Below are 121,896 nucleotides of genomic sequence, written 5' to 3' on the forward strand. Positions count from 1 at the left end.
TTGTTCCAACACATTAAATATTTATTGTAGTCAAGGGGATATTAAATTCATAACATTTACTTAGTCTGAAATACTATTTTTTTCAAATCTCTCATTTTATGGAGCAGTGTAATAATATTGTACTCTGAGTGGGAAACGGTGTATTTAAATGTGATTATTTTAAAAAGAGCAGACTGATCATGCCTCAGTTACATGACATTTTAATGATTCATTTTTCTCCTAGATAGCTACGAGAGACACCCCCCATTTCCATCTATGTATTCACAGGAAATAAAACTTTATTAGTTGCTAAAAGAAATAGTAACAATTTTGTTGCATTCTTTCTCACAAGAACTACAAGAATGCTTGGGGTAATCACTGAAGAGCATAATATAGTTCTGGCCTTCAGGAACAAGCCTAGAAAGTGAGACTATGAGATATAGCTAATACATGAACAGCTCCCCTCCCCCCACCTTCCACAAAAAAAAAAAAAAAAAAAAAAAAAAAAAAAAAAAAAGCTGCTTTTATTATTACTAGTCTGATAGTTCCATATTCATTCACTAGATGAAACAAAGAGTTTTATGGAATACTGGCATGATGGACAAACTCTTGATAAACTGATACTGACTCTGTTTCCCTAACATTCGTTCATTCCGGAGTATACAAAACACTCATTAAGAACCAATACATTCAATTTTGAGTCATATTCCACCACATGTAAATTCACATATATCTATACCAAACATGGATGAGTATATTTTTAAAATGCATTTACAGAACACAAGACTTCACTTAGCTACTGATATGACAGAATAGTAATGAGTTCAGTTGATTCCAGGGAATACCCTAATTCTGCAGTCTGTTAGGTCCTCCAGGCTAGGAAGATGAAGTGGAACAGAGGGCAGAAGTACATACATACAACAAATAATAATACAGAGTCTTAGTAGTACAGATCATCATCAGAATAGTCATGATAGACATACAGACTGCATAACTTCTAAGAAAGCATGAAACAACTTGTCAAGAACTATCATTTGGATATCTATAAAATAATCAGGCATCCTCAGTCCACATTAACAACCTCAACTTACATCAGTAGTATTCCATATCTGTGAGTTATGTTTACTATTAGGGAGGGAAGGCCCCGCTCCATTTTACTTTAACAAAAGATTTAAGCTTTTAATGATTAAAAAAAGCTATGACAGCACTAAGTAATCATTATAATCACATTACAGGAGAGAAGGCATTAAAAATAGCTGAGCCACAATTCAGCATGAAGATGATTTGACAGTTGCTGGAGAATGATAAAAAGGATGGTTGGAAATCTGGAGGAAATTGAAAGAAAAAGGGGCTTAAAATTAACAATATTTTTTAAAAAAAATCAACTAAAAGTTAAAAGAGGGTAAACGTAGATTAACTATAAAGAAGAAATCTGAGTTGTGATGGTGGTGAGCTACTGAAATAAGTGGCCTAGAGAAGTTTTGTCTTATCCTTGGAAATGTTCAAGGACAGGCTGGTTAGAGTTTTCAGGAAACCTGATCTTGTAGAAGGTGTTCCCAACTATGGCAGAGGGGTTGGAATTAGATAATTTTTAAGGTCCCCTCTAATGCAAGCCATTCTGTGATTCTATGATAATAAACAATCAAGAAAGTTGTGATTATCCAGCATATGACCATATCACTCAATTAAGATTTCTAGGAGGATTAATGGTTACTACAGTTAATAACATGGCAAAAAAAAACAAGGTCAGTAAGAATGATGATACTTGTCCTTAAATACGATTTGCAGCACTAAACTGTGCTCAGTGCTAGAACTTACATGCAGTGTTACAGGATCATTAAAAGGTGTGATATTTCATAGAAACATGCTTTTCAAATATCCATTACAAAAAAAAAAAAAAAAAAAAAAAAACCCTCTAAAAAAGTACCGAGATGAATTTTGAAGCTATTAAGAAGTGTAAGAGAAGAGGAACAGTATGAGACCTACTTCTGCAAATGGAACATAATCCTAGCATCTACAATGTGTGCTACATACTTACTAACCGTGTAGTTGGAATAATTCAAGTGTATAGAGGTAATTACAGAGCAAATAGCCACAAGTAGCCAGAGGGTAGCTAACAAAAGACTCACCAGTGCTCAGGCTTTCAGTTGAGATGGATACTTGCCAACACTGAGGTTCACCACAAAAACTCCACAAAGGAGCAGTCTCCAGAAAGAGATGCTACCTTAATGGTGGTCAGCCCTTAAATGGGATCTAGGAGAGGTGGAATCAAGCTCCACCCCTTCCGGAAGCACAGCTGAAATACCCTCACCTGTGCTCCCACAGCTAACTCATCACTTGTCTCAGATGGTTAGTCAGAGGTTCAGGCTTTGATCAACAGTTTCCCTTACAGTAATGCCTGTAAATTACTTCTCACACTGTACAGGTCTGTGGCTAATTGAGAGCAAAAATTAACACTAAAAAATATCTAGAACATTTGAATGTGTATTGTAGGCAAATGATTCTTCAGCAGAATGGGAGGAGAAAGGGAGAAATGTTATGAGGGTACCCTGGGATTTCTGAGACTACAGTTAGTGAATGAAGGAGGAAAGTGTTTAATATTCAACATAAAGAACTACAGGTCATTATTTGTACAACATTTTATGACTTCAAGATGCTAGATACTCCATGTTAATTACAAAGTAAGAACAACCAACTCTGGTAGAATGTTAGGTGTTCTAACAGGCCTTCTTTACCTATCATTATCTCTAGAAGTGGTACTGTTTTCTGTAATATGTACAGCACTGCAGTGACCTGGGTTGGCAGGGGAAGTAAACTATAACAAACCTTCTTTTCCCTTGCCTGAATTTTTTCTATTTGTATTGATATGCATTGGGTGCTTATCAGAAAGTTTTCTACTAACTGCTTCTTGCAGATGATGCTGCAGAAGTGGTTAGCACAACATGATTTCTGGCCTTGCAAGTATACCGCAGAAAATTTTGGCTTTCATTCACATTAAAAACTGCTTATAAGCTGTTTCCAATACATGGAGTCCCCAAATGTCAAAGATCAAAGACTCATTAAAATATATTAAATTACAGCCACAGAATGAGCTATTAGAATGCTATTTGTGCATGCACAGCACCGGAAAATGAAGAACACTTCCTTAATGTATCATCACTGATTCTCATTTAGCAAACTCAGCATTTATAAAGCAAAAGAACTCCACATTACCAAATATCATTATAGTCATAGCAGGTCTGCCTAAAGGGTAAAAACACACTCAGGGTCACTTACTATGACTTTCATTTCTTTTCATGTAATGAACTTTTACTTAACTTCACTATCATGAAATACAAAGCAGTGAAAATATAGGAACTGATTCCCAGTTCTTTTCTCACAGAAAGGGTTCTTTCAAACGAGACATTTGCAGCCAAGAGCCTCATTAGATTACCTGTCATTTTCGTAATTAGAATAAACCATTCATTTCTTACTTATGAGAAGTTATTTTTGCATAATGAAAGTCCTGCTGACCAACATTTCCAGCAGATGAAATGTCAAATTAATGTAAGGGATGTAACATTATATACAATGTCCATTTTAAATTAAAATGCTATTTTTTTCACTCTACAAAAAAGGAACAACTGTACAGATTCTGAAGTGCACATTTAGGAGGATATACGTCTGCCACTCTCTTCATTTCCATTGACTCTCAAGATGAACATATGTTCTGAATACTGAAAGCCATTACAAATTTTTTTATAAAACTAAAAATTCAACAAAAAAAAAGTTGAAGTTAACTTCAGCAGTTTTACCAAGTTTTGTTTGAGATGGCTTGATAAAAATGGAATAGTTAGAACCCAAGCTTTGACTGCTGTTGAATGTTCATATCAAAAGTACTTTGTTCATTCTGGGCTCTATAAGTTTTACACATCACCATTACACATCATCAAGGCAAATTAGGCTTTTAGTTAAGCTTGAAATTTTGCAATAACCTTTGCTAAGTTATTTAGACTTTAAAATAAATGGGCAACCTTGAGTAGCAGGTGAAGCAAAAGATAGGAAAATTGTTATGATATACCTGAATAAACTCACCTCATGTGATATCATTAGATGGGTTTGCTCATTTGCCATACAAAGTCAGCAAATTAAAAGCAGCCACCTTCAGGCCAAGACCTTAGAGGAAAAGCATCTTCGTTTCCCTCCTGTTTCCCTTTCTAGGAGAAGCCTGCTGTTTGCCCAGTCCTCTGACATTCAGCCACCAGTGCCTCCTGGTTTCTGCCTTCCCACCTAGGTATTAGCCTTCCATCCTATCTTCTTGCTAGACCTGTTCTTATAGTATCTCTGAATGTTGTCTTACCCAATAAATTCTTATGGACATGTTTCTATTTACTTTCAGTGACTTCATCTTATAAATACTGATTTCTTATTTTGGTGAAAGATCACAGTATAAGTTCCTTTCTTCACAAACACTTGAAAGCTCATTTTGGAATGTGTTCACATTCCAAATGCAAGGACAAGTACTGAAAATAGTGGATGATAGGAAGAACATCAAACACCATCCATTAAAAATAAAGGCCCCTAAAGGAATGATGTAGAGATGAACAGCATCTCTGCCTCTTTCTATTTGTTCATCTCACTCCCCAAAAAGCATTTAAAGAAATTAGCATCTATTAAAATATAAAGCTGTGCAACATTAGTCTACTCACTGGCTAATTAAGGTATTCTGATGATAAGACATACATTGTAATTGTTAACTATTCAGTATGATATAAAATTCTTTATCTTCCTGAAAAACTACATCAGCAAAGCAGCGGTTTTAAAACCAGAAATGTTTACAGATTATAAACAAAAATGATCTGCAGAAAATGAGTCAGTTCATCAGAGTTCAGCCACTTTAGTATAAGAGATGCAACACCAGTTCATGAATCAATCCTCTCAAAATTTGTAGTCTGTGATATTTAATTCTGTACAGGATCTTAAAGGTAGTCAATAAGAATAGAGTGGAAATTATTCATAGTTTACTTTTAAACCTTTTAATGTTCTTAAGAGCTCCTTACTGTTATATAAAATCTGAAAGCCTGCAGATAGGGTTTTGTTCCATTTAAATGGGACAAATCCATGGATTTATTTAAATCCATTTAAATAAATTTCCAGATGGAATGTGAAATACAGAAAATTCAAGACTGGATATGAATCCAACTGAGAATAATCCATCAGAATAATCTTTTTTTAAAAATATATATTTTTTTAATGCTAACCATGATAGAAAAGCCAAGAGCATCTCTGTGGTTTTCACTTTAAAAAATATCAAAAATTAAAAATTAAAGCTAACAACAGGGATATTGAGGTTAGACCCTTGCAAATATAAAAAAAATATGTAGGAAACATTTCTCAAAGGCCTACAGAATGTCTGCTTCACAGATTCCAAAGAGCTCACACAGGCCTTGGCCATATGGATGGGAAAGAGAAGCATAAGGAATACACAGAGCGCAATGGAAACTGATGCACAGAAGTGTATGAATGTACCTGAGAAGGCAAGGAAAGCAGTACTTATATATGCAAGGAAACCTGATGGAATAAATCACTTTCTTCTACCTATTTGGAAAATCCTCTAACCTGATCTTAGGACTTTGGTGGCCTTCAGTGCTAAGGGTTTGCAGTCATGGAAGAGCTCTTCCTCACCCCATCTTCTGTGTAAAGCAGGCTCAGGTGTAGATTGTCTGGCAGGTGAGATGCCTTGATTGCTGGAACACTTCTGCTGTGTTTTGTAACTTGGAATTTGTTCTATCAGTGTTGCGCTTTTTGTATCTGTTGTAGTTTCTGTGGAAATAAATAGCAGTTATTACTTTCTGAGTGACCAGTACATAGGCAGTCCAAGACAATTGTTCCTTCAGTGCAACCCAAGCAAGCTAAGAAGTTGGATGCTCATACCCTGTGAAGATTACTGGACTCAGCTGTTGAAGAAACCTGACAGTAAAGCAAGGTTGTAGGCAAAGACTGGATGGAGTAAAACAAGATTAGGTGTGCACAGAATTTTTAACAGCTGGCAGGTGAAGGGATGAATTTGAAGATGTGCTAGTGGCAGGATTAGATTTAAAACTGCTAAACAATCTTGTACTCAGCAAGCCTGGAGCATGAAAACGATCGGATTCAGCCTGAAAGAGAATTACTAATTAATTTTGCCCCTCAATGAAAACATGTACTCATTCTATTTCCAGGCTTAGAACAAAAAGGGCTAAGTACCTGAACTTCAGTATTCCCCAATAAACACAGTACATTCCTCATTAAGCCACTGCTCAGACTTTTAGTGCAGGACAACGTAGTTCTGAGGACCTATCTTGATTAGCTAGTGGTTCCATAGAAGTTCAGTATTTAGTGGGTTATACAGCATCAAGATACCGAATGAACAGTGCTGCAAAAATTGTAGTATGCTACATAAATATTCTCTTCCTTCCTTCCTATGTTCATGGACCAGCCAATAGGCATCACAGTTCATCACTTTTGCAATTGCCTCTCATCCCTTTTCAGTGACCATGTGAGCAAAACATCAGCTAATTTCTAAATAGATGGATTTATTGCTGATTTACAGATTGGAGATGGGCTAGAAGAGTCAAAAACATCCACTCATTTTGTGTTTTTTAACTCACTCTTTGCACAGGATTATAGTGCATATCCACCCCTCTTTAGGTGGAAAAACAACACTATTTCATTTTAGTTCTAAGTGGACTCCAGAGAAAACTCAGTAGAATGCATTTTTAAGCATAACAGAACAAAGTTTTCCAGCTCCTCTGTCTTCATGTTACATTGAAGTGATAGAGCATGAAGATTATGTCACAGAGGCAGCAACAGAAGATATGGCTGGGCGCAAGGTGCCACATTTGGTATATCAAGATAGACTCAGAAAGCAGGATATGATTGCTTTATGGCACAGGATAAGGTACAAAGGAAAGGCATAGGCGGTAATTCTGCTTCAGCAGATTTTAACCTTGTCAACAGCAAATATGTTCCTGGCTGAGATTTGTAGCAGACTGAATAATACTCCATTAATTCTCCCTCTCTCTTTCTCCTTCAGGTAGGATTTTGAACAGAACAAGAATCCAACAAATCACCCCAGCTTTAAGGGAACTGAGGATATACCATAAAAATTGTGCTTCCAGTAAAAATCAAAACAGTAGGAACCAATAATCCTACAGAATTTTCAATCTGAGTAAACCTAAAAACACATAAGAAGATTACAGCAGACTTTCATTGATTTCAACAAACATTGGATTTAGAACTTTAAAAAACAAATAATCCAAACTGAAAAAAATAAATAAAAATTGAGCAATTAGATTCTTCATTTAGAAAGCAAACCTGTCATAATTTTCAGTTTGAGGTTATACTAAATTGTTTTTCATCATGCCTATTATCTCATTTTTTCTTGTCACTGTCTCGATCAATTGTAGAAATATTTATTACCTTGACAGAAAAGCCACATTCATGAAAATTTAAATTCTCATATACTAGACATGTCGAAATTAACTATACCCAAAATAAGCCAGACCATCAACATTATAGTCTGCACTTTCTTTGGAAGTGTCATAAAACATACATTTGTATTTTATGCTTGCTATGCTCATTTTGAGGTGGAAGTCAAAGACTAAAAGACAACAGATATATCCTCTTGAATTCAAGTTAGGAAAAAAATCTTAAAAAGTGATGCTGCATCCTTTGAGGCAGAAGGGTTATTAAATAGAGAGCATGGCTCCTTTTGTAGCTAGGATTAAATAAGTGTTTTCTGCCGGAGTTTGAAATAAAGTATTGTATTATTATTTCTTTGGAAGATTTCTCTTTGATAATCACCTCATTACACAAAATAACTATTTAAAAATAAAAACAAAACTATATTGGGCTGCAGAGACACTCATAAAAAATACAGCGTTGTTTTCCTTCCCTCTGCAAGTATCACTGAATCAAGCAGCAGGACAGTTGTTAAACAGAAATATAGACCAAGATGTTTAATTCAAAAAAGAACACTCTCACTCTGGTTTTTTTTTCTCCTGCAAACGGAGCACCTCCTGGTTCAGGTACCAGATGACATTCAACCAAAGATTCTCTGCTTGCATTATCAGTATTGCACAGGAACCATACCTACACTATTTATAATTTTGCTTATTAACATGATATTCCCGCTCCGTAAATCTGGGTCACATTTATGCCTCACTGATTTAATTTTAGCTAGGATGCTATCAACATGTGCATAAGCATGGAGATTTTTATCTGCAGTGTCTGTTGTCTACATGTGAGTTTAATTATACCTATAATTAATAAATAGAAACTGATAAATGGTTACCCATTAGGTTAACTAGTTGTAGTGGAAGACAAAGTAAGTGTAAAAGTTTATCCACATAGTTTCTGTACTGTAGACACTTCATGTTCAAATATATGTAAGTAGTGTTAGATATGAACACTAATAGGATGGATATGAGTAACAAAATTATCAATATAGCTCTGTGGAAGTCAAGAGCAAATATGTCACCAGGTCAGAAGGTTTTGTTCCTCTTATGAATCATAGCATATTCAGCTGTTAAAAATTCACTTCTGAGCAACTGTACACTAAAATAACAGCTGTAGAATAAAGCAAGACAAAATAAGTCTGGAAATCAGTATTCCACCAGTGATACAAAAACACAAGCAATTTCTCGTCTCCTTATCATTACCCTTCCCATATTCTTGAGCTCGTTTTTCATGAAAGCATGCATACATTCTGAAAAAAGCAACAATATCAAGTATCTTTTGGTAATGCCTGCATAGTGTCCATGAAAATATCTACTTTGCATATGTGGAGGGTCACACATGCTCACTAATCAAGTTGTCTTCTGTAGTCCTATGAGAGGTTTCCATCTCACTGCTACCAATCAATTGCCCTGAGCAATGGAATGAAAGGCTTCCAATTTAAATGTAAGCAGCAGACTAAGGTTCTTCCCACATTACGAGTAAATTGATCCATTAAAAAGTTGAAGGCTTTTCCTGAGTTTTATAATTAGGCTATCAGAAAATAAGTGCAATGCAAGCCTCAAAGGAAGAGTTTTCTTTTTCTTTATATATACACTAAATAAATACATTCTATATACTACCTTTTTATGTGGGCTTTTTATTTTAAGTCAACACATTGTCACAGATGTTATTTTATTTGACTGCTAAAGGGATGGCCTACTTTTAAGTTCAGCCTTCCTTAACACCAGAAGACTCCCTATGGGACTGCCACTGCCCAAGCACTTACACTTCAAAAGCTATCCAGTAGAATTCCTGAGCACCCATTAAGGCAACAACTGAGTATCCTGCCTGGCAGCTCCTTATTTTCATAATGCTAGAACCATTATCTACTGTATCACTGGAACAAAAAAGAATGAAATGTGGCTTTGCTTTAACTCTCAGAAACAGTTCTAAAAAAAATAGTTAAATTGTCTAAGCGATGTTACCCTTTCTGCAGAGCCTTGTATTCCTATAGCAGAGCTCACGAATCTTCATTACTGATAGCTCTCTCCAGAAGCCTGCCACCGTCAAGAAGCTTACACGCAACAATATGTCAGCCATGAGGTAAAGAAATAAAGACTTATGGCTGTAGAGTAAGTCGAAGCACATATAACTATACCTTTACAGCACAATGTAGCACAGTAGACAAAGTGGTAAACTCCAGTTTCCAAAGGGTTATTCAGAAACTGGAAAATGATGGGAAATGTGGCTAGAACTAGAGTCCTTTGAAACGTCTGTTAAAATAAATTTCAGTAATCACCTCAGTGTTTGCATTTTTAAGATTCAACACAGAGTGAGAAAAATAGGAAGTATTAGTATTAAAAATCTGGTATTGAAATTGAAATATTAGTATTATATGAAGTATTATTTAAGCTTGGCTATACATTCTGTATCTTTATTTTAAATGTAACCAGACAGGTACAAAATAAGAAAAGTGATTCAGTGGTTCAAACACCTTTAAATCCAGACTTCTGAATACTGGAGAACTCTAAAGGAATGGATACATGATATATTTCCTTGAAATCACAATAATTTGTCAAACTTAAGCTGGGAAGGAAAAAGTTTAGGTTGAACATGGCAAGCAGTCAACAGCATTATTATATCTGGAAACAAATACTATTGGAACTTCAGTGAGAAGAAGAATGCAAGACCTCAATTAAATACACCCCATCTGAGCTACACAGAATGCCTGCATCAGCACATTGCCTTTGTACACAATATTTTACTACTAAGCATTGTCACGTGCCCCATGTCATTCACCCAGTTCAAGCACAATGCAAACATACAGCAAGACTGATTCAATGCTGATCCAAATGTTAAGATTCCTATAGGCCAGATCACTAAACATGCATTTACTTGGGAAAGACTGATTACTGATAGAAAAAGTAGCTGGTACGAAGAGAAAACATGAGCAGTTAATGCAGTCAGTCATTCCTCAGAAACTATGAAAGGGAAAATAACTTTTTTTAAATAATTAGGAAAGGAAAGGAAAGGAAAGGAAAGGAAAGGAAAGGAAAGGAAAGGAAAGGAAAGGAAAGGAAAGGAAAGGAAAGGAAAGGAAAGGAAAGGAAAGGAAAGGAAAGGAAAGGAAAGGAAAGGAAAGGAAAGGAAAGGAAAGGAAAGGAAAGGAAAGGAAAGGAAAGGAAAGGAAAATGAACTGAAATATATGTGCCAAATTATAATTTCTTTTGATTGAAACTGGGGAGGAAAAAAAAACAACAATATTTTTCTTCTGACAAAATCAGTCTTACAATCACATCTATTTCAGATGCCATTGCCACTAGGTTTGTATTTCTGCACATTATTTTAAAAAATGGAGGACTTTGATATATAAGTAGTTAAATTCTACGGTCACACAGCTTGTAAAGCCAAGAATTAGTTTATAACTCCCAAAGCACCCTTATGGCGCCATGGAGCCATTAAAGTTCTGTGTTGGGAGAGTTTTTATTCATACTCCTACTCAAATAATTTAGTTGCTACATTATATCTAATGGCACTGCTGTTTTTCAATGGACAGGACCTCTCATAGGAAGCCAGTTCCATTAATTCCTATGTCAGGAACAGTTCATGCTCGTTTTTACCATAACTTTTCAAGCTGATAATAGTACTGTTCTCTTTACATGTATCTTCCTGTTTCTCTTCTTAAAGAGTAGCTTACCTGACAATCTGGAAAAAAAAAAAAAAAAAAAAAGAATAAGCATTTTTTTTTCTTTTACAGGCTACTTGGCTCTCTCCTCGCTTTCATTTTATGTGATCACCTCTAGTAAATTTCCCTAGACCAAGCAAGAGCTCAGCTGTTTTGTAAAGTATTCTATTCCTATATTTCCAGTAAACTCATATCTGTTCATCTGTGCTCCGAAGTTCACTTCTTATGATTATCCACTGCCAGACCCTCTTTTCAACTTAAAGATGCTGTAACTTCCTTCACAGTTCCTTCCTGCCACTGGCTGTGGTTTCTGGTGTGATCAAACTCTTTCTGTTCCTTTTTATGATTTCCTTACTTAAAATAATAATAATAATAAATCATTTAAACAATGGCAAAAGTCATACAGACATCAAAAGATGACAAAGAAGTATGCAATAGCTGAAATCAGGGCCAGGCACAAATTGTTTCTCTAATGCTTTAATTGGGTCCTCCTCTAGCAGCCAGAAGACCTCAGGCTTTTTCAATACAGAAAACAACAGAACTCTATGAGAAGGCTTTATTGTGTTTATCTGGAAATGATTTTAGCTTTACGAATTACATTTCCAGATCCTCAGTCTATACCCTATGTCCCTTATGGCAAAACACAGCGTTCATTGAAACTGCTGGCACTAGATTTAGCTGTCAAGTCCATTTTTTTTTAATCAAGTCAGTTTTCTCCACTGTTCTTTAGTTATAATTGCATCCTATGTAGTGTTTTCAAAAACTATTTTGAGACATAGCACAGATGAACAAATATTGGAATAAGTTTTTAAACAAGTAAAGATTGCTGCAGTTTCTTGTAAAGTTAAAATCTATCTGACCTAATGCAGATGCCCTTTCTCTATCTTGTGTGAGATCTGAATGCTATCCTCTACTGATACGCATTTCATGTCACTTCTGTTATGTACATGAATGTCCATGGGTTATTTTATATTCACAACAATAAGTCTGAATTTCTAGCTTTGTTTGAGCTTAAAAATGACTCGTGCCATTTGTATAAATGCATAATTCTATAGAACAGCCTGGTTGGAAATTAGCCCATGTGTCTTTCAAATAAAGGAAATATTGGTTCTTCTCATTTTATATTTCAGACAACGGAGAATGTAAAATCCATTGGTATTATTTGATTTGCAATGTATTTTCTTTAGTCTGATATATTAAGCTACCACCATATAATGGATAAACAAAAATAAAGGCAGTTAATCAAATATAATAACAGTCCAAAAAGTAGATTTGCTTTCTCCACTTACAGCATAGAAGTCATACAAAGTACACAAGGATGCAGGAACTGAAGAGCTACAGAAAGAAAGCTCCTAAATAATTTTCTCATAACTTTTGCCTGATTTTTGCCTAGGGCATGTGTAGTTTTCCATACAATAAGAAATCCGTTTATTAAATCATTGTCTAGTACAATACTGATAACTTGACTTCTGTGAAGGGGTTGGGTCAGTTGTATTTTCTCTGGAAGTACTTGCACTCAGCAGGCAGGGCGGAAGATTTTGATTCTGTTTGCCTTTTGCAGTTTTGAAAACAGATGCTGCCTGTGGAAGAAAAAAAAGCAGTGGGGCCCTGAATTATACTGCTGCTGTCTATAGAGAATGACCAACTTGAAAGAGACACTACAAGGCTCTATCTATCTGTTCTTAAGGCTCTGTTGTTACACTTGATGAATTCTTCTGCCCAGATTGAATTGTTACGAGTTTAATATTAATGTACTTTTTAAAATTCATTTCTTAAATGAAGATTATTTTTATAGAACTTCACTGATGCTTTGTATCCCTTTCTTATCTACACAGAATGTTCTGAAATCTTCCTTGGCATCCTTGGTAACTCTCACTTTAGCCTTTCATATTCCAAGAAGAGATTTCCCCAACAGCTATTCAACTATTTTAATTCCAGTTGACATGCAACACTACCAATGGTAACATTTTGACCTCAAATGAAACTGCAATGAGTATCACCTATTGCAGATGGATGCTCCCAAAGTGACAATTGCATATGACACTTAGGTGCACTACCAGCTTCTCCTGGCATGCTTCTGTCAAGACTCCAGTTCAGTGCCTTGTATAAAGGAGAATGTGTGTTTAGGAGTCTAGCAGGTTTTTTATAATTTGTTTTTACATCACCTCTGGTCCTTTCAACCTCAGATATAGCCTCTGTGACTGTGTGCAGACAGGTCAGTGGCCGTTACAAAGAGGTATTGCTCTTACTTTGTTGTTTCTCTGACAGTGCTATGGCCATAATACACACCACTAACTTTCCTGATCACGTCCTGCCACCAGAAGAACTACTATTCCATTTGCTTGTACCTGAGAAATAACTGTATATTATTTCTATTCTCCTTATGCTCTACTTTATTTGCTTGGTAGTTGAGGAAAATGAAAGACTCTCACCCTAAACTATCATCATTTCCCTTTCACAGGTGTGATAATCATCTCCACTGCTGGAGTTCTCTTACCTTCTATGCTCACTCTCTCCTCTTGTAATCAACTTTTCTCCCTACAAACACACATAACTCTCAGCTATCTCCCAAAACTAATCAGAAACAATACTATGTGCTTTGGAAAGGCTTCTCACTTCCCATAACACAGAACTCACATAAGATCTCGCTTGCAATATAGCATAAGCCAGCAAATAGTCTTCATTACCTAGATGGTTACACTGTTTGAAGCAAAAAAAGAAAGAATTATTTATCCAAAAGTAAAGAATCTGCCCAAGTTCTTTTTTACGATTTCAGATCTTTATATCATGAAAACCTTTAATCAAGGCTAAATTCTGGTATCTTTCTAAAGATTCACCAGTATCACACTAATTTTCAGTGGGCTTTCATAGAGGATATTATTTGTCAAACTGATTAAGCAAGTCAACTCCACAAAAATATTACTTTGCCTGCAGACTATTTTGAACAGCTCAAGTGATGGGAAAAGATTCAGCTAAAAATGAAAAGCTGTGGGAGAAATAAATGTTATGGTAGATGTTACCGAACTCTTCACTATGTCAGCTCCCAAAAAATGAAAGACTCTGAAACAAATCTATTGGTTTAGTCTTTAAGCTTTTTGACACTTCTGTTCAAGGACTATGCTTTTTGTGCAACAGCTAATTACACACAGAGGAGAACAAGAACTATACACTCTGCACGGATCAACAGAAATCAATCTTCCTCTTGCACACACTGAATTGTTGAGCTCAAAGCATTAGTGATCTCACCACTACTTTAAATGGAGATTTCAGATACAGAACTACAGACTTCAGCATTTCATATGGACTAAAATCACTGCAAACTGCTTTAGGAGAAATGAAACCTGCTCAGACAGAGCAAGGATTCCCCCTACTGGAGAAACTGCTAACTTTCCCCAGATTCGTGTTCTGCCTTTAAATTCAAGTAAACACGACGACCGGGAATCTTGGTGTTCTTTTTAATTCACAGTATATAGTTGTAGTCTAACTAATTCATTTAAGGGTTTCTGGAAATACGAATTACTAAATTCAAAGGGAAACGACTACAGAATAAATAAAAGGTGGGGGGGAGACAGCGTCTAAAAAAGAACTGACCATTATAAAGTATTAGGCTTGCCCTCCTGGCTCATAGTAGTATTATTAAAATAGAGAACTTAATAGAAAACTTTGAAGGTTTCTCTTGAAATTGCTCATAATTTTATGCCCAGTAAGGTGAGGACTAGGTCATACTTGCAGCAGGTTCAGCTCTGCAGATTTTTCAGATTGCTTCTCTGCTGATCCCAAAAATCAATCTATCTAGAAAACTAGAATCCAGATAAGATGTCCTTTAGTTTTTGTGAAAGTGGCTTTTGTTAACTATAGATACATTTTTCTCTATCATTTGTGTCTGTATATAAAAACATTAAAAACAGTGATTTGAAGGGATTGTTTTTCTTCCCAGCCTGATTCCTTAGAATAGGAGAAGAACAATGAGAAGACAGAGGATATAAAGATCATGAGTCCCTGTCCAACATACACATTGTTCAAGAACACACAGAAGCGATAAAAAAGCTAAGATTTACTGACCTAAACTGAAAATCTATAGTTTTTATATCCACTTATACTGCAAATAACATGCTATCTTCTTACAATTTAGTGACTTTACTAATGGATGTGATGTTTTCTCCTTAGTCTTACTTTTGCTTTTTACTTGGGAGAAGTGGACTACTCAGGGCATGTCCTTGTTGAAATGTGTTTAGGTGGCCAGGCAAGTGATGCTTGCTTCTGTAGTAGTTGATGATTGAACTTGGAGGTACTCAGTGTTTGCTCCTTTCTGATAGTCTCATGTCTTGGTCTTAGCCTTTTTTTTTTTTTTTTTTTTTTTTTTTTCCTTTTTTTTTTTTCTTTTTTTTTTTTTTTCTTTTAAATCACCGCAACCTTTGGCCTTTTGTACTCTCTCATTCTGTCCAGGCTCACTGCTCAGTTTTCATGGTGAGTCAGTCCCAAACCTGACCCAGAGATAGCTGCTCATTTTGACCTTGCTCTGCAGCTCTCTGAACTGCAATGTTACATTTTTACCCCATGGCCTGCTAAATGCTAAATCAGCACTTCACTAAATATGCTTATGCTAAATCCATAAAACCATAAGGCAGTAACCAAACTGCTGATTTAGCAGTTCAGCTAGTCTCTGTCTAAGAAATGCTAAGTATATCTCTGCTAAGTTGGCAATTCAGTTATTGGCCCACTTCATCTCTAGAGCACCCTTTTTCCTAGCACCAAGCAACAACCTCCTCCAGCCTTCAGATTTTTCCTTACAAATGCACAACTTTGCAGACAGACACTGAGAACATGAACAGAATGCTATCTAAGAATATCCTCAGCTGGTAGTGTCCTCTTATTTCCTGTTACTTCTAAACTGTTCTTCACAGAAACACAAACGTGGAAGCCAACACCTGGTTGGACTTGATGATTATCCACCAGCATGGATGAGCAGGGAACTCCAGGAAGAAAAGAAATTCTATCTCTTGTGGAAGAAGGGACAGACAATTTGGAGAAAGTACAAAGAAGTTGTTAGTATGTGCAGGGAGAAAGTTAGAAAAGCGAAAGCCCATCTTGAACTCCACTTAGTCACCGTGGTAAATGAGAATAAAAAAATTTTTGGCAAATACATTAACAGTAAGAGGAAGGCTAAGGAGAATCTCCATCCTTTTCTGGATGCAGCAGGGAACATGAGCTCTGAGGATAAGGAAAAGGCTGAAGTTCTCAATGCCTTCTTTACGTCCATTTTGAAAAGTCAGACCAGTTATCCTCAGACTACTCTACTTCATGACCTGAACATCTGCACTGGTGATCAGAATAAACCCCCCCATGATTCAGGTGGAAACAGGTTGAGACCATTTATGTACTAGAGCACATGCCACACGCATATGCAGTCATTTTAATTCTTCTGAATATGAACATTAATAAAATGTGCAGGTGGGAAGAAAAAAAGAAAAAAAAGCATAAAGAGAGGCAGAAATATCTGCAAGAGGACCCACAACAATAAAAGGACCAGAGCAGAAGAAGCAGAAGGGATGAGAAGAGACAGAGTTCTGGGATAAGAGAGGAGAGAGTATGCACGGATAAGTTTCCAAAAAGGCCACCTGGGAGTTGATGTGGCAAATACTGAGCATAACATAACAATTCAAGGTTTTTCCTGTAAGCAACCAGCAGACTATTCTCTACGGTGCGTTCAGCAGAAAAAAAGAAAGGATTCCAAATAGTACAGAATCTTTTCATAGATTCTTTAAAGCAGTGGAAGAGGATGAAAGAAAATGAGTAAGGAAGCAAGAAAAGTTTTAGATTATGTTAACTATCACCATGTTTTGCAATTTTTTTTCCATAAGTTGAACTATTTTATGCTGTATCCAGAATCACATTAGAATCTCAGCTTTCCAGTAAGTCTGCATTTCTTTAGCTTGCAGGAAATGGACTCAAAGGCACAAATGATGAATGCTCAAAATAGCCAAAACTTGCTTGATTACTATAATTATTAATAGTAGTTACACAGCTACACTAGGCAGTGTATAAAAGTTTACATTAAAATTTTACATTAATTAATTAACAATAATTTAATTAAGTGAAATTTCTTGAGACAAGACTCCTGTTCCTGCAACGAGGAGTCAAGTATTTTTTTGTGGGAACACTTATTTGTTCAGGAGAGGAAAAATGTCAGAAATACTGACAAATTCTGATTGCTTAACTGGCTCCGTTTTTTATAAAGTAGACCTTTCTGCCAGACTAGCTGTATCAGCTGATTTTCTTGAACTATTCCATCTGTGTTTTTCCATCTGCACAAACCTGCTGCATGTTTCCCCTCCTGCTGATTTTGGCATTCAGTTCCACTGTGGCACTTGAACCTAATGAACAGCTTTGGAAGGTTTAAATTGCCAGTATTATCAGTTGCTTAAAGTTTCACCATTGCCTTTACTTATACTCCGGAGTTCATTATTAGCATATGGAGTATCAGCAGCAATCTGACCACTAAGTTATACTTAGCCAATGAACAACCATTTAATATTTCTTGTCTCTACTCTCCATCTTCATAAAAATTACCTCAAATTTTGTATGCATTCCAAATACTGTTTTTTGCAGATCTAAAAATGCAAAAATACTGAAGCAGCAAAAATATTAAAGCCAAACATACATTTTAATATTCATCTTGGTACAAAGGCAGAATTTATTTGCCATGCTTGTTATTCCACAAACAAGCTTACAATTTAAATTGCAACAATGATATATCCACCAACTAAAGTAATACTATGAAAATAATCATCTCTATCTACTGAATTCATTTTCTGAGTATATCTGTCATACTTTCCAATGCAGTAAAAATACTTAAGCCAAGGAAATGACAGAATTTAAATGTAAAGCCAGTGAGGGACGCTTGGGTGTCTCACTCCAGGGAGAGATTTAAAGTTGCTTTCTGGAACTCAAACCTTTCCACACTTTTTTGCAGCAGACTATTTTCTGGTTGTACTTCCTAAGCTTTTATTCTCTAATGAGATGACTTTTAATGCTTCTTTGTCTTCAGAGAAAAATATTTCTTTTACTATGAAACTGATGTCTGTTCCTTGCTGAGTGCATACAAAATAAACTCAAATGGAGCTAAGCATCAGCCAGTCTAGAACTCTTGAACATTAAAATGGGTGTGTTTACTGAGTCTTGTTTCTAAACACTTGATAAGAAATATCATTACTTAACTTGTCAACACTTCTTCCTTTAATGTCTGCATTGCTCACGTTTCAAACATAATAAGGAAAAAAATAAAATAAAATACGACTTTAAAGATTATAGATTGCAGGTTATAGATTATAGCCTATAAAATTACAGGGTGAGGTTGGAAAAGACCTTAAAGCCTGTGGGCAGAAGTACCACCCACCAGATCAGGTTGCCTTCATAGTATCATAGTATCATAGTATCGTGCAAGTTGGAAGGGACCTTAGAGATCATCGAGTCCAACTCCTGGGTTTCGAGCCCTCTGTGTAGCAAAGCGGCACTTCTACCCCCTGCGCCACAGGGGGATTCGAACCTGGGCCCAATGTTGTTCAACCTGGCCTTCAATGTTGTTACGGATGGGACATCCATAGCTTTTGTGGGCAGCCTATGCCACTGTCTCAACACCCTCTGAGTAAAGAATTACTGCCTAACATCTTAATCTCCCCTCTTTTAGCTAAAGCCATTCCCCCTCGTTCTACCACTGTCTGCCCACTTAAAAAGGCAGTCTCCTTCCTGCTTATATGCTCTCCTCAAGCACTGACAGGCCACAATGAGATCTCCCTAAAGCCTTCTCCAAGCTCAGCAGGCCCAGCTCACATCCTCTGGACCCACTCCAACAACTCCACATCTTGCTTGTTAGAAAATCTGACCAAACTGACAAAGCAGGGACACTCGCTTATGTTTTATACCCACCCTGAAAACAAAAGCATTGTTTCATCTGACTATCTGTATTTTGGGCAGTAGAGGGAGTCTTTTATTCAGTGCAGCCCCATTCAGTTTCATTCATTTAATTCCTAACCCAGTATCTGGGGGATTATTGATTCAAAGGTGACTAAACAAACCAAAGAAAAGGGATCAAGGAGAACATTTTCTCTTTCTCTTTATTTAGGGAGGATGGAGGACTAAGATCTTCGGCCATCTAATTGTCAGTAATGTTTTCTTCCCCAAAGAAATATTTTAATCCACTCTTATCTTCCCTCATCTCTGAATTGGTTTGCAAAGGCCCTGAATGTTTTCAACAAGAGGTAGTAAAGATTTGGCTGCAGAAAACAGGATTTTTTTTTTTCTTTTTCGGACATCAAACAGCAAGGCTTGCAAATAATGGCTATTCCTCCCAGCTCCTTGCACTTCTGCTTCTATCTATGAACTGTTGCCATTAGTATTGAGAGAGCCATTGTTCATTGTAAGAAAGCATAAAAGAACAGCATTATAAGTTCAGATTTCTACAGAGGCTTTCTGGAGGGGTTTTGATCGATGCAGAAGGACTGCCTGAAAAGAGAGACATTTTCCAAGAGAGTGTGTTACACAGAAAGAGAATGCTCTGACACTGAAAGAAACAAAACAAAACAGAGGGAAAAAAAAAAAAAAAACACAGCAAAAATAACAAAAAAAACCCACAACCTACCATCCTACCTAGCAGTAGGCTAGACAAAGGGCACAGGTCGAGGCCTTTTCTTTGAAAGCACTGATTAATGTGAGGTCTTGTTACCTGCTATAATGATTGTTTTGTTCAAAGTGAAAGGTTTCCTACATTCCTAATTTGTTTTAGGGATAGGAAAGGAGAGAGAGGAAAAAAAAAAAAAAAAAAAAAAAAAAAAAAAAAAAAAAAGTTTTATTTTGCATTCCATTCAGTGTGCTGGATACAAAGGATACAGGTTGTTGTACAAATGCTGATTGAGTGATTCCCTGGAAAATAGTCCATGCAGCTCACATCATCCACTTATCTTGATGAGAAGGGACATTTAGACTGTTCCTTAAATAAGATGTCACTGTAGTAAAGTTAGCAAAATGCTCTTGAATCCTAACAGAAAAATGTGCATTTGTAAACTGTCATATTAAAAACATAGTAGATGTTTGCATAAATTATGTCTCTGTACTTGATTTCTTACTGTGAAATGTAAAACATGCTGGTTTTTTAGGAGAGGTAACCTGTGTATACAAGGGTCTTGATGCTGCTCTCACTGAATCCCAGAAGTCCATTTGATTAAAATGAGTCTTATGCAGAAATTTCAGGGGAAGGCAAGGCAGTTCAGTAAAATGGAAACAGGATAGCCAGGCTTGTAAGGCTTAGTTAAGTGCTGAAACTGATGTAGAATCAGGTCAAGAGCAACGGGATATAGAAAGTAAATTATAGCAAAAGGTTTCAGTAGCTACAGTTGTACACAGAGTAAAATAAACACTAAGGTTTTGCACATTCCAACAGCGAAGAAGAGTTTAACTGCTTCTAAAACAAGGAGTCACTGACACTACAGACAAGTCCTTTCTAGAGCAAGAAAGTTTGGAGCCAGCAATGTTACCAGCACAATGACTTTCCCCATTATTAACAAAATTCTGTTCCAAACTTTAATGTAGTTCAATGTAGTGTGATGTTCCATGCCATACGACTTCCTTGTTTCTGAGGACTCTGTCCAAAAATGAGAGCTCTGCTTTTCCTATTGTCAGAATATTCTGTCAAATAACTAATTGCTGGAACTCAAAGACAGCATACAGTAATTGATTTTTTTTGCTATAATGAGGCATGGAAATGATACTATTCCCAAAACATGTACAACAACTAGCAACTGATCCTGTCATCTCTAGACTTTGAAATAAATGCTACAAATTTGGTATGGGAAACCTAGTATGTCACACAGATATCTCTCATAACCTTAGTGGACATACACTAAACTCTGAAAAATTAGAAGACAAGGGAAATCATTTTAGTAATCTACAATATACAGTTGTTTAGCCACTACAAAGAGTACCATGAAGTTATGCAAGAGAGCTAAGCCAGTCAGTTTACATACAAGAAAGTACCACCAGTTGATCAAGTAAGTTATTTTCTCATAAGAGCTGGATGCTAATTTTAGGAAAATGAATTTATTTTCTTGATTTATATTAATATGCAGTGTAACACAGAATAGGGAAACAGACACAGGCTCCATTATTTTCTAGGTTTGCTGTATCCTTTGCTAGTCCTAATGCAAGACATTTCCTCAAAATGCATAGACAGCTCCTGACTTCTCAGGGGAAGATACCATTCAACAAAGCAGGATCAAGTCACAAGAATGTGACTACAGCTATCTACAAACCTAAATACCAATTTCTATCCTTTCATTTTCACTGAAGCTTTGAAGTAAATACGAAAGGAGCCAGAACTGAGAAAATTACCTGAGAACTGAAACATTTTTGACATAAGTCTCAAATGCAGTTCAAGTCTTTTATATTTTTTTCTTCATGGATCTAGTTCTGTTTCATCTCAGAATGTGAATGACGGTAGTGATGATGGAAAGATTGGACAGCTGGCCTCAGTTCACCATGTTGGATACAGATAGAAGTACTGTGAGATGCTCTCTTTCAGAAGCCTCAGAGCCTATGCAGCAGAAACTTTTAACTATTTCTTGCTGAAGAAATTGTGCAACAGAAATATTTCATTTCCACTACTTCAGCAAAGCCTGAGTGCTAAAAGATTTCCTCTCTAAGTGGAAAGGCTGTAATTTCAAACCCATGTTCATCAAGTGTGCTGAATTTGCTGGGCCAGCATGAAATTCTCAAACCTCCTTACTTCCTTAAGGCCCAGGAAGAAGTTGCTGAGCAATCCCTACTTTGATCCACTCACTAAACATAGAAGAAAACACATGATTTCTTCAAGTATTTTTAAAGATAGCCAATGGTTTAGAAAATCGTAGAAGGAAGTCGGACTTTGATGCCAAACCAATCACTTAATTCAAGTATCATCCCCTTGAAGACAGCTTTTAACTACTTCTGCCCCTCATCACCCACGTGATAGTTTCCCCTATTAAACTACTTTCAATTACAACGCAGTTAGGGACAAGAGATTGTACTAAGTCTGGCTCTCACATTTTCTGCCTCAGAATCTTTATCGTACTGAGGTATAAGATGTAAATGAAGTCAATTTACATTTTCCACTACCAAAAGTATAGGCAGGTAAGTATAGGCACATTTTTGTTTTCTCTGTTCCATTTGAATAATAATGATAATAATATAATAATAAAACAAAACCATTAACAGTGACTTATTATGATTCAGATTGAAATGTTAGTAAGTCACTGTGACATCTTTCTCATCTGCCTACTTTTTATAATGTTACTTCTGAAACTGAATGGGCAGGTGCATGGTATTCAGCCTCGTAGTATGATATCAAACAAGGTCCAGAGTATGTGAACAGATTCTGTAAGACAACGCTGACAGACAGAAACTTAAAAGGAAATGGGATTTATAAAAACAAAAACCTTTACCTGCTCTCAGCAGCCTCTTGCAGTCAGTATCTAAGAGCCAGATACATACACTTTGATGGACTGAAGAATGCAACATGTATTCTTTCATTTCTTCATGATGCCAACACCTGACATGGCAGGCATTCTGAGACTGTGATAGAGCCTTTTCTCAAGCAGCTTATTAATCATACTCCAAAAGAGGTGTGACCACTTTTTTTTTTTCAAACGTGCACAATTAAACATATACTTGCTTGCCACCAATACTTTGTCCATGCAGTGTTTGTGCACTGTGCTCTTCATTTGAATTACCATCAAATCTGTGATCTCCTAGAGACTTTTATCCAGCAACAATACAAACCCAGAAGATGGGGCTTCAAGGAAAGTACAGTAGAACTATAGAAGAACAGGGAGAATGGCTGACAGTAAATGGGTGAATACTGGAGACGCATACTGGAGAACTTCATTGTCCCAGGAAGGAAGAGGTCCTTATCACTTGAAGAATTAGACTAATAAGATAGCAAGAAGAAAGTCACATGAAAAACAGAAGCCAGGCCCAAAGACAAAAGGAAGTAAAATATTGTATCTGTGCAATATGGCATCTTAAGGCATACACTTCATAAGATGCCTAAAAACTAAAGCTAAATATCATAGAAGTTGATTTTTTCATCAAGTCTACAAAACAAAGCTGTTTATCTATTCTATAAATGCTAGATGAGTTTTGTCTTATTGAATTGGCAGCACAGCAGGTTCACTGATGCTTGCCAAGACACTTATCATTAAATCTACTTAGAGAGTGGGATACATAAAAATATAAACTTATACAGCTATATAGCAGCTTGTGTAAAAACAGAGCAATACCAACTCCAAAACATTCCTCCATAGTAACTGATCTTAACTTTTTCTATTTAAAAATAATAAGTTTTAAGTTCAAGTGTATCTCTAAAGGGAACAGATATCAAATACAAAACAACAAATGAAGGTCTTTCCCTGTAATTTCTGTCTTAAGATAACACAATTACACTAGATCTGATCCACTGTGGATCTGTTCCAGAAAGCTGTAAATGCTCTAAATCCACAGAAGTTTTCTGTGGAAAAAAGAAATTAAGATGATCTATTCTTGAATATAAGCCAGGCTAATATTAAAAACCAGACATTTTAATATGAATTGATATAAATATTCAATCCATCTCATAAAGCCATATACACATTGAAAATAGCTTGAGCAGATTTGCATTTCCCCAATTTTTGCATTCAGGTTTTTTTGCAACATACATTTTGGTATAGATTAAATCTCTAGGAGTCCTTTTCTTTCACTTCAGTTCAAACTTATCTGGCAATGAATTTGACCTCTTCATTTCTTTGTCTTTTCTTCTTTACGATGTACAGGGGTTAGAGATTCATGATCCTTGAGGTCCCTTCCAACCCAAGCCTTTCTGCAATTCTGTGATTAAGTCATCTTAACCTGCTTTTGTGGATGCAGTTTCACTTTATAACTTTGTTTTCTGCCATATCACATTATTCTTTCATTAATATTCCATATTATGTCATTCAGTGTTGTCTACTGCAATATAATGTATAGTAACAAAAAAATTCACTAAAATAACCTGAGGAATACATAATTTCAGATCTTTCATTACTCTCATGCCCTTGAAAATAAAACTGCATCAAAGTCCAGAGCTCTAAATGTGAATTTAAACATTCATTGACTGCTCAATTAGTAGCTGACTTAAAAATATTAACACGTGGCCTCCAAGCTTTTGCTTGACCTGGGTGTGCTCCAGCTTAGGAGTTATTCTTCAGCTGACTCTAATTATCTAGGAATCAAAGTTTCTTTATTAGAAAGGATATCCCTCACTAGAAACCTGAAGTTCACATAATAATAATTTTCTTTAAATAGATTTGTGGATTTATCAAGCAAAGTCATTTGAATATTTTTAATATTTAAATATATTCCCTTTCTGTTCAGTTTTTCTGAGTCTTCTTGGCAACTGCCCTCTGCAGTGCCTATGGATATAGATTCCTGCTGTTGTCCTTGTGACTGTACATTGCAATCAGGCAATACATCATGTCGTCTCACTGATTCATCTGAAAATTAACCTTGCAACAATGGTAACTAAAAAATAGGCTTCAAAAACACTCTAGATTCACATGAGAGGTGAGAGGAATGTATACCTTACAGTAAGATTGACAGTAGAACTATTTATTTCAATTGCAGCCTGAGATCTGCCAGCTGAAGCTGTTTCTTGAGGTGCAGCTGGAGGTTTACAGTTTTACACCAAAATTAAGTTAAATATGAGTACTGGTCTCTAAAATTAAGGTATGTCCTATCTTCTTATATTCATTCTTGAAACATGTTTGTTAACCTCAAATAAAATCTTATATAGATTGTAGCAATCAAAAATTAGGATTATCAAAAGAAGAACTTCTATTAAAGTATCATCTGAATTATCTATTATTAAAATAGTTTCAAAAATGCTATGCTCAAATTTGAACTAAAAGTAAATCAAGAAAGCAATCAAGCATGTAAAGAATCCTGAACAAAAATTCCAGTTGACTTCGTTAACATGCATCATCCCAGTTTTGTCTGGATGTCAGCTTTATGATCAGATATATCAATTACATTTTTTCTTCAAGCACTATTATTTCATGACAGCTGATCTCATTCTCCTACTCTCAACGTGTAATGTCAGTGCTGTTGACTTTCATGTATGTGGAACAGACAGCTCACCTACTAAATTGTCCCCTTGGCCTCCATACTTAATAGGAACTTGAAGTACTGGCTTTTGTTGTCCATGTGATACCTCGACTCAACAGAGAATTGCAGAATCACAGAGGTTGGAAGTGATCTCCAGAGATCTTCTATCCCAACCCCACTGCTAAAGCAGGTTCCCTAAAGCAGGATGCACAGAAAGGCATCCAAGTATGTTTTGACTATCTCTGGAGAAGGAAACTCCACAGCCTCTCCTGGGCAGCTTGTTCCAGTGCTCTGTCATCCTCAAAGTATAGAAGTTTTTCCTTGATTTCTCAATAAACTATTTACACTACTGAACTCCTGGATTTTCCTCTAAGGTAGATGAATTAATGAATATTATATACAAGATACAACTTTACCTGGATAGCAGCTGCTGTATGTGCAACGAGAACTACACTCTCTCCAAAACTCATGATCACCTGAGTCAAACCACTTTCTCTGATGTCACATTCTCCAAAGCTTTTGTAAATTTTGTTAAATATGTATTAAGGTGTAAAGTATATTTATTACAAATTAGGAGACTGATAGCACTCCATGAAGTGAAGGAAGAGTGCCACTACACATTTCACTGCACTATTCTTGAGACATTGTGGCTCAGTTGAGGAATTATGTAAATCCACTCACTGACTGAATAAATATTCCCATCTCCAAAGAATTCCAAATGTAATCTAGGTCTATTTTAAAAATTATACTGGCATTTCTCAAGAAAAAATAATAATCTAAAGCTTTGGAAATGCACTAAAAGGCTAATTCCTACTAGTAAGAGCACTATATAATATTATGGAGTGAGTGTTATACTGACTTCTAAATTCTCTCTCTAAAGAGAAATGAATTTAACACTAGCTTCAAATCTGCAAAATGAGCCTCATACATCTTAGAGTTGAAGGATAAGCACTGAGGAACAGAATTCCTTTCATTGACTTGTATTGCCATACCAACATAAAATTCCATTTAAGAGTTGTCAACAGAAAAATATTCTCTCTTTCTCCCACCGGTGTTTTATAGCAGTTCTTAAAAATGGAATCATATCTGCCTGTAACCCATATACTAATTCCCGTGTTGCGATGAGGAAGCATGAAAATGCATGATTATACATCAGACTGAAGTTTTCTACCTCCTGCATGTGAGTAATAACAACTTTTGGACCTGACTGTTACCCCAAGGAATCCCTGTAAATGAAAGGAAGGCTTTTTTAAAAGACATTTACTGTACAACCTGCTTATTTTACTGGTTTGTAATTTTCTTGCATTCTTATGCTAACATGCATAGAAAAGTATCTGATATGGGAAAAACTATGGCTTTTAAATATTGTATATGCTAAGCTAAATACTGAATAACTTCTGTAAGAGCATTTCCTGTTCTTGTACAATTCTTATTATCAGACCTGAGACTTTCTGTGAACTTTAAATGTGTGCAGAGGGAAATCAAATCCACTGGACAGAGAATATATTCAGTTCTGACCACTTCCAAAAAGATATTGTATTTTAAGTACTCAGAATACGCTGAAGAAATATGACTGCAAGCAGATAAATGCCTTTCTAAAATAATACAGTATTTGGCACAAATGCACCAAAATAATTTTAAGAATAGAAATATCACTTCATAAGAACTCAATCTGGAAACAAACTGGTAAAATACATTTGAAAACACTGGTCTTGCATCATAAAATTGGTCAAATTAGAATACCCATTAAACAAACATTTATAATTCCACAACTACAAAACCTGCCCTGATTAGGAGTAAACTGAATAAACACAACAATGGGTAAGACATGCACATTCACATTCATCTAATATGATAACACAGAAACCCATCAGTTATAACCTAAAGCTACCATTTTAAAACTAATACCTCATAAAACTGAGTATCATTAGAAAACTCTTCTTGCAGAAGAAAATGCAGCTAGAAGAGAAGAGAAGAGAAGAGAAGAGAAGAGAAGAGAAGAGAAGAGAAGAGAAGAGAAGAGAAGAGAAGAGAAGAGAAGAGAAGAGAAGAGAAGAGAAGAGAAGAGAAGAGAAGAGAAGAGAAGAGAAGAGAAGAGAAAAGAAAAGAAAAGAAAAGAAAAGAAAAGAAAAGAAAAGAAAAGAAAAGAAAAGAAAAGAAAAGAAAAGAAAAGAAAAGAAAAGAAAAAGGGGAGAGGAGAGGAGAGGAGAGGAGAGGAGAGGAGAGGAGAGGAGAGGAGAGGAGAGGAGAGGAGAGGAGAGGAGAGGAGAGGAGAGGAGAGGAGAGGAGAGGAGAGGAGAGGAGAGGAGAGGAGAGGAGAGGAGAGGAGAGGAGAGGAGAGGAGAGGAGAGGATTTTTGACAGAGTATTATTTTAACAGAATTCAAGGTTTGATTAATTCATTTAAATATCCTAAATGATAGACAGAAATCACACATTTTTTTCCAAGCTTTCAAAGCCTTGTAATTATCTCATCTAAATACTTGTCAAATAAAATTATTTGAATACTTGACAATTTACAGAGCATGAGGTCAAAACAAAAGAAAGAAAACTGAACAGAGTGAAGGTGATGCCAAAGATGCAAAACATTCAGCGTTGTTGTAGTGCTGTTAAATCCACTGGCTTAAGCATGAAACTAAATCAGATCACAAAGGATATGTATGCCTTTTCTTACCATTCACCAGTGTTAACACTGGAACATTAATATGGATGTTTTTTTCCATTCTTTGCCCTTCAAGACATGAGTCTTAAAATAATGCTGTATAAATAAGAACAAGAGTAATAACACTGTTGGGCTTCATAACCAGTGAATATTCTTACAACTGTAATAAATGTGGGCCTTCTTTTAAGATCTGTCTTTGAACCTTGGAGAGAATTGTTTTGTTTTCAAGGAGGTTGCAACAAATTGGTATTTTGTTCATTTTAGAACCGTAAATTTAACACTGCAGGGAATTATTAACAGCTAAAAAATGATTGAGCATATCTAATAGATTCATTAAACCTGAAGTGTTGAAGCTTGTTATTGCAAAGAATCAACAAAAGCAAGGTTCTGAGAAGGACACTTTGGTAGTAATTGGCCAAACAATATTATATGAAATGACAGGAAGCCAGCAACTGGCAACAAGCCAGCTTCTAAAGCTTTCATCAGCTGTTTTAATCACCAAAGATTATTATTCCAGTTTTAAGAAGCTTATGTGATTTATCTCCATGAGTATGACAAAAGAAAGTCAGCAGTCATTTTGAGAGAGGCACTGCTATTTTGCTCTCTGATATTTTAGACTGTCAGGAAGTAGTACAGTTTATGAGATATACTCTGTGTAATTCTTACATTCCTGATTGTATAAGCTGCAACAGTAAAGCTCTATGTGATGATACCCACATAAATTAAGTGTGAAATGAGACATAATGCAGGACCAATGTTCCTCATTCTTTTCTCCATTATGTAGTTACATGTTACGGAAATGTACAAGAATCTAAGAGTGAAAAAGAGCCTCAATCTTCATCTGAGAGAGGTTAAAAGAAACAAACACTCTCTTAATAGACCATTCATTCCTCTTTTGAATGGTCTCATGCAAAGAGGTAGTTTTAAAATTGCTTGTACCATAGAAGTAATAGATGAATTTGTGCAATACAGTACATTAGATTGTGTGAAATGCATTCATCATGACAGACATCAAGTTAGTCACAGAACAGATACTACGTAGGTCTAAAAATGCAGGATGATCACACTTGGCTTTAACCCTGCCCTGATAGACCCTTCTGATTTCATCCCTCAGGGTTTCTAGGAGGATGAGACAGCCTCCTCCTGAGACACCAATGCTCCTCCTTGTCCCAGTTAAGTGATACTAATGGTGATAACAATGCCTCTGATGCAAATAAAGCCTTCAAATGCCTTCACATCTATTCCCAAGGCAAACATCAGTCTCTACAGCATACTGATTAATAAATTCCCTGGGACAGTAGATTTTCCATAATATGTGTAGTACATTTTACATTGACAAAGATAAATAAAAACAGGAGTAGGGGAAATGTTGCACTTAAGGCTTAGTCTTATCAGATTTAGAGTCCTAAAATATTATGTTTTGATAGCAATAAGCTGCATGGAAAAATCACTGCATTGACATTTGGAGTCATAAGTTCTCCCCAGGTAATCTCTTTGGTACTCAATTTTTAGCCCAGAAATTTAGAGGATGAATTTGTCCAAATTTATATGCAAACAGCCTTAATGACTTAAGAGTATAGTTTGAAGGATGAAGGTTTCAGAGTAAAGGTCTCATACTGCATAGGAGAATTTCAAGGTTTCCATGTTAGCAAGACTATAGGGATGAAGGCACATGGCAGACAGGAAGGTGATGTGGGAGAACCAGCTTTACCAAGAGCAAATCCGGCTTGAACAACCTGGTAGTGTTCTATGATGGTGTCACTGAGTCAGTGGACAAGGGAAGAGTTACTGATGTCATCTATCTGGACTTCAAGAAACCTTTGAGACCAGCTGTTTGGCTGGTGAACCAGAGGTAGGGCTTATGACCAGGTGTGGGACCTCTGACCATCTGAGACCTTTGTCTCAGTACCCCGCAACATCCTTCTCTCCAAATTGGAAAGATATGGATTTGATGGGTGAACTGTTCAACTGTTCTCTGATTTACGTACAAAACTGATCCACATTCTTAAAGGAAATGGAGAATAAAGATCTAGAAGACAGATAGGTTGGCCTTCCATATTAACCATCTTTCTGACAAAAGCTGATTACTATACTAAATGTAGAGACCAAGAACTATCTTTGATTTTCTTCATAAAAAGTTCATGATCTACTGTTTACGAAGTAGACAGTGGTGAAGAAGATTCCTTCTTATGTTATTCACTGCTAACAGGAGGTGTAGTGGCAGAAAATTTCTAAGCCTTTTGACACTCTTCTGAAAGATTAGTTTATATTGCTAAATAGTAACAAATCACTTATGTTTTTTCTGTTCCTGCACTTGAAATGTTATCCATAAGCAGTGATGCAAGGTTTAGAGCTGTATTAATAAATAACAAAATTAGAGAGTTACTGATACTAGTTAAAATGGTCTTGTTGTTGTTTTGCACCTTCTTACTTCCACCAAGTATTAAGGTTTCCTTGTAGGCATTTAACTTTTCCTAAATAATAACTGGTTTCACACATACAAGAAAGTGCTACCAGTTACAGACCTGTTCCATAAAACATGAGTTTTTATAGAAGTGTATTTTTCTCTCTTTTACTAGACCAAAACTGTATTTCTTACACCTGTCCCCAAACAGAAGGCTGTGATAATCTTGTACTGAGCATCAAATTAACTGGTTTTGATAAGACAGTTTATAAACTAACAAAGAAAGTCTGAAGTCTGAAGAACCACTGCAACGCAAAGAAAACTTGCTATGGAAAAAAAAATCCAGAAGAATGAAGTGTTTGGTCTTTCTGTTAGATTTTACTCCCACCTCCATTCTTATAGCACGTATTTTGATAAATGCATAGAACAAAAACTATAGACACAAATTGCAGGTACTTTATAAATGTATTGGCCAAATGACCATGAAAAGTCATGTGGCCATTATGCTACTCTTCCTACAGATCTACTAGTTAAAGACTTCAGTAGCAAACTCCTTTAAGTCCAGTCTATCAGCTGTGGGAACAACTCAACCTCTCTGAAAACCTAGAAGACATATATCATGCCATGCCAGATCAAACAGGCAGCTGAATGCCAGAGCAAACAACCACACACAAAGAGCAGCCTGTCAAAGTCCCATCTCTTTTAAGCTGAAGCATCTGAAGGTAAAAATCCCCTGTAACTCATAACTGAGGAAATAACACAGTAATAGATATAGATATAGAATCACATCACACCATGTGGTCTTAACCTATTTAAAATATTCTACAAGAATAGAGATGGGGTTGCACAGCTAAGAAAATGCTATGAAGTTTGGACTGGACTTTTACTCCCTTCATTGACTATTTGATGTCTCCAAGTCTCTTCAGCTTCACTTTACATTTTATCATCATCTCTTGATTTATTGTGACTATTTCCTTCCAGTCCATATTCATTTTTTCCATTTAGTTTACTTTGTTAACTCTACTTCCCCCTCAACAAAAATTCCTGTGACTCCAAGCTGCTGTTTCCTACCACAATCCTGCTCCTTCTGTCTATCCATTGTAACTTTTTACCTCAGTCTCAAACTGCATACATCTTAATTGAAAATGTGATTTGCTTGAAACTGAGGTTGCCATTACTCCTTTACACTTCACAGATGTCTGCCAGAATATGTATGAATACTGCCCTAGAAGCGTCATAAGTAAGAATAGGGCAGTATAGACTTACGTTATGTCTGCAGCCAGCCCCTTTCTATGCCACAATACGCTCATGCCTTAGTGACAGCAGATTTGGAGCTAACGGTGATATTAAGTTGACAAACAGCCAAAATTACTCAAAAATGTATGGAGAGCCTTCCATAGAAAAGTTGAAAAAGAGATGGGCATCACAGACCATTCTCTCAAAAGCTGGTTGAAAAACATCAGATAGAAGACCTCAGCAAATAGATTTCTGACCTACAAACATGATGGTCGCTATTCCACTGTCTTGTAGTAAGGAAAATTCCATTACTTACTAGTCTAATCATATTTGCTCTTCAGTCTGACTCCCCATTTCTCTGGTTTACAACTGCTTTCAGAAAAGCTGAAAAATTCTAAAGGATGACCTTTAAGGTGTTTTCCAACCTGATCAATGTTATGATTCTATGATTATAGACCCACTGGTCACACATGAGCACTGTCTTCATTGTTATTGACTCCCTGCCATTATTGCTGTGAACCTTTTGACCATTTCTGGGTGATAATGTTTGGATTTCTGAAAGAAGTATATACCAGAATGATGTTGATATATATATTGTTAAACAAGGATATCTCCTGCAGGCAGAAAAGAGGATTTGTAGGAAAAGTAAAATCATGAAATGTAAATATTCAGGATTACTGTGGGTTACTGTTTGTTAAAATCATCATCACACAGAAATATTAATTATTCAATAAAATTCATACTTAGGCTCCTTTGCAGATCATGCATCAGAACATTTTATGAGCATTACAGTCATTTTATGCACTCAAATATGCACTACATCTCTCACCAGATAAAGAATTAATGACAGTCTCTACTCTGAGGAAAGAAAACTATAGTAAATTTGAATAAATTATGCTGCATAAAAGACTGCTAATGTAAACTGTAAGAGAACCACATCATTTTGCAATAAATATCATCATCACAGCTCCTCTGGATTTCATAGCACAATGAGACTAAATGAGATTAACATGGATTTAAATCTTTGAACTTGAACATAGATGCAAAAAAATATTAATTATAGCAATAATAAATTAAACAAATATTTAAGCATTTACAGAAACTATGTCATAATCAATTCTGTTGTGACACTGAAAATGCTTTTATGAAAACCTCACACTACTTTTAAATTTCAGCTTCAATTACGGGTGAAAACATGGAAAACAAAAACCAAGTAACTGCGTAGGAATACTCTTCAACTTTTTTAGCACACGCATTACAAGCATTACATTTTGGCTGATTTGTAGACCTAGGGAGAAAAATACAATAGCATACTTGCCTAGATCTGTGGTGAAAGATAGATGTAAAAATCAGGTGCCCTCCCTTGAATGCCCTTACTACTGAAATTCATTGTTTTTACTGTTATGTAGTGCACATTGATCACTCACAATCACTTTGCATCACCTTCTGCTACAATTTTTGGAAAGTCCACAATATTTTTATGGCCTAATAATATATTTCTGTCCCCCAAAACACTGGGCTTCAGCTTATCAAGAGAGCTTCAATGTCAATTTAATTCAATTTATCTTTTCTTTTTAATTTTATTGCGTCTGAAATGAAGTAATTTAAACATATCAACATTCTATTAGTAGCTACTATTTCACTGAAACTAATTTGCTTGAAATAGTTTGAGATGAAATAGTTCAAATTCGTGTTAGAAGGGCATAATTTATATTTTTAAAACTGTAAATTTTTTCTAATATACCTCAATGTACTACAATTTGTTTTCATTACTTTCACATCTGATCTCTCGCAACCATAATCATCTAGAATTACTATTAAACATGCACATGTTTTTAAATGAGGGTAATCTTACTTCATTTTGAAGTAGATAGAGCTAGACATTAAAGTCTGCATGAATAGCCAGTTTCCTATTAGGACTCAAGCAAGCTACCTGTCCTCTGAGGTTCTGATTTTCCAGCTGTCATCTTTCCCAGCATGTGTGCAATGAAGGAATCTTTTGTTCTACTGAAAAGTGGCACATTGTTCCCTGCTCAGGTGCCCAGAACAAAAAGTATAAGGCAATACAAGGAGCTTCTCTCCAAACTGGATAAATGTTTTTTTTTTTCTTTGTGTAACATTTTTCACTGAGTGAAACTTTACTTGTTAAGATGAAGTATAGTTGCAACTTCTGTTGTATTTAAGATCTTGTGATAGATCATAAAGACTTTGAAATATTAGTCTTTAAGCCCAAAATGATCTCTTAACAAGTGTAGTTAAAACAGTAAACTGAGTGGCTTTATTTTGCTCTAGCTACCTTCACCCTTTGTTTATTTCAACAGTAACGTATCAGGTTATTTTCAGACATTTCCAAAACACTGTGTATCTACTTCTACTTATTCTACTTGCTAAACTGAAATCCTAAGCCTGCGAGTTCTTCTTGGTTTGTTTCCTCTGAAGTTCTTCAGAATTGTTTTATAAACTTTTAATATACTTTTAAAATCTGTCCGCTTACAGGAAGATGGTTTTCTCACCACCTCCAAAGTCAGTATGATGATCATGAAACGAAAAGAACTATAAAAGCCAGTTGATAGGCTGTGGAAGAAAACCCTTTGAAACACTCTGTCTTGCTTTTTTTCCATTCGTTGGTACATGTTCAGCTTCCTTCAAGATTTTGTGAGGCAGAACACTCTGAAGGTAAATTTTTTCCTCAGGAGCAACTTTCTTCATTCTTGAGGGAAAGAACATTTCAAAGCAGAGGTTTAGTAGACAAATTAAGGAGCATCATATCAAGAGGGTGAGAACATGTAACTCACACAAAAACTGACAGCAATTCTGCATTAGCATTTTTGCTTTGGTCAGGAACACACTTTCAGTGCAAATCTCCTTAAATTTCTCAATTATTATGTTCTGGTTTGCACTCAGGGTTGTTTCAGTCCACACAAAATGGATTCCTTCAGATTAAATTAACAAGATGCATATGCATATGCATCTTGTTAATTTTAACAAATATCTAAGGTCAGTGTGCTCCAAACACTAATAGGCATGTAGAAGAGGAGACTAGACTAGAGCTAGACTGAATCTCTAAAGGCTGTCAAACTGAAGCTAATCCTGGAAGCAAACACCTGAATTTGTTAAAGATACATTTGGTAGAGGGAGAGTTAAGGATAAGCCACCTTTATTTCTTTTCTATCTGGCTGTTACTTTCTGCTGAAAGAATGAGCTACTCTCTACCTGGGGTCTGATCTCACAAGGATTACAATGGGGCTGCTGCACTAACCTGAAACACAGCTCTCACAAGCTGAGGGATAGACTTCATGCTGCCATAAGGAAGGCTGAAGGAACACAGTAAGCAAATGAGTGCTACACCTATGAAGCCTAGGATATTCTGGAAGTGCTCAGTCTGTCGTGTCTATATTCTATCAGAAGGCACAGAAGCCAGGAACAGCTTGTGGACCAAAGTTGCTTAAAGCTCTTTATCTCGTTTTCATCCTACTGAACTCCACATGTACAGGTACATATGGTTTGAATTAAAATAGACTTTATACAAAAGCACTTGCAGTTTAAGTTCTGGTTAAACATAAGCTACCAGGGCAGATCGCAAATAAAAGTAGGATTTAATAAATCATGTTTAGTAATTACATGCTGCATAAAATATTAAAAATAACAACTGTAACTATCAGGAGGCTATGGTAAGTTGTTCTAAATTGTTAATACATGAATTTCCTAGCTGCAGACTGATCATGTGGTCCTCAGCATCACTGCTTGGCCCATTTTGTCCTAGAAAATAGCACAGAGTATGGTGTATGTAAGGCTACCAGTTCAGAGTAGCAGTGCACTCATCCTGCTTTCAGTCATGTGAAAACAAAAATTATCTCCATGTCATTTTATCAGACTTCCCCCTCTGCTGCTATCTGTTGCACAGCAACAAAATGGAACAGAATACTGACAGAAGGATCAAACCTCTGCTGCCATACCACCAACAACCCCCTCTGACACTGTGGGCCAAAGTAATAGAACAAGAAGGATTACTTTTGAAGAAGCGCTTGTGCTTCAGCTCTCTTAAAAAAAAATATTTCACTTGTACTGGTTTTATCCCATATTGTATATTTGACCTGGTTTTGTTTTTACCAGAGATTTAATATTTTCCTCATGGGTCCCTTTTGTTTTGGATATCATATATGTAAATAAGAAACAATCCCAAGTAATAAAATGTACTTGCGTGGCTGCAGTTAATATGTTTTTACTAAGAAATATATTAATCAATATCTCAACAGAGAGCTCAGTTTTTACTAAGATGACATCAGTTTAACAAAAGCTCCGGAAGCTTCTTAGAGATTTTTCAAAAGCTGTCAATTACCTGCTTTGTTTGTTTGTCTGCTTCAAAAACGTGCTGCAGTTCTCTGCATATTCTCAAGGTGTAGCATTTTCACAGTTCATGGACCAGCTGTCAGGTATCTGACTGTCACCACTGAATCACTGTATACAGCACTACAGATTGCTCGGTGATAACTCATGTCTGAGCAGTCCCAGCAACTTCAGATGATGCATCGAGGCTGTCTATCAACATGGAATCTGGCCCCATGCCTGTAATAACCTACTAATTTCAGGGCAATTATACAATAAATGAATTTAACCAAAGCCCATTTGTTTTATATATATATTATATATATATATATATACACACACATATATATACATATATAAAATGAAGTTATATTGAGATTATATATATATACATATATATATATTTAACTTCAGAAGAATTACCTATAAAAGCAACCCCCATCAAAGAGTATACACATAATTTATAATACTCTTCTGAATATATTGCTGGTCCAAATTTTGTGGAGTAATTCTGTAGTGGCTCTCCTAACAATTTGCTTAATACTAGTTTGCAAATATATGGCATATGCTATCTGAGAAACTAAAAAAAACCATCATAGAACTATGGTTCTATTATTTGTTTTTACTTAAATCAGCTGAGATGCATGTTTTTCACAGTGAGGAAAGTTAGATCAGGTTCCAAGGATGTAATTAGCACTGAAGTAAGCTACCTTCAGAGTAAACATACAAAGCCAGGTACTTCACCCAGGCTATATCCTCAATTACAAACTGAAGTATGTTGCCATTCATCCTGGAGCTACAATTCCCAAGATATCCAGTTTGGGCACAATTTAAGACTACACTGTATCTCCTGTCTAGAAGCATACTTCTGTTTTCTTCATAAAATTCAGATAGCAGGTTGAATATCCCATCTGAAAATAAGCATAACCATTTGTTCATATTATTTAAGTTCTGCGTTTTTTGTGACATCAAGTAGAAGAGAATTCACAGGTTTTGTACTTACATAAAACAGATAATAGTATTGCCAGTTGTTTGAAAACAAATATTCCCCAGTATTCATCTCATTTTCAATTCTTTTTGCATCCCTATACAGAAATTTTTTCAACTGCAGGAAAACATGCCAGAAATATTAATTGAATTTTCAGTTGGTTTTAAGGACACACAGAATTAAAACGTTAAGCTTCCAAGAGAAGCACCAGACTGTAATACTTATAAAAGTCATACTATTGATTTTAGTGGTCATTAATTCTCACCACGGTATAAATATTTGTGCTTTTAACTAATCAATTTCATACTTGAAATGCATCACTGGCCTGAATATGGGATGCTAACAAAAATCTCAATTGAAATATGATAGATAGACAAAATAGAAATGACCAAATCGAGAAAATATTTAAATGCTGTCTGTGTGGAACTGTTGTCCAAACAGATTTGTTACACTATAGCTGGAAAGGTGTCCCAATACAATTTTATTTAAATTCATACAACTTCTGTTTAGGGACAGAGTCCAGTGCTTTTCTGCAACAATTTCAGGCTTAATAAGCTATCTTTTTCTTAATGACCTTAGGAAACTCTACCAAGGACCAGCAGTTCTGCATTATAACATCTCTGGTTTACTTAAAACCTAAACACTGTGCAGATAGCTGCAGTAATGGCTATCTCAGCTGACCTACCAGTAACCCCTGTTTTGACCTGTAGGAATCACCCTCTCTTTAGAGGGCAAGAATTTATTTCAATTATGGGGCTGGCTGACCCATCTGCTCCAATGGGAAAGTTTTAGGTAGAAAACATTTCCATGTCTTGCCTGGATTTTTACAAGCCAAGTTTCTTTGAAGATTTCATTCTGCAAGTCTTGATCACCATTTTCTCAGGAGAAAAGAGAGGAAAAAAGGCAAAATTAGTGTAATAATTTGAGCCATCTAACTTGAAAAAGTATTTTTTTTCAGTTGTCAGCAGCAGAGAGAACTGCAGTTGAGATGTTATGTTATCTTATGATAGAATTCTTCTAACTGACTATCTCTGAAAATCTTGCACCCTATGATTTGCAATATTTGCAGAATTCATTGTCAGAATATTGTTTAAAAATATATAAACTTTTTTTTTTTTTTTTTTTTTTTTTTTCAAAGGACAGCAGTTTCCTTACTGTGCCAGGAAGAACATTCCCTTTTGCAGTAGTGTCATTCTGATCAAATGAAATTCACAGCCAGTCAAGACTAATAATTTTATAAAGTGCTAAACAGGCAAAGATACTTATAAAATTTATATTAAATAAAACTTATCACAAAATGGCTTGAGTTGGAAGGGACCTCAGGGATCATCAAGTTCCAACCCCTCTGCACAGGCAAAGTTGGCAGCTGCTAGATCAAATTGCCCAGGGCCCCATCCAACCTGGCCTAAGCACCTCTAAGGGAGAGGAATCATCAGCATCTCAGGGCAACCTGTTCCAACATCTCCCCACCCTTTAATTAAAAGCATCTCCAGTTTTTTTACTTCTCAGTAAAATAAACCTCACGAGAAACAATGCCATCAAGTCTGGTGTTACATTTCTTGATATCTAAGAATGCATTTTTCCTGGAAGAGTAAGTATCTTGCAGGCAAGAAATTGATATATCTTTCCCAAATAGGTAAATAGGAATAAACATACCTGCTCTTGGAAGTATTTTTAAAAACATTTTTGTTTAAAAAGCAAATAGACTAAAGCTCCCTAATATCTACCTAATCAATGTTATGATAGTATCTTGGCAAAGCATGATTCCCCTGCTGTCATTTGGAGGAGGTGGTAGGAAGTATAAATGTGTTGCATGCTATGCAGGAGGGATGGTGAGGAGAGGCTGTAAAACAGCCCTGTTCTTGCAGCAGTTTTGTGCCTCTGCCAAAAAATAAAAAATAAAATAAAATAAAATAAAATAAAATAAAATAAAATAAAATAAAATAAAATAAAATAAAATAAAATAAAATAAAATAAAATAAAATAAAATAAAATAAAATAAAATAAAATAAAATAGCATTTCAGGAACCTTTCTGAGTTTCTAAAACCAAGCCCAAGATACACACATTTCTTTGCTTCAAGGCCCACATATGCTACTCATCCTTTAACTGAGGTACTTCATTTATTACCGATTTAAGTAATAAAGTTCCTACTTGTGTAGCACAGATTTGTCATACACATGATGACTGTTGGGAAGAATTACTTGTCTTCCTAGTTTTACAAAGGATTGCTCCATCTCAATGAAGGGCCACTACCTGACATACATACTTAAAGGAAGTGAATTCCTATTACACAAAGAACACACTGGCTGTCAAGACCTAGGACAATTTGTTAACATCTTCATTACCCCAGAAATAAAGAACTACCACATCTAGTAACCTGTGTCAAACAAATAGTTTCTCTTCCACAGCAAACTTAGCAAATACCCTTACTTTTATTAATAGAAGATAACACAGTAGCACTTTCTTCCCTAGACTTGCTTAGCACTATGCTCATCAGGAAATTATATGGCATTAAAATGTTTTAATGTCATCATTTTATGTGGATACATAAATCACATTGAAATTCTACAATGAAACCCAGTGGTTGTTGGTTTGTGGTTTTGGGTTTCTTTTTAGCATGTATAACACAACAGTTGCCAAAGATAATCTGAAGTGATCAACCACAAAAACCACTCATTAGACACTAACAATATAAAGGTAAATAACTTATGCATCTGCCTTTGAAATTGACAGTATAAGAACATAGATAATTACTGTATGGGGCCTGAAAAATTTGCACTAAATATTTACTGTTAAATGTTAACCTAAATGTTACATAGTTACCCAGTATTTGGTAAACAAATCATTATGTTTTATAATTGAATGCATATTGTGTATGTTTATTATCTAGCTGTAGGAAATTTATAAACAGAAGTTGAAACTGAATAATCATTGAAAACTATTCACAAGTACATTGAGGATTTCTATTAAAACTTAGATCTGGAGGTAGTCCTGTACCACAGAAGGAGGCAGGAAAATATCGATTTCTTTTTCATCAAAATTTCACCAAAATTTACATAAACTTCATTGTTAAAGGACATAAATATTATCCATTGGTCTGGAATATGAGATGATTTAAAAGATGTGAGAACAAGAAATAGTTATTACAACACATTGCTCAAATATATGCAAACAAAAACACTCTTTTTCAAACTACATTTCCAAGTTCCCTGTTTTCTGCCATGCTGGTTATTTCAGGAGTTTGTTTAGAAGTGCAGGATAAAGTCAGAAGCAAACTATGATCTTTCTAGCTTCTCACTGAAGTGTCATTGTAGGGGAAATACGTTCCAGGTGCTTCTGTTCTGCTCTCTGTCTATTCTCTGCTCCCAGAATGTGACTGAAGTGAGTAGCTGCATTTAAAATCTTTAACCTTTAGACAGTCCTAAAAGCATTCCACATCCTCCTAAACATCACATAAGCCAATGTAGACTTACACACACTAGACTCATAGCCACATCTGATTTCCGGCAAGCAGATCCTAGCTTGGAGGCTTTGATAGACTGTTAGAAATGACAAGGAAAACAATATAAATGCTGCACATAGATTAGCAGATCATTATTAGCCCTTTGCACACTAAAAGTAAAACCTCCTTGATCCTAGACTATAAAAAGCCTTCTGAAGCATTTTCAGCTTCTCTTTGATTCTTGGCCCAAGCTTTAATTTTCTCACAGTGCTGAAGCTCTGGGTTTCATTAGGGATATCATCTCAAATTCCTTTGTGCCTCTACTTGTTTGGAAGTGTTACTTCCTATGAATACTATGTCAAAAGTTAAACGATGATATCAAAATTCTTCAAACAATGTCTCTTAATGGGCATTGTTTTGTTTTTGTTTGCATCTCATACAATTTAGTTTTAACGTTGTTTTGTAATGTAACAAATTATCATCTCCTATCACAAAACAAGGATTTGTTATCACATTACCCTTTCTTTCACATTTCTTTCAAAGTTTCTATATTTTGATGCATTTTCAACTAGTTCATTCCTTGATGGAAGGTTCTCTTTGGTTCAGTATTACTTTTGATTTACATTGAATGTGAATTCCACTTGCACAACCAAAAGAAGGAAGATTTATTCCTTGCAAATATGCACATATTAATTAAAAATGTTATGCATTTTTATATTCTTAGTTCCATTTAAATTACCGTTTATATTTAATTTCAGAAAAAGAAGTTTGAGATACAGCCTATTATTTAGATTACCTGATACTCTAATGTAACATAACTATATTATAAGCATACAATACTACTACTCTATACTGAGGAAAGCTCAAAATTAGCTAATCAAACTCCAGAATTTCAAATGTTCAAAGCTACTTTACATTACTAGTAAAAGAATTATGAAAAGTATCTGATTTTCCTTAACTTCCAATCATTAGAATATCTACTATTAATTGACAGGTTTCTGGCTGTTCAATTTCTGAGCCTCCACTTAATATTTCACCAAACCCCAGATGTTGATTGAACTATGATTTTTTTTTCAAGTGTTAGAAAGTATTCAGCAACCTTCCATGATCTGGAAAAAGTCAGAGGGTAGGAAAACAGAAAGACAAGACAAGACAGACTGCAGCCCACAGTGAAAGCAAGGAGGGGAGAAGGTAGTTTAGGTTCTCAATTGGATTTTATAGTGACCAGAACAACAGGATGAGAAAACAAAAAACACTACTCTGTAATGAAAATAAGTATGAGATTGTTTATTTGAGATAGCTGTACTGTAGATGTAAAACATGACCCCAATTTTGCCTTGAAATATGTCTTTACACTAAATACTGTTTCATGAAATCATCAGTTGCAAAGAGATCATTGGTTGAAATATACTGCTTGCTACAATGAACACGTGTGATGTATTAAATAAAAGAGTAATTTCCATAACCTACTGGTGCCATAACATTGTTATTGCACACGGTTAGGTTTGAATCCAAAGCCACTTTATACCTTCGTTGGTCATTTGGAGGGCAAAAAGTTTGTGGAAGACTTCAGCTGAAGGAGCACAGCTATTTCTGAGAATTAAATTAAAACAAACAAACAAACAATTTCACAGGGAAGTTCTGTGCTTGTAACTTCAAGAAAAGTTACCAAAAAGAAAAGAAGTATAGGTGGTAGCCATGGTGTGAGGTGCACCATTTTCTCAGTCTGAAGAACTCTCATTATAGCAATTAAACTGTAAGCCTTTCAAAGACGTCTGTTTTCAGTGGTTAATCAAGATTTCCATGATTCCACCTTACTGAGAAGACAGATACCCAAAGATGCAAGGGCAAAATAGGACTTCCTTATGATTGCTCCAGCTAATTGCTTAATTATGTGACACAGGACCCTGGAGCTGAAAGCGAAATAATGCTTTTTCCTGTCCTCAAGTGCCTTCCAGCTGGCTCCCAGAGGAGGAGGGAAAGCAGAAGAGTGACAAGCACGAACAGACAGGTTACAAGTTTGAGAGCATTTGCAGAAAGAGAAAATTGAGGACTGAGTTCCAGAGTTCAGGAAACACAGGGGCTCAACAAGAAACTTTGATTCTTTTCACAGAATATTTTTTAGTTCAAAAAGATACTGAGAAACCAGTGGGCTGGTTAAGACACAAGCAGAGGGGGAATGTGGTGAAAAACTCTATAAGCACTAAAGGACCTACAATCATGGGGAAAGAGCTACAAACCAAAAAAAAATAGGTAGAAAAACAGGGAAAGGGTCAAAGTAACTTAAAATAGTTATTTATTTATTTATTTTCTTTAAATAAAGAAGTGTAGTGCCAGAAAACGAAGACAGAGAAAGGCTTAGGAACATTAGCAGAGGAAAAGAAGCTCGAGGCTGAGAATAGAAGGATAGTACAACCATGGTTTTGGTTGCTTGGTTTTTTGGATTTTTGTTGGAAGGGGTTTTCGTTTGGTTGATTTTTGGGGGAAGTGGGGAAGGAAAAGGAGATGATAACTTACTGCAATAAATCACTAAAGATATTTCCACATTGATACTGATTCTCGTAGACAGAAACATCCTTCTATGCTTCTATTTTTTGTCTTAAATTCAGACAGCATATATAAGGTCAGTGTAAGAAAAAAAATGCATGAGGCCAACAGTCCAGGTTTCACCTGGCAGATGGTTTTTGAGGTGAGTAGTTACTTATCTAATTGGGAAGATGCATCTAAAATATATTAGAAAGAGAGAAAGTGTCATATCTGGGCTTTCAGAAGATTGGAACTGAAAGAATTACATTTGCCCATGCTAGCTTATGCCCCTGTACTTAATTCTCTACACAAGGTGAACAGATCCCTAAATCAGGTTTGGGCTGTATAACAGAGGAACCTGTTGTACCTCCTCTCTTAGAAATAATTAGAAAGTTCAAACTACAAAATATTTCAGAAGAAGAATGCTTACTGATGGAGTTGAATGCCTTTCTGGCATACCTGATTTGCCTTTACATTTTTATATGATGCAGTTATATGCCTGGTGAGAAACCTTATATGCAAGAAGGAGTGCAAACAAAATTAGTAAGCACTGCAGTTGTGTACAGAATGTTTTACAAAATATATATGCTTTTTCCTGAAAAATCATTCCTCATATCTCAGCCTTAGCACCCAAAAAGTGACCTGTTACATTTAGCCTTAACCACTTTTCACTCAAGTCGTACAGCTGCAGAAACTGGTTGTTGGAAATGTATTTTCAAAAGGATAATAACGATATGTTTGAGAGCAGCCATAAGGAAATTAGCTGGTGTGATAAGAGAACCAGAGAATTTCCCAGAAAAAGAAAATGAATGCTTCTGCAGACAGTTAAGATTTTGGATGCTGTAACATAAATAAGACCTGAGGGTAAACCACATAGTGAACAGGATGAAAAGAAATGTTGGATAACTATTATGCAGCCTGTAAGCCAGAGGTCTCATGGGAGGAAAACTGCATGTGACTGTGAAATTAAAGATGATATAATAACACATATGAATAGGAGGATGAATTAGGCAGGAAATGTTCATTCCCATCTGTCCCTCTTTTCCAACTTTTAATGTTGCAGACCTTTTATTCCAAATGCCACATTAGAATAGTGAAGCAGTTAGAAATAATTTTTAAAGTGATAAAGATTACTATTAGATCAATAAGAAAAATCTGGTTAGCTCTATAGTCATAAATTAAAAAGAATATCATTCCACAAATTAAATAATTTCAGAACACTCACATATAGCTGAATCCACCTGTCAGTACCTCAAAGATCTTTCATATCGCAGTTGTATCTTACATATATTTCTCTTCTCTATGATGCTGAATGAAGGAATTGAAGAACAGACTGTAAGTCACCAGGAGACCCACTGCTAACCAACACTTAGAAATCTAAAATGCAATCAGATCCTCATTAACCTCAGCTGTGTGCTGTATTAGTAGCCCTTAGATCACTTTAGGAGCTGCAAATGTTATTCCCTAGTTTTTCATATTTTCAGATACTGAATTTTTTAGCATTTTAAAATATTGAATTTTATTCATTCTTTAACTCTGGAATGTGACTCGTTGTAGTTGTTTCTCAGCATGAGCAATTCAGAAAATATTCCTAAATATTTGTGATCAGAACTATATGTGACAAAATAATTTTAGACCTTTTCTTGAACCAAAGAGTCTTTTAAAAAGACAAGCAGTGAAATAGAAGTCATGATTTCTATCAAAACTCAGGTCAGGACTACAATAAGACAGAACAGTATTCTCCTTTTGGCACCTGAGCTCAGTCTTAAAATTTTCTAATGCACTTTTACTGAAACTTAATGAAGTCATTCCATGTCAGTCATGTTCAGACATGAAAGTAGTTCAAGGCACAACATTTGAAACTGTCAGTTTAGGTTTCACAGGACAATAAAACATTTTGCTGATAGAGAACAATTGTTAAACTCTCCTTATTATCAGAGGAGAGAGAGGATTCCCAAATAGGATTCCCAACAGCAGACAGATCAGCAGATGGTTAACATTATCAAACCAACATGACTTCTCTGTTTTAAAAAGCGATATCTTCAGTATCATAAAATGGATTTTCAGGTAAGCTGTAAAGTAGTGTCATGAAAACACAGAATTACAGTACCTACTGAAAGGATTTTAAAAGGGAAATGAATCATAAATACACTCTTTCCATGGCCAAGTCCAGTATTTGTGTGATAATATAATAAGAACCACAAGAAAATGACAGAAAATCAAGTTCAGTTCCTCTAAGCATTTTGAGCTTAAGACACAGATAATAAAATCTTCCACATACACAGTACCTTTTGGGTTGATGATTTGTCATCAACCCAAAGATTAAGGGATTTGTTTTGAGTGCAAATAAATTTCTTTACATAAGATACATAACAGTTTTCCATTCAGCTCTATGGCACAGAGTGAGTTATAGAACATGAATTTGCATAAGAATATGCTGCTGTGTTTTGCAATAACAGCTTAAAAAACAGCGATACCCCAAATTTCTGCTCTATTATGATCAGCAGTACTTTTGGAGTGTTGTCTCTTAATGCATTAGGAAGAGTTTGATGTGTTGAAAAGAAGACAAAACTGGTTGCATGGAACAGCTCCAAAAATGTACATTATGTTATTGCAAGTATAATTTGAAGAAAGGGAATGTACCTGGGTGTTAAAGAACAGAATGCTGGCAGAAAAATATGCCAGTTCTCTTCTTGCTGATAAATTTTATGAAAGCATAACTACAGCTTAACATTTAAAAAAGATGTTAGGATGTGCCTAGTGTCAAAGTCAATAAGCTATCTGGAAGTCATCTAGAAAAAAAGAGAAAAATAAAAAAGGATGATTCCCTTGTTAGCACTACTTTGCTCTAGGTGTCTGGGATGGAAAGTGAACCACTTGTTTCATTTTCATTCTGCTATGTTACTCAGGTATGTCAGAAAGCTCTATTGAAAACTCTTTCCACCAAAAAGCCAATAACTGCAATGCATATAAGGAAAATTTCATGGCAATTGGTTTGGGAGCAAATGGAAGGGATTATTTGGGGTATTTTTGTTGGTGGTCATGGTGGGTATCATAGTATCATAGTATCATAGTATTGTGCGAGTTGGAAGGGACCTTAGAGATCAGGGTGTCTTTGTTGTTGTTGTATTTTGACAATCTAATTATCAGACAAGTTCAAACAATTTCAGGCAAGTCCCTTAAGGAAAATTAGCTGGTCTTAAATTAAAAAATAATAATAATAATAATGTATATTTGAAGGATGTTAGATGAACTTTTCATATATTTCACTGTTTACTCTCTAGTAACACACTCATCAATTAAAAAATTAATCCCTACCATAAAGCAGAAATATTCTCCATTTGGTGAGCACATCTATCAGATTTTCTGCCAATTTTGGACACTGATTTTTATTAGTTCAGAAATGTACTGTAGGCACTAAGTGCTTATCTTTCTTGGTTTATTCCTCGCTGTTTATTGCACATTTCTTTAATGGCCAGCTTGCTGTCCTTTACCTCCTCGTTACCAATGTTTTGTAAGTGAAATACTGATGTAATATTAACTATCGAGCTAAAAAGGACCTTCACCTCTTGGACTGACAGACAGAGTTGTGCTAGCTTTATTAAACTTAAGACTGATAAAAAATAAATTCTGTTTTCTCCTATTTAGCCAAAGCAACAAAGCAAGGGGGGTTTTCCTACAGATTTCAATGTGAAAGTCCCCAGATGACAAACACAAAAGCCTAGATATCAAACAGGATGAAAATGCTGATGTTCAACACCTGCACTGTGTGAGGGCCAAGAAGTAAGCTGCAGAGTTTGCTAACCAACACACCTGCCTGACAGTGCACTTTTTAACTCCTTCCTCTTCCTTCTTAAATTCCTCACTTAAGATAGGAGAGGATTCTAACAAAACAATGCAATTGCAAGAGATGTTAAGGCCCAGTTTTAAAGCAGAATGTACATTTTGCCTTATTGTCCAGATGTACCATGTGAATATTTTATTTATATTAAAAGGCTATTAAACCTGACAAGCTTATTCATGCCTACAAAATTATGTGGGGAAAAAAAAGTCATGTGAGCTAGTCATATGAGCTGTATGGAACTGTTTACTATGCCTATCAAAATGTTTGTTTTAATATGTTATTATATCCAATAATGTGAGCAGATGTTCTCTGCTTAAAGAAAAAGAGTGATCGAATCTTTCTCCCTGCTGTTCAAGTGGCTGCTGTGAGGTGGTTAAAGGACATCTATGTATAGCCGATCCCAGGTATGAACCAGAACTGCTTTTATAGTCTGTAATCATTGAATATTCATTTTGAAGTGCTTGGGACTTATGTGTAATGTCACAAAAGTGTGAACAGGGCCAATACTGCAACAGTTCTTACACATCATTATTCTTGAATCCTTCAAAAAGAACATTTGAAAGTTTTGTTTCTTATTTAATTAATGCTAAAAATGAGTGTGAAACTGTTACGTCCTCCATCATGTCTATCATAATACACACAGGCTAATTACCGCTGTGGACAAGGAGGGTTTGCCCAGATTTCTGCCTGAAAACTGGTACAACTATCATCTTATATGTAATTACAGTTTGGTGATGGCTTATGCTTTCTTTACCATTCCATGTAGAGACCATATTCTGGTATCTTTAGCTATTGCCTGGAAAGTTATAAATTAATTGAAAACCAGCAATGTTGTACAAGAGCAAAATGAGATACTGCATACATAAGATACTTCTGCTTCATTCAGTAGAAAGCAGGGCTGAGTCAGAAGTTGTGAACTCCATTTAGTTCAGCTATGGCTGTGTGCGCTATGTGTTTTCCCCACATCAAGCTACACCAGCGTACAATCGCACCAATACAGCAGCAGTAGGGTGAGGCTTGTTTGCATTTTTTTTTTCATATTTGCCCTCATTTTAGGGAAAAACAACTTGAAGAGTGTTCAAAAGTGATAAGAAAACTGAGGCTTGAACCCCATGTGCTTGTTGTTACATGTTTTAGATTTGTATAGTCTTGTACTAGTTACAATGAAATACAGAGAATTTTTTGATGTTTTGCAAAATCATTGTTAGTCAACCTTGTATCTTTTCTCCATAAAATTAGTGTACACAGTGTTGAGTTCTGGAAAATGGACCCTCTAGGTTACACAGCCTAAAATAACAACAATGCAAGAAACCTTGTTCCTTTGAAAGAGTAGCAGAGGTAAATATGCAGTTATAAGACAAGTAAGTGCACTCTAGGAGCTAAATGTTGAGAGTTAAAGTGTACCCCAGTGACTCTAGAACAGATGGAGTTTAGCTCTTCAGATGTCAAACCAGGAGTCCTGCCTAGAGTCCCCCAGAAGGAAGGAACTGACCAGAGTTTTAGTGGAAAACCTGCTGTCAAACATAACAAGGGCAAATGTGGAAGTTAAAGAAATTTTATGAAACTTACTGATTACACCCCTCCTTTCTCACAGAGTGTGTTTGTTTTGAGCAATGACAAATCATAAAGCGTTTCTCATGTCTCATGATCCGAGAGGCAAGGATATGTACATTTTTAATGCCTTTACTTGACCAAAAAAGGTTTGAGTTTTGGCATGCTTCCAGCAATATTCATGTCTTACTTACAAAAGAAAATGATCCTCCGTAACATTTGATAACATCTGTATGGAATACAGAAGCATGGCAAACAGTATTTCTCTTGGCCTGCCATCCCCAAGCTCATCCTTTTAACCTCCATTTGAACTTTTGCAGTAGTTAAAATGTAGATTGATTCTTTAAACAGAGCTAAAAAAGTACTGACAGGGTTGGAGTAAAGGTTTGACCACACTAACAGGTTTTAGTGTCTGATACTTTTGATAGTCTGGCCCTGTGTGTCACAGGTCTCTCTGAACGGATTCCATCTGTCCCATAAAGTTATTCATTGAAACATACCACAGCCCTTTGATCTTCCTTGTGCGAAGATCCTCATGTTCCATAAAATCAACAAGGTGTTCTCATTCACTGAAAAGCCAGATCTCACTCTTGTTGATTGGTGAGACTACAGCGTTTGTTAGTGTAAGTGCCTTTCCTCTCTTTGTGTCAAGATTCAGTGACCCCAATAACACCAGTGAATACCAAGGTCTTCATTATTATGATACAAACAACTAGCATTTGGCCAGCATAAGTCAGCTAAGACTGCAAATTAATGTTTGTTATCTGCACTAGAATACACTGCAGCAAATTAGTAGAACTGTCAGTAATGTGATTTGTTTGTCTGTAGTGAAATGTTTCAATGTCGATAGGTGTTCTTCATGATGGAGTTTGTTTTGTAAACTTGAGGATTAATAGGGTTACATGAGATTGGTATTACTGTAGTGGGAAGCAGGCTGCTTAGTTGTTTTGTTTAGTACTTATTTTTGTTGTGTTTTAAAAAAAAAAAAACACAAGTAAATATTTAGAAATAAAAATCAGCACGTTTTTAGGTCTCATTATCAAGACTGAAAGCCCACTTGCCACTCTTGTGACTACCCAAGATATCTGTAGTCAGACCTCCAGCTCTCTGATACCTCTTAAAAGGAACCCAGAGGTATCTCCATCATTGAGGGTCTTTCCTGCCTGGGGTACTCAGCCACACCCGGACTGCCACTGAGTTGTTTCAGAGACCCATAAGACCTGCAGAGTCATCACAATCCAACCAGGGCTGGCTTACAACCGTTACAGTAAATGAACTAAAAGTCTTCAGGGGATTCCCTCATCCTGTCTTAGCATCCATCTAGTAGAGCTGCAGGGCATTATGTGAGTACTTCCATGCAGGCAGAGGTAGCACACAATTTTTCCTTAGTGAATTATCAAGTTCATTCAGGAATTACACTGCACAGCTGCAAACAGAGCTCGGGTGTCTCTTTTCCTCCACTCCCAAAACTCATTTGGGTCCAAGTCTGCAGAAACAGCATCTGTCATTGTAAGTACTGCCTGGGACTGTCCAACATCCAGGAAAAAAAAAAAAATAAATAAAAATAAAAAAAATGTTAGGACTCACGGAATGAAACTTCATTTACTTTATTTTATTCTTTGTGTCTGCAGATGAAACTTTATTTACTACATTTGTTTAGCTCACATTTTCATTTAAAGAATATTTGCCATATACAAGCTTTTTTCCAGTCACTTACCACATCATCAGTTAATTACAACATTAGAGTTATGATGAAAAGTCCTTCTCCTATAATTGTAAATGCCATTAATATTGAAGTTGCATTAAGTATTATACCATCTGCTTCCAGAAATATGATGAAACTTTGTACATCTTCATGCAATTTACAGTTATCTCATTAGATGGCAGTGTAACATTCAAAACAGAAGTTATATTTCTTTTAAATACATGAGTATTTCATTCTCACTGAGAACGTGCATGAACAGTGATAAATATAATCATCTTCTAAAGGCAAAGTTACACTCATATTTTGCAATATTCCAATCTCTTTCCTCAAATATATCTTCAAATTTCAAATGTTGTGTTGATAACTGAGTCAAGATACTAGTTTTTTTTGTGTGTGAAAAGGGTTATAATTTTTAGTAAATAAGATTCTATTTACTGTCAGTTAACTCTGAGGCCCTAGTCAAAGACATTTGTGTTGCACAGGTCAGTGTGTTGAATGGAATAGTGATTTTAAACAATGTTTATATCTTCTTGATCCTTAGTCCTGCTGAGAATCAACTCAGCTGCAGACAGAAGTTGAGAAATACATTAGTATGTTACCCCCAGCAGCAAGAACAATTCTGGGGATCATTAACGAATCATGTATGATTTGAGAGTTAAACAGGGGTGCTTATGCCTGCTTCACAGCACTGGCCTATTTCCTTCAACATAATATGATTTGTGCTCTACAGTGTGCAGACAATATCTTACTTCTCAGATCTTGTTTATCTAGAACTGAAAGCAGTCTGAGGACTTTTTTTCTCCTAATTCCTTTGTGCATTTTTTGTCCTTTACTTCTGTATCTGAGGGCAACAAAGCTTGTGAAGGGCTTGGAAAACCAGCCCTATGAGGAGAGGCTAGGGGAGCTGGGCTGGTTTAGTCTGGGGAAAAGGAGGCTAAGGGGAGGCCTTATTGCTCTCTTCCAGTATCTGAAGTGTGCTCACAGTGAGAGTAGGGCAGGCCTCTTCTCACTGGTGACAAGTAACAGGATGAGGGGAAATGGCCTCAAGTTGCGCCAAGGTAAGTTTAGGTTGGATGTTAGGAAACACTACCTTATAGAAAGGGTAGTTAAGTACTGGAATAGGCTCCCCAGGGAGGTGGTTGAGTCACCATCCCTGGATGCTTTTAAGAGCCTTTTGGATGTGGTGCTCAGAGATATGATTTAGCAGAGGGATGTTAGAGTCAGGGTACTATGTTAGGCTGTCATTGGACTTGATGATCTTTGAGATCTTTTTCAACCTGAGTATTCTATGATTCTATCAAGGAGGATGTCATGGGGATTTTGGAAGATGGGGCATTAAAACAATCAAAAATTTCTGCACTGAGGGACACTAAACCTAAGAAAGATCATACATGGTAAGAGCTGTCTTATACAATATTGGACTATCGTGATGCTATGAAAATGTCAGCTCATTTCCCAAGAGCATTCCAAAAACAGAAACAGGAAAATGATAGGGATAGTTCTATGTTAATTCCTGCTTACAGTACAAAACAAACAAAAAATCTCATCCTTGTGTGTCTGCATGCGCATGATATATGCATGTATTGAATTTAGCAGACAGTTTCATCATCGATGACAAGAAGAACAAAAAAATAATATAAAAATTTGGAAGATGCTCAACAATTCCAACTCAGATGAGAAATGCTAAGCTCCTTCCACATGCAAAAGAAGTAAAATGAGAAGACATTGTTCAAGAAAAGAACTTGAACTGTATTTTACAGTTCAAGAAAATGTGAAATCCTAAGGAGAAAGAAAAAGAAAGATGAGAAGAAAAGAAGGACAGTGGGACAGAAGGGAAAGAGAAAGAGGAAATCAAGAGACATTTTAGACATAATACTCACTGCCATAAGCAATTTTTTTGTATTTAAATACATAGGCTCAGAAAAGCATAGATAAATTTGTTGAAGACAAAGAAAGTATGAACACAGAAAACTAAATAAAAAAGCATCACCTCAGGTTCAGGAAATCCTTGAGATGGAAGGAACTGGAAGATGAAAGAATGGTGCTGGGGAGATATTACTGTTTGCTTGTCCTGCTCTCATCTTATTCCCCTCACATCTGCCATTGGACAATTGAGTCCATTTGATAGGATGTTGAGATTGACTGATACACCCTTTGGTGCAACCTAGTACCAATGCTAAGAGGAAAAACAACTAATCAGATTTGTTCATTCTTTGTTTGTGCTTCTGTTCATGATTGCCCTTTTGAGACACAGAAACCCAATTTCCACCTACAAAGTGCTTTCAGCATTTTGAGTCATTCCACTCATGCAGATCTATACTTTTTCTTGAATCAATAGTGGTTCAGAATTGCTGAAGGAAAATGATGGAAAAGGACCACACTAATCGCACTGATTCTTCTTCATTATTTCCTTCTGTCAGATATTTTGATAACAGCAGAACATGTACTGGGAAAAAACATTCCCAGCTGAAAAACACTTTACATCTCTCCAACTTTATAATATGCATACCTTCAGCATGGTTACTGATGTCCTGTTTCTTTCAGTTATACTTTGCAAGATTACAGAACTAGTATTTCAGGTGCCTGGTAAGACCAGGATCCTCTTTAATCCTTCTTCTGTCCTTCAGTGTACAGGCATCTCAGACACTGTGCTAAAGTGGACTGTTTTGTCTGCCTATATTCCTTGAGGGATTTCTTTTTTTTCAAATACTGTCCTATGTGACAAACATTTTAAGGAACTCTGGTTCTTTAAAATTCCACCTATTCTGCTTGAAGGTTGTGTTATCAAAATGCAGTGTCCTTCACTGGCGTTTACCCAGAAGGCCTGTAAGGAGCTGCTATGAAAGGTAAAGTTCTAAAGTGGATGTTTAGCAAAATCCTATTTCAGACTAGAGGTTGGTTTTGCACTGTGTGAGACCTGACCTGACTGGATTTTCCCATCTGTGTCAAATTACCGTGCTTTCCTTTTTTTAATCCTAGCATTATACACTGGTAAAAGCACATCACAGATTTTCCCTCAAGTTTGTTTCTCTGGTAGAAATGTTTCACTGCTTCCCTGTCTTGTTTCTTCCTACATTTAAAATGGCATGATTACTTCCTCCTTATTTTTCTTTTCAAGCTACTATGATTATAGAATTCTCATAATTTAATTTTCTGTTTCACTTTATCAGCAAGTTGCTTTGTTCCAGGAAATTGGAAACCATCAAACCAGTGTTACCATTGGGCCCTTGGGAGCAGGAAGGCTACACATAATGTGGTGGAGTGACATAAGTCTGCAATAAATAAAAGGAAAGAACACAGTGAAAATAATAGAACTTGGCAACAATAATACGTGTAAAAAATTACTGATTTACAATATATGCCTACGTTTTTTCATCCACTTATCAATTAACTGTGGTGTGGGTTTTTTTTCCCATGGTAGTAGAAATAGAACATCTTAAAGTGAGGTCTTTGAAAATGAAATCCAGAATTATTATTATTGTAGTAGCAATAAGATATTGCAGATTATACACCTGAAGGCTGTGATGCCATTCAATGAGACCTGGATATATAAAGCAGCTGCAACCACTCGGGCAGCCTGTTCCAAGTTATATATTGATCAGTATTCTCTATCAGATAAATTCATGTTCTGCATAGAGTTTTCAGGCATGAGAAAAATCCCACTCTGTTTACCAGTAAACCCCCTTATCTACCTGTTCAGTTGGCAAGTAAAGGATCAAGTACTCAGGGGAGTAGGAGCTGAACCACACAGGGCCTTGGATGCCACAGTTCAGACAAAATGGAAAGTGGTATAATTGTACTGACTGTTTTTGAAAGAAAAAGCCCATCTGCCTTTTAAGGACAGGCAGCCAATGAAATTTGCTTCAGAGCAGACAGTTTCTGATCTTGCTCTGCAGCTCTGTCACCCAGGGCTAAATGCTGGTAGAGTAGTTTGATCTCCGGCTGCTGCTGCCGCTGGCTGCACACACACCTTTGCTGCTGAGCACAGTGTCAAGCACTCGGCTGTGTTTCACGCCCTTGCTTCATCAATATCAGCTACATCTCTACACAAAAGTACACCAGCATTAGCGCTGCAGGCTAAGACAGCTCCCAAGCATCTGTGGAAAAGCCTTCATTGGAAAGGAACACCATTTGTGCAAAGGAAACACAGGACTCTCAGGACGTGTTAAGCCTGTGCTGTTCTCAGTGCTCTGGACTACTTAGCAATTCTCTCTTAGGAAAAGAGAAGCAGAAATGTTAGACAACTGCTGAATTAATTATCTAATTATTCCCGTGCATTTCCAGCAAGCTTATAAGTGACGAATGTTCCTGTGAGCCGTATATATATACTTCTGTCGGGTAGCATATGCAAAATAAATCTTATCCCTCATAAGTCTGTAACAAAATATGTTCATTTGTAATATAGTTACACAGTTATGGACTTCATATAGAAAAGCAAAACATCAGACACTTTCCTTCTCTTTTTAAAGCAACCCACAGGAAAACTTGAACAACAACAACAACAAAATGAAGTTCAAATAAACCCAAAGATCAAAAATCTCTCTCTTCTAGTTATTTTTACTTTGCACTCAGATCTCTTCTACTGATTTGTATAGGTTGCCTATAAGAGATAATGTACAAAAGCCTGTCTTCAGATCTCTGATAGGAAATCCCCACTGCAGCAATAAATATTGTATCTGAGGCAGGCAATTGGCAAGCTACCTTGATCATGATAGTCCCTGGCTGACAATCACACAAAAGTGAGACCAGAAAGTATATCTTAAATGTTTCAGCATTTGGATTTTCCTAACTGCTCCTTTCAAGTTCTTTATGAACATCTTGTATATAGATCAAAACATGCTAATTTCATCATTGCTGGCCAGAATCATAAAAGAACCATGTGAAAACATATGGGCACACTCACCAACTTTTTAAGCAACAAAACTGTTCATAGAACTATTGAAGTTTTTCCCTAAGATAAAAGAGCATTGCTGCTGTTTTGAAACAATGGTGCCTCTTTTTTTCTTTTTTTTTTTTTTCATATGAAAACACGTGAGAGTGCTATGTGTCATTTCTCATCTGTCACTTTTTCATTTAAAATACTGTCAAGGGACTGAATATGTAAAGACGACAAGAGCCAGTGCAGTGCAAAGCCAAGATAGGTTTAGTTCTTCACACTGAATGCAGTGCTCAATTCCCCAAAGCGCAAAGACAGAATATACAGGAAAGCAATACCTGGTTATGAGATATAACTTATTTCTCTCTTTTATATTAATGGTCTGCAAAAGATCTCAAAGATACTGAGGGAAAGGAAGTGTCAAAGAATGGACAAAAGAAGGTGAGCAGGGGTAAGAACATTAAGAAAAAACAGACTTGCCATATGAAAAAAACTAATCATAATAGATAGAATGGCTAAGGTAAAGTCTGCTAATAATCTGTAATTAGACATATTTAACTTTTCAAGGTAGATATTCCACAAATAAACAAACAAAAATCTACATATTCTTTATTAAGGTTGTTTACTTAACGTCATCACCAGAACAACTGAGAACGCTTTGCATAGCTAAGATTAGTAGATACATTCCCAGATAAAATAATTTTCTTCCTCAGTATGGTAAATTTGTGGAGTTAACTGAGGTTGTAACCCACAAAACCACAATCATTACACAAATGTGGTTATCTTAGACCCAGTTCTTAACAACAAATCAAATGCAATATGGTGCCTGCAGTGATACTTGAATACAGCCATGAGTCAATTCTAAGGACCGTTTCATATTTCACTTTACAGTGTTCAGCACTCACAAAATTAACTTCAGTAAACATTATGATTTTTGGACAGATACCCATGGATCCATGATCTAGAAGAGAAAGTGTGAGAAAGTACTGTGCAACACAGGGTTTGTAGTTTAGTGTTCAGCAGTTTCTGTGTATATATGAAGGTAATTTCACAGAATTAAGAGTATTTGCTGACTGCTTTGTGAATTGTTAAGCCCTGGGTTCTGGTTCACTAAGGTCAATTTGGACAAAGCAGTCTTCTCACAGCAAAACCTACTGATTGATTACTCAAAGATGAATAGGACAGTAAGAAAAGCAGAAAATATTTTGAATTAACTATAAAAAGAGCAATATGAAGAGCAGCTAAAGCAGTTTTCATATGAAAGAATATTCAAGTCTATCTGTTAAGAACTGCAGTTCTGTAAGTTTGACAAGAAAGCCAGCAACATAGCTCTGAAGACCATGGCAATGAGCTTCTTGAAAAGGAAGAGCCACCATCTGACATTTTAAAAACAAAACCCTGTTCTAAATCATATCTGGTATATAGTAGGCTAGAAGCATACATCTATATCATAGTGCTAAAGGTTACCAAAGGGATAGACCATTTTAATAGGTAGCTTCTGCAGCAGGTTAAATTTCTAAAGTTACAAGACATATGTTAAGCTTAATAATTAGGAGATATTGTCCTCTTATAGGTAGTGAAATTGAGGTATAAAGACTTCAATAGGTAGTCCCAAGGTTGAATAGACAGAGGAAAGGGCCGAACAAAAAGTGTAGCTCTGAATTTTTATGCTATCACTAAATTATGTGACTATCCAAAAGAACAACAACAATTGTCTTCTGGTCAGCTGAAACTAAGGAGTTTCCACCTGGACTTCAAAACTTGATAACATTGATGAGATGTAGGATATCTAGTAAGGAAGACATTTATTGTGAAAATCATCTCAGAGCACATCTCAGTGTTCAAATATTTCTGAGAATATTCCCCTCCCTATCAATTTCACCTCCATTTTATTCACTGCAAGTTCAAGCCAATTGGCTTACATCTGTAACTCTACTAGAAAATAAAATTGTTTTCCAGTTCCAACAGAACAGAAGACACAGAATTAGCACTACTGGGATATTGATGACTTGATAGCCAATATGATCCTACCCAGTAACTTCAGCACAATGAAAGGGTCAGTCAACTGTTAAAAATTTAGGAGTGAACAGTTTCCTACCACTTCTAATACCTCAGACATGTATAAACGAAACTTCTTTAAGGCCAATCTACCCACCCTGAGACCCACAGTCACATCAATGTCTCCTTCTGTCAACCTAGCTTAGAGACAGCTGGAAGATCTATTCTATGAGCAATAAAAACAGGAAGTTGTTTCCTGAAGGACTCAACTATTAAGACTGTTATTTCCAGGAACAAAAGAGACACTGGTAACTAACTTGAAGAGTTATGTTTTGCAAATATATGCTAGGTTAGACCTGTATATGTAAAGAGATGTCATTTGGGAGGCAAATGAAAGTTAACTTGGACTCTATTCATATATCCAGTAACACTTATGAAATTAGTATGTGATTTGGGTTATCTTCACAGAATCACAGAATGACCCGGGTTGGAAGGGACCTCAAGGACCTTGTAGTTCCAACCCCCCTGCCTAGCAGGGCCACCAAACATACACATTTACTAGATCAGGTTGCCCAGGGCCCTGCCCAACCTGGCCCTTATCTTATGTTTTAAGAAAGCATATTCCAACAACCATACAAAAAATCATAATTCAACAATCATATAATTCAATGTTCATATACATCAAGACTTTACAACAGAAAGTTGTTATTGACCTCACTTTCAGAAGACTGCCTTTCTCACACTTCAACTCCTTTCTCTGTGAGCTGCATTTGCTATAAAAAGAGAACAGTACCACTGCACTTTCAGTCTGTTTGAAATACCAAGAGCAAGTGTCACCACTGCTCTAACCCTGTATTTTCTCTTTCTCCTGAACTTCCAGAATGGTTCTAGTGTCTGATCACGTTGCAGATGAAATAGTTATTTTGGCAAGCTGCCAACCAATTTCTGTTTGAAACTTAATATCTCTCCAAATGGCAATAGGAGTAAATGTTTGACCTCTTCCTTTTTTTTTTTTCTTTTCTTTTTTTCTTTTTTTATCTTCCTTTTCATTATTTGTGTACAATTTATTTGTAACATTGCCATGGATGAGTATGCTCCACCTGAGAAGATTTTATAACTTTCTGGTTTTTAAGCCCATGAATCATTGTCTATTAAGAATCCATAGAGGACCATAAAAAGTGCTGAGAAAACAAAACAAAACAAATAAGCAAAAACTTATTTTAAGCCAGTGCTGCAAATGAAATTTTCCTGATTAATCTACTGATGATATATATCAGTTTCAAAATGTGCTCTTCCTCTCTCTTCAGCAAAGTTTTTATCATCTGGTACTGAGAAAGCCACATATACACCCATATGTGTACTCTATCACCAGTCACACTAACAGCTAAAACTTCACCACAATACCTGAATATACTACTGGGAGAAAAAGAAAAAAAAAAAAAGTATCGAAAAAAAGCATCTGTGAAGTTAATACTTTTCCTCACATTTTAAGCAAAAGAAGCAACTGAGAAGAGTTCCAGAAGGCATTCTTACTGCCAGCATCTCTCGGTTTTATGAACCAAGATGAGCAAAAATTAAGCATCTTACCACCGTCTTCTCAGTATTTACAATGCTGAATTGGTACACTGTGTTAAGGCAATATTGAAAACATATTTACAGTGACTAGAAATGTTTTACCTCTATTTAGTTCATGGCTCTACAGAAAATCACATATGGAAAACTTAACGGCTGGTAGTGGCATGGTTACAGCTGCCATAGTGTAGTCCTAGTATGGTTAAATAAACCTTAATTTAAAAAAGAAAAAAAACACATTTATAGTTCAGACAGTGCCTATGAAAGATCTGTGCTTAAGCAAGTGAATCTTTAGAAAGGTTCTGAATGAAGATTGGATGGCTATGAAAGTTGCTTGACAAAGCACCTTAAGGAATGAAAACTGATGTCAGTAAAAGTTACAGCAAAAATGCACTTGTTAAATGACTCTCTCCTACCAGAAAGTAAATTCTGTAAAAACCTGGAGTGCTGTCAGAGCACATGGCCATTCCAGTGATTTGAACTTGCAGATAAAATCAGTGAAGCAAGCTGTCACATCTGTGCATGAGAAGTAGCACCAATAAGCTTATGGCAGAAAACTTAAAGACACAGACTCAACCAAAGTGCTCCATGCAAATATGAATGGTTCAGACCAGTGAAAAAGCTGTGTGCCTTTCAGACAAGCAGTGCACTTTTTCCTGTTATATCAGCTCATCTAATGAAAAAATACCCAATTCCAGAGGCACTTGTGTTCTATATCTGTGCTAGACAACTACCACAAAAGCTTTAATGACTGTTAGAAATTCAAAATTCCACATTCTGACCAAGAATACAAAGATTAATAAAAGTAATAAATTCACTTCAAATATGCTCATGAGTAGAACTTATGCCTGGACTTTGTGGTAGCAAGGATAATGAGAAGACAATTGGACTAGATGATCTGGTAGGTCTTTTCCAACCTTGTGATTCTATGATTCTGTGATTCTTTGACTTCAGAAAACCTTATGTGTTGCTAGTACATTATTTCTGACAGAACTTGGAAAAGAGAGCAACAGAAAACAAATGTATATCGAAATTTAGGGCTGGCATGGAGCACCCAATTCCCAGCTGCTTCTGAGATCAAAAGACCAAAAGTTTCACAGTTCCAATGAGAATGAGTGAGAAGCAGAAAGTGGAGCTGCACCTGCTACGTAAGCTGTTCAACTGCTTTCAACTGTTCTTCCTTGGGAAAAAATGGAAAAGTAGAAACAGGGCAGTCAGTTATGCAGGGGCTTCTTTCAACATACGACATGTTCCCTTAAATCTATGGGAAGTCTGCCTTTACATATTTCTTCTGAACCTTTAACAATGCCACTTCTTTCAGATTACTCTGTATGTGACATTAGAACAGCCCTTGACTTTCAAACTGATTGATTTGCATAACTCTAAATTTGTTGCAAAGTAGACCAATAATTATTCTGGTTAAATAAAACCAAACTTTCAATCTTTATTCATTTGTCCATCATTTCATGATGGACAGAACATAACAGAAAGTAGGTGAGTGTTACAAACAAAATGGAAAAATGCATTATATTACTTTAGTGGAAACATGCCAGTGTGCAAAAGGAGGCTGTGACACTTTTCCAATACTCTTAAGTTTTATAAATTCATTTGCCACCACAGTGCCTGACACATAACATTTTGATCAAGGATCACTGGTGTTTATCTCAAGTTGCAGCGGGATAAATAAATGACCAGCATGTATCACTTTTCTCCTTTGCTGATATACTGGCTAGCTGTTCAGATCCAGAATTTTCAGTGGAAGAATTTTCACCACTTAAAACTATCTTTAATTACTGCTCTACACTGTAGCACATCTGTGAAGAAAGATATGCAATAAAAATAATGATTAGTACAATTTTTACTATTTTGAAAGTACTTTTGAGGTAGTTGTATTAAGAGTAAATTGCTAATCCAAAGAAAGATGACTATTTTAATGGTATGAGTTGAACACTGAGCATATTTGCCAGAAATGATGGGGGTTATCTCCTGAGCAGCAGCCAATAGTTTGTTACTCAACTTATATGAAATAAATTATTTATTAATATGCAGTGTAATTTTTTTTTAGCTATTTGAAGTATACACTTCTGCCTTTACTTGCTGATCTATTATTAACAATGATTTTGGGGGTAATGCTGAGTCTTATTTTATGGTAACTTGAAGTACATTACAACATTGTTTTACTAAATTGCATCCAGTACACAGTAGGTCTTCAATTACCTGTTTTTCAGAAAATTTTAACTAAACCTTTACCCTTATTAAGTTTCAGATCTTTAGCCATGAAGTGTTGAAACATCTTTCTCTGTATCTGCAATCCATTTCTATTTGGTAGAAAGTAGAGTGATTTTGTCCATATGCTCATTCACTTCTCATTATAGACTGAAAGAGGTTCTGATGTAGTGATGGCTTTAGCAAGCAGGTTATATTCTGGAAAATATGCTTTGTCAATACCTTGGTTTGATATAAATGATGCACATGCAATACTTGAACCATACTGAGCTCAAAATCAGTTACTTTGAAGTGGAGGCCATTGGGAGAGCTGGCAGCTGAAACCTGAGAGCAACTCTGGCAAAACACACATCTGGCTGCCCTCCCTCCAGTCCCTTTTCTGAACCCACCTTTCCTGTGGAGGTGCCAGCCATCTCATAGCAGGCCACAGCAGGGCTAGGTCTAAATCATGCAGAGTCTGTCATCAATCTTCAGTAGTCTCACATAAACTGGAGGCTCATCTGTCAATCAGCATGCTAAGAAGCTTGTGCTTCAGAACTGACAGTCCTAAATTAAATTAGCATGATATACTTGTATAGTCATCACTGGCATAGAGTTAGAACTGTCTGCATTCAGGAAGTATTTACACATAAAGTGATGCTCAGATTATTCCCCAAATTAAGAATTAGGTAAAAAAAAGCAATCATCTCCTCAGGTTCCCTGTACTCAGGGGAGAAACAGCATTCACTCACACAAAGTCATCCATTCAGCAGTATCACAGACTTCTTACTCAGTTACTGTTTCCCCTTAAAATTATTGATCTATAGTTAAAACATTTTGTATAGTCATGAGAATCCTACAAGAGAACTTGATGCAATGCAGAGGATTCTAGTCATCCAGTCATTTGTGTGCTAGCAAAGAAAGTAGCAGTCAGTTGGCCAAAAGAAAAACAAACAAACAAAAAAAAGTACACAAGTGTGATGTGATTTAAATCAAGATCTTGAGAGCTACTATTACTTGTTCTTTCAAGGTAACTTTAAAACACTTCATTATTGTTTCAGGTTTGCACTATTACACAAGGTGTGCAAAGAAACTCAACTTAAAAATGACAGTAAAGCAAATAATGTGAAATCATTTTTAATTCCCTTTTTCAAATGTGCATTTGAATTCAGTACAGATCTGCGAGGCACTTTGATAGGTCAAAATAACTGAATACTCTTTCCAAAACAAGGTTAGTCATGCAGCAATGGTATGAGAACAAAATATAACCTTGTCTGTAACTAATAGACATTGAAATCTGAATATTCGGGTTTGAAATGCATTGCAGTATAGTGCCATTTCTGTATCACGACACTACTGTGAACATGTTGGCACTGTAAATGATTTCTCATTGGGGTTAGGGGTTCGTATTCTCTTCATATCCCAGTAAAAAATAAACTCTGTAATAAATAAATATATAAAATAAATATATGCTATCTGAAGTTGTATAAATAGGTCCATCCAGAAGAAAAGTCCCATCTCTGACTATGACGTATTGACATCTAAGGTCCATCACTGAAGTGAAGCCACCAAAACTTCATAGGCAGTTCTCAACATTATTGTTGGTTTGTTGTTTTTTTTTTTTTTTTTTTTTTTAACTGCATTACAGTTTATTTATTATGATTTCTTCCAGCCATTGTTGGATCCACATGATGCAAGTAGGTTTTTATGATAATTTATGGGCCATAAGTAGTCCAGACAAAATCAACAAGAGTTTGTAATTTTTAACAAAGTCACACTCCAACTTCCCCCTCTTGTTACTGGTTGCCACACAGTTCAGCAAGTTTGAAGGAGGTCAATCAGCTGTCAGTTTTAAGGCTTTGTCTCCTAAATGAAAAATAGAGGCCTGTCCATCACAAAGTAGCTTCTTCAAATCCCTTGTGCCTGTATCGTCGTGTGAAAACAGGCAAGATGAAATAGCACTGGTCTGATTTTCTTTCTAAGCATCCCTCTCTCCTCAGCTGTATCCTAGCACATCTTTATACAGTTCTGGGACTCTTTCAGGATCCACAGGTCTGGGCAGGAAGTGTGTGAACTTCTGGTGTCTTTTGGACCTTGCTCCGTCTCTGGGAGTACCATCCTTGTTAAGCGCTACGAAGTATCGCCGCCCAGAATCTCCGTGTTTGTACACATTGGAGGAGTAAGTGTTATACCAGTTTTCCTCAAACTGTTCCCTGAAGATGCACTCAGAAGTTAGTTTCTCCTACACAAAGGAAAGGCATAGAAAAAATAAGTCAAACTGTTGATATATATGTGAGCACACTTATGAAAGAAAATGATAAACAAGATGTCATAGTGTCCTACTCCAAGAGGAGTACATAGACCTAACATGGAGTCTGGAAGCTTAACTTGCCCTTTATTCTTCTAAAAACTGGACCTACACATATCCAATTTTGGATTTAAACACATTATGTAGCACAGTAGCTAAGAAGCCACTACTTATTTACAATTTAACTGAAATTCAATTGACATACAGTAATTTATTGAATAGATTTCTGTCATGGAAAGTCTACCACTCTAGAGATAAGACCTGCATGGGTTCTTTATGGTGTGTTACTTTCCAGATTTTAAGCAGGAAGACAGAACTAATCACAACAAAAGGAACACTGTCACTGTTTTCATTTTATGGGGATAATGCACTCCGCACACTGCACAAAGGAAAGCTACCTTCACCTCAGTTTCTAAACTATGTAGTCTAGTTTAAGTGCAAGCAGTGTGTCAGCAGGTCGCCATTTCACATTTGTTCAGATCACTGATTTTTAGTGCTTGTACTGTGCTAACAAGTGAATCAAAACCGCAACATGTAGGAGCTGACATGAAAGCAATACTTACAGAGCCATAGAGTTCTCCCTTCTCATTCATTCCAAGGTAAAGGCCACTGTCTACGCCTCTTATGCTGACCAGTCCCACTGCCACGCTGATGAATTCAAGGATACCTGATACCCAAAGGAAAAAAAAAAAAAAAGAGAGAGAGAGAAAAAAAGATTGTTTTAATTCAACTTGTGACAAAAAATGAATAAAATCATTAAAAATATATATCTGGAAAACGTATATATAATAAATACGGCCTATTTTTTCTGAAACTTCAACCACTGTATGGAAACATATACAACGTTCACATGAAAGCAGTCTGAGAAGCCTCATCCAGGTAAAAGAATCCTGCTTTATTTGAAGAAGACTTTTTTTTTTTTTTCCACCTTTAATTTTAATGATGAAAGGTTTTCATTCATCACTCAGGCTAAAACCTTTAGTACTATGTGGTTGCAATCTATAATGATTAGACGCTGTTTGCCAAGTTGCCTGCTCAAACATCAGGAGATAGGTTTGGATTACCTGAAAATATACTTTACTTTCTCTGTAGCATTATCTTAAAAAAACACTTCTATTATTAGACCATTTGAATAGAAATCAAAGTACAGATGGGAATTTTATATAACAGAATCTACCCACAGGAAAAAAAAGAAGGGGGGTTGGGGGTGGTAAAAAGTGTTTGCCAAAGCTCTTATCTAGCTATATGGGCCCACACCTCTTGACATAACCTTCTATCTTCAGTGCCAGCTTTTTGTGTGCTGAAAATATGGTGCTTATTTGGTTTGAATTATAACATTACTTATGCTACATTTTCCCCAAAATGTAATACATGGTAACAATACAAAGCATTCAGAAGATGAGGCACTATTTGAAGCCTGCAGTTTGGCAAGCGTGTGCCAGCCCATTTAACCAATTGATATGCACAGATTACAGTGCATATAAAACATGAAAGGAAAGAGACGTGTGAACCAGCTTTTTGGAGTTGTTAACAATGTAAACAAAGACTCAGAAACAAGCTGCTCTGGAATCATACCTAAGACTCTGCTATAGATAGAGCAGCAAAACCACAAATCAGTCTTTAAAAACTCTCCATCTAAAAAACGTGATTTTAATAGTATATTTGATTTTGACCACATCTTTTTGTCTATTTGCCATGTTAACGATCATTCTGTCTCATTCAGGACCATTTTTTCACTGCAAAGCAGATGGACTGCACTATAATTTAAAATGTCGTGAATTTTAATTGAGGTTTGGCAGGTTTTTTTTTTTTATTTACCTCACCAAGGACCAAAGAGCGTAAATCCTTTACAAAGAGCGATCATTAAAAAAACAAAAAACACCTCTATTGCATGTAAATCATCCTCGTGCTCCAGTTCCTAAAGCACAGAGCCCCATAAAAGAGGTGGAGGTGTTTTGTCTCTCTGGTATCATTTTCAAAGCCGTCCTTTTTCTAAGCTCTAATAAGCAGGTGATTCAGCCACAAAGCAACCACATCAGACAAACCTGCACAGAACGGTGGTAGAATAAAGGAAGAACATTTCTAAAAAGCCTGGTAGATGTTTGATCCTGGGCTATTTTATTTTTTTCCTTTTTTAAGTACAGATTTATTTCATGTTTACATGCTGTAGGAAATCTCCTTTCTGAGAAGAGCTTTGCTTGACTGCTGCTCTTCTACCTCTCAGAACATTCACGTGCTATAAAAGCAATTAAAAGCCATTCCAGCAGATTGTTTTGGCTGTGGGGAGGATGATAGGAAGCTCTTCAATCACTTTTTTATGACTGCTGAATCGACACACACCCAAACTCGAGTGTGGCTGACAACGGCAGGTTTGTTCAGATGCTTCATTCCTACAACTACTGCCTACGCTTTACTCTTAAACCACTAGAAACATTCGTATTTTGGGGCTCAACGCTTCTTTTTTGGTTTACTGACAGAGAGAGCAAAGGGAAGTAAACCCTATACTCGAGCAGAGAGGAATTTTATCCACCTCTACTTTGTCCTTCTGTACCACAAAGCAGCCTCATACCACGTAAGGACCTCAATGAATACGTTATCCTATCAAGACTCTAAGAACCCCAGAAAACGAACTCAGAAAGTTAGGTCCCATTCTCACCTGTCCCTCTATACCCTGTGCCCACAGACAGTGCAAGACCCACCCGCCTGCACCCTCAGACATCCCGAACCTCACGCTCCCCCCCAGCGACCTACCGAAGAGGCTGTGGTCCTGGCGGGTGCCGCGCACGCTGCCGTCGGGCAGGATCTGCAGGTGGAAGCCAGTGCGGCAGTAGAGCTGCCGCCGCCGCAGGATGCCCTGCAAGTGAGCCAGCTCCGCCGCCGCCGCCGCCCGCTCCACGGGGCCCCGCTGCTCCCCCAGCAGCGCCGGGCGCTCCCCGGCGGGCGGCAGCAGGAAGTGGGCGCCCACAGGCTGCCCCAGACCGTCCAGGCCGCCCAGGAGTGCCCCCACCTCGGCCAGAGGAGCCATGGGGGCGCGGGGCGAGCGGGCTAGGGCGCGGCGGCGGACGGCTGCCGGCCTCTCCCGGCGGGCATGTGGGGCTGCGCGGCCAGGCCCTGAGCATGGGGAGCCGAGCCGAGGCGAGCCGGTGCGAGCCAGGCGGCGGGTGGTGTTTATACGCCCCGCGTGTATATATATATACGGTGGTCCCCCTGACATATGCTAATGAAGCCCTCCGCGGGGAGGCCGCGTTTGAAATTGTAAACCCGCTCCCCCTCGCATCGCACCTTCTTCCCATCTGCCCGGCGGCGGGGAGGGAGCGAGGGAACGGAGGGAGGGAGCAGCGAGCGCCGGGAGTCTCCCGGCCGGGCTGCACCTCACGCTCAGAGAGACGCGAACGTTTGCGCCCGTGTATGCAGGCGGGCACGGTGCGGGGGGCACCGGGACCGGCACCAGAACCTGGCTGGGATTTGCGGGCTCTGCACCGAGGGACAGGTGCAAGGGGAGGCGGAGGAGGGGGGAAGCGGGAGAAAGGGCGTTACCTGAGGGCGAAGCCTGCCCAGACACACATGAAAGGAAAGAAGCACAAAGATCTGACAGTTCTACTCCCTGTTTCTGAAACGCTAATAAAATGCACAGCGTTACCCTTGCCTTTTATCACTTCAGTTACAAGGAGGGGAATTTTTAAAGAAATTGGCATAGTCAGGGAGGTGCTTTCCCTTCTGCAAATTTTCCCTCGCACTTAATTTATTAACGTGACATGAAACTGATCTATAGCGGTTGGGTATCGGTCTTTAAAAATATTAATGGGCAGGAACATGGTTTGGGAGAAATGTTTTCAAAGCCTTCAGATGTGAAAGGAAAAGGACCACAAGATGGCTCATCCCATCCATCCATGCTGGGGCCCTGCAGCAAGCCCATTACCAGCACCTGGGATCACCACAAAGCAGCAGTAATGCCGTGTCCTGAAAGGTCCCTGGTGTCTTTCTGTAGTTTTGGAACAATTTAGGACCTTGCTATCCTCTTGCAGCTGGAGCTTGTGCGTTTTTTTTCCACTCAAAGCAAAATGGTTCACATATGCAAATACATTCATTGTTAGCATTGTTAAAGTGATGGTGTATTGATCCTAAAAGCTTGACTTTTGCATATGTTGTTGCTTTTTCCTTAATATCTACTGACTTCTAGCGCTCAAACTACTCGACCTGTCTTAGCATTAGCTATGCAAAGCAGTTCTTGCTGATATTAAAGCAAAGGCTGAGAATATAAAACACAACGATCTTTCACAGTTAATTCTTTCAGAAATTCGAGAGAGCTGCTTGGCAGTCTAAGGTTTCATTTAAACAAAAAAGTCGCAGAGAATCATGAAAGATTAGTTCTCTGGTCTCGCTCCGTGGTCCTTTCAGTTGCAGTCTGAATCTGAGAGATCAAATGGATTTGACTGCTTAGCTTTATTTGCTGTGGAGAGTATAGGGCTAATTAATTGGCAGGTGCTTTAAAGCAGGTAATGCTACACCTTTTCATCATTGCAGTCCTAAGTACTGCCCCTGTGTGCACCTGAAATATAAAAAGGCTGCTTTAAAGCAAGTGATTTACTGTGGAGGGACTTAAAACTAAAAAAAAAAAAAAAAAACCTAATGCTAAATACAATGATCAGATAAATCACCTCAGAAGAGTGAGCGCAAGCAGACCTGCTCTGAAGGCAGTTACAGATAGATGTTATATTATTTTACCTTTCAGATAACAGAAGCCTGACATGTGGCGGGACCAAAAAATCCACCATCATCGAGATTTCAAAGCACATCTGTGTAAACATTATCACATCAGTGTAAAACATCAACCAATGAGCTTTCTCTTTGAACCAAATCTACTTAATTGCAGTGCTAAATCAAAGAAATAGATCAAAGTTGGATAATCTATATGGCACCTATTTCCCAAGTAGCCTGCACACTGATTACTCAGATATACCTAAAACGTTTGAAACAAGCATCAAGCAATTTTATTGACATGATGGGCAGGTCAAGATCAAACCGCAATCAGTTCATCGCAGCTGTTTTTTTGCAGGACATGCACTTGGATGGTACAGTTATATACAGGAAATATATTTTCCTGAGCAAAAAGGTGCCCATTATGGAAAGTGCTACCAGCTCCCAGTGGGACTTTGCACATCCTACCAAGAGTAGAGGGTTCTTTCGGCCAGGTGGCACTGCTGTCCCCAGCAGTGAATAAGTGTTCTGAAAAATACATTCTCAGCCATCACTGCTGGAAGGCCCTTATGACTGAAGCTTTCCTGTTATGTAGCGGAAGCATTTAATGTTGAGTGGAAAATACAACATCGATCTTTTCCGAGTGGAGTCTTTAATGTCTGAGCAGTAAACTCTGAGCTGTTTTAAAAAGTACCAGTAAAGAAATGAAAAGATAAGAGGATTTTTTTTCCCTGTTGTTTGCACTGGTCACATGACAGGAAAAGGTAGCACTGTAGCACTGTAGCATTTTTTTTTTAATGTGTTTTTTTTTGTTTGTTTTTTTGGGGGGGTTTTTTTGTGCCTTCTGAGACTATGCCATGGGAAGTTAAATAATTTTGAAGAGTGTTTTTACAAGAGTGTATCATTGAACGTAAAGCATACAGTACAATCTAATTGACACTACGTATACTTCCTAGGGGCTGCACTTCCAGCGTGTCGTTGAACAAATACACGTGTGGTGAAGTTCTTATTTCCACAGCAAGTAGTGGGGGCTCCTATAGACAATATAATTACTGTATATTACCTAAGAATGGCATATTGTTATAGGCAACACCTGGTGGCTGCCAAGGGATCAGAGAAAGCAATGGACTTATCCTTGATAACCAGACTGTACATACATATATGCATACAGAAAGAGATCTATGTATCAAGTTGGTCAGGAAATGTTGTTAGCTGTAAAACATTGTTCTGCAACATGTTATGCCACTATTAATTTTAGAACTCCTTTATAACAGTGCTGAACAAGCCATAATAATATACTCATATCATAGAATAACAACTAGGAGAAAGAAGGGGTGCAGGTCATGAGCACATGAGAAAGCAAGCACTAGGAGGAACGAAACGCACTCAGCAGAACATAAAGCAATATGTCCAGCTATAGATATCTGTGTATCACAGTTCATTATTCCTAATTCTGCAGTTCTGTTTTCCCTATATTTAGACAAGAAAACATGGCCAGCTAATTTCAGTGAGAACAGAACACACAGAAGCTACACATGCATAATGAAAAAAACTCTGAGGAGGTAAAAGTAATGCTGAAAAAATACAAGTTTCCTACAGAAGTGCTACTTTTCTTGCACTTTCATTGTAGTATTTTTATAAGAATAAATATATCCTTAAGGATTTTTAAGACATTATTACATTGCTCGTGTTTTTGTAGACAAGGGTGGATAACTCCTACTTAAGTAGAATGGGATAGAGAAACTAAGTAATGAGCTACCTGGATAGTGAGGAACCTTTACGTCCAGTTACATTCACTGAGAATGGGCATTATCCACATATTCCAATTAAATATGTAATTTGGCAGCTTTTATATAGTCACTTCTCTAAGCTGATCGCTAAACAAAGGGCACCAAGATTTACTTATACTAGATGACTTCTGAACCCATGCACATAGGATGTGCAGACAGCTTACAGTTTTTTGACTTACTGCCCAAATAAATTGCACTCTTGTTCCTAAGCAAACACCTCACCAGAGGAGCTTTGACTAACATGCTCGGACATAAGTAGTTACAGATGTTTATTGGGTTTTTTGAAGTGAAAAAAAAAAAAAAAGATTAGCCTAAGGGTGTTATTGAAAAGTCATTAAACTGTAGCTAACCAATTTCAGTGAAACAGTGTCATCAGGGAGATCACTCACAGTTCTCATCATTTTAAGTAATTGATCACTCATTCAGCTAACAGGTTTACTTAGGGACATTACATTGACCAAAAGTGATTTATTTTCCAGAAATGGATTAGCTAGCATCTCTTCAGGTAGAAGAGACTTATCTCTGAGATAATTCAGCCTTGGACATGCTTGCAGTTCTATGAACTGTCAGGTTGCCTGTTGCCAAGCACAGGCACAGTTCTCCTGTGACACAATATGGTAATTACTGAAGTTTTTCTTAGAAATTGTATTAAATGTATTAAATGAGGTTTAGTTCTTATATTTTCCAAATTATCTGTATATGATAACATAACAACTTCACATTTTGTTCACAGTAATATAAAAAAACATCAAAGTTTTAAGGAAAAAACAAACAAACAAACAAACAAACCCAAACCCCAAAACAAAACCAATACCACTGACTGAGGCTTTGGAAGAGTGTACTTATAACAAAAGACCAAAAAACTGAAGCTGCACCCGACCCCGAGGAAAGAAAGTCCTTAAGACTTGAAATGTCTGAATGTAACTTATGAAATTTCAGCACAGCGTAGGTTGGCAACGCGTGTTGTGCTGCGGAGAATGGTGTATCACAAAATGCTTGACAAGTTCTTTGCCCATCAGCCTCAGCTAGCGACAAAACAATAGATTTCTTTTTAGTAACTCTTCTTCAGTACTTGCTTATGCTCGAGGCTGTCCATGGCCAGGAATGTTTAGCGGAGATGAGGCTGCATACATTTCATCTGTGGTTTCCTTTGGGAACATATGGGAAGGCCTCAAAGCACAACATTACAAAAGGGTGGGAGAAACTGAAGTCTGGGGTCACTTTGAAAGGAATGGGATATATGCTTGAAAAGTGTGTAGGGGAATCCCACTTCTCTGGGCACCCGAGGAACAGAGGGAAGTATTGGAGGGAAAGGTCAGATGGATGTGGGAAGGCGGAAGTTCCTAGGGAATCAAGTGGTCAAATTGAGTCCCAGCTAAACAGTGTAATACACAGCCAAAGAAAAGGGCCATAACCTGGCTCAGTTAACCTGGCTCAATGAAGGTATTCTCTGCTGGCTAGTTGCTTAGCTCCCTGCTTCACACTCCATCTGCAGAAACCATGCTTCTTGCAACCAAGCACCTCCTATGGACATTTTATAGTACAGGTCCAAAATTACTGGACACTTTGTCAGCTTCCAACAAATTTAAAAACTGATGACTCAGCCTGACAGATGTTGGTATCACAGGCAACACCATTTAATTCTGGTTTATGTGAAGTGTCTCACAATGTTTTTAAGTTTCAGCAGACTGCAGACCTCTGTATATCTGCACCAAGGTTTTTCAATATTTGGAATCATATCAGGACATCACTAATTTTAAAGGACTGATGGACTCAAAAGAGTCTTCATTTCAATCAGTATAGCTGAGGTCATTGAGTGTTTTTGACTCTGCAGTAGTGAATGATTTTGATGTTGTCACCTCTTCAGGCTTATGGCCCAAATGAGGTATATTCAGTCTTTCTTCCCTAAATGTATTGGTTTCAGCCTTCTACTAGGGTGTATTTCTGGGTCATCCAGGAAGATCTCTGAAGTGTAACTGCAAAAAAGCAGAAGGGAAGGTTATGGAATGAACTCCCCAGGGCAGTGGGCACAACCCCAAGCTGTGGAGTTTAAGGTGCATTTGGACAACACTCTCAGGCGTGGGGTTTGAAATTTGGGTGGCACTGCGTGGAGCCAGGAGTTGGACTTGATCACTGTTAGTCCCTTCCAACTCGGGATCTTCTGTGTTTCCATAGCTCTATGCCATAAGGCACAACTATGAGCTCAGTCCCCACTCACGGCAGTTTCCACACATGGCCCTGCCCAACCACTCTGGCTTAGACTGCAGAGACTCGGGCTGACAAGCGCTCTTCTCGCTCGGTCTAACCGCCTTTGATCCCCATCGACTTGCTCAAAGCCCACCGCCGCCAGAAAGCACGTGCCTGCCTGCTTCTACCTTGCTCTGAGGCCGCCCCTCAGGCACCAGGACCACGGCAGAAACTGACCGCCGCTCTGCCGCTGGGCTGCCAGGGGAGGCAGGGGAACATCTGGGCAGCGCCTCGGTCCGAGGTACCGGCGGGCGGGGCGGGGACTGACGGGGGCTCTCCCTTCCCCACCCCTTCCCCGTTTCTCGCGAGGTTTTCCTTGGCCGCCCGGGGGGGTTCTGTCCGCCTGTCACCGGGGCGGAGCGGCGGCCATGGCCGCCCTGCGTACCCTTCTGCGGTGGCGCCGCCGCTTGGGCTCCGCACCTAGCGTCCCTCCGGCGCGGCGGCTGTGGGCTGGCGGCGGGGCCGGGCCGGCCGGGCCGAGGAGATGGCGGCGGGAGCTGGGCTGGGCGGCGGGGGCCGCTCTCGCCGGCTACGCGGGCTATCAGCTGTCCGAGCGGCGGCGGGAGCTCTCCCGGCAGCCGGCGGCCGCCGAGGCGGGCGGAGCTCGCGCGCTGCTCCCCATCCCTGTGGCGGCCGCTGCCAAGGAGACGGTAGGTGTGTGCGCCTCGCGCCCTGCCCGCCCCGCAGCCTCGCTCCGTGCCGCGGCCGGAGCTCGTCCCGATGCGGCTCACGACCCCGGGGTGCTGCCAGTCGGTGGCCGAGCGCTGATGGAGGGACGCCGTCCCTCTCTCTCCCCTGCGGTACCGGCTGAGGTCATCCGGCCTGGAGCCGGTCCGCTCTTAGCAGGAAGGGGCGGGAGCCGGTGGGCTGCCGGACCGCTGGTTATAGCGGGGTTGCCGGCCGGCGCCTTGGGGCTTTGGCTGCGCTGCGGGAGCGTCAGCGATGTGCGTCTCACGCTGCTCTCTGCCTCTGGAGCGCCTCGCCTTTTTTTTTATTATAAGGTAGAGCGGAATCGCTGCTGATGGCACAAAACCTGTGTGTTCTGTGCCTCGTGCTCACAGTATTTTTAATATCTGACTGTCAGTCTTGAGGAAGGTTTGTGCAGGGCTTTGTGAGAAGCAGCAGTGCCGGTAAGGTGTGCTCTGATAAGGCTGGGCTGCTTCAACGGGAGCAGTGCCTGGCCGGCCTGGTAACTCAAAATAGGTGGCATGAACCTAAGTGGTGTGAGCTGAAATTTCCAAGCAGGGAGAAACTCCAGCACAGCGCTGTTCTTAGTAAATGATACTGGTTGCGTTTTTCATTATTATTATTATTATTATGTGCGTCATATTTCTTAAAATGTCAAGAAGCATGATCTCCCAGGATGACATCTTCTCAGACTGCTCATCAGTGTTGCACGCAGCCTGCTTTCCCTACGTCAAGTTTGTTATGTGTGGGAAGGAGCTCAGTGTTTTTGCAGTGGAGGCCTTGTGTGGTTAAAGCTGTTGCCTCAAATTGCTAGCCAAGGGCAGCTTCTGTGGGCAGCGTGGCTCCTGAAGGAGAGTTGAACCAGGTACTTTTGACTGAGCATTTATTGTTTGGAGTGTGCTGCTAGGGCGCAGAGAACCTAATAGACTCTTTCAGTCTTTCATGCTGTTTTGATTGGACAAAACACTACTTCATTTGATTTATCCAGTCTTAAGTTTTCAGCTTCTTTTGAGGGAAACATGGCTGTTGCGTTCTAGAATAGTCACTAAATTTAGTATGTATTCTGAATGCTTTTGGATGCAGTGTAGCTGAATGTGGAGTGGGAGGAAAATAAGTTACTGGTGTTCCTATGTGGAAAGGCTGTAATTAATTTGGTTTTCAGCTTGAATAACAAAAATATTTGAAGAAGTAGGTTGAGATGTGCACACTCAGTTTGTGTTACCAGACTAAATGCACGAAGACTGACATCTCAGAATACTTGACTTTATGTTACAGCTTTTTTTTTCTCAGTGATCTCGTTGATTCCTGATTGAAAACTTGAGTGTCCAGTATTCCTGAAAAAGCATCCTTTCTACTCTACTGTCACTCTATTCTATTCTCTAAGGAATTACAGCAAATGATTTTTGCTCTACCTCTGGGGCTCCATATAACACATAGAAATGCAAAAGCAACTTGGCTAACAAAATGAGTACTCTGGGGTGAAAAAAAATCTTTCTGAAACATTAATGATGGATAACTGAATTTGTAATGGTGCACAGTGAATTTGTAAGTGATAACAGTATCATAATGCATTCAGATATTCAATTACTTGTAATCCTCTTGAACTATTTTTGATGTTTAAGATAGATACAAATAAGACAACCATAGCTAGTCTTTAATTCACACGTCTTCCTTATTTCTTGAGCTGGCTTTTTGTGGAAATGTAATATGTAGAATGACCTTGGTGTTCCATCTAGGCAGCTCCAGCAGACAGCAGAATAGGTTTCTGGTCTTCCTAGACACTGAAAAGGATGTATGCACATTTGTTTTTAACCTAGTTTGTTTTGACTTAAAACAGAGGCTTTCTTTTTGGAGGCTATCTGCTTCCAAATGATGTTCATGTGGCCATATGATGAGGTATTCTGAGCAGGCAAATCTTAGGCAGTTAATGTGACTTGTTTGACCAAATATATTATTGGAGGTCTTATGGTAGGGAGTAGGATTTGCTACAGATGCAGCATGAATCTGAGCTGCCTATAGGATTCCTTTTTCCCACATAGTTTTCTAAGAATAATAGCAGTCCTGAGGACCAGGGATTTTTAATTACATGGAGTAAAATGTTGGATATTCTGAAGAGCAATGGTTTTGTTGTTGTTCCCAAAGTCCACAAAGCCTTCCACTTAATTTCCAGTTAACTCCTATGTGACATTTCAAAACAGAAGTAAAATTCTGCACTCAAACCTACCGGTTTCATAGCAGAAGAATCCTGTGAAGACTGGAAGAGCTACTTTGCAGGTCTAGGAGATGCTTATTCAGAACAAAAATTTTCTGGAAGAAATGTTATTTCGATACAGATTTTCTTTACTGACAACTGAAAGTGATATTGACCCAAGACAGGTGCTGATCCTGAAGATTTCAGACAATATGCTTCTCATGAAGTCCTTACCTTGTCAGGACAGTGGTGTACCAGGCCTTTTACATCAAACAAACATCAGAAAAACATAATCCAGCATCAGAATTTTTGTCTTCCACTTCCTTGCTTTCATATTCCTGGCTTCCACTGTCATTTCTACAGCTTACTAATATTTTCTTGGAAATACCAATGATTACATATTTAGCACCCCAAAGAGATCTTTTCTGTAACTACGCTGTCATTCCATAAAGGTAGCAAACCTTGGGTTCAGACTTCATGAAACAGCCTCTAAGAATCGCTTCCTTCAGAAGTAATTTAGAAATCAAAAAGTGGTTGAGGAGAGACAGACACAGAGAATTTACTTTATCAGGTTTCCTGAAGGCATACTTCATATCCAGAAGCTGCTGCATACTTTGGATGTTTCTAGAGGTTTTTCCCTTCTTCCTCAGCAGTAGTATCAATCTGCCTGTGAAAATACTCAAAAGGTCAAGTTTATTTGTAGCAGTGCATTTCTGAGTGGATTACATCATATATTTCCAACACTGTGAAATGAAGACCAAGACTTTAACTGCAAAATATAAGGCAAATTCCCTTAGGGAGCAGGCTGTTCTACCTGCTCTAAGAGTGTGCTGCTCTAAGAGATGCATGAAGGATCATTTTCACAAGGATCACTTGTATCTAACTGTTTTCCATACACATTGTGTGTTTCATGCGGCAGGTCAGTTGCCAAATGTGGGAAAGTGGTTGGTTCTGTGGCTGATCTTGTCTGAAGCTCCTTGCTGTGATGAGGTTAGTGCTTGCCAAACATCTGCAGCAAGAGTTGTGCTGAAGGAGAAGGTGTGTTTACCTCTTGACATTACCTCTGTGTTCCTTAAGATGTTAAAAAGGTGTGCTATATGTTTGGGATCTATATGTTTCAGTCTTGCAGGCAGCGAAGCATATGGACCTGTACAGCAGAATATATGTACTAACTGAAACTTCTGGAAGAACTTCTGGAGTTTGAGTAATTTGCATGTCAGACTCATGTAAGAGGGACGGTTGGAGAATATCTGAGGGTAATATTTATTTTGGAAGATATCAAGAATCACTGTGCTTATGGATAAACACTGTTACCCCACAAATTTCCTGTAACAGTATTTTATATGAAAAGGGCTCTTTTCTCAATGTTTTAAACGCATTCCAGCTTCCAGCTTCCTATGCTTATAAATATTTTAATATAATAATGTTCTTATCTCAGAGAAGAGGGATCAACTGACAAGACTGTTGGTTGTTCTACATCTAAGTAGTCTACTAGAAATATGATTTCTGTAAGCATCAAAACAGTTTTGTCTACTTCTGGGATTTTCCCACACTGGGAACATGACGTTTAACCTTTTGGCCACCCAGCATGAAAACAAAACTGTGCTACTTTTATCTACATGGGAGCATATTAAATAAGCCTCAAGTCAAATCTAAGTGAAGGAAGTAAGGAACAGCAGTGCTTTGAAAGCCTTTGTATTTTAATAATTTGCACGGGTTCTTGTTGATGGAAGACAGATTACTTGCAAGCAAAAATTCAAAGAAACTCACTCACTTGAAATAAATTACTTAAAGATTAAACTGCTGTAACGTAACATACTTTTGACTGCAAGCAAAGGTACTTTTAATAGCAAATGTTTGCTTCTTTGCCTAAAATAGGTTCACCTTCATGTCAGTTGGAAAAAAGCAAAAGAACACTGATTTGACTTGGAATACATCAAACTGGTGGGGTTTTTATGATACTGCTGGAGCTATTCATTTCATATATATGCATACTCAGTCTGGATGCTTTTATCTGTTTGTTTGTAAAATATTTTGCATTAGTTGTAGTTATTCTTAGGATCTGAGTATTGGAGTATTACTCTGGGGTTTGATAATAGATTCTTTGGAATCTTTTTTCCAAACAGTAAATCCTATATCTGGTGTTTAAGCTTGTCTCAGTGGAGAAGTTAAATCTTTGGCCACAGAATAAAACTTCTGAATTGCTGTTTCAACTGGATGTGAGACCAACAATGGGTAAAGAGTGTTTCTGTTGTGTTTTTCAGTAAGAAAGGTAATTATGCCATATTATATCTTCTACATCTTACTTCTACTGAACCTCAGCAGTATAACTACCATTTACTGGTATTTTCAAGTAGTTTGAGGTCATATCTACGGCAACATTTTAATTGCTCTGATGTCACTATGTGAGCTCATGTCTTGCATTAGGCCATCTTATAGCAGTAGAGTTACTGCATGGATTTCACTATAAGGCCATAGAAGTTAATACGTATTGTGCCAAATTCAGGCAGATCAGAGATCTGACATATGAGAGCCAGTAAGGCAAATATGGGACCAGAAATGGAAATTTAGCTGTGCTTTAAGGAAGTGTGAGTTGTATGTGGAAATCTTTGGTCAGAGCACTGGACTTCCAAAGCTGTTTGTCAGCTCTCTACTGGCAGTTAGTATATGAAAGATGAGCCAAAAATGGGGATGAGTTTTAGACAGACTTTCTATCAAGTGAAATTGCTATATTTGCCTTACTTACATTTCTGCTGTGATTCAATGGAGAAAATATGGAGGGATATTACTCTAAAAGAGGTGCTGCAATTCGTTTGCATAACGAATTTGAAACTTTGGATGCCTTTAGCAGGCACTTCAGGCTGTTTATAATATGTCTGTAGCAAAGACTGTCAATGGAAGGCACGTGTAATTGAAGCATGATACTCCCATTTGGAGAAGTACCTTGTCAAAATTAGTTTTGTCTTCACCTTGTCAAAACATGGCAAATAAAAATTAAATCGATCTTAAAATGGACTTCTGGAAAATGTTTTCCATTGTATCCTTTGTCTGGTTGTGGTCTGCATGAAAGTCATTTAATCCATTTTAGGAAATGCTTTTAAATATCTCTATGTATTAGACATGCGTTTGCACTTTTACATAAAGGGAATGTTCAGAACAGCAAGGAATTAGGCCAAGGCTATTTTTATTTATTTATTTATTTATTTATTTATTTATTTATTTATTTTCCTTCTCGGCTGATATAAATTAAGCTGTAATCTACCTGGTCCTGATTCTGCAGGAGGCAGGTAGAAGCTGGGAATGTACGCAGCAGCACCTCCAAACACTGCTGTTGGGTTGGCACCGTGCTTGAGAAAAGGCGTAACATAATGCGTGGGAGGCCAAATACCAAGCAGTGAGACACTGACTTGGAAAGAGGAAGAGCAGAAGGGTATGAGCAATGAGCTGTTTGATTACAACTCTCAGTGCACAGGTTTTTGTGAGATTGTGAAGATAATGCATTGTTTGTGAGAGTTTTCAGGCCTCTCTTGCCCCATTATGTCCACTTCCTTTGTGAAGGTGGAAGGGTGGGAGTTAATGGCTGTCAACTACATTCTTGTTTTTTCCTGCAAGTTCAGCAAAGAGGGTTGGTATAAGTGTGTAAATAAACATGAGCAGACCTGCTACTTGTAAGATATACTGCTACTGGGAGATGCTTGACATTCTGCTTGAAGAAAATGACTATGTCCAGTTTTCCAAAGGTAACAGTGATACAAGATTTTTGTAGTTATTAGGAAAGTCTGCTAAGAGGATTAGTAAGTAGAAGCAAAAAAATATCTCTTTTGTTTCTCAAAGAGATGTACTTTCATGAAAGTTTTTGAAGATTGTTGGTGATTACAGAGAAAGAGATTTAGTCTGGATAAGCACTTGAAACTTCAAATAGAAACTGGAATCTTACTGAATGATGTTCACTCCTTTGCCAACAGTACTTTTCCTGAGGTACTCAGTGTCTGCTTTCTGTGTCTTGTTCTTGGGTCTATTAGATTTGATGATAGTGGTGCTGCGTACAAGATTGCCTAACCTGGGCATAAATGTGAAATAAATCAATGGGGAGAAAATAATTGTATTGCTAAAATTCTCATTCTTGCCTCACTGAATTATGATCCCCCAACATTGGGGAGAATACACTGAGGACTTATTTTGTAATTGTGTTGAAAAGAATTCCTTAAATGAATGCCTGGAAAGATATGGGTTGAAGTAATACATTAGAATGTCTTGACTTTTTAGTTACCATATTAAGGAGCTCATAGTAATTACAGAGTTCATGTAAGACAAAAAGTTTCTATAGGTTTCATGAGTTGATAACAGGAAACTGGGAAGGAATAATAATATTCCTGTAGATTGTTTTACTTAGCAGTTAGCTGAGGCTTATACCTGGGATATTCTGCAGCCAGACACTGTCAACTTTAACTTGAACATTTAATATATGAGTCCAGTGATCTAATACAGAAAGTTAAGCCCTGTATACAATTGTTTGTGTCCATGTTAGAGCAGTAGCATTAACAGCTTGTTCTGATTCTTTCTGTTGAAACCACAAAGCTCAAGGTACTGGTGTTTTTATTCTTCAGAATAAAAATACACTGAAGCCTGTAGTTTCCATATCGTGCTAAGCTGAAGTAGGTGCAGGTTGCTGTTGGAAGAGGTGTCATGCTTTCATGGTTTTCCACCAGTATTCTACATCATAACATGCAGTGCACTGGGAGATGGAGTTAGTGCTGTTGTCCTGTTGATCTTTCTGGTCTCTTTGACTCAGAAGAGAAGAATGAACTACAACTTCCAGAAGACTTCATTTTTCCGTTTCCACTTTCAGTTTGGAGGGAAATTTAAAATGAACTGGGAACTTCCCTCTTTGCTCCCTGTCTTCTTTGCCAACAGTGTTAGTAAGGACTTTGGTTTTGTAACTCTCTTCTGCATTTTATTGATGTATTAGCTTCAATTTCAGTAGGATGATATTATATTGTATTATATCGCATTCCGCTACTGTATAAGTTAAGTTTTGGGTTTGTTTGTTTGTTTTCTTTAGTTCACTTTCCCTTGTCCAGTCCCATCTCCCTACCTTTCCACCTTCCCCTTTCCCAGGATGTAGGTTTGTGGATCCCTTTGCCCCCTGGTCATGGTCAAACCATGTATTTTCTTCTCTATAATCTACAAATTCCTGTGGCCTAGGTTTTGGAACTAATGCTTTTCTTGTGGGATAGATCCAGGAATTTACCTGTGTGAAAATAGCACCACCAAAACAAAAATTTGTCAGACGTATCCTTTCCCTTATTCAGTTTAACACTTAGCAAGTAGAAGATACAAGTGTCAGAGCAAGGGCATGCAGGGTATTGAGAGATATGGCTCGTTTTGGTGGCCAGCCAGTATTCATATTGTGTTACAGTGACATTTATCTGGAGTTTAAAATGCTGGCATTGTTATATAGCCAGAGAGAAAATGTAGATTGGCTAAAATGAAGCAGAAACTGTGAGTTTGGAGACTGGAGTACTTACATGAATTAAGTTTGAACATGTCTCAATTCCATGTTTGCAGTATGTTGGTTTATATTAGCACAGAGTACTTCAGGTTGTGTTAAAGTATGTCTTTAACATACTCTCCAAGTACTTACAGTCACTGAAAAGCGAGGTGATATTTCATGAATGGTGCGTTATCTGCAGATTCTCCTGATTATTCATGATTGATTGTGGCTGATTACAATTGCTGTATGTGTAACATGGCCTTGAAGCAGTGTCTTCTCTGAAAGCTGGCTTTGCAGATATACTGCTTTATTACTTGTGCTTACAACCTGCATTTATTCAAAAGCATGTTTGTGATAGCAATAAAATAACATATATATCAAAAATAAGATAGATTATTAACCTTCAAATACACGGGTAATCAATTATCTTGCTACAAGATCTGCTGAAACAATTAAGTTGTGTAAATCCCACATGAAGGCATAGCTTGAATGCCACTGGACTGCAGAAGGATCAGTAAGACCATATTCAAACAGCAAGATAGCACATGAATGTTTCGACTTGCAAATGGGTATGTCAGAAGATAATTCTTTGGGGGTGTTTTTTGTTGTTTTTGTGTTGTTGTTTTTTCCCTCCTAAAGAGGCCTACAGGAGAAACAGGGAGAGAGACTCCATCAAGGAGTGTAGTGATGGAACAAGTGGTAATGGCTTTAAGCTAAAAAAGAGGGTTCTCTATAAGCACAAATTACATTTAGATATTTTCTTAGTTAAAAGAAATGTAGACATTAGTTAAATTATTGCTACTATTTGCCCCTTTGTTAATTTTGATACATGAAGTGTTTTAGATATACTGTCTGAAATGACAAGAATAATGATGACAGTGGCAGAGTGTGTTACTTCACTGGTAAGATACTGCATTCCACTTTTTACATACTGGGAGAAGTTACCAGTGTCATTGCTTGTCCTTCTAAGAAACAACTTGGATTTTATGTTTTTCATCTCTGTTAAAATAAACACATAAATAAAATTAAGTAATGTGCATTTTCTTCAAGTTCCTGAATCCTCAGAGGAGCTTGCCAGGTTGTGAGCTGTAGAAAGTTTTCGGTTAGTGGTAACATATTTTCTGTTTAAATCCTTGACTGTATCAAATAAAGTTGTAACAGTTGAGAACACTTAGAGTTTTGTACTAGTAAGTTTACAAATAATTGTGGGTAGCTTTGATTGCAGTAGATACTTGGAACAGTAGTACTTATAGAAGGATTGCACTGGGGAATATTGCAGAGGTGTTTTGCCTATTACCATCAACAGCTGTGCTCTATGTGAAGAAGCAGTTAAAAAGTTTTTCATTTTCTTCTGGAAATATGATACCACAAATAAGTTTAACAGAGTCATTTTAAGTTACACAGACATCTGAGTTAGAGTTGCTTTCTTTTCTATCAACCTTCTTTTATTTCTTTTCTTTGAACTCAGCTCGTATCAAAAATTTCACTTGATAAAGGTGACTTACTAAAATTATGGAAGAGTGAAAATGATGGTGGTGAAATCCTCATTTAAGCTCTTACTGTACAACAGTATCTGGATGGATTCAACCTAATGAATGATCACTTTTAATTAAGAGTTTATTTGTAGGGAATGGCAGTGGCAATTGTAAAATGATACATTTAAATTGTTTCCTTCTGTCTTTGAAGGTCACAGAAAACAGGTCAGACCTTGAAGATTTGCACCTTTATGCCACACCTCGGGAGCAACGGTTTCGTAGGTTTGCCAGTTTAGAATTTGAAGGCCAGCTTTATATGACTCCATATGACTTCATTCAGGCTGTCACAAGTGATGAACCAAAACGTAAGCAGAAGTTTTATACTGATAAAATTGCTGTGGTCATAATGGTGATGTATGCTATTTTTCCATTTGCTTTTGATTACTACTGTTGTTTGTGATTAGCGTGTAAAGGTGCTGATTCTTGACCTTTTATCTTTCATCGTATCTAAATGCATGGAGTCATCATCCTTATAGTTATTACTTTGTAAACATCTGTGAACTGTTTTCCCTCAGAAGTCAGTAGATAAATGTTCTTGTCTTAGAGGTCACACACAGCTCAGTAGGTGTGAAAGATAAGTTCATTTTCACCATTTGCTTTGATGGTGTTACAGTTATGGATCTTTTCCAAGCAGGACAGTTGTTCTGCAAAATTTCCTTCCTTCGTGAACGTTATGTGTAAATAAGCAGGCAAGAAACCTAAATCATTTAGGATGACCATCCTAAATTATCATCTAATATCATTTGGTTTTTTGTTTGTTTGTTTGGTTTGTTGATTTTTGTTTGGTTTTGGTGTTCTGTTGTTTTGGGGTTTTGTGGTTTTTTTCTTCTTCTTTTTCCCTACGGAGATTCCACAAGCATATCAAGGTATTCTAAATAACAAACTGTGAGTAGGAGTTTCAGTCCTCAAGGGATCCACTTTCTACATTTGAAGTTACAGGTAGCATTATGTATCAATCAAGTTAATGAAAAATAACCTATCAACTTTAGTTCACTTAGGCTGTTTATTTTGTTTAAATATCAAAGAGTGACCAAACAGAAAGGTGACTATAACAACCCATTGCTGATCTTGTTTGATTTCCGGGCCCTCAGGCTTGAAGTGCATTGGTAGCAGCATACATCTTCTGAGAAAAGTGTGTATCATTGCTCAGATGTGACATATGTCATACCTCATCATAGATTAAGGAAGAAAACTAATACACAGAGAACTGTCAAAAGCAGGTAAAACAGTCTGAGGAGATGTGAAAGCTTCCATATATTTTTTTCCATTGTTTTCTTAGCTGTAATGAAACAAAGGAAATATTTCAGCTGACTGTGTCAGTAATCAAAACTCCCTGAACTTTTAACTACAGATGTAATTGCTCTTTGTAACAGTGAAAACAGAAGACAGAGCTTAGATGGTGAAAACTTGCACAGCTTTAAAACTACTTCCAGGAAGCGAGTCTTTGTTCTCTTTTTTGCTCACCAATTGAAATGGAGGAGGTAGATCTCTTTTCACGGAAATTAATATAATTACACGTCAGCACTTCGTAACTACTTTTTCAGCCCAGGTCTTCAGGTGATCCTTTTTCTGTGACCGTGGAATTGGGCTTCTTCAGCTTTTTCCCAGGCAGTCTATCTCATAGCATAGCCATGTATGCATTTGTGGCGTGTACTGGATATCAGTCAAAAAAGCACTTCAGCTCAATTTTATGATGGCGTATGAGTGGTAGACCAGTAAGACTTTTCCATGCTAATTAAATTTAGACTTATTCCTCCCTCACTGCAAATATTCAGATTAAATTATAAATTAAATAATAATTTTAAAAGTGTTAAGCTGCCAAGAGTATTCTGTATGCCTCTTACCAGAGGAGAAAAGATGAAGAGCTCAAGCAGCAAGGAGCCCTTCTGAGTTCAGTGCAGAAGACCTTGCTTAGATAAAAGTCATTTCCAGGCATCCGGTTAATCTCTGAGACTGAAGGCCAAAGTAACCTGTATGCCTTTAAGTTTTGTACACGAGTAGGAGAGATTACATGACAGAGATGACTAAGGGATGGTGTAAGAGGCAGTAACTAAGTAGAAGGACATGACTTCATTACGGTGGAAGTCATATTATCTGGGATACTTGGGCAGAACTGGGCTGTGAATTTTGGGCAAAAGGCTGACAAATAAGAAGTAATAAATGATGTACACAGCCTTCAGGTGTTGCCACTTAGCGATTCTAATCTCTGAATGTTTTATTTTAATTTTTGTACTGCTTTGTCAGTTTGGGCAAGACTTAATTATCTGTCTTGCTCTGTTGAAGGTAGTAAGTTTAAATGAAATATTTTTCTGAATAAAATAATATGTATTTTGTATTTCTGAATCATTTTGGTTTTGTTTTAATTGGTAAATAATTGGGTCCATGCAGGCTGACATATTAAAATACATAGATATTGCAATTAAAAAGAACATACACTTGTACTTCTTAAGGATTAAGACTAGAAAGCAAAATCACCCTTTGAAGAGTAATAATAGTAGCTCCTTATGTCTGCTTTGTAGAAAAGCTAATAATACTAGACCTGAATGAGATCTGTGATGGAGTGAATGCATCCATTGTGGTTGATTTACTTTGGAGATAGAGTAAACCCTACAAAAGTCAAGAGGGCATTCACTTCCTTTTTTGATTAAACACTAACTAATATGGTAAGAGTATATTTTCTTTTATAACATACAACTTTTGACTCTGGGCAGCTGTTATAAAGACACAGAGTAAATGGCATAATTAACTTATTGCTGCTGATTTTATAGTAAAGATTGTCATTAGGGAAAAATGTAATTTTCCCTAATCAAGCTTGATGAATTTTTGTGTCATCTGAGTATGCATTTGTATGTTTAGAAAGTCAGTTAAAAGAAAAGGAAATACATCTTGTCCCTTTTAGCTCTTGGTAGATATTATAAGGAAAAAAACAACAACAACAACAACAAAAAACTTTATACTGAACTGTAAAATATATGCATGTAGATAGAATGTTTGCACGTCTAGAAGGACCAAGAAGGTATGCATTTTACCACATTTTACCACCTTTTTTTGTTTGTTTGTTTTGTTTTGTTTTTTGTACTTTTGTGAATTCTCATATTCACGGTGCTTTAATGCAAAGACTTGAGAGGGTGAAGATGAACTTCAGTGTCTGAATTCTTGCATGTTACTGAACAACTGTTGTCAAATGCTGGTATCTTCATCTGCTACTAGATACTTTCATTTTAAGGCTCCATGAAAAATATCAGCGCACTATTATCCATTGTCAGCTTTCAGTTCTGATGAGCAGTTCCTGTTCTGAAATATTCAGATTCTTTGTTAAAATTTCTTGCTGTCAAGCTCTATTTTTTCTGTAAGAACAAACATGAATCTGAGTAATTAGGAGTGGCTAAAAGGAGCCCAAGCTTCTGATGATGTTTGAAAGATTCATTTTTTCTATATTTTCTTTAAACTGAACAGGTAGTGAAGTAGTGATAGGAATCAAGGTGTCCCTTATGATTTGAATAGTACTGCTGCTACTAAATAATAGTTCAGACTGTTGATGCCACAGGTTAACCAAGTGCACTCTAATTCCTGTTTAGTGCTTTAATAGTCTTTTATGGAGGTAGAAAGTATTCTCTCACTGAACTGGATTTTGGTTAAAAACTATATGTCTAAATTGATTGACAGTTAGTAACCCGTATAAGTGTTACACTACTTACTTTTTTAAAAACATAATAAGAATATTTTGGAACCACTCTGTAGCTTCAGTCTGATGAATACAGTAGGGAAAATACCTCTTTTTTTTTTTTTATGAGAAAGTGAGGTATGGATATATTATAATTGTAATGACACCATATTGGCACAACTGAGTTTGATATGTCTGTAACTTTGTCTTTTGTTGTAGGTGCTAAAAAGTGGCGATCCCTTTCCAAGCAGGTGAGTAATAATTCCTTTCTTATCTTATAGCCATGTATCTTGCAGTAATGGCCTACTTTCATGATGTGAACTTGGAGTCACAGAAGAAAGTGGGTTTTTAACTTTTACTAAAACTTTCTTTTTTTAAAAAAAAATTACTTTTCTGCTGCTTTAGACAGATTTGAATCTAGACTCTCAAGCAAGCACAGCTGCTCAATCATATTATGTTGGATTTACTGACTTCCTCAAACCTCTGTCAGTTTCTTCCTCAGCTCATATCTGACTGAGTTCCTTTATTGTCTAAGTGTAACAGCTGCCTGAAATACTGAAGCCACTCTACCTTTTGTGGTGTTGAAGTGCCTCTTACATTTCAGGTTTTTTTAATATTTGTACAACTGCAAGAGAACTGTGTCTGTGTCCCTGTATCAAGAGTAAAGTACATTCATATTCATGGGTGAAGTTTGCTTTGGTTCAGGTCAAGTATCTTAGAACGTAAAATGTATTTGCTGCTGAACTTCCTCACTGCTGCACATATTCACTGAAGCTAAGGATGAGTCTCTTCCCTGGACTTCAGTAAGGTTTTGATACAAGTTCGACGTGTCTTTCCAATTCTTTAAACACTTTGTATTCGTGTGAGTTTTCTTAGATGAGCAATTTTTGGATTAATCATATATGTAAAATTTATGTGAGTTCTTCCCATAGTCAGTGTGCTAAACTGAAGTTAAATTAAATGGCAGAGTTGTATGCATTTCCTTTCCTTTTATGTTGATTTCCTAGCACTCACTCATAATCCAGGAACATCTTTGTTTAATTACTTAATGACATGTCAATATTTTCTGATTTTATTTTTTTAGGAATTGAATCAGATCCTTATGGAGACACCACCAGTTTGGAAAGGCTCATCCAAACTTTTCCGTAACCTCAATGAGAAAGGTGAGGGATAAGAATTTATTACTAATATGTGTAGAAGCTTCTTCACAGTGAGGGTGACACAACACTGGAACAGGCTGCCCATGAAGGTTGTGGATTCTCATTCTCTGGAGATATTCAAGACCCATCTGGAAGCCTACTTGTGCAGACTGCTGTAGGGAGCCTGCTTTGAATTGGGGTTGGACTCGATGGTCTATGGAGATCCCTTCCAGCCCCTACAATTCTGTAATTCCATGATTTTCCTGAACCAAATTGTCATATGTATTAATTGATTGGTGCTGAAGTAGTGTTGTACTTTAACCTGTGTCACATCTTCAAAAAGATAATAGTTGTGTTTTCTATATTTTACCAAATAGAGGTGTTCCCTTTAAACTCTGCAGTGTTTTAATCATGCCAGCTTAGAGCTAGCATCTTTAAGTGAATTTGTATTTTAGAATATGTTAAACTGATTTTGGCTATTTCACATTGTTTGTTCCAAAGGACTACTGAAACTTTTAGAATACTTTCATAAACATTCACAAGCAATTGCTAAGGAAAAACAATATAGATATATAAAATATTCATACCAGCAAAAAAATTCCAAACAAATGTGTGCATTTATTTGATGAATCTGTTTCACAGAGACACAGATTTGCAGAGGTTGGAAGGGGCCTGTAGAGATTGAGTTTAACCCCTGACTACATCAGAACATTGTTAAAGGAGTAAATAAGCTCCTACTCTCATAGGAGCTCATGGGCTTGAATTTCATGAGTCTTTCATTGTAAACTACACTTAACTCTTTTTGCCTCGAGTCTGCAGCCAAAACTAGTGAGAGACACAGATACCGGCATATGTTTGCGTTGTATTTCTTTGCTCTATGCTGATGTCAGAACAGCTCAACCCTGAAATATTAATTAAATAAAAATTCAGCTTCAGATTCTGTTAAGTCAATACATGATTAGTTAAAAGTATGTATTTGGATGTTCTTTCCCAAGTTTGTAATAAAACATCTCAAAAATATAGTCTTGATTCAACAATACTTAAGTTTTATGTTAGTGAAATTCAATAGAAGCTGATGGAATGCAATATTATTTATATCTAATACAATAGATGAGAAGTCCTTCATTCAGTCGTTCAGTAAGTCAGTGAAAGGAATGAGAATAGAATTCAGGTCTCCTTTGTTGGATTTAATTTCATTACTGTATGGCATGAGTGCTCCCAGATTAATTTTATTCATTTTCTTTAAAACATGCATGTTTTAGTATGAAGCAAGTAGCAAAGGCCTATTTCAATGTATTTTGCCATAGATTTACTTGAATTAGTTGCACTACACAAATTTATGCCAGCTGTCCTTAGGTCTTGCTCTGTTTTACCCTTGAGTGACCTCCTTCTATTCTTTCAGATCTTGGTATAAGCTTTTCTTTCTGTTCAATTGAAGTTACAGAGCCTCTCTCCCATAACAGTCAGTGCAGTCAACCAGAACTATCTGTCTACAGCTACCATATACCAGTACAAACAAAAGGAGAGAATGCTTTCAAGGCCTTTTGTATTGCTGTCTTCATGGCTGTGGTGGACGATTTGACAATTGCATTTCCTTCCTCTGTTTTGCAACAAAGAAAGTGTCATCAAACAAACAAATTCATTTTTTTACATTTATTGACTGTCTATTAAAAAAAGGCTTACATTACTGAATGAGGACCTGTGAGGTATCTGATTTCTTGATAGGTGCTTGTCCAAATAGACTTCAGTAGGCATTGTCAAAGAATTTCTGCAAAGTGCTGTTTAAATTTTAGCCACATGTTGATACATTGTTGTGTTACTGGAGAACACAAATGAAGAAAATCTTCAATGCAAAGCTGGAAAGAAGGCGGAAAGTCCTTCTGAATATTATTAAAGAAAAGAATTAAAGGAAGACTTTTTGTGATATAAATATTGTTTTTAAAAGTTTCTTAATTTGGCAGCTTTTGAAGCATGGAAATTAAATTTGTTGAATAATTATGAAATCCACATCAGTAATACAGTGTCTGAGGTTGAATTATGTGTGCTTCAGTGGAAAAAATATATATATATCATAAGACTATTTACATTGCTTGCTCTGAAAGTAATGCCTCCTAATTATTTTTCTGGAAACCACAACAGCTACAAAGAGCACAATAAGACTAGTTTACAGAGCAAATTTTCAGCTACAAAACACTGCTTTTCAATGTAGTTGACAACATTAGCTATGCATTTTTACCAGCAAAAAATAAGAGCCCGCATGCCATGCTGATGTCATTGGCATATTTTGAACTTGACTTGGACTGAAATGAAAAAATAGCTGGTAACTTCAGGTTTCTGTAAGGTTATCTTTACACCCAAGAGCTAGGGAAGGGGAAGCAACATGGCTCTTATAGTGTTTGAATATTGATTTCAGTATTGCCTTCTTTATTTCTGAAAAGAAGTACTATTCAATACTGTGATTACCTACTGACATCTAACAAAGGATAAAAAGCTTAGACAGAAGACCCATAAGGGTCTTTTGTACATAGGATACAACAGCACAGATTCCTTTAGGCTCCAAACACATTTAATAAAATCTACATATTTGTTTAATAAGAGCTTTAGTAAAAGTTTAGGTGATTATTAAGAAGGTCTGCATATAAAGAGCATTCAAGAGTACAAGCTGTGCTTTCATCAGTAATATCAGGCCAAGCTTTCAATTAATGCAGGACATGCACTTACAAAGCACACAGTGAAAATCAAGAGCTGTTTTCAAACAGTATGCATCAGGAGGGAGCACTGTTCAAGTTTTCAGAATAAATGTTCTCATGCTGTTATAGTGTTGTCATACATTATTGGTGAGGCTTTCAGAGAGTCAAATAAATCATTAGTGCTCAAGAATCCAGACAGTTTCTCTTTAATGAGCCGTTCTCCACTGACTGTATTTGTTTGTTTGCCTTACTTACTGTACTTACCACCAAAAATACTCAAGGACAAACTAAAAAGACGAACAAACAACAGAAGAAAGCTGACTAAAATATTGAAGTATTTAGGTTCTAATGCTAACAAAAAGGAATTTGCATATCCACATCTTTGAAAATGCTCATTCTTATACATAGATTTAATACATTTGAATTTAAGATGTGAAGACAATGTAAAACTAATACAGCATCATTTTTTCTATTGATGTTTTCAGGTGTGATATCTTACACAGAATATTTATTCCTCTTATGTATTTTAACAAGTAAGTATTTGGGGGAAGGGAAAACAAAAATCCTTCCTTAGAAAATTTTAAGCTCTGAATATATTGCTGTGCATTAGGATATTATTTTTAATTCTCTCCTGCATATCCCAGTATGGAAAAGATGATGTATCTTTGTTTGAACCTCTCCTGTCTTACAGAAATCTTGTGTTATACTTTAAGTCATTTATTCGTTAAAGCACTCCGTAGAGTGTTGAGAAGGTTGAGGTTAAAACCCTATTAAGAGCTCAAGTTTATTTTCTTGTATTGCAATAAAACTTCTAGTTGTATATACTGAATTTACTGTTCATCAAGGACATTGAGTATAGGAGAAGAGAAAAATGTGCGTCATTATTATATTATTTTACATCTTTCTATATAAAGGATATCAATGGAACAGTGGTATCATTAACATCTGTTTCATTTTAGAACATCTGTCAAACTGATTTCAATACTTGTGAAACAGGGAAGGAACTTTACCCTGAGCCCTTACAATGCATAGTTGCTCCATCAATTCTTTTATTGTTTCCATGTTACCTGTAGTTAATTTGGGCATGATTCTTCCATACTGCAAAGCGTGCTGTCCAAAGACTTCACTTACATTTGCCATCAGAGTCCACATGTTTATGAACTGATTTAAAATTTTAACTTGATCTTAAATTTCTGTGACTTGAAGCATGCAAACAAGAAATCTGAGTCTCTATCAAAGATGATTAATGATACTATCCACTGCTGAACCAACCACTGCTGCTATGTATTTTTCTTGGCTTTTCATGTTCTATTTCTACTGTATATTTCCCATAATCTGTGACTTTGTGAGCATTCCTTAAGTTTTCATAACATTAATAATATTTTATGTTGATGTTATGATTTGCATATACTCTTTGTGCAGATTTACTAATTTAAATTATCTGAGGATGTTTATTTTTAGTAAAAGATGCTGTATAATTTCTTAGGGTTTCATACGTGTTGTTTTCCAATTAATGAAGAAATTATTATTTTTGCTTTTTGACAGAGCCACATGCAGGTTTTAGAATTGCTTTCAATATGTTTGATACTGATGGCAATGAAATGGTGGACAAAAAGGAGTTCTTAGTGGTATGTATATCTTCAGTGTTTGAGCTTTCAGTCTTTTAGTGTTTTTATGTAATCTTGAAATTCAGTTTTTGTTGTGATTGAAACTCATGGTGATGGCAAATGTGGTTTTGATATTTGTTTAGAAGTTAACTTTTAAAGATCTTGGTTAGTGGTTTACACAAGCTGTCTGAAGACAGCATGAGGCCTTTATTTTCTGCTGAGTAAGCGCAGACAATTTGTGTATTGTTTCCAACTCAAGCTATGTGGCTCAGTCCAGGTAACCTTTGCTAACCAAAAGTACATGGAAACTTGGAAGAAACTGTCCTCAACAGACTGAATTTTCCTCAGTTCTCCTTTTCTAGGATGTGATGTACAACCAAGTGAGTGAAATCTGAGGTCAGGAACACTTGTTTTCTTTTGGCATAGCTCCATCAGAATAGGTTTCCTTTGCTTTGGAAGCTGCCACTTCCTGCAAAGTATAGCTTGCAAATCATTTTTTTCTCTTATAATATTAAATGTACTTTTGTTTTCATTTGCTTATTCCTGGTAACCTCAAAAAAAGCCACTCAACATTGAGTTAATTGGCTGATGGACCAAATTGGGAAGGAAAGGAGTGTTTTTTGTGACTCCTCAAACCACCTAGTGGCATAGGCTGTCAACTTAAAGTATTATAAAGAATGGCAAAGGAAAGTGAAGCAGGAGCTTTTGCCTTCAGAATCCTCTACTGAAAATGAGATCAGGTAAATAAGTATGTAAAGGAGGAAAGTAAGGACACTTAATATGGATGTTTACATCTTTCTTTCTAGGTGTGCTTTTATACTCCTGTTTCCTGGCAATGAAGGAAACGAAGATTTTCAAACATCAGATTTACTTATTTGCTCCTAGCACCATATTAAACAAATTTGTGCAGTAGATTAAACCTGACTCTAATTCTGCTGGATTAGTGTGTCAGTTAAGACTAAAGAAAGACTGTAAGTTGAGGATGTCTCTGTAAAGAAAAGTAAAAATGAAAAACAATATTGAATCAGTGATACTCCATCTCAGAATATAGCTAGCTGCAGAGTATATATCTGGCATTTGTACCAACAATGCATGGCTGTGCATAGTCTCCTCTGTACTTGGAAGCAGGAGACTGTAAGTGCAGCCATATGAACTATATCTAGCATTTGCAAAATACTTCTCCGTTGATGGCAATCAGCTATTGTAAAATTGGAAGTCGAGGTAATACTTTCTAGAGAATGATGTAGAGATCACCAAGATAAAGTGTACACATAAGGAGCTGCAAAATACTTATTTTATTCTGATAAAAGCTTTAATGGTTTTGTAAACTAATTCCTCAGGTGTTTGTGCTTTTCTCTTTGCTTATGTCATAAGGGTGAGATCAGGGAACAGGAGGATTGTGTTCCCTTGTTACAGGAGATCTTCGGCTTGCTGCTTTCAGCAGTCAATCTCATCCATAGGAACAATGTTCCTATGAAAGTACTCCTAGATCCTTTCACATTTGGTTTTCTACTCACTGGTATCCTATAGCACTCCTTCTGAACAAAAGATCCATTTCTAGAAGTTTAACAAGTGCTTTAATGATGAATGCAACAGAATCCTACTCTCTCTGCTTCAGTGGCAGGGGAAATACATCCAAGGATGCATTGCTTTTTTCCCTTGATATTTCCTTCTTTTTCCTTTTTAGTTTTTCAATTACTGCCACTCTTCTCTTTTACTTGATGGCTTGTCACTTCACTTTTCACTAGGTATTTTCTTTCTGCTTCTGTCTCTTCATTTACTTTTCTTCTTTCCACAGTTTTAGGTTGCAAGCTGTGTAATATTCTAGGCCATCTAGGTAAATGTCCTCTCATGACTCTCCTGGTCAGTGTGCATTGCAATAGTTTATGCCTGTAAGTTTGCAAAAACAAAACATGAAAAGACAGGCCAAGATCTGTAAATTGATCCTGTACTTAAAAATAGGTACAGCAACAAGCACAATATTGCGTTCTATGCTTGCATTACAGACAATTTATAAGGATTGGGAAATCTGTAGAATATTATTACCAAAAACATTTGCTCTTCAGTCTCTAAGTGCTGCATTCATTTGGTTTTTCACCGTCATACCTCAGCAGTAGTTTGCTGGTCCCTTTATCTTAGTTATCTACCGTCTCTGAAATATTTTATTCTATTGAATTTGGAAAGTTTTTTTGCAGAGTTTTTCAGTACATTGCATTTTACCGATCACATTCTGATCCATGTGGAGCTCTGTGTGCATGCAATTACAGTGTTGTGTTTTTATCAGGCTCATGGTAGGTAAAATCCAGTCTTTGAAACAACTGCCACAACTGTGTAATTAAGCTACCATTATTTGTACACCATGATATTTGGCTCTGAAAATATCATATTCAGGATGGAACAAATTTTCAGCCATAGTGTGTGCCCTCTTTGGCTCATTTTGTGATTAGCATATCCTGGAAGTGGCAGTATAACCTTTTCTGATGCAGTTTTTGAAAAGCTGAAAGGTAGATGGCATCAGAGTACCATCAGAGCAGTGCTTCAACTGCTGTGAAAAATAAATAACAATACACTTTTTATCAAATGATTTGGAAATACTAATAGGTATTACTAGAAACAAAAGCATTTGGAGTCTATGGATACTTACAAAGAAAGATAAGTACAGATCATAAGATCGCGAAGACTGTGATTTCCAAAAATAAATGTGTATTTTTTAAATCCTGTGTTTGAGGTTGTCTCAGAAGTCACTTTTAAAGTTCTTAATATAAAGAGATTTGGGAAAGAAGTGTTTTACAAAACTCGAAAGTCTGCTTTGAACAGACTTGAAAAAACAAAGGTACTTGATAAATTACTCTTGAGGAATAGTTTGTTGTTGCTGACAGAGAATGTTTCACCCCCACCAGGTGTTTCCACCCCATGCTTGTGCCAGCAGGAGTAAGAACTGATCTGTCTAGAAACTAACATGTAAAAAGGATTGATCCAGCTGACTGCTTAGCTGCACAGCTGTATTAAATAGTACCTGACAACAAAGGATGTGCTTAGAGGAGGTGGAAAAGTCTGGAACTCCCCCTTTTTGTAGGCCAGTACAGATGTAGTTTGGCTAAAATACAAAGCTAAAGGGGATGTTCTGAGTATTGTGCTTCCAAATAGAGGTATTAGCTCTATTTTGTGACAAACAAAATCCTTTTGCCTCTCTGTGTTACACTTAAGGTGAGAGAAGGAACATGAAGGCACAAATGTTAGCAAAAAAAGTGTAATTGGAATACTGATATTTTACTAAAGAACTGCATTTTCATACTGCAAGTTATGTTACCTATGGAGAATGACTGTTATGCATGTGAAATAGTCCAAAAGCTATACAAGAACAAAATTATTTGTTTTGTAGCTACAGGAGATTTTCAGGAAAAAAAATGAGAAGAGAGAAAGGAAAGGAGATGAAGAAAAGCGTGCAATGTTGGTAAGTATAATTAGAATAGTTGTAGTTGGTAGTCAACTTTGTTTTCTCTAGGACAGTGATGTATTATGCTCACTTATCACTTTTTTCTTTTTTGAAACAAATTCTTGTCATAAGAAAAACAGTTACTGCAGTTGTTGGAAAATTAGTTAAGTGGTTTATAGAAAATAAAGTATTTGAATATTCCATTATATGTAAGGGCAGTAGCATGGATTCCATTTGGAATCTATTAATCTGAGAAATCTGAGTAGTAGTGGCTCAGTATCATTGTTTGCAAAAGGGAGACATTTCTTTAGCAAAAGCAAACTGTGCTCCTGTTCTCATAATTTAGGAAGATTATTATATTATTATTATTATATTGATATTATTGTGATAGTTTTAATACAGCTGACAAAAGATGATAAGCAAAGTTATATTCATGTTTTTTTTGTTTTTGTTTTTGTTTTTATATTAAATGCCATTTATGACCAATGCCAAATATATTTAGTTATTATTATGTGAATACATTTTTGTGGAACACTGAATACTCATTTAATGTCAAATTTGTGTCTAGGGTGTGCGTGAGAAAGGTAAGTTAGAAACAGACAAGATTGGGGTTTGTGTGGAGGATGGCAGCAGTAGCAGAAACTTTTACTGATGGACAAGTTTCTGTCCAGTTTCTGTCAAATCCACAGGAAAAAAAAAAAAAAAAAAAAAAGTTCATTTGAGCTTTTCATATTTACAGCAAAAATTCTTCAGTTTTGGAAAAAGTAATGATTACAAAATGGAATGTTCCACCTAACAATATTCTACTCAACCATCTACTTCTGTATGAGAATTTAAAGAATAAGATGAAAAATAAACTATTTTTGATCCACCGTCACCTTAAAAATAAATTTTAAAATCTGATATTATGTAAAATGAATCTTAACCTATTCTGTTGTCTTTATTTTTTCTTTCTGTCTTCACACTGACATGTGATACTTGGCTTGGCGCATTTTTGCTGTATGTCAGCGTCTTCAACTTTATGGATATCATGCTCCTACTAACAGTGTATGTACTCTAAATATTTTTCATTTATGCAGTCTTCACCAGTGAATTGATATAGTGTGCTTTAAGGATATTTACTGCATTTTTGCTTTTCATCAAGTCAAATATTCATTAATAAAGATATACTGGATCCTTACCTCTATGAAAGGTTGCATGTGCTTTTCACATGCGTTCAGAAACAGTTTGGTCTACCTGGAGGAGAGGCTGCTCTGTTTGTATAAAATGAAGGAATCAATATTCTTCAGGAATATGAGTAAGCATGTCTTAAGAAATTGTGGGTCTGTATTTAATTAACCTTAAACCCAAGTCTGTCTTGCTTCCTTGTGTGTAATGGGACAAAATAGCTAAAATCAAATGAAACTTTAGCATTTTTATCATTTGACCCCATCCTACCACAGGAAAAAACAAAACAAACAAACAAACAAACAAAAAAAAAAAAAAAAAAAAAAAAAAAAAAAAAAAAAAAAAAAGAAAGAACCAGAAGAGAGCTTTTATATTTTTGTGCTTCGCTTAGAGAACAAACAAATAAGAACTTTCAGCCTGGGCTAAAATAGGACTTTACAGAAAAAAAGCCCTTGAATTATGTAAGTGACAGTAAACTTACTTTTGATCATTTTTAAGAGTAGGAGATGCAATTGGCAAGAGAGAAAATGGATCCTGAGGTTTTTTGAATGTCTTCAACAGAACTGTAGTTTTTTTTATCCGTTTCTGTTGATGACATGCAGAGTGGAAGATGCTATAGACCAAGGAATTGCAGCCATAGACTGTTTGGGAAATGGCACAAGTGATGTATTAGGCCCTTCTCTTCATCTTTGAAAACATTTGTAATTATTTGAGAAGCGTCAAGACTTAGCAAGAAAATGCATGTAGAGCAGATTCAAGTGGTTTAAATATTTTTGTATTCTCATTTGTTTAGGTTTATTGTTTCAAGTCATTTTCTGGTGTATACTGCAGTTGTTAAGACTAGTTCTGCATGTATTGCATGACTGCTTTTACTAGCCAAATTCCAACTGAACTATGGTAATGATAAGATGCATGTAATGAAAATATGCATGCCCTGAAGTACTAATTCTACTGGCTAAAAAGAGTAAGTTCAGCAAAGACTTAAGATAAATGTATTACAGAATTATATGCATAACAAAGGGAGGTGTTGTTCCTACCCATGGCTTAGAAGATATAAACAGGATGAGTAAGTGTTAGAGAGAAACTAACCTAAGGACCAGATCCTGTACACACTGAAATATAGCAGTTTCTTTGGTTTGAACAATTTAGGATTGAATATATATATTAAGATAGGGTATAATTCCCAGTAGCTTGTCATATTTCTTCGATGATAATTCACGGAAGAGCTGAATAGAATTGGATAGAGGAGAAAGTAAACAACTTCTAAAAGCAGCAGGCAAGTTAAAAAGCACCTTCCAGTAAATATTTTGCAACCAACACTTCACTTCTCAATGTATATTATTGTTTCTATTTTATGAAGTTACAAATTGACTTAGTGCAGAAATATCACTTGCCTCTCTAGTATCAAACATTATTTAAAGAAAAAAATGTAAATTATGTAATCATATACACATTCATTTATTTATATATGTAAAATACTGTTGTAAACCTTCATCTCAATGCTAATGGTATTTTTTGTGATAATGGTGCGTTACATGTTGCTCAGCAGCCCAGTCCAGAGAAAAATGGTAATCACTTTTTTTTTCCTTTGGGGAGATTATACATCTATTTTTCATTTGAATAAGGTAATTTAGTTCATTAGGTGTGCACAGTGTTTTCTTGATATGTGTATTACAATTAAAATTAGGCTTATTAGGTTTGATTTTTAATTTTCCTCACTGTTATGAGGATGTCATCCTAATGATTCTGAGGAATTAATTTAGTATATCTAATTGAATACCGGTTTGTATGTTTTGACCAATGAGGAAATAAATTTAATATCATAAGAAAGTAATACATTTTAGTAAAACAAATGTGTGAGATAAAAAAACAACAGCAAAATATTGAAGTTAGATGGCCATTTTCACGTGTACTTATAAAAACATAATTCTGATCTGTGCTTTCTCTAATTTGTTTTGATTGAGAAGGTGGGGTCAGGTGATACTTATTGGCACAGCTGCAATATAAGTAAAAATCCAATTGCTGTAATAGACCAGTATTGTCATGTACAAAATGATTTAAATGATGAAGAAATTTCCTTTTGTTGGAGCAAAAGAATTGAGGTATGTTTCTGAGGATCAATTAGAAAAGATTTTGAAATCTGTTACCTGTTATTTTATTGTCCTTCTTGAAACTTCTGCAGGTTCTTAAAACAGAAGGAGAGGACCTTGTCCCCAGAAGCTACTGGGATACTTTGAGACGTAGCACAAGCCAAGCTCTCTTTTCAGACCTTGCGGAGGTATAAAGCAACCTCTGTCTCTGGTCCATGAACATATTGCTATTCTAACTATTTCTCTTCTCATTGTTTTTCTGTTTTATGTGTTTTGTTTCTTTTCTTCATCATACTTCCATTTTTTCTTTTTTTAAACCTGGAAGTTCTCAGATGTAATGGATTTGCTTCTGTGCAGTGCAATAACTCAAGGCTATTACCCCAAGTAAAGATAAAGTTATCTTTTGAAAGAGTTGGAAGTCAAGTCCTCTTCAGTCATTACTGTAAGGAAGCATTTTCTAACAATAACAGTGATGCTATTTCATAGGGAGAGCAGTCATTCAGGAAACCTTTGTCATTTAGGCTTGTTTCAGTGATGAGACAACTTAATAAGAGTTGCAGCCTGTTAAGCATTTAATCTTTATGTTCTTAACGTGCTCTTTAATATATGTTATCAAAGCTTATCCTAACAAAAGCAGTTACCACGCAGCTGTTGGATTGAAACAGAAATGTTTACAGTAGACAAATATTTGTCAATCTTTTTGAATATTACAGAATCATTATGGAGGACTAGCGATATCCCTGGGCTGCCTAATTGATTTTCATAGTTCTTCGAATTCTGTTAAGATTCTTGTTTCATGACCTGTTTTGAAATATCTAAATAAGACGTTAGTGGATCCACATAAGTAAGTGGATTTGAAAACTAGATCTTTTAAGCTTTCATGTGCCCCGTATGGTGAAGTTGATTGCTTATCTAAATGTGGCACTGAAGGATAGACAGGAGTCTCTTCACTGACTATTGAGTGTCTACTCTTAAGCTGCATGCTTCATAAGCAGGATCATGATGAGAGAGAACATGGAACTGAAAGAGAAACCTCCAGGCTTAAACAGTCTTTTTCTTTGCTTCATAAGCTATGTATGTTTCACACTAAAAGTAATTTGTGTCCCTGCTGTTCCTCTTCAGAAACTATTTTATAATCTAAGGACCTGAGTGGAACTTTTCTAAATGCCAAGCTAAATTTACTCATAGCCCCTTTACACCAGTCTGTCATTAATTTCAGTAGGTCTTTTTCATCTTCTTTAGTGTTTATCTTCTTAGGTATGATTATGTCTATAAACACAATCGTAGTTCTCAGTTTTTGTTATTGTAGGCTAAACAAAACACGATCATTGATTGTTCTCTTAAGATAGAATGTACATTTCCTCGGTATCAAACACACCTTTTTTGTACACCTCTTAGCTAGAATCTGTTTGTTTTTGCAACATAGATAATCAGTGAATAAATAATATAATATAAATAAATAAAAATAAATAAACACTGAATCTAGTGTTGCAGAACTCAATTTTAAACCAATAATTGCAGTAATAATTCATAGTAATAATGCATAATTTTCCACTAAACTAGAATAGCTGATTTTTCTTTCCTTGCTTTTAAATTGATGAGCTCCTGGACTATTAATCCAATTATTAGTCCTAATTTAAGCCACCTAGAATTAGAATCCAGAGCATCAGTGCTCCTGTCTGTTGAGTTCAGGAAAACAGAGAGAGTAGAGAGGGACTCTCGTTTCATTGGCTACTTAAGGAGCTTGGGGAAACAAATTTTCTGAATTGTCTTTATTCTAAATCTACAGCTGACATAAATTCAGTCCCAAATATACATGGTCTCATACTTGGTAATCTCTACAGGGCTTTGATTTGGAGATAATTTTTATACCAAATGCCTCAGACTGATGTCTGTAACGTATAATGTCATTGAGGCTTAATAAAAGCTATGTTAAGCACTGGTTTCAGTTGTCTATAAAGTGTATAGCAAGTCTTTCAGCTCGCTTATAAATGATTTTCTGAAGAAAAAAGTCTTATGTCCTTCATGTGCTCCACTGAGAATTTCTCACTTCTCACCACAACAGTCTTTATCTTGTTTTAAGTTTGAGCCAGCTGGCTTTCATCCATATTCTTATCTCTCCCAGCTACTCTCTCATCTCAGTGATTCTATAGCCATCTCTACTAAGTAGCCTAAACCTAGCTGACACTGGAGTCTGTGTTGTTTCGTAGCTTTTAGAGAAGGCCATGTCTAAGTTGAAAAGGGGAGTAAATATGGTTTGCTTCTGTGAGAATCAACTTACAGTATCTTTCTAGGGGAAAAAAAAAAAAGTTGGTCTTGACACTCAGTGTCTTGCAAGGACAAGGACAGTATTCTGCTATTCCTAATTTAGTGACTGTATGATCATGTTGGAATATTCCATTTACAGCTGAATTTGGCTTGTAAATTTTTTCTTAAGTTGCTGACTGAAACTGGAAATGAGTAAGGCTGTGATAACTATTGAAAAAACAAGGACTTGCAGTAAGAAAACTCTCATTAATTTAAAGCATAATATTCATATGTCGTTCTTGGAATATGGTTCTGCAAGTGAACCGTCACTCATGACCTTAAGTTATTTTTAGTAGACCTTTAATAAAAAACATGAATTTCACTGAATACAAAATCAAACAGGTTTTTATTCTTATTTAAAAGACTTTAGAAGATATTAGATCAAAGCAGTCTCATGTTTTTTTATATGCAAGCAGGTATGGTCTTTACATTTTCACTGATGTAAAATAGAAAACTTATTATTAATGATAAACAATAGCTTTAAATGACTAAAGCTTTTTCATTTGCCCTTAAGAGAGAGAATTTATAAAGTGCTATCAAGGCAAAAGGAATAAAGAAATAAGTTTTCAGTTGCCTGCAGTTCTATGGAGAAACACACAGGGTTGTGTTTCTGGGCTGAAGTTTGTAGGGCTTTTTGTCGTTCTTTTAGTGAGGCTGACCAAATAGGAACTGTAAAAAAAAAACAAAAAAACTTAAGTATTGTATTTGTTAAATGGTTCTTTAGATATGGGTGAATGCAGCCTAGGTCTTAGGTTTTGAAATGTTTTTGCAAGATGAAAGGCTGTAATTTAACATTTGATATCTTTTCAGTGTACTTGAGGGAAATTGTTTGAATGTACTTAGGGACTTAATTGCTTAAAAGACATAAGAAATCAGGGTATCTGTGTTTCAGTGTATTGTACCCTGTAGTATAGGATAACAATATTAAAAGACAAATAGTGGTAAGTTTTCTGAATTAATTTGCTCACTGTCTTAATTGAAGAACTTGAAATCTCTCTCTGCATATATCCTATGTCATCTTATTTCTCCCTGGAGAAGAATATGAGAATAAAGAGGAAGCTGAAGTAGTTGAAATACAATCTTGAGAATCCTGAACTGATGATAGTATAGTACAGAAAAGTTTTCCTCTTATTCCTTTAGCTCTTGGATCTTAAAAGGAAAGTGTGTAGTTTGTGCCTCATATTTTTGCTTATTGTCCATATCTACATACTTTTAATGGTAGAACACTATGACTTGTTTAAGACCTTTATTTTACGGACTGATTTTTTTAGCTCTCTGATATCTGAAGAGTCTTTGTAAAAGAGGTAAGATCAATGCACAAGCATCAGTGCTGTAAGGATATTTATATAGTGAAGAAGTTGAATGCACACATGTGATAGTCATGTGGTTACAAATGGTCAAAATTAGTTTTTTGTACTCCTACAAGTCTATGCGTTCAAAGTTGATAGTTATTTATTAAGGAAGAAGTATTGCTATGTGTTAAAAAATTAAAATAATCAATGTCTGATACAAAGACAACATGTTTTAGGAATATTTTTAGGGGAATGAATGAAAATAATATTACTCCATGGATTGATTTATTTATTTTTTAATTAGTTTTGCTTTTAATACATTTGACAGTAAGATTTGAACAGAAGTCATCTGCTGTTTATGATATTGAATCAAATAAAGTACACCTTATTGAGTACTCGTGGGATATAAAGTCCCATAATTAGTATAAAATAAGATATAAAATATAAGAAAATATAAGATTATATGAAGGAAATCTTTTTAATATCTTATAGTTGCCCAGTAGAAAGGAGAGGAAATTTGGTTCAAAGGGAGTTATTCTTGTGATTTACCTCAACTGATTAGATCAATTTTTTCCTCAGGGGTTGATGGTTTTATTTTTTATGCTTTTTCTGTATTCATTGCAGCATCCATAATATTAGTTGTTGTTCTAAAGTGTTTTCTACTGAATGCAATTAATAGCTCAATGCTTTCTTGTGTGGAAAAGTGCTATTTTGTATGACTAAATTAACAAATTTTAATACTAAAATCTTTTTAAACAGTATGAACTTGAAACACAAAATCTTTTTTTATAGAAAGATCTATTGTGTTGATAGACATTCTCAGATTACCGTTCTGTAACTAATCCAGTCATGTTCTTTGATACATTTTTTTTATTCTAATATTTAAGCGTGGTGATGATATTGCAAGTTCACTGTCAGATACAACACTGCTTGTCCACTTTTTTGGCAAGAAAGGAAAAGCTGAACTGAACTTCGAAGATTTTTATAGGTAAGTCTTAATTTTATGACTTTTAGAGAAATGCAAGCTTGTTCTAATTTATGTGTATTATATTACTATACACATAGTTTATGCATTCATGTATATAATGTATGTGGGATATAAAGTTTATTTTCCCTTTGTGCTGCACATAGTGTAATCTAATAAAAGCATCAACAAGACAGAGATATGGTCGGTTGTTTGGGTGGTCCTGTGTCAAGCCACAAGCTAGACTCATTGATCCCTGTGGGTTCCTTCCAACATGGGATATTCAGTGTCTGTGTGATTATATAGTAATGCCTTCCAGTGTACCAATATCTGTTGTCTTTATAGTTATCGTTTATTTTAACTGTGTTAAATTTAAAACTGTGTTTTAATTAATCAGATGTTTGGGAAATATTTTTCCTTAATATCTTGGATGTTACAAAGAATATACAGTTTTTCACACAATCGAAAAAAATATGGATCATCAAGTGAAATCACAATGTGGTGAGTTCAGAACAAAACTAGAAAATAGCGGTTTTTTCATGATATATAGTTACAATGCCCATTTATCACCAGAATATACTGTGAATGCTAAGGAGATCAAAACCTACTAGTCATATTCACAAAAGAAGATCCATCAAGTTTTATTCAAAACCACCTTTCCAGCTCAAAAAAATCTCTGAACTAGAGGCTCTTTCCTTCTACATACAATTCTTCATAGGCATCTTTTTGATTTGAGCTGCTTCCTAGTTCTTAAAAGTCAAGTTATATATTAGGAAGTAGTGTTACAGTGTTGAGAGGGCAGGTGCTTTGGGAACCTGTAAGAGGGAAGTGGTATAGGTTGTGGTTGACAGTCAATGGATTTGAGCTCCAGGACTTTGGTCATTGGTAATATAGCTTGGACATAAAGCAGGATCAGGGAAGTTACATTCCCTTTTATGTATAGCTGTAACCAGCTGTTCTGTACATTAGCCAGATTAGGTGCCCAGAACTTACCAAAAATGTTGTTAAATTATAAAGAGTTCATAGAAATGTCATAAGGTTAGTGAAGTATTGAAAAGAAAATAGGTGAGAGGTGAGAAAGGCTGGAAGAGCTGGCTCATCCTACTTAGAATCATAGAACCATAGAATTACCCAGGTTGGAAAAGACCTTGAAGGTCAAGTCCAACCGCAGCCTAACCATAGTACCCTAAAGTACTTAGGTTGTTAAAGAGAGAAAAGTAAGATTAATCTCAATCTAAGTTAAATAAACGGGGAATAAACTTGGGGAAATTGCTAAAACAATGTTAGTTTCTGTCTAGCACATAAAAATTAAAAAATCCTGTATAGAACTATAAATTAAAGTATTAAGAATTTTCAGTGACGCACTGAAAACATTTAGGCAAACACAAGCTGGAAATTATGCAATCCTTAAATTTGTAATTTATTTCAATCCTTGCTAAAACTCTTTGAGTTAAGGTTGTTGCATTGATTTGAAATTACGTCAGTGTGCGAATGGGTGGAATCAACAAATGTACACTCTGTGCTACAGAAAGGGAAATTATTTATATTATCCTACTTGGCTTTGTATTTTACAAGTGTTTTAGTGGACATGCTTATACAAGAATAGTAAAAATATAAAATATTATTAATTTTCCATGTTCATGTTTATGCTTCAGATTTATGGATAACCTGCAAACTGAGGTTCTAGAGATAGAATTCCTTTCCTATTCTAATGGGATGAACACTATCAGTGAGGAAGATTTTGCACATATTCTTTTGAGATACACCAATGTGGAAAATACATCAAGTTACTTGGAAAACATGCGCTGCAGGATTCCTGAAGAAAAGGTAATTGTTTACCTAGGTGACTTGGTTCAGCTGAGTCAGAGCTGATTTTCTTCATAGTGTCTGGTGTGATGTTATGTTTTGGCTTTATGAGAAAAACGGTGTTGATAACACACCCACACTTTAGTTGCTGCTGAGCAGCGCTGTGGGGAGCCACGGATGTTTCAGTTTTTCAGTTTCTCATACTGTCCTGCCAACAAGGGGCTGGCAGAGCTCAAGGAGCTGGGAGGAGACAGAACCAGGGACAGCTGGCATAAACTGGCCAAAGTGATATTCCATACCATATGACATCTTGTGAAAAGAAAAACTGAAGTGGAAGGGTGTTGGCTGGGGAGGCTGCTGCTGCCTGGGGACAGGCTGGGCATTGTTTGACAGGTGGTGAGCATTTTTTTTGTATCTCTTGTTTTGTCTGTTTGTATGCATAAATACATGCGTATACGTATATACACATATACATACATATATATGTATATACACTCCCACACTGAGAGAGGGGGAGTGAGTGAAAGATGGTGTGGCATTTAGCTGCTTGCTGGGTTAAACCACACTAAAACAGTAATGGGCTGCAGCATCTAGTCCCAGTGTTGTCAAGATGGAAACATAACCTCACTGGACTGAAATTCTGAGATTCTGTCAGTGATTTCTATAGCACCAGGAATTTATTCTGTTCGTAAGCTGTGCATTTTACATTTCTCAGGTTAATTGCTGACTAAAAAGTAGAATAATAAAGAACATGGAATCATTAATATAATTTAGTTTATGTGATTTAGTTATATTTTTAAGCTTCGTATTACATTCAAGTTCAGTTTAAATGAAAAAAAAAAAAAGAAAAAAAAAAAGAAAAAGATTTAAACAAAACAAAAAAGAATTTTCTAGCAATAAGGTATTTGAAAAATCCTCTTTCCCTTACTTCTCTTTTACATTGCCACTCGAATAGCATCTCTTCAGACATAACATTGACACACTTTATCTGTCTGTATTATAGTCTTAACAGGGGATCACTCATATGCTTATTGATGGCAGTGCCGTTCTTATTAATGACTGGGGAATGGAAAGAGAATGCAATGCTGTTTCTTCTGTACCTGATTAGATATAAAAGGCAGCAGTATGACTGGGACCGGAGTTCCTGCTTACTGACAATCTCTGAGTTGCCAGTCAAGCTGTTGAGGAGCTCAATTCTAAGTACTCTGTAAAAGGACTACACAGCTTTTAGTATATGAAGCCAAGACTGTGCAGCAGAACTGGTATAAAGCTCTTTTTTTCATGGTTCATTGTTGTATTTTGTTTAACGTTAAAATCAAGTTTTACATATGTATAAAAATCTGGAATAATCTTGTATAACAAGAATTAGAAAATAATGGTACTCATAGATAAACAGAAATACTTGTTTTAATGGTAAATCTTATTACAAGTAAGTACAAATATAGACACTTCCTTTTAAACATGTCTTCCAATATCATCGTTCCAATAACAAGCCTTCCAAGTTAGTTTCCTCTTTTTGATCTCTAGTAGGCTCATCAGCTAAGAGTAACTTCTATGTAGAATGCTTTGTCACTTGGTTAAAAGCCTGCTTTTGCTGCATTCTGGAAACATCCAGGCACTTTACCATTGCCATGTATCTAAATGTCATATGCTATATACCGATTATTAAAATAGGACATTGCCCCTTTGTCATAATGCAGTATCGCTGTTTTGGTGGAAGTGTTGTCAGTGCAGTGGAAAAAGTTAATTCCTATGCCAACCATCTTGCTTGAGAGTGGGGCTTTGCCTCTCATTGCCGTAGAGGCATTGCTCAGATGTTTGTGCTTTTTTGCACTTGAAATAGCATTGTACTTCCAACATTATAAAATTACTGCTTTTTTCTGTTTATTGATATTCTGCAAGGCTAATATAAACCAGAGGATTCCATCTAAAAGTGAATGGGTCTAGCCTGTTAAATAATCTTTCCTAGTGCTCGCTGCAGTAGTCTCCAAAGAACCATAACAATCATTTGGCATGCTGTGCTCATGTTAAAAAGTTCAGCTGGCCTGCTGCCTGCTCACCGTATGTTTTCTTCCTTTTACTAACTAGATGCCAAGCATCTAGTGATTCATTCTGGCACCTGAAATTAGTACAAATACCAGCTCCTGAAGATATTCCATGAATTTTAACATAATTTGTGCATAACAGTTTTGTCTAGTAAAATATAAAAAATAAATAAACCACATCCATTTTTACAAAGAATGGGAAAGGATGACATTAATACTATTATAGCATTAAATCAGTCCTGGCTTAATTCAAAGTCTCTGTTTAAGGTTCTTTCAGTATTGATGTGGAGGTAAATTATCATGTCTTCGGGTTGGTAGCTAGGACAAGAAAAAAGCAGAGCAAATACCACAAGGAAAAGGAAAAATGCTCACGTAAGAACTTTTCCACTTTTTTAGAAGAAAATCTGAATTTTCAGAATTTCAAAATTGAAAAGATTTTCTTTTTTAATTAGAGAGGCCCTGCAACGTAAGAGTATCAACTAAAGAGATCTAAGTGGCTACATCTGGATGTGTAAAACATTCTCTTTAGAATATAGTGCTTACATTAGGTCATATTTGTTAATTTCGTATACTTTTGTGAATGCACATACACCATAAATAACAGTGGTTCGTAGTGGTTTTCATTAGTAGGCATTGCAATATTTAGTCATACCTAGACTCATTCTCCTTGTTAATTGTCACATCTTAATAATCCTCATGGAATTTTTGAGATAGGCTTAAGTAGCAGAGAAGTATTTCTGACTGTATTTTCAATAAGGATTTGCTATCCATTGTAGTGGAAAACAGGAAAGACATCCTACATTCTTTACTAGATCCAAATTCTGTACTTTGCTGACTTCAGTACGATCATGTTTATTCCAATGACTGCAATATCTGTTCTGAAATGAAATAGATTTGTGTAGAGGCAATGTTTGTTTATTCCTTTGTTGTCGCTACCAATACTTCTAATCATGCTAATATACATCCTTTTCTTCATTAGGGTATCACATTCGATGAGTTTAGATCATTTTTCCAGTTCTTGAACAACCTAGAAGACTTTACAATTGCAATGCAAATGTATAATTTTGCAAGTCGTTCCATAGGTCAAGGTAAGTTTTTATAAAAAGTTAGATAATTTTTAACAATTTTTTTTGACAAAGATACAGAGCTGTTGACTCAAATAGAGAGGAAATTGGCTTTTTGTTCCTAGTTTGCACTTTTAGCATCTTAGATAAAATTCTGAAAAGGGTAGGACTTATTTAGAGAGAAGTCTTAGTCTCAAGAGATACATTAAAGCCTTAGGAAGTCATGTAAGTGCTGGATAAGGTGAATGCAGGACAGTTTGACATCAAATCCTGCAGTACAAGGGTTAAAAGGCAATTGATGACACCTATAAGAGATTATTTTAAAGTAGGTGAAAGCATCTTTACATACTGGGTCTCTGAAACTTGCTGCTCTGAAGTTTGTAGGAGGAAACTATCAGAAAGTTCAAAGAGGGACAGATTGTTTTCACAAATCAATAAGTGGGAATTGAAAGGTACATGCCCACTAGAATCTTTAGTGCATGGGGGAGTGCAAATTGAAGTGGTCAAGCTTGGGTACTCACTCCAACTAGGTTCTCAGTGAGTCTGTCACATTAGCACCAGTGTAGTCCTTCATCACATGGCTTTACTAATGGAATATATGGTTTTCTCTGCTCTGTTTCCTAAATTCTGTTTCTTTTGTTCTGTCAATTAAGAAAATGTCATCAGCGTAAATGTAATGTAAGATTAATTATAATATGATTTTCTGGTTTTGTAATTAGATATAGTATAGTATATCTATTGTTGTCTTTCATATAAAATATTTGATAGTGTGTTATTTTATAATAGCTGAGAACTACTTGCATTAAGCCCATTAAATTCAGTTATGTTTTTCAAATTTTATTATTTTTAATGCATAAGTGTGAAAGCTTAAAAGATTGCTTGGATTTCAGAGTTTAAATTTCTGTGTTTAATTTCACTTCTGATATTTTCTCTATGTAGATGAATTCAAGCGTGCTGTTTATGTAGCCACAGGTGTAAAGCTTTCACCACATTTGGTGAACACAGTGTTCAAGATTTTTGACGTCGACAGAGATGACCAATTGAGTTACAAAGAATTTATCGGCATTATGAAAGATAGACTTAATCGAGGGTTTAGGGTAAGGATTTTAACCTTTAAATTTATATTAACTGATTTTACTGCTGGCCTCTTCTTACTTTGACCTGTGGCATTGGGTATGTTGCAAACCAACGGTTCATATGTTTAAACACATATAGAAATCCAAAAGCAGTCTGTGAGATAAATGCCTCTGACGTTCTTGGTTATTTTTTAAATTACAAAGTAATATAAGGAACACATAACATATAATAATATATAACATATATTATATATATGCATATATAATATATATGTATATATATTATATATGTATATATAATATAATATATAACATATAACAATAATCAAATGGAGATCATCAATTCACTCCATACTGTCATTCTGTCATTACTTCTGTATTGCGCAACTCATAGATTGGCATTAAGAGCTCTGACAAGGATAGTAATAACATCTGAGTTATTCTCAGGGAAGAGAGAATTTGTCTTTCTAAATTGGCCACTTTAGGTAAAAAACCATCATCAGATGTTTCAAAGCATTATTTAAAATGCCAAGTATTGATAATGAGTGTTGGAAAGAGTTACAGTGGAAAATATTTTTAATTTTCAAATAGTTAGTGAAGGTCTGCTGAAAAACACTACATTCTGGTTCAAAGTTGCTTTTGATAACTTAACCCTGTATCTATTATTTCAAGTCACAAGAAGCCTGAGGGCAGAAAATCTCTTGCAGAAAATGTAGGGAACTAGCTTGTAAATCATATGTACTTTTTCCTTTAGAGGAATGTATAGGCCTTGCTGCCATCTTTATGTTCAGTGTAGGAAACTGTATAGAAGCAGAAAAAAACAAACAAACAGAAAAAAAACAGAGTATGATCAGTAAAAGTCACAGTTCTTCATCCATATAACAGCTGTTAACATTTTTAATCAAATGCAAAGTGCTGTTCTTAGCTACCGCTTAACCTGCTAGCTAGACATAAATGTTGAACTTTAATTTTTCCAAAAGTTGTATATGATGATTTCCATAATTCACATTTCAGTTTATTACTTCTGTAATGTAATTTTAGTCACACAGAATTAGCTTTCTACATGTAATTTGAAAACTTTCCATATTGTTGAGTCTCTTTAGAATAATTTTATTTATTTATTTATTTATTTGTAATATTATAATCTAATATTAAACTGTGGATAACAGCCACTGCATTTGTGATGAGCTTATTTTCTTGTTGGTCCTCAAATCCTTTTATTATCGTGTGGGAATGATAATTGTTTCATAACTGTTTCAAGATGTCCAGCTATATGTTATAATTGTTTACCAATTGTAAGTGTGCCACTGTCTGTTAATTTAACCAGGACACAGTCTGCTTACTAAGCAATTCTTGTAAATGTTTTACATGTTTCTGCACCACAAAATTCATGACTAAGATCACGTATAATCCCTGAAAATCTATGTCATCCAGCACTATCTAAACTTACGCATGTATATTTCTTTTGCCTTGACCTCTTTAAAAGATTCTAGTGAACTCCATAAAAAACTGTGGAGAATACACAAGGATGTGAGGACAAGTAGCACTTTTCTTCATAAATCAAGTCTAGTTTTATTTAGATAATAGATATCTCCTGGACTGTGAAGATGGGGATATGATTTAGTCTGATTGTTCAGTGACCAGAAATACCATCTTCAGTTTTGTTTTTCCTAATCATACCAATATTCAGGCTTGTTTGATTATTCAGAAATCATTCTTTAGTATTCTAAGACAGCTGCAGTACTGAACTTACCAATTGTCATTTCAAGTAAGTTTTTCTCACACAAAGCTGATTCTTCTGGGAGTCTGTAGTAGCCTGTGAAATGAAAGCTGTAAAAATCTTCCTTTCTATTTTAATAACATCTTTCTCCTCCCATCTAGTTTTAGAATGAGGGCTAGAGAAGACACAAGAACTTTTTGCCCAGAACTAATTGGTGGAAAGTGTCATTAATTGCATCCTACTGTTTGTACGTGAAAAATTGTAGGATATTTAGTGTGGCTAGAATAAGCAAAAGTTTACTCCATAGCTCCTACATGGTGGTGGGCTCAAACACTGTCTTGTGCTAAATCAAAACTAACATACAACTAACAAATCTTTGTTAATAACTATGTTTTGAATCTGTATTAAGTTTTGGTCAGCTATGTTATACAGATGAAAGAACATTATTTGCTCTTGTGCAGTAGTTTTTAGTTAACATGGAAACTTTTGCCTTGGCACAATGTAACCTTTTTATGAAGTGTAAATGCCTGATTTTAATATTAAGTAACTTACAGTTCTTGCCTGCTCAGATCAGTGTAGTTCCTGGGTACCATTAAAAAATATATACTATTAATTATAAAAAATCTAAAAATATCAGATTATAACAGGTCTGTAATTTGAAGTAATTCAACTTTTTAAATGGTTGTTTGATTAAAATGTTTGCCCAGAAGAACCTTGGGGTGATTACAGATTTCAGTAAAAGGACCATTTGTTATAGAAAAGGACATTTTGTTATGATATACTGAAGAAAAGATAAAGCAAAAGTGAAGTGTTACACAAGTGTGGTGAAGCTGGAATTCTAAAAGATCTGTATCCTATTTGTCCTACTTAAAATCATAGCCATAAATTTATAAGCTTGAAAAGAATCAGGTACTGCCTCTTACAGGAACATCACAAATATTCACTTTTTGAGAAAACAAATGTCTTCAGGAGTTTATTTATAGAAATTTCTCTCCTTTGGGAACACAGTATTGTAACCTGTAACTTCGTTTAGTGTTTTGAAACCAACTAGTATATTAACCTGCCATCAAGTGGTCAGTCAGAGTATTGCCATAAACTTACAAAAATATATAGAAATGATTTGCTGATTGGTTTAAACGTATGTAAATAGATTCCCTTTCCATTAAAAATTTGCTTTTTTTTTTTTTTTACCTGAAAGATTCGGGCCATAATGACTAAATGATGACCATTTTACCCAGAACCTACTGTACTGTATCTTCTAGTTATTTGTCACTTAAAGCCATTTTTTTGTATTTTCATGATACTGTTGTCTTATGCTTACCTCTGGCTGCCTTCACATGTTGTCTGCACCTGCGCACTTCTCCATCTTCTGCTCCACAGGGCTACAAACCTATACAGAGGTATACTACTTTCAAATCCTGCGTGAGGAAGGAACTCTATAGCAGATAAATTACGGTATGTGTTAGCTGCCCAGTCTGAGTGTGCTGGCATGCTTGCAGGAATGGCTGAATGTTAAACTGTCGCTGCTTTGTTTCCCATTTCAGAATTCAAGAGTAGGTTATCTGATTGTAAGCAACGTAGCAGCTCAAAATGTCTTGTTGTGTTTTTGACTGAAATGTTAGGATTTTATTCTGGAATTGACAATAATTCATGCTGTCAGTGTTTTGTGAGCCAATGGCAATTTTGTGCTGTGTTTAGGATAGGGAAAAGTATTCTTATGTAGTTTTTGTTGTTTTTTTTCTGTCTGTCCTGTGACCATCTTCTCAGTAATTTCTCAGGTTCCTGTAGCTAATAAGTATTTACCAGTGAAGACTGGAAAAGCAGATTTTTCTCCTTGAGAGACTGTTAGTAGTTTGATTCTACTTTGATGAATACAAATGCTTTAAAAAGCAATAATGTTTCTGCATATTTTTTCTATACCAGCTGCTTTAAAAACAGGCACTGTGACCACACATGACCACCTTGGCTGTTTCTGTAAATCCGCCGTGTGAAAATTCAAAGTATTAGTATTTCTTTATTTTCATTAGCTAATAACATGTGGTCAGTATAACCTAAACATTGAGGCACTGTACTAAAATGCAAGGAATAAAAAAAGAAATCTGATCTTAACAAACAGAACACCTTGTTTCTCATTCTGGTTAATGGATGACTAATGAAATAGGTAAAATGACATTTTGGTAATGCTACTTAACAATCACATAAGAGGAAATTAATGGCTTCAGATAAATTTTTGAAATAAACTTTTGACTCTTACAGAATTTACTTTCTTCCTTTCCCACATCTTTAAAACTCACAGCATTATAATGGTTGGAAAAGACCTTCACGACCACAAAGTTCAACCATCAATCTGACCTACTGAGTCCCTCTTGTTCCCACTAATTCTGCCATTCATTAGGTGATATTTTTTTGCATTGTCAGGTACAGTTTGCATTGTAATTACACATTATACGTTGTTTAAACTGTAAGTTTTCCAAGCTAATGAACAGCTCTAGCAGGAAACTGTCAAAATATTGTACAGCCATGATGCTTTCCTAATAATTTTGGTGAATGGTGTGTGACTGACTGGAGCAAAATACAGTGACATGAAAAAGTCCAATGTCTAATCATCAAGCACAATAAAATTAGCTTGGTGGCAAAAAGAGAGACTGTGATAAAAGCATAAGGTTTGGATAACTACACACCTTGACAAGACCTGAATTTAGGCAATAAATTAATTCATTTGCCTGTTGAGATGCAATAAATTGGTTAAATATTTAAATAAATCTATACAGACATGCACACACACAATTGAGATTTATAGTGGGAGATTTTGTCATTTTGCATGATAGACAGTTATTCTCAAGGAAAATTGTTTAAATTGGACAATGTTATGTCTACAGTACGTGCTGGGAGACAGCACGGAGAAACCAAATTAATTGAGTGCTCTAGCATGGTTAGAAGCAGCCTTGCAGGCAGTAGTATGGAGGTGGCTGGTTAATTTAACCTGCTCTTCTTCCCACCTGTAACTCTCTTGGGTGCAGTAACAAGAATGCTTCTAGTATCTATCTGGTACCTGTCAGATATCTGTTCCTTGTGCAGTGAAGAATGCAGTATAAGCCTCGTATATATAAATCTCCTTCTTCCCTACAGACATGTTTATCAGCTACTGCTCATCACTTGAGCAACCGCTCCTTGTCTCTTGTGATGAATTACATTAACATATCCTGTTAGCTATTCTGAGTTGTTTAAAATGGTATATAGTATATACTTTTTTTTTCAAATTTATTGTTAACATTTCCTAAAGTTTGGAGCAAATGTCAGCTAATGGAAATGGAAACTTAAAGCTAAAGCATGAGAAGTGATATACTTTCTGTGGTAAACTTGGAACTGATGAAAGAGATTAAGATAGTTGGCATACTTAGTGCTGATTATACTGTCGTTTGAATTGGCACACTGAAATGGTGTATAACGATACATTGCACTCGTTGTTTATCTCCACATTGCACCAATGCTGTTTACTTCACAGCATATAGAATGCTCTACCCTTATGATAAATAATTAAAATCTGTCCTTGGGGATCCACTATACAAGCTTGGTGTGATCCAAGCAGGTGGCAGTATTCTTGCAGAGCTTGTTTTTCTACATTGATCTTGCTACAGGGCACAGAATCTGACTTGGCATCAGCAGGTACTCTCCTATAGGGAGAGCATAGAAATCACATTAGCAGAGAGTTGGCAAACAGAATAGAGAAAAGAACTCTGCTTTGAAAGTTGTAAGAAAAGGTTATCCAAGAGTAAAAGGATATCAAGCACCTCTCCTTTGGGGACAGTCTGGAAGAGCTGGGGATCTTCAGACTGGAGAAGAGAAGGCTCTGAGAAGACCTTGTAGCAGCTTTACAGAACCTGAAGGAGGTCTACAGGAAAGCTGAGGAGGGAGTTTTTATAAGGACGTGCAGCAATAGGATAAGGGGAAGCAGCTTGAAACTGGAAGAGGAAAGGTTTAGACCAGATATTAGAAATAAGTTCTTTGCTGTGAGGGTGGTGAGATGCTGGAACAGGTTGCCCAGTGAGGTTGTGGATGGCCCCTCTGTGAAGGCATTGAAGGCCACACTGGATGAAGCATCCTGATCTACTGGGAGGTGTCCCTACCTGTAGCAGCGGGGTTGGAACTAGATGATCTTAAAGATCCCTTCCAACCCAAACCATTCCATGATTCTAGAAGAAATTTTTAATAGAGCCCTTTCAGTAGGAATTCCAGTCCATTTAAAAGTACCATTTGCTAAACTATTTATGTGTTCAGTAACTGTAATAGAGGTTTAATATGTAATTCCAATTTTGCTGACTTTTTTACATTCCTAAAGTTGAATATTTTCTGTCATAATTGTAAAGAAATTGAGATGTATATCCCAATACGTTCTTGAATATTTTAAGATTTTTGCATTACAAGAAGTGTTTGCTGGATAGTCTCAATTCTGTTGATTTTTCTAAACCTGCAATAAGTTTTCTTAGGAAGCAATAATAGGTAAAAACAAAAGGGGTTCAGGTGGGGACTATTGGGGAGGACATTTTCATTTCAAGAAAGATGTGGAAGGCTTTAGTGTGAATTTAGAACCTCATTTGAATTTCAACAATAAACTTCTATCTTCTGTCTTCTGCTTTGTCTTGTGGTTAGTAATATGAAAGCTTTTAGTTTTCATACTTCTCTAATAGGCAATGGCTGAATGCATCTATCAGAAAAAAGTGACAGATTCTTTAGATTTTTTAAAACTTAATTAATCTCTGAAATAGATGAAGTGAGAAATGTGTGATAGCCACATCTTACTCATCTTACAGATGTAACTGGAAGTTACAGAACTTGGACTTTTGATACTGTTACATCTGTAAGTTTAGAGTAGCTAGAATAATGAGGCATACATTTAGAAGTAAATGAACAGTTCACATGGTTCAGTATTTCTTTTACTGATTTTCACAAATATTCCTCTGAATTTGTATACTAAAATAAAAAGGAAATGCATATCTTAGAGCAGTTGTTAATTAACTGAATGTGTTTTTGTTAAATAACACAATGCGTTTTGCGAGTTACGCTTTTTTAATGAAATTGATCATAAATCTGAACTGAATTACATTCTTGTAAGTATTCTTTCTAATATTTCATTTGAAGTCTGTCATATAGTGCTGATTAGATTGTTTTCTGAATATTTACAGCTTCTGAATGTTTTTTAATTATACAAGATGAGTAATAAGAATATATGGAATGTAGGCTTCATTCCATAACACTTGGTTTTAATATACTGTTAGCACAATATTTTAAACAACTTCACACAGCTTAACCAAAACCAGGTATCAGACAGTCTCTCACCTTGGCACTGTAACCATTTGACTCCAGATACTGATGGATTACAATATAAAATTATTTGTAAATACATTTGTAAAATGTAAAAAGGGATACTTTGGAGTAACCTACATAATTCCTATTCCTTCCTTAGTCTGTTTCTTGCTCTAATATTTAATCCTGCTACATCTTTGTGTATGTACTAACAAAAAGTGTGGCATAATGGAAGAAATAAGGAGATCTGGTGATTCTTACAGACAACATACAGCCTAGTGAGACTCCCAGGCTAGGTGTGGGCCATTATTCCTCTCTATTCAGTGTTCACTTATCCATAGAATCACAGAATGCCCTCAAGGTTAGCTAGTGTTAAGCCCCCTGCCATAGGGGGCTTCCAGTTGATTAGATTACTATAGGCCCCATCTTGGTCCTGAGCACTTGTAGGGATGAGGCATCCGTGACCACAGCATTTATTAATGTTACTGTACTACAGTGCAGTTTGAGATTTAAGGTGACTTAGTATAAAGAAGCATTCATATCATCTGCCTAGATTTTATTTGGCTTTTCACGATGCCTCAGTTTCATGAACATCAGTAATTTTCTATATTCTTTATTTTGTGCTAGAGGTGAACTTCTTAGTGCAATGTCAACAGAGAGAAGGAACAAACAAAACTATAGAGAGCAGGGCATACTTGAATAAAGAGGAAGTCCTCTCTTAAAGCTTTTGATATCAATAGGCTTTTTCTTGAATGCTAATTCTGTGCTGTGAGGTGAGGATGTAGTTTGAAAGCTTACCCTACATATAGATTTATAGCCCTTACTTTAAGTACTTCTGGGACATTGAAGTATTTGATCTTTGTGATTCTAATACTAAAGCTCACAGGAAGTCTATATGAGTTTCAGTAACATTTAATGTATTGCTTTAGTGAAAAGTATCTTTTTCCAATTGTATGTTCTTCACTTTTCACAGGAGAGTCCCAGGTATGGTTGGAAGGAATATTACTCTTGTGTGATGACTGTAACCAGTGAACATCTCAGAGATCTATGGAAACAATTTCGGAGACGAGATATGCTGAGATAGAGAAAGCAGGATTACGGGCCCTGGTTAGAACTGTATTTATTCCTATAAACTCTGGTTGAAGAACAGGCTAACCCAGGTGATTTATCAATCTTCCAGTTGCAGTAGAAAACACAGGACTGCTTTTCCACCACTTTTCAGTATGTATTTCATTTAAATGACAAGCTGTAGTCTGATTGGCACAAGTCCTTTTCATAAGAATGCATTTTGAATATTTGTTGTTATTCTGAGATATGTTTCTCACATAAAGGAAAACAAAAATATTACACCTGACTAAGCAAACATTTTGGCAATGGAGAGAAGCTGCCTGTATCAACTTAGACTGTGAATTTGCTTTCAGAAGAATACCATTAAATGTTTGTACTAAATTGGGAATTAGAATGTCTCATGTAGCAAATTGCATATGAGTTGAATGTACAAACTACTCTTAGAAGTTAACAAAGCCATTACGGTAAAGTTATGGATTATAATGTGAAAGATAGGTATTTACCTAAGAGAGGTACTGTATGAACTATAATGTTCAGATTTTCTAAGTCTTATTATTATCTGTATTAATTTAATCCTCTAAAAATTGTACTGATTTTAAGATGTCTTATGAGTACTATGTTGAAGGGAAGTAAAAATATTCAAATTCATGTTAAGTAACACACTTTATAATATTTATTACAGACCTTATTTCCATGTGTATACTCACTTATATATTTCTGGTAGACTAAAATTGTGTTTCTTGTGAATAGTGCACTTTTATATGAAGATGTGGCACTGAGTAGAAATTATCGCTGTCTGATTCACTACTCTGGAATGCAGCATCTGAAAAACAACTCATGTTTGCGTCAAATGAAAAAGCAAAACAAAATATGAATGCATGCAGCAGCACAGAGCAACACTTGCTAATATTTGAATATTTCAAATCAAATACTAGACATAAATTAGGCCTTACTCAGGTGATGAGACTACAGGCAGTCAGTAGCTGCCGTGACCTTTCATGCCCTGTATATTTAGATAATACTGAAACAGTCATAAGAATGCTGTTATGCTTGTGATTTCCTCTTAATTTTTTTCTTTGTTATTCTGCAGCAGTATTTTTTTCTTACTCCCTTTCAAGGCGACTATTATATGTTGCATGTTAGATCGCAACAAACATGAACACAATTTTTATATCATTATTGAAAAGGTGGGCTGGATGCTAGATACGTCTGCATTTGCATTGGAACAATATATGCCTTCGAGTATTTCAAACTGAATACGCTGTAGTGAACTTTGGCAAGGGGGTGAGACTCAATGATCTCCTGAGATCCCTTCCAACCCCTACAAATATGTGCTTGTGTGAAATCTTCTATTACTCCAAATGATTATAAGCAAACTTTTTGAAATTATATTTAGTGCACATTGTTCAAATATCATCTTACATCACGTGCAAATAGAAGACTATATAGCATCTGTGTAAGTACAGCTGTGTTCAGAAGTAAAACAAAATGGAAAGCAGGATGGTTTTTTTTTTTTTTTAGAAATTTTTCTCTAGAAAGTTTAAAAAGGAAAAAAAAAATAAAAAAAAATGCTAATTAGAATGTCTTTTTAAATGTAGCTTTAAGGAAGAGTTCAGAAAGCCTTTGAAGAACGCTATTTGAATTTACATTTCACAATAAATACCGAATTTCCACCCTGACCTCCTTAAACTACTGACAGTATGAAAAGAATCAGAGAAGATTCACATAGGGTTTCTTGAACTGATACAACAGGACATGGATAAGATGTAATCCCTGTGTTTGATTTAGAGAGTCGTTAGTATTCAATGTATCGTCTTGGTACGCAGAGCTGTCACACTGCTTCTTGTCAGTGTAAGTAAAACCCACTTTGCTGCTTGAGTGATGAAGAACAAAACAAATGAGAAGAAGGGATAGTGAGTTATTGCAGGAGTTCCCCTCACTCCTCTTCAGTCACTACTGCCCTCTCACCTTTGGAGTAGGCAGTAGCAACCATCATCATTTGTCTCCTTCCTTACAGCAGGCAACAGTGCATTTTGCTTTTATGGCTGGCTTGAGACAATGTTACCATTTTTCTATATATTTCCTAACTGTAGCCACACAGTATAAAATAGAATGTGAAAAATGTCAGATTAGTTTTTAAGAGTATTTTTTTCATATTTAATAATAATAATAATATATGTATTGTAGAATATGAATATATGTATTTTATTTCAAAATAAATGCACTTGAAACTAATGATCATTGCAGTGTTAATTATTAAAATCGCATGTTGTTTGTGGTACGGCCTGCATACTTATTTGGTCTTCTGTTTTCCACCTGAAAGAGGAATGTTTCACTTTCTTTTGATTCACTTAGTTTGCATAACAGTCTTGAATGATCTGTCGTGCTCTGGGGACGTGTCTGGAGTTCTTTTGCCAGTAACTGTTTCAAACTATCGCTTGTAAAAGTAGAAAAATCAGACCAAAATCTGACTATTCAAAAAATGAACCTGAAGCAAAAGTATAGCAGTGCCGTGTCTGAACTCCCCTTAAAGTTGAGCCAAAGCTGATATGTTTTCAAACATATGTGAGTTCTGGATGTACAGTGTTTTTCCCAGTATTGGAAAGTCCATGAAGCTTTGGTTTGGCACCCTGAAGCTGTCAGCAGGTGGTGCCCTTGGATAGATTAAGTTCTTACGCGCAAAAATGTAATTAAGTACATGGGGTGTGCGTTAATCTCAAACGGGTACTGTTAATCTTTACCACTACCTTGACTTACAAACTCCTCCCACAGGTGCACATTACTGTTAACTAGAAAAGTCCCATAGAAAATATTAGTACTCAAAGATTGTAATTTAAAGTACTCATGTATGTATAAACATGCATAGAAATAGCAACATATTAAACAGATTTAAGTTTTAGTAAAATATTTCTATTCAATGTAAGCAAATAAACTATTACTCCTGGTCAGGTGCTTTGGATTTGGGTTGGTGTTTGTTTTTGAAGCACGCGGAGCTGTTATCCACTTATATGTCCTCTTTAATTTGAAAAAGTAACTGAAATAACATCATTGCACAGGAACTGTTCCAGCTCCTGTTTTCTAACATCTGTTGCAAATTCTTCATTTACGGATTTATAATCCTCCTTCATTTTAAATGGCTACAGCTGTAAGCCATGCTTTTTTAGTAACTGGGCTTACTGTTAAGCAGTGTTAGGTGATTTGCCCGAGGTGTAATTTCTGTTTTGAAAGAATGAAGCCAGCTTGTTCTAACCCTGATTTAGAAGCTAAAAAGCTTGATTCAAAAGGATACATTGCTGAGTGCAGTGCTGTAAAAGGAAAACAAGCAACAAAACCAGCCTTTCAAGTATGGACATCCCTGCCGCAAGACACTGAGCCTTAGTCACATGCACTTTCTAACAAGAGCATGTAAAGAATTTCATGAGATCCAGAAATACCACAAACTGTTTTAAACTGGCAAGCTAGCTGAACTAGTTAACCAGGCAGCCCTGAGTGTAAGGGCTCACTAGAGGCTGCTGGCAGCAAAAATGGAGCTGAGTGTGAGCTGCTGTGGGTCCAATATATTTGCCAGAAGCAGAAATGAAGAACAGGATGATAGTAGTCTGGATTCAGAGAAACTTGTGCCGCTGTGGTAGGTGCTAGCAAATTATGCTTCTTGCCAGAGACAGCGTATCTTGTGAATAGAATGTGCCTCTGCACTTGAAATCACACAACAAAGCATGGCACAAGGAGCAGGAACAGGAATCCAGGAGTCCCTGTTTGTGGCAAATGCCCTGAGAGGCTATCGAAGCCTTTACTTTTCTACTCCAGTCATTTTCTTTATAACTTCATAAGCGTAGTGTACAAATAGCCAAAACCTGGCCCACGGACTCCTGGGAAGGGGAAAGAAAAAGAATGCGGCATGTTGTGCAGAGATGGATTCTGTTGCTTACCGACAATAGAAAGCAGGAACGTGGGCAGGTACCTCATTCCTGAATAATACTCAAACCTAGATGTGTGAACAAGGCATAGAGCTGCCCAGCCCTGTCAAGGCATTTCAGGGCATTACCTGCATATAAGGTTTCAATTGCCTGCAGGAGAACCCTGGTTTCATAATAAAAGCTTCTGTAGCATACACATAATACTTGGTTGTCAAACTGATAGTTCTCTACTTAGATGCCAAAGGGCAGAAACCAGCAGTGCCCACAGCACATGGTGTCACTGAGGTAAGCTTTCTTACAAAGAGCTTTTCAGGGGCATTGATTGCACTCCATGGGGCTCAATTTTTGCCTGATTTCTGCATTGTGCAGAATCCCTTTGGCTGGTTAGAAATGGTAGAACTTTTTCCTGTTTTTCCCACCTTAAGTGGCAAAAAGGCAAAACGGTAGACAGTGAAAACCTCAAAATGAATAGGATTGGGGGGAAAAAAACAACACAATGAAAAAATTACTGTCAGAAAGTGACAGAAGACTCTGCAAATACATTATCGTACCAAGCCAGGAACAGCATTCAAGAAATCACTAGGAAGGATTTTATTACCTGAAGAGGAGTTAAGTGAGGCTCTCCTGCGGAGAGTGTGGAAAGTGAAAAAATGAAAAGCTTACAACAGCGGTCAGGTTTGGGTATCCAAACAGTTTCAAATAAAGTACCTTGCTAGAGTGAGCACAGAGCAAGAGTGAATACCTTTGGGCCAGCCCTTCAATGAAAATACATCTTATGGCTAGAATGTTTAAGACAGGAGTGGTTACTAAGTGGTTTGTTTCCACGTAGCCAGGAGCCATGAACTATAGACAGATGGTACTCAACTCCAGCTGGTATGCAACATGCATTTGCTAAGTGATATCTCTCATGAAGGAGACACTACTGAAAGATTTCTTTTTCCATGCGTGGTAAGTGTGCTCCCACTTATAGGCACTCTGGAGAGGAGCTACCAGCACGTTCCCTATCATGAAGGTCAAAGAACATCCCTGCAGAGCCACTGGTTTGCCCAGTTAGCAATGTGTCTTGTTTGTGGCTTGCGGACAGTTCTATCATTCAGGAAATCTGTGACAATTTAAAATGAGCTCACAATATGAAGTCTTGTTTTTCCACACTCAGTTTTTGTAATGGTAGTCTTAAGAGATCAGTGGAATTTTATAGCTCTTACACATGTTGTACTTCCAGCTGCTCGTCATAACTCATGAATGGGCTGTAAATGTGAATGTCTACGGCCATCTCTGGATATTAAATCCTCAGGAAACTGAATGGATGCTGAAGTAATTCCCAACCTGAGCCAGACAAATGCTCTCTCACTGCAGTATTCGGGTATTTAAACCACATATACATGAAGGAGAACACTGTCAATTTACATAATCGTTGTTCTGGTTATTTCCTTTTATGGCTCATTTTACTTTTCTATTCTTATTGGTTTTAAATTTTATGACCTTCCAAACTGTTACGAAACAGAGCTCTTAAGAGACTCTTAATGCCAAATTATCAATTACAGATCATTTCTCTCCACCATATGAAACGTTCTCCCAACTTGATATTTCCTTCAGTTTTGCAGCTATTACTTTACAAGATTGATTACCAGGAACTGTTTATCACATCTTAAAATACCTTAAAATGCCTGGATAATTCCATTACATGTGTACAGACCTTGTCCTACTGTTTGCTCTAGCTGGATGACTTGCCCCAAGATCAGAATTCCTAGTGCAGTTTCTCACTTCTTAAATACACCAAGATACTCTTAACAGCTACCCATACACAACAGGCATTGTGGAAATGCAGCGTGATCTGACAGTAATATAAAAGAACTCATAACGTCAGCAATGACAGCCGTGGTGTGACTTCTATCTCAAGGTGGTGCTTTCAACAGGAATATTTTGAAACTAGACCTCTGCAGAAGACATGAAGATGGCTTCCTATGGAAAGAGGTGCTATTAGCAC

General features: G+C 36.5%; 2 protein-coding genes across 3 annotated transcripts; one reads left to right on the plus strand and one right to left on the minus strand.

Annotated features, from left to right (window-relative positions):
- Nucleotides 1-61,754: 61,754 nt before the first annotated feature.
- FGF20 (fibroblast growth factor 20) lies at nt 61,755-66,195 on the minus strand. Its single transcript, XM_072335755.1, has 3 exons — nt 65,663-66,195; nt 63,475-63,578; nt 61,755-62,845 (listed from the first exon to the last, which is right to left on the minus strand). The coding sequence occupies exons 1-3, from the start codon at nt 66,123-66,125 to the stop codon at nt 62,600-62,602; spliced, it is 813 nt and encodes a 270-aa protein (XP_072191856.1). The 5' UTR covers nt 66,126-66,195; the 3' UTR covers nt 61,755-62,599.
- A 5,785-nt stretch (nt 66,196-71,980) lies between these two features.
- MICU3 (mitochondrial calcium uptake family member 3) lies at nt 71,981-117,534 on the plus strand. Of its 2 annotated transcripts, XM_072335107.1 has the most exons (15): nt 71,981-72,296; nt 81,705-81,858; nt 85,437-85,468; nt 86,302-86,380; nt 89,532-89,579; nt 90,592-90,674; nt 94,036-94,107; nt 95,098-95,136; nt 97,439-97,534; nt 101,833-101,933; nt 103,565-103,736; nt 106,740-106,848; nt 107,764-107,921; nt 111,001-111,075; nt 115,898-117,534. In XM_072335107.1, exons 1-14 carry the CDS (start codon nt 72,015-72,017, stop codon nt 111,067-111,069), a joined length of 1,494 nt encoding a protein of 497 aa, XP_072191208.1. In that variant the 5' UTR covers nt 71,981-72,014; the 3' UTR covers nt 111,070-111,075; nt 115,898-117,534. The 2 variants fall into 2 exon arrangements, with proteins under 2 accessions (XP_072191208.1, XP_072191206.1); XM_072335105.1 differs by lacking the exon at nt 111,001-111,075.
- The last annotated feature ends 4,362 nt before the right edge of the window (nt 117,535-121,896 follow it).

Source organism: Excalfactoria chinensis, chromosome 4 (genome assembly GCF_039878825.1).
Source record: "Excalfactoria chinensis isolate bCotChi1 chromosome 4, bCotChi1.hap2, whole genome shotgun sequence".
In the NCBI taxonomy this organism is placed as follows: domain Eukaryota; kingdom Metazoa; phylum Chordata; class Aves; order Galliformes; family Phasianidae; genus Excalfactoria; species Excalfactoria chinensis.

Coding starts and splice junctions, on each gene's coding strand:
- MICU3 (XM_072335105.1), top strand. CDS start 72,015: ATGGCCGCCCTGCGTACCCTTCTGCGGTGGCGCCGCCGCTTGGGCTCC. Junction 94,108..95,097: donor AAGAAAAGCGTGCAATGTTG/GTAAGTATAATT, acceptor GCTGTATGTCAG/CGTCTTCAACTTTATGGATA. Junction 107,922..115,897: donor GACTTAATCGAGGGTTTAGG/GTAAGGATTTTA, acceptor CACTTTTCACAG/GAGAGTCCCAGGTATGGTTG.
- FGF20 (XM_072335755.1), bottom strand. CDS start 66,125: ATGTCAGGGGGACCACCGTATATATATATACACGCGGGGCGTATAAAC. Junction 63,579..65,662: donor CCAGGACCACAGCCTCTTCG/GTAGGTCGCTGG, acceptor TTTGGGTATCAG/GTATCCTTGAATTCATCAGC. Junction 62,846..63,474: donor AGGGAGAACTCTATGGCTCT/GTAAGTATTGCT, acceptor TCCTTTGTGTAG/GAGAAACTAACTTCTGAGTG.